This window comes from Lygodium microphyllum, chromosome 15 (genome assembly GCF_053477565.2).
Source record: "Lygodium microphyllum isolate KBCC chromosome 15, Lygodium_microphyllum_v1.1.10, whole genome shotgun sequence".
Taxonomy (NCBI): Eukaryota; Viridiplantae; Streptophyta; class Polypodiopsida; order Schizaeales; family Lygodiaceae; genus Lygodium; species Lygodium microphyllum.
The window spans coordinates 126,239,159-126,383,337 of NC_141149.1; the positions used below are offsets into that span (position 1 = coordinate 126,239,159).

Below are 144,179 nucleotides of genomic sequence, written 5' to 3' on the forward strand. Positions count from 1 at the left end.
TGATATTCATTTATGTTCATACAATTCTCCATAACATTATTCTCAATTGAAGCTTGATTGATGATTCCTGAAATGATTCCTATCAGAGATGAATAGCTATCAGAAATTGTTATCAGAGATGAATAGCAATCTCATATGTATCAAAAATTGGGAGAAGCCAAAGACAGTGGGACAGCAGCACACATGGAGGTAGAAACGCAGGCATGCTGAAAGGTTGTAGGCTTGAAACATAGGCTTGAAATGTTGCATGCACAATAGGCAAGACACGATATGACCATATAGCCCAATTAATGTTTTTGACTGATTAACACTTGCTTATGATGCGCAGATCGGATGCTGTACGCTCACGTAGTGAATGTCGGAAGGTTCCCAAGAACAATAGAACTCTACTTTTTGCACAAATTACAAGGTAAAAAACATGAACGACATGAACAAGAAACCAATTGGGTGCAATCTCCCCCCATGCCTTGTGTGAGCGCTCCACAAAGCATGTATTTTATGTATTATTCATCTTCAAGCTCAAATAATAGCCCAAATTACAAAATAGCAAGCTTTTAGCTTTTGAGTTTGCTTTAACACAAAATAGGAATAAAGCTAATGGGCAGTGCCCAAAGAGTCTGGCATGTCCAATACAATGTCCAAGTAGAAATAACATAATCGTGCGCCCATGTGCATACAAAATAATAATAAATATCCAACGCCTCAATAAAGAGGCGTGACAAAATATAGGCTTCATGCTTAAGGTATGCGCCGATCAAAATATAATCAATAAATCGAATACTCGCTATCCTCCAATGCTTTCCTCCGCCACTGCTGCTATCTCTACACATCAACTGAAGCATTCACAATCGTTAGTAAAATAATACAATTAAACCGACAAAAGTGAATACCTAGCAGTCTTCAGTTATATAAATAAATCAACTGGTTAGAAATAAATCCTAACCTTAATTTATTACGAGTGCGCACTCTAAACTCATAAACGTTTATTAATTTAATATGCATTTTGCGGAATCACCCGCTATGGAATCACCCATGTACACACTAAATTAATGAAACACCCGAAAAGGACAGGCGTCCCCATCAACTTCTCGCACAAAGAATCCACTTTGTGTATGAGCCCTGGTCGTCAAAGTTTACGGAATCCACCGTAAAACCTCACGGAATCCATCGTGAAATATGCCTCCTGGCATCATACCCCCGGGGTGGGATAGCAATTGACCTCAATTGCTATTAGCTCAATATGGAGCTAACAGAGTGGGGAAAGCATTTAAGTCTCTAGTGTGCATCCATTGTGCTTCCTCTACAGGATGGTTCTTAAATTTAACTAGATATCTAGAATATATTCGGCTAGTTCTAGTGGTCATAAAGTCAGTATCTATGATAGCTTCAGGTTCAAGTATTTCAGTCTCTTCCTCTAACAAAGGTGGGTTTTCATAAATAGGGTGTACAGGTAATTGGCCTCTAAATGGTCTTAATAAACTAATGTGAAATGTGTTGTGAATTTTCCAGTGAGGTGGTAGTTCTAACTTAAATGCATTATCATTAATTTTGTGAATGATCCTAAATGGTCCATAGAATCTAGGGGCTAATTTCACAACTGGGTGTCTATCTACACTTTGTAGTCTACGTTTTTCTATTCTCAACCAAACATAGTCATCAACTTTGAAATTCATTGCTTGTCTTTTCTTATTGGCTTGTTTGGTATATGATTGCTGGGCTTTGGCAATCATGTCTTTAACCTCATAAAAAATGGTATTATGCATACTAGCAATATCATCAGCACTCTGAATTCTATTTGACAAAGATGCAACAGGTGTAGACAATCTGTAACCATAAATCACTTCAAACGGTGCTTTCTTTGTAGATGTGTGTGGTGTATTGTTATATGCAAACTGCAATAAATGCAAATGTGTATCCCATGTCTGAGGTTTAGAAATAGTATAAGCATGTAAAAGATCTAGTATAGTACAATTAGTAGCTTCTGTTTGTCCATTAGTTTCAGGATGAAATGCAGATGAGAAATCAATTTTTGTGCCAAGGTTAGCAAACAAAGTAATCCAAAAGTTGTTACAAAATCTAGAATCACGATCAGAAATAATAACTTTTGGTAATCCATGGTTAGTGAAAATAGTTTTCAAAAACAATTGTGCTGCTTGTGCTACTGTTAAAGTTTTCTTACATGGAATGAAATATGCTTGTTTACTAAACCTATCTACTACTGTCCAAATCATATCATGGTTAGATTTAGTATTAGGTAAACCAATAATAAAATCCATAGAAATTTGTTCCCATGGTCTAGATGGAATAGACAAAGGCATAAGTAATCCATACTGTTTACCATGATGTCTCTTAACTCTTTGACAAATCAAACATTCAGAAACAAAGTTAGATACATCAGTGTCCATATGCGGCCAATAAAAATCTTCAGTTAATGTACGTAAAGTAGATATGATACCTCTATGACCTTGATATGGAGGACAATGAATCTCATTCAAAACAAAATATCTGAATGGAACTGTAACACATAATCTCTTTTCATAAAACATAAATCCATCATTATATGACAATGAATCAATAGAAATCAAGTTATTTTGAACTAATTTATTCCAATCAGCATGAAAAGTAATATCCTGATGATAAGTATCTTTCATAGTAATCAAAGAATCAAAAGATATAACATAAATATTATGAATGGCAGGTCTTCTACTTAATGCATTAGCCACTACATTTTCTTTATCGGGTTGATATTGAATGATAGGATGAAAACTCTGGATAAAGGATGCCCATTTGATATGTCGGTCAGATATTTGGGGTTGGCTAAGTAAATGTCTAATGCTTTGCTGATCGGTCTTAATCATAAATTCTGAACCCATTAAGTAGTGTTTCCACTGTCTTAATGCTTGTACAACAGCTAATAGTTCTTTGTCATATGTGGAGTATTTCAGTTCAGAGGGTTTCAGCTTACAACTAGAATAGGCTATGGGATGATTATCCTGCATAAGTACAGCTCCTATTCCTGATCCACTAGCATCAGTCACTACTAGAAAGAATGGTCTATTAAAATCAGGCAACTGTAAGATAGGGGCATGGGCTAATGCATGTTTCAATAAGTCAAAGGATTTCTGTTGATTATCGGACCAATGATAGACAATACCTTTCTTCAGAAGTTTAGTCAGTGGTAAAGCAAGTAATGAAAAATTACGTACAAACTTCCTATAGAAACTAGCAAGACCAAGGAAAGATCGTAACTCATGCACATTTTTAGGTACATGCCAATTCAATATTGTATCGATTTTCTTAGGGTCAACTTTAATTCCATCAGATGATACAATATGACCTAAATACTCAATTTCTATTTTAAAGAATTCACTTTTTTCAGGATTTGCATACAGTTGATTATCTTTTAATAACTGGAAAACCAATGACAAATGCTCATAATGTTCTTTCTCATTTTGACCAAACACCAAAATATCATCAAAGAAGACAATTACACAATACTGATATTTCAAAAATATACGGTTCATCATTCTACTAAATGTAGCAGGTCATTAGTCAATCCAAATGGCATCACTAAAAATTCATAATGACCAAACTGTGTCCTAAATGCAGTCTTGAATATGTCAGACTTATCTAGTCTCACCTGATGATAACCAGACTTAAGGTCTATTTTACTAAATATAGTAGATCCTTGCAATTTATCCATAAGGTCATCAACTCTAGGAATTGGATACCTATTCTTTACAGTGATCTTATTTAAAGCATGATAGTCAATGCACATACGATAGGTATTATTCTTTTTCTTGACTAACAGAACAGGTGCACCAAATGGAGAACTACTAGGTCTAATCAATCCTCTATTTAGTAATTCCTCAACTTGACTTTGAATATCTTTTTGCTCTATCTGGTTATGCCTATATGGTGCTTTACAAGGTGGTTGTGTACTAGGAATCAAATCTATTTTATGGTCTTCTAGACGTAAAGGAGGTAAACCAGGTGGTAGATCTTCGGCAAAACAGTCTTTAAAATGTGCAAGGAATTCTTTATGCCTAGGATGCATATGATTTTCTTTTACTTGCACTTCATTCACCCAAATGAGATAAGATTTACTACTCTTGCATAATTTACGTTTAGCTTGAGTATGCGAAAGCAGTGGAAAAGCATTAGATGCATGCATACCATATAATGTAATAGGTTTTCCTTGAAATTTAATATTAATTGAATGCGTGGAATAATCTATATCTGGGTTATGCTGATGACGCCAAGGCATACCTAAAATAATGTCACTTGACTGTAATGGAACAACTAGAAAATTTTTTCTTTCAGTATATTGACCAATTTGAATCTCTAAGTTATGTACTTCCTGTGTACCGTTATACCTAGTGCCTAAGAATGCTGCTTTGATGCGATAATGCGTAGGTACAGTCTGTAACTTTAATTCTTTTACTAGCTTTGCTAAAATAAAATCATGAGTACTACCGTCATCATGCAAAATAATATTTTCCTTTCCATGCACTAAATATTTCATAGCCAATAAAGAATGTGGAGTTAGCATACCTGGTAAAGTATCCGAAGAAGTAGTAGTGATGTCGTCCTCATCTTCCGTGAAATCAGGCATATCTTCATGTTCGTCTTCTTCCATTGCTCCAAGGTAATTGATATGGGCAGGTGGCTTCTTCGAATGGCAATTTGCTGCTAGATGTCTAGGCTGGTGGCATTTATAGCATACTATAGGTTTGGCTTTGGTTACATTGTTTGCAATGGCAGGAAGTCTAGGGACATTAAGATTTGGCTGTGGAATAGGCTTAGGGTTTTGATTGACATTGGATGGTAAAGCAGGTGGTTTTGCCCAATTTTTACGGAAAGATGGTGAAGAGAAACGACCTTGATTAAATCTTCTAAAATTTGAGTTGAATTGCTTAGGTCCATAGTTACCATTGGCTTGGAATTGCTGTGGACGTCTGTCTCTACCTCGCAGCTTGTCTTCAGTGTCGTGAGCTAATGAAATTGCATCTTCAAGAGTAGCAGGCTTGAACATGTTAACTTCAGCATAGTAATGCCCAAGGAGTCTAGACATATACTTGCGCTTGTGTGTCGCTTCAGGTACGTCTTCAAGCATGCGTAACTAGAGTAGTGCATTCCAAAAACGCTCTGTGTACTGAGGAATAGACTCACGATCCCGTTTTTGAAGAAGATCCCATTGCTTTATGGCTTTCTCATGAAATTGTGGAGGAAGGAAATTCTGCATAAACTTCTTCTTGAAATTCTCCCAGGTAGTGGGACAATCTATACTCTTGCATACTAAAGTCCACCAAAGAGATGCTCTATCCACTAAATGATTAGTGACATACTTGATTTTATCTTTTTTTGCATAGGTTTCCTCACGAAAGTAGTTGTCAAACTGACTAATGAATGCAATAACAGTTTTTCCCTCTCGAGTGCCATTGAAAGTATGGAATTTGAAATTTCTTTTACTTATCTTTGATTCCTTGCAGATGGTTTGAGCTTCGAGAGTCGCGTCGATGGTACGTCGGATAAGATCTTCAGATTGAGGTTCTTCTTTGTCGGTAGACGATCTTTGTAAATTTGCCAATTGAACTTGCAATGCTTGCCTAGCTCGTCGTTCTTCATCCAATTGCATCATAATTAAGTCCAGCTTTTGCTCCATCGTAGGTTCAGGTAGGTCGCCTTCAGCCATTAAATCATCCATATGTGGTTCCGTCATCCTGCAAAACTAAAAAAAAACCTTTCTCACTCAAAATCAAGTTAGCGAGATGAGCATAGCTCAAGTTCCGGAATATAAGGCTTATGTATTTTGGGTGTGGCTTTCACAATCTTCGAAAAATATGCATTTTATCCTTCTTCGTATGCTGAAAATGCTTCAGCAAACCTGCGTATGCGTAGAGTACCTTCCAATGAACAACTTTGCAGTTCGGAGTTTCTGCACAGGAACAACCCTTCTATGAGTTTTGAACAGAAGTCAGTTTTGACTCCAGTTGACTTGTCTGACTTGCAGAGTACCAGACTAATGTGACTTGCAGAGTTTGTAGACTTGCAGAACTTAGTTGCTTTATCAAACTTGCAGAACTTGACTTGAAAGAACTTTGAAGACTTGAATGGTTGAATGGCTTTAGGTGACTTATGGGATTAAGAGGCTTAATGCTTTTGACCAATCGTCCTTTTTAAGGACATGAATATGCCCTCGACGCAATTTTCAGCGCTTAGAACATCCTGATGTCCTTCATCACGAATCGTTTTTGAAGCTTTAGTTAAGCTTCTAATTGACTAAGCTTTATAACTTAAAGTTTAAAGCTTTTAAGCTTGGCAAAGAATATGGCTTATCTCTGTTCTTGACGACTTGATGTAGGAGAGATGGAAGTGGTCCTCCGCCTCTGCAGACTGGTCCCTCACAGTTTGATGATGGAAACAAGGGTTCTTGATCACCAGGAATCTGCCTGTATCGACCGTTCGCGACGAGATTGACCGTAGAGTCCGATCGTTCTAGGAGCTCCACCTTCGCACAAGATGGGTAGCGATTGGAAGCTCTTGATCTCGGCTTCACTCTCATACCACTGGTGCGAAGATCGGATGCTGTACGCTTGCGTAGTGAATGCCGGAAGGTCCCCAAGAACAATAGAACTCTACTTTTTGCACAAATTACAAGGTAAAAAGCATGAACGACATGAACAAGAAACCAATTGGGTGCAATCGCCCCCCATGCCTTGTGTGAGCGCTCCACAAAGCATGTATTTTATGTATTATTCATATTCAAGCTCAAATAATAGCCCAAATTACAAAATAGCAAGCTTTTAGCTTTTGAGTTTGCTTTAACACAAAATAGGAATAAAGCTAATGGGCAGTGCCCAAAGAGTCTGGCATGTCCAATACAATGTCCAAGTAGAAATAACATAATCGTGCGCCCATGCGCATACAAAATAATAATAAATATCCAACGCCTCAATAAATAGGCGTGACAAAATATATGCGTCATGCTTAAGGTATGCACCCATGAAAATATAATCAATAAATCGAATACTCGCTATCCTCCAATGCTTTCCTCCGCCACTGCTGCTATCTCTACACATCAACTGAAGCATTCACAATCGTTAGTAAAATAATATAATTAAACTGACAAAAGTGAATACCTAGCAGTCTTCAGCTACATAAATAAATCAACTGGTTAGAAATAAATCCTAACCTTAATTTATTACGAGTGCGCACTCTAAACTCATAAACGTTTATTAATTTAATATGCATTTTGCGGAATCACCCATGTAAACACTAAATTAATGAAATGCCCGAAAAGGACAGGCGTCCCCATCAACTTCTCGCACAAAGAATCCACTTTGTGTATGAGCCCTGGTCATCAAAGTTTACGGAATCCATCGTAAAACCTCACGGAATCCACCGTGGTATGGAATCCACCGTGAAATATGCCTCCTGGCATCAGCTTATAAGGAAAATCATGGGTTAGCTACAAATTGGTCAGTCAAGGTCAATAGAATCACTTGTGAAAACATTACCAGGGCAATCAAAGAGAGAGAGAGAGAGAGAGAGAGAGAGAGAGAGAGAGAGAGAGAGAGAGAGAGAGAGAGAGAGAGAGAGAGAGAGAGAGAGAGAGAGAGAGAGAGAGAGAGAGAGAGAGAAAGAGAGAGAGCATACCTGTGAAGGCTGCGAAGTTCTGATCTAATAAAGACCTCTGCCTCCGAGCCAGAGATATGATAAAACCCTCGGTTGAAGCTTGCGAATCACCTGTGAAGCCTACAAAATACATGCAAGAAATTGGCCATGACTAAACCCTGAATTGGTTAAATTACATGCAAGCAATTGGCCATGATTAAACCCTGAATTGGTTTCTGCAAGAGAGAGAGACCTGGCTGGATGCATCATCATGAAATATGCCTTCCCACCTTCATGATGTGTACATTTTCATGCGAAGAGAGGGATGATGAATCCAAAAAAAACACAGAGAGATGAACCTTCACGATGTGTACATTTATGCATGTGGTGAAACGGGCAACACAGGGAAGCTCCTGTGTATCAACGGCTCCCTGTTTGTCAACAGCCACAGGGTGCACCTACCTGGAGCCCACTCATGTGGGCAAAAAACAGAGCTTTGATGAGCATGGCGGCCAGAGAGATCATCACAGAAGGTGGAGCCAAACGGGCTGCAGCAACAGAAATGTGCAACGGGAACGGGCTGCTGCAGCAACGGGAACGGGCTGCTGCAGCAACGGGAACCAGGGCAACGGGAAGCCCTCTCTCTGTCCTGGAGCCCACCACAGGCCAATAGAGGAGTGGCCAATCACAATCGGCAAGAGAGGCGAGGACGGAACAGGACGGGGGAGCTCCCCCGCCCTACGGAACGCAGAAAGGGGGCGAGGGGAGCATTGAAGACAGAGAGAGGGCGACGTGCCGGGCGCCCGCCCCCAGTGTGTAAGAGGGGGCCGCCCGCCCCCAGTGTGTAAGAGGGGGGTGCCCACTTTTCGAAATCTGGCCGTCTTATTGGCCGGATTAGGTATGCTTGGGCGGCCGCAGACCGATGTGTAACGGCCCTTAAGCAAGTGCTCGCTTCCTAGAAGGAGCGGATGATGGATGGATCATGGATGTAAAAAAAAGGAAACAAAGCGGAGAGATTGAAAAGAGGAACAATGAAAATGTTATTATCATATTTGGGAACGAACGGATGAGAGGCGAGAAATCCCATTGGGCGAGCGAAGGCGCATGTCAAAGTTTGAAGCAGAGATGTAGGGGCCTATCGCAGGGATGCCAAAGTTTTGCATGGGAGGGCTGCTCTAAGTGATGGTGGATAGAAATTCTATTGCTTGCCTTTGCCGTAAAATATAACATAATTGAGAATTAAATCAAGAGAGAACAATTTGCATGAGAGAAGAGAACACCAAGAACTTGCATGACACAAGATTGGGTACAATTTTCCCCCATGCATGTATTTATAATATTAAAGTAGGCTTTTGTACCAAAAAAACTTTCTTTCTATGTTCCTTGATTTTCCTCACTTTGGATGACTTGCTTTTGGTGCAAATAAATCAAAACAGACCCCTTCTAAAATTTTTTACAAAAAATAGTATTTTTCCTTCTCTAATGAATGCATAAAAAGTAAATCTATTGTGTATGTGTGCACATAAAGTTTTTATGCTAATAGAGACTCAGACAAAATATAATGCTTCCAGTAATATTTTTTCACGTTGAAGAGCGAACAAAATTAAGCACTCTAGAAATAATAATTACACTTACTCCACCTAATGATGTGCTCACCATAACATAACACACATTAGTATCCTTCCATCTATCTGCTAGGCATAATGCGACCAGTACCGTTTGCATACGTTTGCACAATAAGTCACAAATTATGCAGCAAATAAGCAAAATGCACAATAAGTTTCGATAAAATTCCGTGATAAACACAAATCCATAATTCTGGTAAAATACCATGATAAACATAATTCCATAACAATTTCTTTGCACAATAGTGCTGAACTGGAGACCAAGACTTCGATTAATAACAATGTTGTCCAAGACTACAGAGTTGAAGTAGCAAGTCTTTTGATTGCGATGACACGCCCTCTCCATATCGTAACCATTGTTTTGTAAAATATTTTTGCGATAGCGATTGGTGCATGGGCGGGCGGCTCTTGGTACTTGCTTGCTTGCAAGTCTTAGGGTGGTTACACACCTAAGTGCGGTCGCCCAAGCATACAAGATCCGGCCAATAAGAAGGCCGGATCTTCAAAAGTGGGCGCCCCCCTCTTACATACTGGGGGCGCAATCATCTCCCCCTTTAGGGAGTCTTCAATGCTCCCCCCACCCTCTTTCTACGTTTTGCAGGGCAGGGGAGCTCCCCTGTCCTGTTCCGTCCTACGACTGAGTCCTGCCTCTGATTGGCTTGTTGGCCTATGGGCTCCAGATAGAGGGCTTCCCGTTGCTACAGCCCTTTGCTGACGGCGTTTGGCTACAGCCCGTTCCTGTTACTGCAGCCCGTTTGGCTCCACCTCCTGTGATGAAGTATCTCTCTAGCTGCCATGCTCTCTCTCTATTTTCTGCTCACATGAGTGGGCTCCAGGTAGGTGTAAGCACCCTGTAGCCATTGACACACAGGGAGCCGTTGATACACAAGATGCTTCCCTGTGTTGCCCGTTTCTCCACATGCATAAATGTACACATCATGAAGGTTCATCTCTCTGTGTTTTTCTGAATTCATCATCCCTCTCTTCGCATGAAAATGTACACATCATGAAGGTGGGAAGGCATCTTTGATGATCATGCATCCAGCCAGGTCTCTCTTTGTTGCAGAAACCAGTTCAGGGTTTAATCATGGCCAATTGCTTGCATGTAATTTGCAGGCTTCACAGGTGATTCACAAGCTTCAAAGGAGGGTTTTATCAGAGCTCTGGCTCAGAGGCAAAGGTCTTTATCAGAGCAGAACTTCGCAGCCTTCACAGGCATGCTCTCTCTCTCTCTCTCTCTCTCTCTTTTTGATTGACCTGGTAATGTTTTCACAGGTGTTTCTATTGACCTTGACTGACCAGTTTGCAGCAAGTGTTAATCAGTCAGAAACATTAATTGGGCTGTGTTTTCATATCGTGTCTTGCCTGTTGTGCATGCATACTGCTACATTTCTGGGTTTGGTTAGTTCATGCAGGTCATTTTTCCATCATTTGCATGCCTAGCTGCCTGTGTTTCAAGCCTACAACATTTCAAAATGCCTGTGTTTCTACCTCCATGTGCTGCTGCCCCACTGTCTTTGGCTTCTCCCAATTCCTGATACATATGAGTAAGCTATTCATCTCTCATAGCAATCATTGCAGGAATCATCAATCAAGCTTCAATTGAAAATAATGGTATGGAGAATTGTATGAACATAAATGAATATCATTGAGAAACTTTCTGAAGTAGAACACTTGCTGACTGCCTGTTTTATTATTAGTTGAAATTTTGAATTCCTTGCTGACTGCCTGTTTTATTTATGTTCATACTTTCTGCACCAACGTCTTTGGAACACCACAATATCTTGAAACTTTTTGAGTGGACCCTCATTACAACTGCTGTTCTACCAATTAATTAATTTAATTGTATTTGTAGGAATGTATTATTGTAAATTTTGAGTATCCTAAACTCTTACTAGGTGGTCTAGTTTCAATTTGACTTAGGTTTTATTGGAGGGTTTTTGTTTGCTCAATAGTATTTCATCGTTGCAATGAATCCTTTCTTAGTTCCGCTATATATGTTTGGCATCTATTATAGGTTGATAATGGCTAAAACTTCTTGTCTATACATACATCCCATCATTTTGTTTGAATCAATGTATCTGTATAACATTTCCTTTTCTTTATTGTTCTTTAACCATATTTTTTTCTAATTGTAAGATAAATTGCAATGTAATTGGAGATATCCTATAGTTGTCACCTTACAATCAATTATTGATATGTAAATAATAAAAATGGAGTGCACTATGTAAAGAACAATAAACCTGTTTGTCCATTCACATATTGTAAATGATGGATCAATTTTCATGCGTAAGGTGGAGCTCGATGGATTCTCAAGAGAGCACTCCCATGGAGGAGTTCCACCAGTTCGTGTCTCAAATGAGCCAAGATGTAATATGCAATAATGACTTCATGTACTTTTTGAGCCAAAGTGTGGGTGTTCCAAACCACATACCAAGCCACACTGCTGTTGGCAATATCCCTGTAAATGTGTTTCCAAACCGCCCTCCTTTGATCAATCCCTGTCCTCCTCAATTCCTACCGTTCCAATGACCAAGACAATTAGGTATAGAGAGACCCACAACAGTACACAATAATGTAATTCTTCATCCAGTTGCACATAGTCCTCAACATGGTCCCTCGGCACCACGACAACAAGAACCACAAGCAATAAGTTCTTGTGATGCCAACCAGGACACATGTGAAGAGGTTGACTTGGTTTAGGCTCAAGAACCAATGGTGCCATCTTCTGAGAATGCCACCAAACAACGTCCACGACGAACATCATCGGAGTCTGATGCTCCTAAACCTCCTAAACCAAAGAGGGCGCGGAAAGGAAAGAATTAGAATGACGGTCCTGAGACACAAGATCATTCAATAGCCACAAAAAAACCATTTGCGCAATGGAAGGATGCATGGACAGTACAACTCATTCACATCCGAGGATCCATGAGTGTGGAGTTCTCAAAGCCACCGAAGTAAGGAGTGGATATATGGTCCAAGGTTGCCACCCAGCTAGCATCGCTATTTCCAGAGTTTGACAAAGATGGTGAGGCATGCAGAAAACGTTGGGGACGCGTTTATGAGTCATATAGAAAGGATAAGGTCCACAATGCCATATCAGGCAATGATCGTAGAATCATTTGTCAGTGGTATGATATTGTGGATAAATATATGTGGAATCGTGCCAATGTTGTTAGCAATGCACATGCCTCGTCTGTTGGTGGGTTGTCTTCGTCATAAGACAACAATACATCAGTCTCCAATGATCAAGGTGACCACACCCAAGAAGGCATTGGCTCCAATGAGCCTTCGAAGATCATGCATGATCAAACAACCAACCAAGGAGCACGCAATAAAAAGGGTAGAAAGATAGAGGAGTCTCTCAGTGACATGGCTAGCACCGCCAGCCAACAAAAAAATCAAACCTAGAGGAAAAAAAAACATTTGAAGAGCGCAAGCTCATTATCATGGATACACTTGCCTCCTCGGTATCTGGTCTATTAGATGTAATCAAAAGTCTTAAAAAGGAATGATGAATTCAACTGTAGATGAATTTGGAACTTTAAAAAAAAAAGTTTTTTGTTCTACCTTTACATATCTCTTCAAGTGTCTCATAAAGTTTCGTAAAATCTTTTGACAGGTGAATGGAGGACGAAAGTCTTTTGATAATGTGTGTCATCGGTGTTGTAGTCACTGTCATAGCAATGTTTCAACTATTGTTGAGTGATTTGGATGACGGGAATGATGACAACATGCTATTGCATACTTTGATGGAGTGCATGGCTCGAGGTTACGTTGCACGTCGAGCCAGGATAGGTCAGCGAAGGCACGATCGACGGTCATGTTGGGCCTATCCAAGACCACAAACTTTTATGGAGCAGGGGCTTCTGGGGAGTTATACAAACCGAATGTTTAAAAGCAGGTTACAAGTTAGCAGGAGTACATTTGAATATCTCATCGCAAAATTAGCACCACAAATGCGATGCAAGAATACGAACTATAGAAGGGCAGTACCTGTGGAGAAGCGGGTATGTGTGGCTCTGTATCGCTTGGCGAGCGGCTTAAGTTTGGGACTAATAGCCGATTTGTACGGAGTCTCAACTTCGTTTACACAGCTGGCTGTTTTGGACTTTTGCGATGCACTGGGTGCTTCTGGATTGCATAGTATGTATGTAAAGTGGCCTTCCCCACAACAAATGCAAAAATATGCTGGTGCATTTCAAGCCCTTCGAGGCATACCGTATGTTATTGGTGCAGTAGATGGTAGTCATATACCCATCATTGGCCCAAGGGAGAACCACGAATATTATTTTAATAGGAAGGGCTTTCACTCTATTATTCTACAGATAAGCGTGGCAGCCAATTGTGTTGTTTGGGACTATGATGTTGGTTGGGCAGGTTCTATGCACGATTGGAATGTTTTTCAACTTTCAGACCTAGGAAAACGATGCACAAACAAAGCTCTGGGACAATATTGTCTACTAGGCGATTGTGGTTATCTTGCACACTTTTGGATGATTCCTCCTTTCAAGGGTAGTAAGGATGGGCTATCTCCGGAACGTTATTATTGGAATTACATACAATCAAGTACTCGTATGCCAGTTGAAAGGGCATTTGGAATCCTTAAAGCACGATTTCGTATATTGTTAAAGAGATGTGACATGCTTTTACAAAATGACCCAAAGATGGTGGCAGCATGCATTGTTCTACATAATATATGCATTGTGCATGGAGATGGTTTTGATGATGCATGGATACATGAAGCGACAGCAGAACTTGATAGAGAAAGTAATGCGGCTCATCAAGACATGGACCAGCAAAATAGTTTGAGGAATGGATTAGCAGAGGTTGCTATGCTAACTAACACAGGTACCACACAAGCAATACAAAGAACTCAAGCAGCGGAGCCAACACAAGAGGCAATCCATCTTGGGGGGGCATCTTGAAGAACTCAACCCATACTGTTAAGCACAATCACATCCAAGTAAGTAATTTTCAGCCATCTTTGCATGGTTTTTTAATGTTTTCAGTCATCCTTGCATCTGCAGCACAGGTGGAAAGGTGGAAAGAGGGGTGGTGTGCTAAAAATTTTTCCCTCTTTCCACCTTTCCGCAAAGAGCTCGGTAGAGCCATGCCTCAACAACATGGCGAAGGGGTTCAACTCCCCTGCTCTCTTGGAAGTGAATGAGCTTCCAAAAGCATGAATAGTAGTTACCATAGAAACAAATATATTGGCGCAGAAAGCAACGATGCAATAAGGTCATAATCTTGGAGTTCTTTGGTAGGAAAAACTTCAGATTCATGCTTTTAGTTTTATTGGTGACTTGTTTTAAATGTTTATTAGTCGGTTTAAAGTGTTTAATCAAGTATTCTAAAAATAATTATTATGAGAATGATGATCAACATCCGTAGCGTCCCTTCATTCGCATGCGATTCAAAAAGTGTCCGGTGGTAGGTGATGACCGGTGTGTAAATGATTGTGGACGGAAGATGGACGGACACATTGAAAACGAAAAGTGTCCACTGCCCAGTGTGTAAGCAGATGACGGACAAGTGACCGCCCAAGTCAACTTTTCCTGTGCCCACAAATTGGGCAGGCAATGGCGGTGTGTAACCACCCTTAAGCAAGTGCTCGCTTCCTAGGAGGAGCGGATGATGGATGGATCATGGATGAAAAAAAAAAAGAAAACAAAGCGGAGAGATTGAAAAGAGGAACAATGAAAATGTTATTATCATATTTGGGAACGAACGGATGAGAGGCGAGAAATCCCATTGGGCAAGCGAAGGCGCATGTCGATCGACAGCCACCAAGAGGCCCGGCACACGGCCGCGAGACGGGGCCACGTGAGACATCAAACATTCCAGCGGCTATCCAAGCTGGGCGCAGGCGATTGGCCGTGGGGATCTTGGTTTGCCACATAGACTCACCGCGCGCACGAGTATTTAAAGGATGGGCGGGCGGATTGCACCAAATATACTATTCCGATCCCTCCCACCCCTCGAATTAATCGTCAGATAATAGCTCAGCGCGTAGGCGCCCAGCTCTAGCCGCTTATCACAGCAAGCATGGCGGCCGCTACTGCTGCTGCTGCTCTCTCCTCTTCCTCCGCCATTCTCAGCGGCTACAATGCGCTGGCGGGCAAGGTGCAGGGAGGCCTGGGAGAGGCGCGCGTGCAAATGAAGAAGGGCAGCAGCGGCAGCATCTGGTATGCCATTCATTCTTAAGTACTGCTATATTCATGAGCAGTTATTAGCTTGCTGACTGTTAACGACATAGCGGCGGTAATTATTTCGTACTAGCTCGTCTTCAGATATCGGCGTAGTCCTGACCGTCCATATTCACGGATCTGATCGAGATATTAATCTTGCTCGCATGAAAATGCAGGTACGGCCCCGATCGCCCTCTGTACCTGGGGCCACTCTCCGGCAGCCCGCCGTCCTACTTGACGGGAGAGTTCCCGGGAGACTACGGGTGGGACACTGCGGGGCTATCGGCGGACCCGGAGACGTTCGCCAAGAACAGGGAGCTGGAGGTGATCCACGCGCGGTGGGCGATGCTGGGCGCGCTGGGCTGCGTCACTCCGGAGCTGCTGGCCAAGAACGGCGTCAAGTTCGGGGAGGCCGTGTGGTTTAAGGCCGGGGCCCAGATCTTCTCGGAGGGCGGCCTGGACTACCTGGGCAACCCCAGCCTCGTCCACGCCCAATCCATCCTGGCCATCTGGGCCTGCCAGGTCATCCTGATGGGCGCCGTGGAGGGCTACCGGGTGGCGGGAGGGCCCCTGGGCGAGGTGAGCGACCCGATCTACCCGGGCGGCCAGTTCGACCCGCTGGGCCTGGCCGATGATCCCGAGGCCTTCGCAGAGCTGAAGGTGAAGGAGCTGAAGAACGGGCGGCTGGCCATGTTCTCCATGTTCGGCTTCTTCGTGCAGGCCATCGTGACCGGGAAGGGCCCCATCGAGAACCTCTCCGACCACCTCGCCGACCCCACCGTCAACAACGCCTGGGCCTACGCCACCAACTTCGTGCCCGGGAAGTAGGCTGTATCTCTGTTTGCATGCGTAGGCGCGCTACTCCGCCGCTTATTGTACCATAAGTAAATATTAATTGAACCAACCTGCCGGCAATCAAACTTTCTCCAACCATGTGTCGTTTTTTTCTTCTTTCGAACGGCTCGCACCTGGGCTCTCTAATGGGCTGCCAGTGGCCACGCTGCCATTTCCAGCTGGTGGCATGTTCTTGTACAATCTCGGCGCCCCTTGCTTCCGATCTCCAACGTTCATAAAGTAACAGATAGGGTATCAGAGCTGCTCCCTGTGCCCATCTGTTCTACAAACGATTTCTTGCCCTGTCCTTGCAGTTGCGACATCTCTTTCTTGCCTCTGTTTACGTCTGATTCTTAAAACCCCCTTGCGTTTCTCTCCATACAACGAATGTGCGTGTGTAATGTAAGCACGCAAAGCCGATCTAGGTTTGTTTTATTGCGCTAATCCTCATGTGAAATGATTTCTAAGGTCGGTGGTAGGCTGTTTGCCTGAGTGTGCAAGTGGTGGCGCTTCGGAAAGGTGGACCGTGTGAGCGAAACTTCTTTGATAGGAATGAGGCATTCCCTATCAGCTTTGCTGCCGGGGTGTAAATAGTGATGGTGGACAGTGAGCCAAACTCCTTTCGTAGCAATGAGGCCTTCGCTCTCAGCTATGCTCTTAAGGTGCGAGTAGTCAATAATGGTACTGTTTGATCTTCAAACAGTCTTTCCATCCGCCTCAAGCGTGCATGTACCGAATGTGTCCTTTGATCTCCATCAAACATGAACTTCGCAAATGTTTAACCTCCCTCAGAATGTCAATAGCTTTCAACGCCTCGTGGTAAGTTTCTCACATCCTGCGATTGCAGCTTGGCTATGACTTTTCAATCTCAAAGCCAGAATGTATCTAAGGTTTTATCAACCGGAGATGCCGATGACAACTACAATCCAGCCCAGGTCTTAGGCAACATGGGTTCATAGATATCGCCAAGGAGAGAATGAGTACGCTTCACAAGACTTATCGACCGTACATGTACTCTACTATCCATTTGCCCCCCCCCCCCCCCACAATATAAGGGCAGTTGTGTTCTCTATCTTGTTTATGTTTCACAAGACTTTCTCGACTACTCATGTACTCCACTATCCACCTCGGATGTTCTTAGATCTTCAAATAGTCTCTCCATCAAAGTTAAATGCCCCATCCTTAAATATTCCAGCCAATCTTGTGGAAAGGGTTTATCATTAGCATGACTAGAGACCCTCTTGATCCATGCCACCATAGGAGGAAAACTTCCTTTACTAGGTCATCTTTATGTGTGGATACCAATATTTCTTTTGTGTGGAAGAAGGAGAAAGAAGAGGAGGATTTTGGCTCCATCTTTATGTGTGCTCAAGTATGCACCATTGTTCTGTGCATGTACTCTTGGTTTTTTCACTTCTCTTCCCTCTTGTCTATTTTCATGGTATTAGAGCCATCCCAGGATTGCATATTGCTCGATTGAAAATTGAGGTGAAGGCAATCGAGCATGAAAGTTAATAACAAGTAGTGAGTAAAAGGCTTATGACACCTTGCTCGATTTGTCTCAAGTTATAGTCGCAGGAGGCCTATAAGTCTAACCATTACAAACTTGTCTAGTCCTTTAGACTGCTTGCTCCTCCTCATCTCATGCTAGGAGTTTTGAGGAGTTAATAAATTTTCAATTTTCATCAAATGAGTGATTACCATTGTGCCAATTGACTTATCTTTTACAACCTATTCTACCAATTCTTTGCAACCATATATCACCATGACTATATTTTAGATGAGTTCAATTAGACAAGCACCTAGATGGGTACAATTTACCATAAATATGGTGCTTGAAGGAATTTCTTCGACTAGTGCTTTTGAGTCCATTATATGCATTCTTGATATAATTATCTTGTCTCTTACATTCCATGAACTAGGGGTTACTCCTTTTGTTGCCAAATCCTTAAGGAGAGATAATGCCTAATTATTGGTAGAGATAATGATAATATGATGGGTGTAGAAGATTCTCACTACAACAAAATAGATGTAGATATTAGAATGCCAAATGCGAATTTATGGGAGTATCCAAATACTTGTACGAGATGGTGCTTCAATACGGGCATCCAAAAATGAATGCTAACACTAATTTAATGCAAGTTTAGATCAATAAAAAAGTTTGTAATTTTATGCATTCTTAAATGCACATTTGAACATTGTTAAGTTCAAGATTATAGGTGCTCATAATTTAGCTTTCTTTCATAAGGAAAGAAAAATGGAGTTACTACATGTGCACGCACGCACATATGCTGTCGGAGGGGTTTTTATCGAAAGGTCAAATCCATCAGGGATTAAAGTAGAAGGAAGTAGAGATAGGAGATGAAAGAGAAGATAGAGAATACCCAAGTGGTAAACACTACAAAAACAAATCACAATGAATTGAATCAATATGTATTGAAAGAACCTGGAATCTTCGCACTACTCAGAAGCAATCTCCAGGCATTAGTTCTCTTGGAGCTCCTTCGTAGACCAAAAACGTGGATTAAAAAAAAGAGCTATTTCTCTACTGCCTGGAACCCAAATCTGATGGCTCCATTGGCTTCGAAAGGGGGGTAAAACACCATGCCATCCTAATCTAGAAGATTTTTCTAACTTTTTTGGATTTTTACAATAAATAATATAAAAAATAGTCTAAAATTATCCAAAAATCTAGTATTTTCGGATAATCCATACAACTCACACTAGTACTAATGGCTTAGATCACATTGACTCTCTAGATCAATAAAGAACTCGGATGATGATGCATTCCATACTTTTTCACGCCGTGTCCTCATAACATCACGACAACGCACACACGCATGCACATATGCGCGCGCGCACACACACACACACACACACACACACACACACACACACACACACACACACACACACACACACACACACACACACACACACACACACACACACACACACATTAGGATTGAAGATATCAGAGCAAAAAGACCTATTGGAGGATCCTTTATAACAACAATAGAAGCCTCCCCTTGAAATATTTTAAGTATGCTTCACTTCATGTATTCTCATGTATTTTTTCTTATAGGAAGTCAATACTTTTGTTTAAAGGTAAATTTTAGACTTAGGATTTCTATTCCTATTTGTTGTTTTATGGGAGTTTTGTATTTTCTTTTTCACTTATATTACATGAGGTAACTTAAATATTTGAATTTTCACTAATTAACTTCAAATCTTGTTTTAACACTAGTCTTGTGAGGGAGCCATAGAACTTGCTAAAACAGGATTTGGCAAGATTTTACATAACTTTCACATGCATTATTTAAAAGTTATATGATCGATCAATTCTAGATTAATAACCATGATAGAAGAGTTGAACCATCTTGTTTTATGTTTTTGATCGATTTTAAAATGGGCTTTATAAAGAAAGCCACAAAATGGTATTATTTTTTCTCTACACCCTTCAAAAGGTTGATCTTTTTCTTTCAATTGATATAATACACACAGGATGAGTTCCATACATATCAAAGTATTTTTGGTAAAAATCTTGAGATGTCTAAAAATGTATTGAGAAAGTTATTGAGAGGAAAATTTCAAATTAAATCATATTTTCTATAAAACACCCTCAATGATGCCTCTAAAAAAATACACTTTATTAACCAAAAATCATGTTTGTATTTTTTTCTCAACATGTCTTGTGTTGACTAAAAATCCCTAAAAGGAATCTCATCGATAAGATACAGTGAAAGAGAAATGAATAATCTAAGAGGGTATACTGATAGCCAAAACTGTGGTTTTTTTGCTAAAAGATGTGTTAAGAGAAATGCATGTATAGTTTATAAAGTTTAAGTGTTTATGGAACTCTCTTTTCTACATTGTCCATTCCATTAAAAAAACTGGTGTATTGGAACTTCAATAGTCACAATGTGCGACCTATCTTCCCTTATTCTATTTTTCATTGAAAGAATAAAGAATAAAGTAACAATGATGGGCACCCAACACCTATAATGTATATGTGTGCATGTCTGTATAACTAAATGTAGGTGACTAGGCATAGGTGGGCTTTATATCCCAATAACCTCCCCCTTAATGACAAATGTGCCTTGATGAGGAGTAAAATAAAAATGATAAAAATACAACATAGTACAAGAGGATGTGGAAAAACATAATCTCATCCTATGCCCAAATCAACCTCCAAAAGAATGCATATTGTTCCACTAAGAAACTTTTAGTGAGAAAATTTGCACGATTTATATCTAAAGAAATCTTGACAAGCTCACTTGTCCTCTACCACAACTTTTGAGGAATGATAGCATATCACAATGTGCTTTGTCTTTGCATGGAAGACTAGTTTATAGATCAATTGAATTGTATTCAAAGAATTGAATGCAAGGGGGGGAGTCATAGTCATATCAATATCTACAACAAGATGGCCTACCATAGGGCCTCCTTACAAGCCTTAGTAGTTGCAATGTACTCAGCCTCGGTAGTAGATAAGGCCATGCATTTTTTCACCTTGGACATCTAAGAGATAGCATCTCTAGCATACGTAAATACATATCTAGAGATGGACTTTCTACTATCTTCATATCCTACATAATTTGAATCATTGTTACCCACAACTCCTATATCATGGCTACCATAGCACATCTATATATCTACAATGCATTTAAGGTATCTCATGATACACCTCATGGCATCCCAATGTTGCATACTAGGTGTAGCCATATAGTGTGCCACAACTCCCATTGCAAATGCTATGCCATGATGAGTGGCTAACATGATATACATCAAACCACACACTATGAATGCATAGGGAACCTTGGCCATCTTGGCCCTCTCATCATTTGACTACAAACGATTGGCGTGATTAACCTTCACATGAGAAGATAAAGGATAATCGATAGGCTTACCATCTTGCATATGGAATTGTTCAACTACTCTATGTATATACTCCCTCTAAGATAAGTAGAGAAGTCCCTTAGAGCAATTGCATGTAATGTGTATACTAAGTATGTGTGAGGCCTACCCCATGTCCTTCATGTCAAAGCTCTTCTTGAGTTGAGTCTTTAAGATATCTAGCTCAGTATGAGCACTCCTAGCTATAAGCATATCATCAATATAAAGCACCAAGATAATAAGGCTATCATCCACGGTCCTTCATGTATAAACATAGATCCATATCAATGTGAAAGAATACGCCTATGCATGTATGAAAGTATCAAACTTATGGTACCACTCCCTCCCTAGTACCTATTTAAGCCCATAAATACTCTTTAATTTGCACACTAGGTGTTTCCTACCTCTTTCTACAAAGCCCTTATTAGGATACTACATATAAATGTCATCATGTTGGTTTTCATGTAGAAAAGTTATCTTAATATCTAGTTGTTGATAAAGATCCAAATCCAATTAAGCAACCAAGGTGAAGGCTAAGTATAGGATAGTCATCTTGATAATAGGAGAGAAGATACTATCAAAATCAACTCCATTTTCTTTCTCAAAGCCCTTAGTAACCAATGTGGTATTATATGTTAGCTTAAGGTGACTAGGGGTACTCTTCAACTTGTACATCCACTTGTATGGCAATGTATGCTTTCTATCAGGCAAGGAAACTAAGTCCCATGTATGGTTCTTGTATAGAAAATAAAACTCAAGCTATATAGTTCTCTCCTCAAGAATGAGAATCATCTCTGCGCATAGCCTCCTCATAAATAAGGGAGTCAATAGAGTCTGTTATCACGATATAATCCATAGAGGGCTCATACTAATCACAAGGATATAAAGTTTTAGTAGAGTGTCCCAAAACTAGTGATCGGATCTCTAGGTCCTGCCCTCTATGTCCAATATCATGATCATGCACAATAGGAAGATTATGAGCCACTACATCATCAACAACTGTAGAAACCTATCTCATTGGAGCTGGTTGAACTATCATAAGAGGCTCCTCTTTAAGGATCACCTTGTGTACGTCAATTACTTTCTTTGGTCTCATATGCATGTTATTCTCATGGGAGATAACATCATGGCTATGGATAACCTTCCAAGCTTGTGGATATCCCAAAGAAGATAGCCCATCTCACATGCATCACCATATCCAAGAAAGATGCATTTGATAGACTTCAAATCCAACTTATTGTACTTGTCTTTACAAATATACAAAAAGTTTCACATCCAAAGACTCGCAAGTGTACATATGAGGGAGGCTTACTAGACCATACCTTCTCTATAACTCTACCAACAAGAGCAGGGCATGGGGATCTATTAATGAGGTGGATAATAGTAGTAACAACCTCACCCCAAAGTGTTGAGGTAAGTCTACTAAGCATACTATGGACTCTATTTTGAACAATCATGTTCATGCGCTTTGCATATCATTCTAGGGTGGAATGTATGGGTCATTCAATTTATTCTTAAGACCCCTCACATGCCTTAGATACATATTCAGTCCCATTATCAAACCATAGGTATTTTAGCCTATACTCTGACTCCTAAACTATGGTGAGAAAGCATTGAAACGTATGAAAAACATTCTATTTCTACTTACTGGGATTGGCCCAAACCTCATGTGAAAAATCATCTATGAACATAACAAAATACTTCATTCTATCCAAGGATTGAGGGGACATGGGTGTTGAGATATCGAGCTCCACTCGTGATATGCCAGGGTGACCGTTGTGCATTTATGTCACCGACTTGTTAGTTGCAGATGCGGTTGGTACACCGCCCATGAATAATAGCTAGACAGCTATCCTTATCTACTCTAGTTCGTGGCTCAGTTAGTATTGCACCTTAATTAGTTGGTTTGGTTTGAGACCCATATGTAGGGCTCTTCTATTTCTTTGTATGAGAGTTATTTTTGGCTTACACAACTAAGAAGAGGAAAACTGTTTTCACCCTCCACCTTTGTGTGTATTCTCCCATTGTGCAAGCAAGAAAACTACAAGTGAGACTCCTTCCTTCTCTCCCACAATCTTGACAATGGGGACACAAACATCTGAATATACAAGAGTCAAAGGCTCACCCTGTTTTTTTGATTTGAGGCCATTTTGGGGCCTGTTTTGGAGGCGGAAGTTTTCTACACACACTCAGGAAAAGGCCTTGTTTTATGTTGTGCGACCACTGTTCTACAGGTCGGTGAAAGGTTACTGTAGAAATTGCATCGTATGCCTGTGCCCAGAGACATTGGGAGTTACAGAATCATCCTTGTTGCCTATTGATGCAAAATCGTCACTTGGAAGTGACTGTGTGGTCAAATACCACTTTTGTCAGTTTTGCAGATTTGCCCTTGTGAGGCTGAAGCTGTGTTCTTTGTAGTGACAGAATTTTTTGCAGTGTTCTGTAATGACGTTTGACTCTCTTTCACAGATTGTCATTGAAAAGCTTGACAAGAATAACTTCCAAGCATGGAAGTTCAGAATGACGAATCTCCTTATGGGAAAAGGATATTGGGAATTTGTTGCAGGAATGAAGAAGAACCAGTTCTTCCTAATGTTCCCAATCAACAACAAATGCAAGCATTTAAAGCATGGCATGAGAGAGCCAGGAAAGTTATGTACTGGCTGTCTATCAGCATTTCAGACTCTATGATTGTGCATATTCAAGATGCAAGTACGCCAAAGGAGGCATGGGATACTTTGTTAAAAATGTATAGCACAAATACGCAAGCCAGGAAAATGCAGCTCAAGCAAGAGTTACACAATGTGCAAAGAGAAAGTATGAGCATCAATGACTACCACATGAAGGTGAAGAAGATTGCAGATGCACTTGCTTCCATCGGGTCTCTAGTGAAAGATGATGATTTAGTTTTCATGACCTTGAATGGTCTAGGAAAGGATTATGCATAGTTCCGAACATCTATTTCCATCCGTGAAAGATTTCTTGATTTTGAGGAGTTGATTGCTCTTCTAATTTCTGAGGAGCAGAGAAAACCAGTCCTATGGAGGAGGATATGGTAACTCTAGAGGCAGGGGGAGCCAAAGAGGTCGTGGTGGATGGCAAAGAGGCCAAAATGCAAACATCAATGTTGAATGCTACTACTGTGGTAAAATGGGTCATATGGCTAAAGGCTGGTATAAAAAGCAGAATGACATCATGAATGAAAAATTGCAACAAGGGAATTATGCATCTTCTAGTAGACAGGGTGATGATAGAAATGAGCATTTGTTTATGGTGCATCACATGAACAATTCTGTGACAAGTGTAGAAGAAAGCAACGGTGTGGTATGTTGACTCAGGTGCATCAAACCACACGACATGTCATGCAGAATGGATGGAGGATGCAAGAAAATGGAAAAACTAGGATTTGTGGAGACTGGTGACAATATTGCACATCCTATTGTGCAGATTGGAAAAATTCATTTGTCTATGCAGGATGGGAAAAAGAAATACCTGTTAGATGTATTTATGTCCCGAATATCACCAAGAATCTGGTTTTTGTTGGTCAAATGGTTGAGCAGGGCTTGCAGGTCAGATTTAATCCTCATGGATGCTTTGTTGAGGATATGAAAAATAAAGGTCGCTTGATAGCAAAAGGAAAGAAGAAGGGCATAATGTTTACGTTGGATGCAGACATGCCTGAATTAAGTGCAGTAATGTTTGCACATGGGACCAGTGTAGTGGCAGATATTGATATCTGGCATAAACGCATTGGTCATGTTAATGTACAACGACTTAAATCAATGCAGGCCCAAAATATTGTTATAGGATTGCCTAAATTCAAGGTTGCAGAAATGCATAAGGTATGTGAAGCCTATCAATTTGAAAAACAGGCAAGGAAACCATTTCCTAGACATATTCAAGAGAGTAAGAAGCCATTGGAATTAATCCACTCTGATGTGTGGACTACTAAAGCTGCATCTCTTGGAGGCTGTCATTATTTTGTCACTTTTATTGATGACTATAGCAGAAAAGTTTGGGTGTATTTTATGAAAAAGAAAAGTGAAGTTTTTGGGCTTTTCAAAACTCTTAAAGCTATGGTTGAAAAAGAAACAGGTCTGCAAATAAAATGCCTAAGGTCAGATGGAGGGGGACCTCTCAAATGAGTTTGCAAGGTTTTTGTAGGAGCATGGCATAAAGCAGCAATATTCATGCAGTCATACCCCACAACAAAATGGAATTGCAGAAAGGAAAAACAGGCATATTGGAGAGGTATCTGGTGCCATGCTCAATGAAAAAGAATTGCCAGATTTTTACTGGTGGACTGAAGCAGTTGCTACAGCAGTCTACATAATGAACATGACTCCCACTGCAGCAATACATGGGATGACTCCAGAGGAGAGGTATACTGGTAGGAAACCAGATATTTCTCATTTGAAGATTTTTGGTTGCATTGCTTATGTTCATGTGCCAGATGAGTTGAGATCCAAGTTGGATCCAAAAGCTGAGAAGTGCATCTTTATTGGTTACTCTCTGCAGCAAAAAGGGTATAGATGCTATAACCCTTCTACTCGTAAGTTTACAGTGAGCAGAGATGTTGTTTTTGATGAGATGAGTAGCTGGTATAAACCAGTAAATGTGATTGATAATGTAGATGAACAAAATGGTAATTCTGCACAGAATTCACAGCAGCAGTCACAAGATATTAGTGGACCTGGAGCGTCCTCTAGGAGTGGTTCATATTCTTTGCCATGGACAGGTAGATTGAGATCAAGAGAATCTTCTCAAAGCAATGCAGATAGTGGTATGCAGGTATCACGAAAAGGAAAAGAAAAGGTAGATCATCCCATGTTTGATGTGAATGCAGGTCACTCTTATGTGGATGGTGAATCCAGTGGCTCAGAATAGAGCATTGATGATGAGTTGGATATTCCTTCTATTGTTACATCTCGAGTAAGGAAGACCAGGGATGTTTAAAGAGCACCTGGGAGTGAACCTACTTTGCGCAGGTCTACCAGAGCTAGGTATCCTGTGGATAGGTTGAAATATGATGGATTTACAGCAATTCACTATGCCTATATGGTCAAAGTGATATAGGAACCAGGACCCACTTCTTTTGAGCAAGCCATGGGAAAAGAAAAATGGGAGAAAGCCATGGATGAAGAAATGGATACCTTGGAAGCAAATGCTACATGGGAATTGGTACCTTTTCCTAAAGATAAGAATGCAATTGGTTGTAAGTGGGTTTATAAGGTGAAACACAATGCAGATGGTTCTGTGAATAGATACAAGGCAAGATTAGTAGTCAAGGGGTATGCACAAACATATGGCATTGATTATGAAGAAACATTTAGTCCGGTTGCAAGGATGGCAACCGTAAGAGCAGTCATTGCTATGGCTACATCAAAGGGATGGTGTTTACATCAGATGGATGTAAAGAATGCCTTCTTGCAAAAAGAGGTATATATGGAGCAGCCACCAGGTTATGTGCATGCTGTTCATCCTGAGTTTGTTTGCAGGTTGAAGAAAGCCTTGTATGGCTTGAAGCAAGCACCTAGAGCATGGTCTGACAAGATAGGACAATATCTTGTCACTATTGGCTTTCAGATTTCCAAGGCAGATTTCTCACTTTATGTGAGAAAAACAGAGAAAGGTATTATGCTGCTTGTCATTTATGTTGATGATTTGATTATCACAGGTGACAGTGATGAAGATATCCTTCATGTGAAAATGCTATTGAAGCAGAAGTTTGAGATGAAGGATTTGGGAGAGTTGCGTTATTTCTTGGGCATTGAGGTGATTAGATCACCAAGTGGGATACGGCTCTTGCAGAGGAAGTATGGATTGGACATGCTGTCCAAATATGGGATGACAGGCTGTAAGCCTATTTCAGTTCCTTTGGAGTAGAATGTGAAGTTGAGTGCAGATGCAGGTGAGCTTCTCGAAGACCCTACTATGTACATACACATAGTAGGAAGTTTGATTTATATGACTATTACCAGGCTAGATTTGAGCTATGCTATTGGATTGGTAAGTCAGTTTATGCAGGCTCCAAGGAAACCACATTTGGATGCGGCTAGATGCATACTCAGGTATGTGAAGTCCACATTGCAGTATGGACTATTTTATGAGACTGGGATTCAGATACAGTTGCATGGATACACTGATGCTGATTGGGCTGGTAGTATTTCTGATAGACGATCTACCAGTGGATATGTGTTCTCTTTTGAAAGTGCTGCAGTCACTTGGAGCAGTAAGAAACACCCTACAGTTGCCTTGTGGAGCACAGAGGCTGAGTACAGGGGTGTAGAAATGGCTGCATGTGAGGTAGCTTGGTTGCATAAGCTACTTTATGATATGCATTAGCCTACAGATGGACCAGTTGTCATTTATTGTGAGAACATGAGTAGTATACACTTGGAAAATAACCGAGTCTATCATGCTAGAACAAAGCACATTGAGGTGCATTATCACTATGTGCGAGAGAGGGTTTTACTAGGTCTTATTAATCTAGTTTATGTCAACACAGAGGATCAGGTAGCTGACATATTCACAAAGGCATTGGGCACGCAGAGAATCTGCGCAAGTTCAGAGACCTGCTTGGTGTGCAGGAATTGGGATTGAGCTTGAGGGGGAGTGTTGAGATATCGAGCTCCACTCATGATATGCCAGGGTGACTGTTGTGCATTTATGTCAAGGACTTGTTAGTTGTAGATGTGGTTGGTACACCGCCCATGAATAATAGCTAGATGACAGCTATCCTTATCTACTCTAGTTCGTGGCTCAGTTAGTATGCCACCTTAGTTAGTTGGTTTGGTTTGAGACCCATATATAGGGTTCTTCTATTTCTTTGTATGAGAGTTCTTTTTGGCTTACAAAACTAACAAGAGGAAAACTGTTTTCAGCCTCCACCTTTGTGTGTATTCCCCCATTGTGCAAGCAAGAAAGCTACAAGTGAGACTCCTTCCTTCTCTCCCACAATCTTGACAATGGGGACACAAACATCTGAATATACAAGAGTCAAAGGCTCACCCACATACATAGAAATAGACTTCTTATGCGAATTACAAGTCGGCCTAGCATAAAGACAATAATCACATGAATCAAAACAAGAGTAATCTAAAGGTGGGAGATACTACAAGTGGGTCAATACTTTCATTCCTTTTAAGTAGATGTTCTAAGGTGAGGATGACATAAATATATATACAGAAGGTAAGTAATAGCATGGTCAACAAACCCAGAAACAAGCAAAGGGTAGAGGTTGTTAACCTTGACACCTCTAGTAAAAACAAGACTACCACAGGTGATCTTCCATGAAGAATCTAAAGAATAACCAAAAGATACATGGTACCTATCATCGTCCAATTGTCTAGTTGACAAGGCATTTTCTCAAAGTTGGAACATGGTATATGTCATGAAGCATAAATAGAGAACCAGTATGAAACTAAAAGCTAACATCACATATGCTAATGATATCCAATGTAGTGTCATCTTCTAGTCTAACTAAAATTATAATAATATGTAGCTATGAAACTAATGGGGTGATGTAGGGTAATATGAAAGGAAGCCCTTGGATTAAGAAGCCAACACTGAGAGTAAGCAGATGCTACATTGGTCAATTGAGTAGCATTAGCAGATGGAGTTGCAAGAATGTTATAATCACAACTGTACTCCAATGTATTTATCTCCTCTATCTTCACACTTGACTTAGGTACAATATCAATGGACTTTGCATTATCCTGTACTTTTTCATTGCCTTTCTCATTGTGTTCATCATTGCACATTTTATGGCATTAGGGCCTAGTGTGACCCTATTGCCCATAGTAATGATATGTCAAAGGGGACTTATGACTATGGGACTTATTGCCAGATTGCCCATGAGATTGAGACTTTTCCCTATTGGGATATGAGTCTCTACCATGATTATTATTACCATTTCCACCATTTCTATCCCTAATAGTCAATGCATGAGAAGTGTGGGCTGTATCAATATTCTTCTTGTTTAGTTCTTCTATTAGTAGAGCACTCTCTACGTCATTGCACTTAAAACCACGCTCAAGGAGATTATCACCCATAGAAAATTAAAAAGTATCCCATGACTCACTACAATGAGTTGAGCTTATAGCGACGGCGAATAGCGGCGTCGCTATTTGCGTCGCAAATAGCGACGGTCCACAGGGAAAAAAAACGGCCCGAAACCGAGCGCGGCTTTATTTCACGTTTTCGCGTTTTGTGTTTTGAGAGTGAGAGCGAGGGAGAGAGCGACTGTCGTGAGAGAAGGAGAGGAAGAAGACTTGCTGCCGCCGCCGCCGCCGTCGCCGTTGTTCGCGAAGGAGAGAAGGAGCCTTCATTGCAAAGAGGAGCTGCCCAACACTAGCCATATCTCATCGGTGAGTCTCCCTCTCTCATTCTTTTTCTTGTTTAAGGTTTAAATCACTTTCTCTTTTGCTTGTTTAGGAGAGGAAATGAGAGAGAAAGAGAGGGAGAGGGAGAGGGAGAGAGAGGGAGAGAAAGAGAAAGAGAGGGAGAGGGAGAGGGAGAGGGAGGGAGAGTGCATTCTCTCTCTCCCTCTCCCTTTTGCTTTTGGAGAGTGTTAGGATATATTGTGAGAGGGAGAGGAAATGAGAGAGAAAGAGAGGGAAAGGGAGAGGGAGGGAGAGAAAGAGAGAGAGAGAGGGAGAAAGAGAAAGAGAAAGAGAAAGAGAAAGAGAAAGAGAAAGAGAGGGAGAGGGAGAGGGAGGGGGAGGAAATGAGAGAGGGAGAGAAAGAGAAAGAGAGGGAGAGGGAGGGAGAGTGCATTTTCTCTCTCCCTCTCCCTTTTGCTTTTGGAGAGTGTTAGGATATATTGTAAGAGGGAGAGGAAATCAGAGAGAAAGAGAGGGAGAGGGAGAGAGAGGGAGAGAAAGAGAAAGAGATGTATACTCAAATGGATAGCTTTATGGAGATGTATGTCTACTCAAATGGATAGCTTTTTTCTACTCAAGATGTAGTCCACCTGTGTGTGTATATATTGGAACGATAACATATCCATGATTATGGTAATGGTATGCACTTTACTTTTTTTATGGGTACCATTACATTGACTCCTTAAGAGGGCTAAAAATTGGTCATACACTTTATAAAGTCTAATTAGGAGATTTAAGATACACGATAATAGACTTATCGATAATGGTATGCAATGTGCTTTGCCATGGGCCACGTACATTGGTGACTCTTTAAGATGGCTTAAAATTGGTCATATCCTTCATAATGTCCAAGTACGGGATCTAATTGTGATATGCATAATTACTTGTTTTTGTATTAACTTTATAGGCAATGAACCCAAAAGTATTGCTATAGAAGAAGAATCCCTTAAATTGAGCATAGGATATTTTCTTCAAATGTTATGACTATGAGTAGAATTGATTGGAACAAATTTTATAACTATAGTTGATAAATTTCATAGATGGCATTAATTTTTATACATGGACCTAGGACAAAAAAACCACATTACTAAGATGCTTTTTGTTGAGACTGATTTATTATTAGACTAAGAGATCCTCAATGATGCTCATAAATTTTGTTGACTAAGATTACTTATACTCAAAGCCCTCTAGTGCAGTTGTATAAGTAATCCTAGGAGAGCCCCTCTAAGATACTCAAAGTACGTAACCTAGAGACCGTAGCTAGGTATATAAGGTATAATGTCCATACAAGAAGTCACCTCAATAATTGACTGATCACCACTAAATCCCAAAGAAGAATCATGTTCCATCCCTTCAACTCTATATTCACCTCGTGAAGAACTTCATTAATCATAGCATCCTTGTCACCAATCTTTTTGTTGCAATGATGAAGTAACATATTCATCACTTTTCCTTTTAGCATCTAAGGCATTATCCAATCTTTTAGTCAAGTCCAAACATTTAGTCTTAAACTCATGAACCTTATGAACCAATGCTTTTTTTTAAAAACAATAATGAATAATTATCTATCGGGACAAACAAATCCTTGAGCATGGTATATGGCCGAGATATAACATCAATAAATCTCTCAACTACTATGTCCCATGCATTCTTTACATCAATCAGTAAAGCATTTCTTATATCTTGAAGTTTAGATTTCAACACCATGGATGCATCAATATCAACCTCAATGTTTTACAAAATTTGATTCTCAATCTCTTGCAGAGGCTAAAACCTCTCAAGCAAGAGCTTATGGTCAACTTGCAACTTGACATACATCTCCATAAAGCTATCCGTTTGAGCCTCGTTTTTCCAAATTGTATTACAAGTCATTAAATTGTTTGTTGTAATGTAGATAAGATGGAAAACGAAGAAGGTCTTGTTGTTCAAGATCGCAAGGCGTATCTTAATCAGCGTGTCCCATGTCCTTGCTCTCAATGCAAGTTGGAAATTAGACGAAAACACCGATTGTCTATAGAACACGTACGACGATTTGGCAAGTTTCAATCTGAGATCATTGATCAGGCGATTGCGGATTTTCAGAAAACGGTAATTTGAAGTTAATATCAATTATGCATTGTACTCGCAAGCTAATTGAAAACCATATACAATAAGATTGGGTCTTGCTGGTAAATTTTCTATCCAAGGAGGTGATGTCTCGTTCCAAGGGGGAGTGCACCCTTTACGGCCAATTAGAAGAGTTCATGGGCGTGCGATGGATGGAGTGCAGGAGCCAATCCACCACTCTATACTGTCAATGCCAGAGGAGACAGACAACCTTCCAGACCTACCTACAATCTTGGAGCCTGAGATGGAGGCAATGATTGATGCATTGATTCCCATGGATGTCGAGACTTCTGGTCTACTTAGAGAGGAAGCATCCATACCATTATATGATGGGTGCCGAGTATCTCAGTTGAAGACACTGCTTGCACTCTTAAGTGTGCAAGCAAAATACGGGTGGAGTGATACGAGTGTGACCGAGTTATTCAAGTACCTTGCACATAGGCTTCATTGATTTTTTTTTGACACTATTATTACAAACATTTGTGCTTTTTCAAGGTGTTTTATGATTTTTTTAAAGGTTATTGAAATATCATATATTACCACCTACAAATACCATGCCTGAGTCTCGTGATGATGCACGACATGTTTTACGGAAGCTTGGCATGGACTACAATAACATCCATGCATGTATCAACGATTGCATACTGTTTCGAGGAGAATACGAGACTATGGAGACATGTCCAACGTGTGGTGCTCACAGGTATTGACAGGACTTGCAAGGGAAAACCATCCCTCAAAAAGTTCTCAGTCACTTTTCGCTCATCCCCCGCATAAACCACATGTTTCATACATCCAGCATGGCGAGCTTGACAACGTGGCATGTACAGAATAGGTCCACGGATAGAGCTCAATGAATATCAGCGGATTCGTGCTTATGGAGCCACATTGACTCTACCTTCCCAGGCTTTGCGCGAGAGCTAAGGAATCTTTGGCTCGGTCTCACAATGGATGGCATGAACCCATTCGGTCTGCGCTCAACTTCTTACAGTGTGTGGCCTATAGTCCTTGTCAACTACAACATCCCTCCATGGCTTTCTACGAAGAAAGGACATCTCATCCTTAGCTTGTTCATCCCAGGTCGCTACAAAGTAAAAATTATGGACGTGTATCTTCGTCCATTAGTCGATGAGCTTAAGATTTTGTGGGAGGAGGGGGTCATTGTGCAAGATATGAGCAGGTGCGATGGTCGGCGGCGGTCAGCCAATATTCGAGCCATTCTCATGTGGACGATGCATGCCTTTTCGGGATTGGGAGAGTGCTCAGGTGAGCAGGCTTCCGTTCTCCCTGGTAATATCTATATTTTATCTCATTCAATCAAGTATTCACTAGGTCGTGGTGTTGGAACAGGTCTGGTTACCTCAGGTTATCATGCATGTCCATTGTGGGGGCCACAGTTAGACTCCCGAAGGTCACGAACCATGAAGAAGATGGTATATCAAGGACACACCAATTTCTTACCGGAGGATCATGAACTCAGGGAAGGTTTTCTTGGACGACCTCCAACACGTATGAATGCCGCAAGCTAGTACGAGCTGAAAATGGTCCATGCGGAATCACATCCAAATGGAATGCGACGGTTCTCAGATTTCTACGAGTTGCCATATTGGACCCACTTATAGGTCAACCGCTTGTTTGATCCCATGCATATTTTCAAGAATGTGGGCAGCTTGCTATGGGACCACATCACATGAAAGAGAGACACTATAGGGGCATGAATGGATTTGAAGGAGGTAGGTAAGATGGAGGCGCTTTGGTCGCAGTTGAGTGCTGATGGTCGCGTGCAGCTTCCTCACGCTCCTTGGGTTTTGTCCACTAAAGAAGAGTGCATTGTGAAGCAAGTAATCAAGTTGATCCGCACTCCGACGGGTATGATGCATTCTCTCAAGTCCACATTTTCTAAAGACGACCAATTGTCGGGGCTAAAATCCCATGATTGGCATAAGATATGTCAGGTTTGTGCTACAAATGGATTGTAATTAGCATGGGCATTTTGCAATTTGGAAAGTGGCCAGTATTCATAATGCTTCCTCATTTGTGGCAGTTTGTCCTACCGATCGCGATCGCAGGATGCCTTACTCCAGAAATTCGCAGGGCCATTTACAAGTTGTTGACTTTGGTGCAATGGATCTCACAGAAAAAGATTAAGACGTCCTCTATTGAATCCGTGAGGCAGGGAGCAGTGGAGACGGTTTGTCTCTTTGAGAAATACCTGCCACTAGCATGCTCACGATACAAATCCACCTTCTTGTGTATCTTGTGGACGAAGTGGAGATTGCTGGACCTGCCCATATGCGATGGATGTTCTTCTTGGAGTGCTTCATGAAAACCCTGAAAGGCTTTGTGCGACAATGAGCTCGGCCAGAAGGTAGCATGGCCGAAGGTTGGTTGGTGTTAGAGGCATTAGTGCATATTTCACAATGGCTACCAATGGTGGAACCAGACAATGAAATGCTATGGACGTTGAAGGACGATGATAGACTCATTGGAGATGTGGTGGTTGGAAATGGGGTAGAAAAAAGAATGGATGCCTCAATGGAAGAGAAGTGAACCGCTTTTGTATGTTGCACCATGCCTCTATGGAGACGTGGCTTGCCAAGTACTAGATTGCAAGGCAAGATCGAGAGGAAGCGCGAGCTGAATTCTGACATAGTACGTGTCATCGACCGATTTGATATCCCGAAGGCATAGAGGAGATGCTGCGGTTTATGTCAATGCGATGGTTGCATGGAGCCTTGACCGCAGCATCTCGCGAAGGGACAGAGGTCTCAATGGAGGAGTGGGAATTCTCGAGGGGATGTAGTCCAAAGGTGATGAGGGGTTTAGAATCTGTCGTATCTAAATTTTATATGTGACATCTAATTTGAGTGTTTCAATGTACAATACAGAATATATAGTGCAGCGTGGTCGTGCGACGGTATTTTTGCGTGGAGCGTATTGACAAAATGCGCTCCACAATGGACTGTGGTGTCATGGCAAGGTTCGAGCAAGAGAGCCGATGACAAGCAACGGATCCAAACACGGTTGTGGATGAGATGGAGTATTTTGGAAACTTGCAATGTATTATTACGATGGATTACCGTAGCTTCTCCATGATACTATTCGATGTGCAGTGGTTGAAAGTGGTACTTGGAGGAGTTGGAGCAACAGTTCGACGAGGTCCATCTGGATTTCTCGAAATAGATTTCGAAAAAAAATGGACGGATTTGCGCGACACCTTTGTGTTGCCGGCCCATTGTGAACAGGTGCATGGAGTCATTTGCTTGCTAATTGTATTACAACATGGTTTATGTCACAATGGTTTGAACTCTCTTGTACGTGTTTTTTGAGAACGAGGCGGACTCATTCTTTTGTGGTGACATGTCTATCAACCTTCCAGTGTATGCGGAGTTGTGTCACGAGATTAATATGGGACCATAGGATACTTCATACTTGGAGTATCCACTTACTCAATTCGTTGACCAATCTCTTATAAGGGTATATAAGATATGCATTTTAAGAGAGATTTTTTTAAAATGATTTATATTACTGTGCTTTGTATGATTTAAATTGAATATTCTAACATCATTTTTTAACTGTGCAGGTGACATTTTTAGGATGAGTCGAGGGATGAGCGATAAGGAGTTGCAGGATATCTTCACACGCATGTCTCCAGACCAACTCGCGAGATTCAGAGAGATGGCAGACCAGGAGCTATCTCGTTCTTCGTCAGGGCATTTTGCTAGATCTACTTCAGCGCGATCGGATGCTTCGGCTTCGAGCAGACGATCTCGACGCTCACGACTTGGGCGAGAGGGAGGGAGTGCATCGGGATTAGGGGGATGCTGCTGTGGAGACACAGATGTGGTGTCTCTGTCTCGTCGTTCGGCTGGAGCTGCATCACCTCCAGGATTTGTCACACCTGTGGGGACGTCTACTCCAGTTCCTCTGGCTTTTGCACAGCCGTTAGCCAGGTGGCACCCCTTTGGGTGCCACTCCGAGAGAGATTACCCCCGTCGGTACACCGGATGTAGAGGGGTCTCCTGGATATGCCCAGGAGCGTGGACGCAGATGGGAGAGGACCCATCTTACGCAGACTCCTAGGGGTTATGGATATCTAGTCGATAGTAGGTCAGGAGCCATCATCATGAATGATGAGGGGAGGAGGGTGATGGCTCGCATGAGAGAGTTGTGCCAATAAGTTTTTCGGCACAACGTCCTGGATCATTGGAAGAACATACCGGAGGGGAGCAATGACTACATAGTAGCATCCTTACACGAGGAGTTTCCGGTGCCAGCCGCAGTAGATAGATTCTCTACGGACTGGATGATGGATTGCATGCGTGCATACATGTCACACAGATGATCCGACGCACGCAAGGCAATCAAGAGTGGGGCTGTAAAGCCCAAGTGGTTAGATGCAGACGATTGGCGTCATCTAAGGGAGGAGGCTATAGATTCTCCAAGACATTGGAGTCAGCAGCGCGAGGCGGCGAGGGCACGACTCGAGGCCGGAGTGGTCCATCATCTTGGGATTGGTGGCCACATGACATATTTGGAGGACTTTGTAAGTTTTTCTTTTGTTTCGCTTGTTTGTTTTTTTGAAATATTCTTTGTACTGACAATCATGTTTCTAACAGTTAGCATTTTGTTTTCTTTGCAGCACTCCATTACAAATCGCGATCTGATAGGCCTTGAGACTCGATATGCAGAGAGGCACAGTCTCAATGCATTGATCGACCGATTGTATAAACGCGACGGCCCTGTAAGCCACTAATCTTTCTTGTCCGTAGTTACCATGAGATATTTGAATGCATTATTGTATGGTGGATTGATGTGTTGTTTCTTTTTCTGCAGAGTCCGTTCGATGCTCCTTTGCGGCGGGACGAGCTTTCGGGGGACGAGGATTTGTAGCTCGCCCTTGGATCCTTGGAGCTCACACACCTTTATTTTTTAGTCGCCTGATCTATGTAGACATTTTCTATGTATTAGTGATATCCTGTCATGATTGTACCAATCGCTTTTTATGTGATCATGTATTTATTTCATTTATCAGTTTTATGATTTCAGTATACATTCTTTTTGTTTGCAAGCGCTTTGTATACAGTAGTGCAAAAACTATTTTGTATGGCTCTCATACAGCACACAATGCTAGCTGCCCTACCACAAAATTTTTTTTATCCCTGTTATCGTCGCTATTAGCGTCACAAATTTTAATGCTCGCATCGCTATTGTCGTCGCTATGCGCGTTGCAAAATGTCGCTATCAGCGTCGTTATTGGCGTCGCTATCAGTGTCGCATTTGCGATGCTGATAGCGACGCTGATAGCGACGTTTCTATGGCATTGTTAATAATGACGCTTTTTGTGACGACGGGGGCAAATTTTGTTGTTTGTATTTTCGTCCCTTTAAACGTCGGTATAAGGCCTATATCTTGTAGTGACTCGGACAATGTGACAAGCAAGAACAAAGATTTTATGTTATCCTTAAACTTCATGTCATGTAAAACAAGTTGATTAAACATAGAGTGGAACTCATTCAGATGAGTAGACATAAGGGTGGCCTTCTTCATGCGAAGGCCCACAATCTTCTTCAACCAATACAGTTGAGATGAAGGACTGTGCTTGTCATTAAGATCAAGGATCTTCTTCCATAAATCATATGCATCACCCTCAATAGAGATAATATTGAAATATGACTACTTAGCTAAAGACTATATGATAGTGGACTTGCATAACTCATTAGGCACATCCCAATCATCTCTATCCCAAACTTTTGATTTGATGCCCTTTATCTTCAATGGCCTACCTACTTCTATACCAAGACCTAATAGCACTAGGCTAATACATAAGAAGTACATGCCATAATGACTATAAATGACAAGAGAATGGGTTGTTGCAATTACAACAAAATAGGCCTAGAACTGATCCAAAAGGGAGAAAACAAAGGAGGGTATCCAAAAATTGCAATCAATATAATGCCAAAGCAAGTATCTTCTCTCCAAAAGAACACTCAAAATAGTAAGTACAACACTCTAATAAATGCAAAGGTGTATGTAAATCCAGGTGTGGGCAAATAGACAAGAAAACAACCTCCCACTACCAGGGATATTTGGATAATAACTTGGATGAAAAGAATGCAACTAGTAATGAAGATGCATAGACGACTAATACCAAAGATTGTCACAAACTCAAAGTGTCAATAAACCATACATCCCAGAAGCATATACATCATGCATGTAAAAGATCTCAAGAGAAATTTGTAGAGATCTATCAAATGCACAACTCACTAAGTAAAGACCAATGAGGCTCAGTACATAACCAATAAAGGTTTATTGCATCATTCAAATAAATACAATTTAGAATTATAAAAACATAAGCCTATAAAAAATTTCTAAATGTAAACTTGCTAGGATTCCTTACTGCCCAGACCTTGCATCCACTTGAAGCCAGGGAATTCCATATACATATACACATCACTGATAAGCTATCATAACATAGATACGTGCTAGTGTCCAAAGCATAGAAATAAAATCAACCACAACAGGAAGTAGCTACATCAAGTAGCATACATGAGAGCATAGACATAAGTCAAGAGAGTCCCATCGTCTCAAAGAACCAAGCTCTATCAAGTAGGTATAAGTGTCTCCCATTGAAAGAAAATCTAGAATGAGGAATGAGCTAACCAATCTCAATGGATATACATCAACTCATCTAGGAAGCCCAAGCATATCAAAGATACATCCCAGAGTAGTACATTCAATAAGCCTTTAACCCATAAGTAGATAATCACTAAAGCAACCATCCAAAGCTCAAGTACGTCAAATGTAGCGCAAATCTAAGCCCCCAATCATGCCATAAGCATATGTGGGTGCATACATCAATATTAGGCATCATCATAGACATATACTATACCTGAAATACCATATAGAGACAATAGGTATAAACCTTGTTAGTGAAAAATCTTGCTATCCACATTTTTATAACACTAAGAGGCCTATCAAATTGAGCTAATGTGAGTGCAAATGTATCCCCGAAGCATCTTAATACCTCTATAAATGATCCAACATCAAGACATGAGCATGTGAACATCAATGAAGCTCAAACAATGAAGCAAGCCCTATCCTAGATCTATATACAATAGGTTTGTTGTATATTATAGCCAATAAATCAAATTGTAGCAACACTTCAAATGAGCACAAAATGGAAGTGAATGGTGCCAAGGCAGGAGCTTAACAAGCTATAAGAGAGGTGTAGACTACCAAGACAAGGTGAAACTTGGCTAGGTGCTCTTTCCAACTAGTATGAACACACAAATCATCAAGAAAAGATTCTAGCCACTTACACAATATGTATTTAAAGATGGTGCCCGTCAATCATTTAAAGGTGTAGGTGCATTGGTTAGCCCAACTGGCATGACAATGTAAGCAAAGGTGCCCCATTCCATGGCAAAGGCGGGGTTATTTGGATAAATCTAAACTTGAAATCCATCCAAGAAGTTGTATGTCTCCTTTCAAGCCACTCTCTCAATCATATAATCCATGTATGGCAGTAGATAATGGTCTCATTTTTTCATAGCATTGGCTTTCTTATAGTTGACAAATACACTGATTTTAGCTTCTTTTTTTTTTGGTACTATGACAATAGGTGATACCCAGTTAGTATGTTTAATCTTATAAATGAGTCATGCCTTCTACATTTTTTCTACTTTCTCCTTCACATATTAAGCACATTGAGGATTCATGGGATAAGGCTTTGCTTGATAGGTTTAGTATCGAGCTGCAAGGGAATTATGTAAGTAAGTACTTGAGGTGGCACTCCTTTGAGATCTATGTAATTCCAAGAAAATATATCACAAAACTCCTTGAGTAATTGGATGAGCACCTCCTTGTCTTGTTGCTCAGTTCCTCAACAATGATGAACACGGGTTTAGGTGTTCTCCCTCTTTAGCAAGGTCAACTTTCTTTGTCCTAGCTAGGCCCTTAATAGACTTACTAGTTGCTCCTTGGCTTTTGGCACCAAACAAGCATAACTACAATCCAATCTCCCCTTCTTGAAATTGGGTGAAGCATTTAGTGAGGTCTTGAGGCTTGCATTGAGAGCCTAAGTGTCAAGGTTCTTTTGAACTTTCTTAAGATAATTCCTTATTAAGTGAATGGGAAAGTTCATATTGGAGCATAGGACTGAGGTAGGCTAAGGTATTTCCAGACCAAGTCAGTGCTAGCATCTGACTCCAAATTAGTCTCCTTGAACTTTAGTGGGGCATCAAAGGGTAGCTCATCTTAGGGTTATTTAGTGAAAAAATTAGGGTTGGAGGTTGGGTCAAAGGTGTATGACTCTAGTTGATTGTAATCCATGGCTTTCAGATATTCCTACCATTCTACATCTAACTTAATGCATATTGAGATATTAAACTCTACATGAGCTAGCATCCACCATGCGCCTTGGTGATATAGCAATATATTATTCATTATTATACTAGGTGACTGACATGAGAATATGCTAATGATTCTATACCCAGGTAGTCCATCCTTGATTATAGCATATTCATAATGCCACCTCTTTATGCCTTACCAAGTTTACACTTAGTGATCGCATGTACATATATTGTGGTACTTTCGTATTAGTCTTTTATCACGTTGTAGACTTAATTCTTTTGTGAGGAAAAGAAGAAGATGTTGACTTATCTCTCTATGTTCTTAAGTCTCCATTGCTTTTGTGTGTGCGCTCTTAGATTCTTCATCTCTCTCCGCTCTTGTCTCTTTTCATGGTATCAAAGCCATCCCACGGCTGCACAGAGGTTTGATTGAAGGTTGAGGTGAAGGCATTGGCGAATGAAAGTAAGCAATAGGTAAGAAGCTCTTCCACCTTGTTGGATTAGCCTTAGGTTATAGCCGCAAAGACGATCCTAAGGCTGGCAAGGCTACAATCCCCCATTGCAATAAAACTTACTACATGTATTGTATTATTAGTATTAGAGGTCATTTCAATCTCCATTTTGGACCTACACATAGTCTCGACAATTTTTTTTGGGTATATTGTAGTTTCGATTGTGTTAGCTATTTATAGGTACACAAGTTACATACTTTGAATATGTAAGGTTCCAAGTATTTGCTAGGTTGTTGCAGGCACAAAAAGCATTTTCATACAGATTGCAAATTACATTTATTATTTTGTAGTCAATAAAAAAAGTTGTGTACTAAATATTGTGCACTTGGTATCAACTTACGTATAGATTGCAATTTCTTGCAAGGTTTTTTGTTTTGTCAAAATGTCTCACAACTTCAACTAGATTGTTAGTGAAAAGCTTAATAACAACAATGATCTTACATGGATGTTTAGGATGAAAATTTTCTTAAAGAGCAAAGGTGTTTGGAATTACATTGAAGGAGACATGTCAATAGCACCCTACATTCCTACAAAAAATGCTACTGTAGAATAGTTAAGAAAGATTGGGAGAAAACACAAAGTAAAGTCACGTATTGACTGTCTATCTATATCACAGATAGCATGATGGGCTATTTATAGGAATTTGAAATTCCCACTATTGCATGGAAGAATTTAGCAAGGCTTTTCAAAGTAAACACAAAGGCTAAAAGGCTGTAACTCAAGTCGGCTAAACCAAGTGAAAAGAGGGAACATGTCCATTAATGATTATACTTTAAAGATCGCGTATTATGGAAGCCTTATGATATATCAGTGTGGTAGTTGATAATGATGATGTTGTGAGTGCATGGTTAGATAAACTTAAAGATAATTACAAGAGCTTCAAGTCATCTATGAATATGAGGGATGATACCCCTAATTTTTATAGACTTGATTTCTATGCTAATACTTGAGGACAGGAACCTCGTCTTGGATTTCTCTTCTTCTCAAAGTAAGAATAAGTCTGAACATGTGTTTTTTTCTATTGGCAGAGGTAGAAGCCATGGCACAGACCAAGATGGTGGTTGTGGTCAAGGCAATGATACATAGCAAAATAAAGGAGGATAGTCTCGAGAAAGGGGGAGTCAAAAAAGACAAGTTGCAGATTCTCATAGGCAATAGAATTCTAGTGATAGTAAAGAGTGCTTGCATTATGATTAGAAATGCCACATTTTTAGAAATTGCTTCAGAAAGAAGGTTGAAATTAGAAAGGGAAAAAAGCAGCAAGGCAATTATGCATCTAGCAAGTGAAAACAATGATGATAGAAGTGAAATTGTTCATAAAAAATGATGTATGGTATGTAGAGTTAAGTGCTTCTAACCACATGACTTTTCATGGAGAGTGGTTTAATGAGATGCACAATCCAAAGTCTCCAAGCTATTTAGAGATAGGGTATGATATAGCTCACCCTATTACTCATGTTGAAAATGTTTCTTTGAGTATGTAGGATGGAAAAATTAAGTGCTTGGATGATGTGCTACATGTATCAAACATTACAAAAAATTTGGTTTTTGTTGATAAGATGGTAGAACAATGATTGCAAGTTTGGTTTATATCTCATGATTGTTATGTAGAAAATCTAAAAAATGATTCTAGGTTGATTGCAAAAGAAGAATGTGCTAGCAGATTCTTTACTCTTGATGTAAGTCTATTTAAAATTGTTGCTACCATGTTTGCACAAGCTTAAGGTGTGTTGTAGTTGATATTGAAATTTGTGGAGCTCCAAGAGAGACACCAAGGAAAAGGGGTTTCTACTACAAGAAAATCTTCTTTTATCATCAACAAGATTTTGTTTCATTCTTTAGAGAACCACAACAAGGAAAAGAACACCATGAGCAAGAAATCTTCATGCAGTATCATATAAACCATCTCCCACGGCTTTATCTTTGACAAAATTGATCATGCTATTTATATTCTTCATAGAATTCATCAACTAAAAAAGAGAACACAAGAGAAACACCACTGTGAATGGAAATAAAATCACATAGTATTCATCTTCATTGTCTTCATAGTTTTCTCTCACAATCTCTCATAGAAAGATATATTATTTTACATAGAATTGGCTATCTTTGACTCTCTCTCTCTCTCTCTCTCTCTCCCAATCCATAGTACATCATCTCCTCACTAAAATACTCAATAATCACTCATAATAATACTTCTTTGGTTGCGGATGCCCCTTCCAAAAGGTGTGTTTGATATGAAAGATTACCAGAGCCACTACATTGACTCTTCATAGCTCATCACTATCACTTCACTCTACTATTCTCTTGAGTCTTCAGTAGCTGCTTTTTCCACCTCCTTGAGCTCTTTTGAACTTAGATTCACCTCTTTCCAAGGCTAGAAAACTTTCCCAAAGTCACACATAAATTCCACAGAACACTTATACAAAGGCATACATAACACAACATAATAGGAATAGAGGTTCTACAAAAGCTCAACAGAGGGTTATAGAAGGTCAATAAAAAACATTAAACCACATAACTCATATTAAAACCATTCCAAACTATCAAAAACCATTCAATGAGGTTTTAAACATTCTCAACTTCCATCAATCATTACTCCATCCTTCATATAGAAGAAAATCAGAATAAAACAGAAGCTATCAGAAAGCATCAGAACCTATTAGAACATCACAAAGCCTCATATCTCTATTGCAAATCATCATGAGCTTCCAAAAAATAATCAACCTCATAAAAAAAACTCTCAAACACTTCCAAAATAATCAATTGTCATGTAAAATCCTTCAAAAATCAACCATTCAGCCTTCAAAAACAACAAAAAGTGAAACAAAAACCTAGTCATTTCAGCATTCAACGTATCCCCACACTTAATAAAGGAGTGTCCTTATGACTTAGAAAAAAGGGAATACAAGTTCATTAAAGAGCTCAACATTATCTTCTTTAGGATCTTCAATAAACCACCCAACCATGACCTCAACTTATCACCTGTATCTAATAAAGAATAAAATGAAAGGAAAACACCTTTGTCCATTAATATCTCTTATAAATAACAATAAATCATAACAAATTCATAAAGGATATAAGTGGTTTTTCAGCTTTGCTTCTTAGCTTTCTATCCACCATCACCATCATTGCAAATAGTTGAAAAGAGAACTCTTGAACAAATTCAATATTCAACCACCACAAACTCATCACATAGAGATTAACACAACACAAACACAAAACAACTAACTGAATGGCACCTCCAAAAGAAAGATATATAATTAAGAATCATAAAAGATACATCCAAAGGTATCATTGAAGATGATCCCTCTTGGAGGCTTGATGATTATGAAAACGATCCATGGATAAGGATTCATCTACAAAAGTTTTGGAGGATTCTGGAAGAATTGAAGGTAGCACATCTGCTCTAATAAAACAAGGTATTTGCTAGGTAGACAAAGGGCATGAAAATACAGTACATCCAATTGTTGGGAATCAATATTCACGTTGACATTCATACATAACTTTGGAATGGCCTTTTGATCATTGTGTGAATGCTTATGCATATATGCTAGGTACCAAGCAAAGTGGGCTGTCAATCTCACTGAAGGATATGGAGATTGTGAATATTGCTGGGCAAAATGGAGATAATTTTGATATGCTTCACTAGCAATCATCCACTGTCCAGGAATTAATGGCCAATTAATTTGTGGTCCAGTAAGAGAGTTGGTTGAGCTCCATCCTCTTCTTCTTGGAATCTTCTCGATCAAACCTTGCATATCCACTAACCAACTGAGGGGGCTGAGAAATAGAAGTGGTAGGAGATGGAAGAGGAATTGGTACAAGAGAATGAAGAGATGGGTAGGCAAAATCATAAAATGAGGAATAAGCTAAAAAAGGAATAAGCCAAAATTCAGTGTCTTCTATGGCCCATAATATGGGATTCTGGTTTCTCTCCTCCAACCATCTTTGTCCGAGTCTGCTTTCGATGTTAATCACCTCCTCCATCACCTTGATAGGTAACACTCTACGCAGGGTGGTGGAAAATTGAAAGTTAAGGTTGAAGGGGCTCTTTGCCATTTCTTGCCTCTCTCATATTATGAGGTCGGTGCGGAAGCTTGTTAGGGTGTCGTTCGCACATGGCGGCATAGGTGCCTGGGGTATTCTCGCTCCCTTGGCATTCCATTTTCTCCTTGTCTCCTCCACCATTTGCTTCCTTCTTTCTCTTAGTGCTGCATTTCTTTCTATGGAGTGTCTGCGTGTTGTTGCCCCGGGTAGCTCACTATATGTATACCCTCTATATCACATGCATTCAAGGCCTATTTATAATATCCTTATCTTTGAATTTTTTCTTAATAAAACATAACCCTTTTCTATTCAATCTATAAGTAAACCCTTTACATGGGACCTTTTTGTATGTAAAAAATGTGTAAAAATGGTATTTTAAAAATCCCTTATTTTGAACTCACAAGATACATATATATATTTATGATTGATCTCCCCGGGGTTGTTGCTCTTCAGGCCTCGGGGAAGGAGGTAGTGGGACAAGCTCGTCTTCATGTGGTTCCATTTCAAAGTTCACGTCAACCTCCCTTTCCCAGCTTGACTCTTGCTGCTCCTCTTCGAGGAACCCGAGTGCGTCTACTTCCTGTGAGGTTAGGCTTGCCAATAGGAGATAATGGCATTGTTCTTCCAAGCTTGGACCAACTTCACTAGGTTGTTGCAGCATCTGCAGTTCGGTCTTCAGTGCCCTACAAGCCATTCCTAGTTTCTTTTTCATTACCTCCACATACTCTCCCTCCTCTGCCTTGGTGATGTCCAATAGGGTTTCTAGGAAGGCGTGTTGTTGGGTGTGGAAGCTCACTTGGGCGGCTCCGCTCTACTTTCGGCAAGCATATTTTCTTTTTCGACTTGAGCAAGGCAACATGCCAAGGCTTTGACCCTTTTTTAGTTCTGATTGGCCCATTCTTCCATGCTCTTGTTCATGTCTTCAAGGCTTTTCCTTGCCTCTGGGCTAGCACTATTAGCCTTCGTTCTTGGTCTTTCATTTTTTCCCTTAGCTTTTGCTACTCTTCATGTGCCGAGGTAGCCTCTTGGGTTAGTCTCTCCACCTCTATTTCATGCCTGCGAGCTCTTTCCTCCCTCAGCTCCTCTAGTTCTTCTGTGGCTTTAGTGAGTTTCTCCATTCGAGCTTGCAGAACTTCATAGAGTGCTACAATCTCTTCATTGTGCTGTCAAGATTCGTGTGTGGTGGGAGACTTTGCTTGAGCTGCTATGCCAAATACACACTGTATACACAAGAGGAAGCTCACTCAAGGACACAAGAGAGATGGAGGCCAAAACGTTTTCTTGCTGATATTTTCTTCTTCTTTCACACACTATACAATATACACAAAGTATAGATAAGATACAACATAAAGGAAAGCGACTTTCTAAGTCAAATAGTGCATAACGGACTACACTAATCTACTAGCGTTATATCTTTGCCAACTGTAGGTAGGTGTAACAAACTAAATATAATAAGTGATAAGTTAGTGGCCATGTGAGTATCATAATGACCACCAACGTGCTAAGTGTAGACGTGCGGACTCATCTAGGCAGGCGGTCCATCATCAATGTCCACACGTGTTGAGCTTGCCATCTCAACATGTGCTACCGTAGGCATTGTGTGACCTTGGTTTCTCCATTTAAGCGCACCTGCCATTCAAATTCTATCTCTTCCTTAGTTGCAGCTCATTGCCTTCCCTTTGGGCCATGGCCATTTGGCGTGTTCTCTCTAGCTAGAATGCTGCCATGGCCATTTGGCGTGTTCTCTCCAACTGGAATGCCGTCATGGCCTTCTTTTTAGCTTCAAGCTCTACTACCATGGTTCTCTTCTCCTCCTTGGTTCTCTCTAGTTGAGAGAGGAGCTCTTTGATGTACTCATCGTATTCTCCAAGTGGCCTCTCTGTTGTGGGGACGGAGGTTGTAGAGCCTACCACCTTTTGCTTCTTAGGGTCTCGCCTCAACTCGACGTCTTTCATAGCTGGTGTTTTGGTCCCTACCAGCGGAGTTCCTTCTCCTGCTCCTTGACCCATTTCCTTATTCGCAAAGTACTGGATCCAATCCATTAGGTTGCTAGCGTCCACTTGGGTCGTAGAACTGGGAGTGGAGATGGCGGTGGTAGTAGCAGGCATTAGCAGGGTAGGGATGGGGATGATCAGAGCCTTGCACTTACCTTCTTGCACTGCAGGTGGCACGAACTCAGGCACATAGGCACTTGAGCTCGGCCCTTTGTTTTTGATGGGGCTTGCAGGTTCTTGCTCATTGTACTTGGATTGTTGCTCAATGGACCTGCACATGGCAAGGGCCATGTCTTTCTTCTCTTTTTTCCTTAGCTTCTCCTCCTCCTCTTCGTGCTTTTTCTTTCTCTCCTCCTCAGACCGTTTAGACTCCTTGCGGGCCCTTTGCAAGTCTGCCCTTTCTTGTTTCCTCCTCTCCTCCTTTTGCTGTTCTTGTGCAGTTTTCTTCTTTGTCTTCCTAGCCTTTCCCCGGCTGGTTTACTCTTCTTGTTCCTTTCCTTCTTCTTCTTCACTCAGAGTCCTTTCGCTAGACTGTGCTTCCCGTTCTTGGTGGGGTAGTGACTTGCTTGGTGTTTCATCAACCCCTTCTTCTCCTTCTTCCTGCTCCTATCCCAAGGCTTTGTCCCAGGGCTTCCTTGATGATCATGGTGAGGACCCCACTGAATCCGATAGTTACAGTCTTGAAGACAAAGCTTTCCTTTTAGCCTTGGTGGCAGGAGATTCTCCTCCAGCGGGCTGCCCTCTTGTTGCCAAGGCTTTTGCTAAGGTCTCAATGGTCTTCCTCAAACCCATTGAGGTTGACCTCATTCAACGACCTTGCTGTGATAATATCTAGTAGGGGGACGTTGATGCGGCTCATTATGGAGTTGTATCTTTGGCTAGAAAATAGCGTGTGCACAATCTTGGCTTGGAGTTGGATTTCGAGATCAAGAATATCTGCCAAGCTGAAGCCATCATTGGTGTGGAATGTTACCTTGTCCATCCCTAGTAAGGCATATATGTCTCTTTTTTGGCTTCCTTTCTACTTTGTTTGCCATGCCTAATGCCTTTTCCACCAGCTCCGGGGTCAATTCAATCTCCACTTGGCGAGTTTCCTCCCCCTCATGCACAGTTATTGTGCCGAGGTTTCTGTGGAAAGTCCTCAGGAACTTTGCACAGTGGAAGTAGTCCACACCCTAGCTCATTGCTTCCTTGTATTTCTGCAGATTGCATTGCTCGATGATCTGCCTCACCGCTCGTTCTTCAATGGCCATGTCATCTAGGTTGAAGATATGCTAGAATTTGAACTGGTTGAAGGCTCGCGTTTCCACCAAAAGTCCATATTTTGCTTGTTCTTCCTGTGAAAAAGGCAATTTGCTAGCCCTTTTTTGGCTTGCCATGATGGGTGTCTGTCATGAAGCCATATTTGCCATTAGTTGTTTTCAGAGTAATTGCAAGAAACATGAAACGACTACATGCTTGTTGAACTGAAATGCTTGCATGCAGAAGTAGACTTTTTCCTCCCAGTAGTCTATTGACCTTTTTCTTAATCACAAGTTGTTGCATTTTACCCTTGCAGTGTGTGATTTTTCTTTATTTTTTTGTTTATGTGTTTGGTTTGATTTACCTTACCCCTTCCCCCTTTGCAATGAAATGAATCCTTCCTAGGATGAGAGGGTTAGAGGATGAAGGGCCTTAGCACAGAAGCTTAATGTTTTACTTTCACATGAGCCATGCGTAGAAACTTGGATTATATTCTAACCAAGCATAGCTATCCATATCAAAAGGGCGGATGCCCACATGTGTAATGTAAGTGAGGACATTAAGTAAGAAGTCACAAGAGGCTACTCTACTAGCAATGTGCAACTCCTCCTCAGTGAGGATGTAATCTAAATGAGGGTGTTCTTTAATGTGGTCTTCCATGGGCCGATTACGGAGAGCAGTCAACACCCTATATGAAGTTGGAGCGACATAGATTGGGTCATGTTTAGATGCTTTGATTGTGCATCACTATTGAGCATTGGTTATTATTTGGCATCCCTCTAGCTCCCATTGCAATCGTAGAGCATACCATTTCTGCAAGAAGGGGGAATTATTGTCGGCAAGCCGTTGCAACTTCTCGATTTCGTGGTTTGTGGCCATGATCGTGCTCTTGCTACACGACGTGATGAGATGTTGTTGGATTGCTTGTTCCTTGGATACCTCGGTTGCAATTAACTCCCCAACTGCTTTGGAAGCTTTAACGAATATGAATTCTGACTCCTCCCAAGAGCAAGGGAGTGTTCACACTTCCATCGCTATAGGTTCTTCCAAGAGTCCTAGATCTAGTTGATCATAGCTTTTAGCCAATGTCATGAAAGTAGCGTCCAAGCATCAGAGGTAGGCAACCAATTTGTCCCCTTTATTTTCAACTAAATCCTCGGCCAAGGTTAGAATTAAGCGCCGCTCATAAGAGGGTCTAAGCTTGACACATAGTTGAGGTTTGACAGCGCTAGAGAGGTCAGTAGCTAATGGTTGTCACTTGGTTTGCTCGTGAGGTTGTAGTTTGGTCTTATGTTCAATGGGCACGGTTGTGGCTACGGTTGACGTACTACTTGGTGTGTTTGAGAGTTGAGGAGGGCATCACCGAGACTAGATGTGGTCGGTTTGTTAGTAACAGGTTGTGGTTTTGGCTGATATATTGGCTTATGCCCTGGTGAGCTAGGATTTAGAGGTTCCATGGATCTAGTGGCTTGAGTTGCTTGTGGTTTGAGTGGTTCTGATGGGATGTTTTGTGTGGTCAAGCTTGATGATCGTATTTGAGTAGTGCCTTTAGATGTTTGGGCTTTAGGTAGCCAAATCCAAGTGTTACTCACATAGTAGCTTGCGCTTGCAATAAGATCTTGGGGACCCATGGTGACTTGATCGTGCCTTGATGTTTATGGTTCGGCCTTAGCTTCCTAAATTTTGAGCGCAGATGGTTAGCCTTGCAAGGCCATGGGTTTCTATTCCTAGGTTGCGCTCCCTGTTTAGGTGCCCATTTGAACTGGGGTTCATGGGCTTCAGTGTTGTATCTAGTGGTCTGTTGACCTCGAGGCAAGGTAGTAAGCTGTGACAAGTCACGATCCCCCTCTTGAGACTTGGTGGTGGGTTTCTCTACTGATGGCTTTGTGGACGTGGAAGGAGTCATACCACCCTTGCTGAAAGCTATAACAATGCTGATGTTACCCCAGCTAGGTGGATGTGTTGCGGCTTGTAGTTGAATTTGCAACGAGATTGCTTCTTAAAAGTTCATCCTAGCAATGCTTTTGTGCCTACATCCTTAGTGTTGGGCAACACATAGAAAATTATCGGCATGCTCTCACACTCGATAGAAGCTGCAACCTTGCACTTTCCTAGAAGTTTGTAGGGTTGGCCTCCATAAGGGGTGAGACTAGCATTAGTGGGCTCTGCAAATTGCGGTTTGCCAATTTGGGTCTGATGGTCATGAGTCAAGATATTAAAATCAACTTTCTCGTCGATCGATGCATTGATGGTGCATGTGTGTTTAGCAGTGACCGTCATGCATAGGTAAGCTGGTGGTACTACTTCTTCATCCTCACTGTTCACCTCAATGATAGTGGCTACTTGCATGTGGATAGAGGTGCTAGCATTGGGGGCTCATGCAATGGGTGCGTGGGAGGGAAATACGTCTTTATGTAGTTGCCATTAAAGAAGCATATGCCCTCACCCTCTAGGGTTTCTAGTTCAATGTTGCTAGTTCGGCCGATGGTTCAAACCTTAAAAGGTCCTAGCCCTTGAAACTTCAGCTCTTGCTTATGTCCCTTGACTGACTATAGCAATACTAAGTCACCCTATTTAGAGCTACACTACTTGACATGCTTGTCAAAATAGCTTTTGCATCTTGCCTTCTCGCATATGAGCGCATGGGTGGCTAGAAGCCGGGTTTCCGTTAAGAGTCGAGTTCAATCAAGCGCTCCATCCATGCCCCCTTCCCATCCCATCTTTCTTGAAGGGTGATCCTGAGGCTTGGTATGATGAATTCCAAGGGAAGGATTGCCTCTGTACCATATATCAATCTAAAGGGGGTTTATCCTATAGTTGTCCTATAACTGTCTTGTAAGCCGTGCGGTAGGCCCACAAGGCCGCCATCAATTTGTTATCGCAATCACTGTGTGAAGCAGAGATGACCTTGGTCAAGACGTTTTACTTGCATTTTATTTGCCAATTTAGCTTGATCGTTTTCCTTTGGGTAATAAGGTGAGGATTTTTTATGGATTATTAGGAAGGAGGATAGGAGGTGAGCTATTACTTCATTGATGAAGTGTGTGCCCTGGTCACTGACGAGTTCAATGGGACAATCGAATCGTGAGATCACTTGCTCCCATAGGAATTTAGTGGTGATCCTAGCGTCATTCTTTCTTGTAACTCGTGCTTCTGCCCATTTGGTTAGATAGTTGGTGGCCACAATGATGTATTTAGATTGTGAATATTGTGCCTTGGGACTAATGGGTCCGATGAAGTCAATCCCCCATTTTTTGAAAGGTTGTTGTGTGATAATTGGGTTAGCTCCATTGGTCGAGGAGTAAGGCCCAATTGTACTTCATATTCAAATCCTGTACCTTGGACCATCGCCATTAGGGCTCATCCAAGAGATCTTGGAGTGGCTTAAGGTTTGTCACTGGATTGCCAACCAACTTGTTGGTTAAGTACCCTAGGATCTCCTAGAGCTAGTACTGGTAGGACTGCATGCATTTTCGTGCCTTCCCAAAAGGTGTTGATGTGCAAGGATTTAGGTATTGAGTGTAGCGTCAGGCTTGATATTTGAGTTTCTACATCATGCTTAGGAAAGTCTATGGCAATTGGCTCATTTGGTTCTTCAACCCACTACTTTAGCTCCAAACATAGTGTTGGGTGCTACCTAAGTAGGTTGCCTAAGCTCAGAGTTATCGGGGTGGTCACCGGTGTATTGAGGAGGTTGCTAGTCACTTGCCTATCTTCTAGGTTTGTGGTTCTTGGCCAATGGCCTTGATTATTTTTCTGGTCTGAAGCATTTTTGTCCAGGTGGCCCAACTTGTGGTTCCATCACCTCCCTTGATTTTGGTTGTGGGAGAGAGATTGGGATGCCTATGCTTGAGAGATCGTCGATCTCGTTCTCCAGTATGGGCCTCGGGGAAGTTACTATATGTATATCCTCTACATCACGTGCATTCAAGGCCTATTTATAAATATCCTTATCTATAGTTTTTTTCTAAATAAAACATAACCCTTTTCTATTCAATTTTTAAATAACCCCTATATATTATACCCTTCTGTATGTAAAAAATGTATAAAAATGGTATTTAAAAAAACTCTTATTTTGAACTCACGTGATGCACACATATATTCATGAGTAACTTACCCAAGGTATGGGCTCAGCATCCTTTAGGTGCTCCTAGACCTCCCTCACCTATTCTTTCACCTTCTTGATGGCTTCGAGTTGGAGCTTTGGGTTGGGATTACTCCTCAACCGTAGCAGTTCCCTTTTCAGCCATCTGAGGTGCCTATGTCCCTTCTTCTACATCAATGACTTTTCCTCCAACCGACAGTGTCGTGGCACTTTTGGTTTTGAGGGTGACCTTGGCATTTGGTCTCTTCCTCCTTCATCTTTGACTCTTCTTTCCAACTAAGGTTGCGTCAAGGTTGCTAGGCCCTTGGAATTAATATGCTGACCTGCTTCGTTTACACATGTGTCATGACATGCAACGGGATAGATGTGGCCTCCCCGTCAAGTGTCTCGACATTGAATAACCCCAATGGAACCGATGGCTCGTCATCGAACTAGAGGATGGCCTTCGTCTAGGGAAATCGACAAAGAGATGAGTGATTCCACACTCAGCGCATCTTAAATCAACCTTATCTCTATTTGCTTTCTCCCTCTTGGGGTAGCACGAATAAATATGACATGGGTGATCGCAAGTCCAGCACATTGGCTCTTGGGATTGCCCTCCTAGGCCTTTGCCTCTCCCTCTTCCCAACGCCATCACCGGTCTTGGTCGATAGTCCATGAGGATAGCATTGCCTTCCTCATCGTATGACACATATGGATTTACACACGACTCATCATTGCTAGGATCATCCACATAGTGGACTGGGGTATCACTTGGTGGATGGGTCACGTAGGGTCCAAGTGGTCTAGGGATACATGTAGGATTTATTTCCATCCTGAGGATGGTAGGTTTAGCGTCACTTGGTGCCAAAACAACCAACAGGGCTCCCCTTCCAAAGAAGTTCGATGGCATGTTCGCAAGGTGGGGTTGACCGTAAGGCTGCAGGTATGGGAGCCTCCGAGGTAATCGACAATGCATGGTGTCATGTCCGAACCTACCACAATTAGCACAAGGCTGTGACCTAGGGTCTTGACACTCAATTGGCAGGTGGTTTCCGCCACAATACACACATTGGACATGTGGGCGCGTTTGTTGTCGCCATATGAATTAGCATCAACATGAGAGAAACCTAATGATACATCTATCATAGTAGATGAGTCCCTAACTTTCTCTTTAGCTTTCCTTGAAATTTTTGATATACTAGGTGGAGTAATCTGTGACCTCCGTTCTACCACTCCATGGTCTATCAACAGAACCATGACTAGGAGACTCTTGTGGTCCACTTAATATATGTGATTGCTAACCTGTTTTCTATCACACTCTCATGCTTATCAATCCCAACTGCATTATATACATTATTGTATGAGCTACTCATTTCATAAAAAATGACATCCTTGCAAACTCTTAGCTCATGTGTAATAGGATTATAACATCTATATCCCTTTTTCTTAAAAGAATATCAAAAAAATAAACATTTTTCTAATTTTGGATCCAATTTATTGTGCACTTCATGAATAATATGCATATAAGCAATACATCCAATACTTTCAAATGGAAAAAATTTAGCTTTCTATTTGTAAACTTAAAGTGAGTGTGTGAGGGTGAGGGAGTGAGTGTGTGAGTGTGAGGGATGGAGGAGAAGAAGCTCCCCATCTCCTCTCTTCATCTTCTTCTCTTCTCTACTCTTCTCTTGTCTCAGGAGGCTATGGAGGATGGAGCTTGTTGGAGAGGAATTGAGATTGCTTGAGCTTGCCTCAAGGATCATGGAGCTACCGACGTGCACGGGAGAGGAGGGTACTCGATCGGGCATCAAGGTAAGCTCACTACACCCCAAAGATAGGGAGGGTGCATCGACTATGTGAGAGGTAGCCATGGCCGCTCGGCTTGAAATGCTTGACCAATAAGCAGTCAGTAGGTCTCGGGGGTTGAGCTTGAAAATCCCTTCATTTTGGTTCCATTGCCGGGACTGAAGGAATCGAGCCTTGAGCGCCGCGCGGTTTGAATCGAGCATAGAACTGGTTTTTAGCCTGAACCAGTGCTTGAGATAGATAGGAGATTTAGGTGGTTTGATCTTTCGAACAAGTAATAATTTTGGTTTGTTCTTGAGTAGGCAAGTAGGTAAATCAATCTCAGCCATTGTTTTTTATTTTTGTTGCGTTAGGATAGGATTAGGACCAAGAAAACAGGGAAACCATAAGGGTTTTCTGCTGCTGAAAACAAGCTGAAAATTGGGAGAAAGGGGCATAAAATCTTAATCTTGAGTATATGGATGCAAGAGGGGCAACCATAAGGTTGAAGGAGACTTGAGCAGGGCAATAAGAGGCTCAAAAGGTCAGGGGAAGCCTCATTTTGTAGTCGGACATTGAGAGAGGGAGCTTGAGAGAGAGACTGTGAGTGTAGGTGCAGAAGGGATTTGATCCAGTCATTTCGCTGTCGCCCAGCCATCCGAGGTATTCCTTCACCTTCTCTGAGTTGTGCTCGTTTGATCGGGAAAGTTGGAGCTTGTACTAGGACCCCCATGCATGGCATTCGCTATTCACACCCTCGTGACTACGCCGTGGAAAATGCAGCTGGACCAGGCTACAGGTGTCTGAGTCCTAGAATCGTGGGCACTCGAACTGTCCGACTTTCGGAGTCGGCCTGTTGGACCGTCCGACTTGGATACACCACCTTAGACCCGGACCATCCAGTCCGATTCGACCAACAATGCCATCTGACCGTCTGACTCTGCTAGCAGGACCCATTTTGAGACTCGAACCACCCGGTTTGATCGGACAGTCCGACTCTACCAATCAGACCAATTCCAGTCGGACCACCCAGACTTAGATGGTCCAACTCCCAGAATCTGACCACCATGGCAAATCATTTGAAATTGGTAAGTGTGCCTCCTCCTCAGGCCAAGGCCACTCCGAACATGTCCCAACCATCCCTGAGCACCTGACCCGACTCTTAGAAGCCAGAAATTGGAGAAGCCACACTTGGGCAGTCTAGAGTCAACCTCTAGTAGCACGCCATAGAACAGACAAGGCTTAGAGCTGAAATTGACCCTCAGATTCCAATCTGGCCTTGAAGAAGTGTAGAGTGTATAGCATAGACCCTAGACAACACGAGAGGACATCTAGGAAAATGTGTTAGAGCCATATTCGGCTACGAACAAAAGGGGGGAAAGTGAGAACCGCATTGTCCATTTTGCATTCGCACCCCACACTGATTTCATAATTGAAAGTGCACTAAAAGAGAGAAAGCCTTATTTGACACTGTGCATTGGAAAGCACTAAGCACAAGTGTGGATAAAATTGACAGCTGCTTTCAATAACAAGGAACTCACATAGAATCATAATAATACAAAAAATCCCGCCAGTAGGAGCAGACCCTGAGATGTAGCTGGGTGCCATAGAGCCCCATTAATAGGACCCCGGACCCCCGCAGAGGGGGCTTTTCCCCACTCCGCGTCTCCCCCTAGTAGGTTGGAGAGAAAACACGCGCCGTGACAGGTCCTCCAAAATTAGACCCTGGTGTAGTAATGGCACTACACAAGCATGGATTCTCACTTGCAAAGGAGCAACCAAAAGCCCATACCCGAACAAAGACAAATAGAGAACCTAGAGCCTCAATGGGCCAATCTAGTCAATAAGGGAAAAAAGGCAACACTGCAAAAACATGTATGTGTTGTGTCCGGACTGCATCTAGTCAAAGAGGAATGGAACAACATCAAGATACAACTGCGAGGATGACTAAACATGGCAGCCTTACTGATAGATGCACCTAGAATGACAATGCACAGATGACCCAAGAAATCAGTGGAGAATCCACATCCAATTGCACAGTTGGGGACTCAAAGGCATGTATCAGAAGGCTTGAATTTACAAGCCAAGACTTGAAAGACAAAGACATAGTACCATCTTCTTATCTTAGGGTCAAACTCATCGCAAAAAGGGAGCACTATGTCGACGCTCTCATCGACAAAGGAGTTGATTTTAATATCTTGACCTATGAAGCATGGACCCTACTAGGCCAACCAGAGCTCACACTGACTAATGCAACTCATAGTCCTTACGGAGGACACTCCCAAGCACTTATGGGGAATTGCAACATCCTTGTAACCATTGAAATTGAAAGCTTGCCTATCCTATTCCATGTCCCTCCAAATAGTTCTAATTGTGGAAAGGAAACCCTCCTAGGACGATCCTTCAAAAGGGCAACAAAGTGTGAGGCCGATTATGTAGCACAGAGGATACACTTGACACCACTAGGTGTGAGAATAATCACAACCTTTAGCAAGGGTGACCTCATTAAACCTCAAGGGAAAGACAAGGAATATTCTGACATACTAGGCAAGCCTAGTAACAAGAGTAAGGACTTGTTGAAAGAGTTGATACAAGCACATGTTGAACAGAGAGAACCAGTGAGCAAGGCCATGCCTGAAATAAGAAGGTCAGGAGAAATGCCAAGGATAGGCTTTGGACTTACAAATATCGCAGAAAACCACAAAAGAAGCCCAGGCCTTACAGACAGAGGCATCGATGGAGTTCCAACACAATGTAGTGATGGATATCCAAAGCGTTGCTATGTGTTCAAGGGTATTACACAGGCAACTGATGGATTTGGGTACAAAAGCCCTTGGCTAAACCACTTCTGTCAGCTGAAGGCTAGTTCGTATCACAAGCAGGGAAGTGCAGGAGAAAATCTAAATGAAGAACCAAGTTTTGAGTCAAAAAAATTGGAACGACCAAGTCCCTCACGATCGAAATCAAGAAACTAAGCGGGACTATTCGAATGGTGGATCCTCAGCCTAGCATGCTAGACAAGTAGATATCAGATGTAATCGTTGAGGGTACGCAAAAGCCACTAGTGTCCAAGGAGCCTTTGACTTTCCAAGTGGATAACAAGAATCATAGGCACAACATTGCTCATGGCAAGGCTAAATGCTCAACAATGCAAATGGAAGAATCATCTAATAGCCAGGAGCAAATCTCCCAGCCACTATCAAAGCCAGTGTCAAATCTCCCAGCTAGTGTCAAAGCCAGTGTCAAATCTCCCAGCTAGTGTGAAAGCCACTTAGGGGTCCCAAGTCTCCTACACCCTCTTTCCCTAAATGGACATAGGAAGCACAATAGCATTCATCAAGTGCAGCCACTCAATCCCAATCTCTATCTTCATCTAAGCTTCCAGATGTAAAATATTACACGGCGCAGCGAACAGAATTTGAGAAAGAGATAGAGAGTACACAACAGATAAGAGGAGAATTAGTAAATTCTTTAACTCCAAACAACTGATACAAAGATGGCTCTGTCCACCCGTGCGCTTCCACTGTGTGAAGCTTAGATGGAGATCTAGACAGAAGATAGGTGAAGAGTTTAAGGCTAGCTGGAACAACAACTCTGACTCGGTGAAAGATGAGTAGTGAGGGCTGCGAAGGGGTTTAGCTTTTATAGCCCGCGAAGGTCGTTAGGTCGGCTTGCTGACCGAGCTACCATATGAGCCTCCACTAGTCGGACAGGGAATATTCCCTTTACCATCGGGCCGGGGGCGCTACCCCCGGACCCCCGCCAGGGGGGCCACTGGCCCCCCTGGGACCCCCCCAGCCAGGGGCCGCTTCCGCGGCCCCTGGACCCCACAATAGGGGCCCCTTTTAACTCCCTTACCACGCAACTCAATGCAATGTGCCTCGAGTTGCTACCAGCTTAACCACTCCGTCTAACCCAAAGATTAGACCCACAACAGTCACCTTTTTGCCATCCGGTCACATAGACCTCATCTGATATACAAGTCAGGACTCAACCAATGTCCGAGCTCACATTTGGCTTCTCCTCATAATGGGGGCCTTACAACTTTGAGCACCATGGATCATTGGTAGCATCTAATGAGGGTGGGACATTGATCATATCTAACGCCAGATGTCCATCATTGAACCCTTGCTTCCTCCACACGTTGCTATAAGGAACCAGACCCGCGGTCTCCTAACTATGTAATATCTAAGTATGCATGTGCACTCACATAATATCTACACCACCACAATATATGTACAATTTGGGTCCTCAAGTGCAAGACAATACTCTCAGCTTGCTGAGAGTATTGTCTTCAGGCGAACTCTCAAACTGTCTCCCAAACTAATCAACACTACGTCTTGTGCACAATAAGAAGACCAGCACTAACCCTAGGGAGAGACCACATATAAAGCTCTTCAATTGCAGGTGTTGCGGACTCCAACGGAAGTACCGTCAGCTCTTTATCAGCACTCCACTCTGAATTTGTATCCTTCATCATCCTGCAAGCCCACCAACAAATCCTCACCTGCCCTAACATCCCCCAAAAACACATGTGCCAACCCATGAACACAACTCCCAACAAAAACCGGTCCAATCCCTAGCCTCAACACCCCTATCACCAACCACACCAGCCAACAAAGTGCCACCAACCACCTTCATATGCACCACCACTAAAACTTCTCCAATGCCCACCATAGCAGTCCCTTCCACCCACATCTTCGGTGCATGCCAAAGCATGCTACCTACGACAGTGAGTGCCATGGGACATGCACTCGTCTAGGCGGGGAGTAATGTTAATCGTCAAAAAAACAAGGTGAAAAAGTTGAAAAATCTTAAGCAAAAGACAAGGCCAATGAAAAAGTGAAACAAAAGATGAAGGTGCACCAAGAAGAGTCTGGAAACACAAGAAGTGCAGAAAAGTCCTAAATCAAGGAAAAAGATGCACGAGAAAGACACAAGTCTATACTTTTATAAAAAAGTACAAGGTGCACCATGATTTATTTTAAGAGTGCCAAGCTCTCACCCATGCAATTTGTAAAGGTGGTTGGGCGGTAGGAAGGAAGCTAGGAAGATAGAAGAATAATGGGACAAAGGGCCTAGGCAATGATCGGCCATGTAAAAAAGGGGATGACCGCCCAAAAGGGATTTCAGGTTTTATATATAAAGTTGAAAAGTGAATGAGAAGCTCATTCTTGTGTGTGGCAAAAAGCTTCTTCTTCTTCTTCTCTTCCTCTTGCCTTCTTGCTTGTGCTTGAGAGAGGGAGTGAGTGAGTGTGAGGGAGTGAGTGTGTGAGGGTGAGAGATGGAGGAGAAGAAGCTCGCCATCTCCTCTCTTCATCTTCTTCTCTTCTCTACTCTTCTCTCGTCTCACGCAGCTATGGAGGATGGAGCTTGTTGGAGAGGGATTGAGGATGCTTGAGCTTGCCTCAAGGATCATGGAGCTACCGGCGTGCACAGGAGAGGAGGGTACTCGATCGGGCATCAAGGTAAGCTCACTACACCCCAAAGGTAGGGAGGGCGCATCGGCTATGTGAGAGGTAGCCATGGCCGCTCGGCTTGAAACGCTTGACCAATAAGCAGTCTATAGGTCTCGGGGGTTGAGCTTGAAGCTCCCTTTACATCAACTCTAAACTTAGGCAAGCCATCCACAATCCATTTTGAGTGCATGTTTTTCAACCACTATACATTGACATGAACAATTATCTTATGCCAAATTTTAATATGAGCTATAATACCTGCACCTTATGCAAACATGGTAGCATCCATTTTAGACAGACTTACATCAAGAGTAAACAATCTACTAGCACATTTTTCTTTTGCAATCGAAATGCAATCATTTTTTAGATCTTTTACATAACATCCATCAGATCTGAACCAAACCTGCAATCCTTGTTCTACCATTTGCTCAAGAGAAACTAAATTTTTTGTAATATTTGGTACATGTAGCACATTAGTCAAGTACTTAGTTTTGCTATCCTACATACTCAAAGAACCATTTTTAACATAAGTAATGGGATGAGCTATATCATCCCCTATCTCCACATAGCTTGGAGACTCTGGACTACACATCTCACTAAACTACTCTCCATGAAAAGTCATATGGTTAGAAGCACCTGATTCTGCACACCATACATCATTCTTTGATGAACCGTTAGTAGTCATAGTATTCATAAGGTGCCGCAAACAAACAAATGTTCACTTCTATCATCATTGTTTCCACTTTTTACTGATACATAATTGTCTTGCTAAATTTTTCCATTTCTGATTTCAACCTTCTTTTTGAAGCAATTTTTAGAAATGTGACCTTTCTAATCATAATTCCAGTACTCTCTACTAGCACTATAATTATGTTGCCTACTATTAGAATCTGCAACTTTCTCTCTTTAACTCCCCCTTTCTCATCGAGACTGTCCTTCTCTATTTCGCTGTGTATCATAACCTTCACCACTACCACCACCTTGGCCTCTACCATGACTTCTACCTTTAGTAGTAGAATAAAATACGTATTGAGACTTATTCTTACTTTGAGAAGAAGAGGAATCCAAGTTGAGGTTCTTCTCCTCAAGTATTAGGATAGAAATCAAGCCTACAAAATTAGGGAGATCATCCCTTGTATTCATAGATGACCTAAAGCTCTTGTATTCATCTCCAAGTTCATCTAGCCATGCATGTACAACATCATCATTAGCAACTACCACACTAATAGATCCAAGGGCTTCCACAATACTCTTCATCTTTAGATCATAAGGTTCCCTCTTTTCACTTGGTTTAGCTATGACTTGAGTTGCAGCTTCTTAGTCTTTAACACTATATTAGGGACTTTGGGAATTTCCATGCATGTTGGGAACCCCCAATACCTTCATTATTCGATCACATGATCCAATCTTGTTGTCTTACTTAAAGGTGGAGTCTACCCTAAATACTATTTATGATACAAATAGCTAATACATCACTTTACTCAATGTTTGCTCCTAATCTTTCTTAAAGTTTACCTATTTTGCAATAGCATTTTGTGCAAGAACTTAGGGTGCTACTGACATGTCTCCTTCAATGTATTCCAAAAACCTTTGTTCTTTAAGAAATTTGTCATTGCAAACTTCCATGCAGGATAATTATTCTTATTAAGCTTCTCGCTAATAATCTGGTTGACGTTGTTAGACATTATGACAAAATGAAAAACCTTGCAAAAAATTGTAATATGCAAGCAAGTTGATACCAGGTGCACCACAACTAAACGCATAGTCTTTTCTATTGACTACACAATAATAAGTGCAATTTGCACTTTGTATGCAAATGCCTTTTGTGTCTACAACATAGCAAACACTTGAAACCTTATAGATTTGAAATCTATAACCTGCGTACTTGTAAACGACTAACACAGTTGAAACTACAATATACACAAAAATTGTGGTCAAGACCACTTTTAGGTCCAAAATGGTGATTGAAATGGCCTTTGATGCCAAAAATCACAGTGGAAAAGTCCTAAAGGGTTAATCTACATTATATATACTATTGGTCTTGCTCATTAAGTTTCATTGCAATCGGAGACTGTGGTCTTGCTAGCCTTAGGAGAGATGTGGCTATTGCCTAAGGCAAATCAAGCAAGAAGATGAAAGAGTTTCTCACCTGCTGCTTGCTTGGTTGCTTTCATGCCCCAACACCTTCATCTCAACCTTCCATCAAGCTTTACACAACTATGGGATGGCTCTAATACCATTTATAGATATATTAAGATGCTTTGGGCATACATTTGAGCTTGCAATAGCTCAAATTTGATAAGTATATTATATATTTATGATGCTGCCTAGTATTGATGTATGCACTCGCATATGCTTATGGCATGCTTGGGGGACTTATATATGAGCTACATGTATATGCATTGTGCTTGGTTTTCCCATTTATTATTCTAGATTTCCTTTCACTAGGAGACACTTATACCTACTTGGTAGAGCTTGGTTCTTCAAGATAGTGGGACTCTCTTAACTTATATATGCTTTCATGTATGCTACTTGATGTAACTACTTTGTGTTGTGGATTGATTTGATTTCTATGCTTTGGACACCAACACTTACCTCTATCAATAGTTTACCAATGATGTGTATATGTATATGGAATACCCCAGTTTCAAGTGGGTGCAAGGTCTGGGCAATAAGGAATCCTAGTGGGAATACATTCTGAATAATTTCATAGGCTTATGTTTTTATAATTCTGATTTGTATTTATTTGAATGATGCAATAAAGCTTTATTGGTTATGTACTAAGCCTCACTGTTCTTTGCTCAGTTAGCTGTGTATTTGGTAAATCTCTACAATTTCTCTTGAGATCTTTTACATGCATGATGTATATGTTTTTGGGATGTATGGTTTAGTGAAACTTTGAGTTTGTGTTGACAACCTTTGGTATCAATCATCTATGCCTCTTCATTACTAGTTGCATTCTTTCTATCCAGTTTGTTTTCCAATTATCCTTGGTAGTGGAAGGTTGTTTTCTTGTCTATTTGCCCATGCTTGGATCTACATACACTTTTGCATTTATTACAGTAGTGTTGTAATTTCTATTTTGAGAGCTTTTGGAGAGCATACACTTTGTTTTGGCATTCTGTTGATTGTAGTTTTTAGGTACTCTCCTTTATTTTCTCTCTTTTGGATCAGTTTTGGGACTATTTTGTTATAATTGCAACAACTCATTCTTTTTATCATTCATAGTCATTATGGTAGGTACTTCTTATGCATTAGCCTAGTGTTATTTTCAACATTGAGAAGCTTGATGGTTACAACTTCCAATATTGGAGATATAAACAAGGTAGGTCTTGGTGCAAAAGAAGTAGATAGGCCATTGAAGACAAAGGGAACAAAGCTATAAGATTAGGATAGAGATGACTAGGATGAGCATAATGAGTTATGCAAGTTCACTATCATATAGGCTTTAGCTAAGTAGGTATATTTCAATGCTATCTCTATTGAGGGTGGTGCATATGATTTATGGAAGAAGGTCCTTGATCTTTGACAGGAAAAGCCCTTCATCTTAGTTGTATTGGTTGAAGAAGATTTTGGACCTTCGCATGAAAAAGGGCACCCCTACATCTACTCATCTAAATGAGTTCTACTCTATTTTCATCTAGCTTGTTTATAGGATATGAAGTATAATGATCACATAAAGTCTTTTTTCTTGCTTGTCACATTGTCTGAGTCATGGGGTACTTTTCATTCTTCTATGAGTGGTAATCTCCCTAAGGGTGGTTTTAAATGTAGTGATGTAGAGAGTGCTCTATTAATAGAAGAACTAAACAAGAAGAATATTGATACAACCCACATTTCTCATGCATTGATTGTTAGAGGCAGAAATGGTGGAAATGGTAATAATAATCGTGGTAGAGACTCATAGCCCAATAGGGGAAAGTCTCAATTTCATGGGCAATCTAGCAGTAAGTCCCATAGTCATAAGTCCTCTTTGACATATCATTATTGTGGGCAGTAGGGTCACACTAGGCACCAATGCCATAAAATGCGCAATGATAAATGCAATGAGAAAGGGAATGGAGATTTATAGTATAATGCAAAGTCCACTAAGATTGTACCTAAGTCAAGTGTGAAGATAGAGGAGATAAATGAATTGGAGTACAATTCTGATTATTACATTTTTGCAACTTCATCTCTTGATGCTACTCAATTGACTGATATACCATCCACTTACTCTCAGTTTTGGCTTTTTGATTGAGGGGCCTCCTTTCATATTACCTTGCATCTCCCCATTAGTTTCATAGCTACATATTGTTACAAGTTTAGCTAGACTAGAAGATGACACCACATTGGATATCATTAGCATAGGTGATGTTAGCTTTTAGTTTGGTACCGGTTCTCCACTTATGGATATATGCCACATCCCAACTTTGACAAAAAACCTTATTTCAATTAGATAGTTGGATGATGATACGCACTGTGTATCTTTTTATGTGGTAGTCTTGTTGTTGCTAGAGGTGCCAAGGTTAGCAGCCTCTATTGTTTACTTGTTTCTAGGTCTGCTAACCATGTATTGGCTATGATTAACCTTCCGCATATATCTTTATGGAATCATCACCTTGGGACATGTATTTAAAAGGAATGAAAGTATTGACTCACTTGTAGTATCCCTCACCTTTGGATTACTCTTGTTTTGATTCATGTGATTATTGTCTTTATGCCATGCAGACTCATAATTTTCATAAAATTCTATTTCTATGTATGTGGATGCGGCTTTGACTCTTGTGCATTCAAATATTTGTGTCCCCAAGTCCTATAAATCCTTGGATGGCATGATGGATTTTGTCATATCCATAGATAAATTTTCACATAAGGTTTGGTCCAATCCCATTAAGTAGAAATTGAATGTTTTTCCTACATTTTAGTGCTTTCTCGCCACGATCAAGAACTAGTTAGGGTATACGCTAAAATACGTATGGTTTGATAATGGGGCTGAATATGTATCTAAGGCTTTTGAGTAACTATGTGAATGAGGGGTGTTAACATCAATTGACTACCCCATACATCCCATTCTAGAATGGTATGGCAAAGCACATGATTTTTTTTTTCAAAATAGAGTCCATAGTATGCTTAGTTTGGTAGGCTTACCCTAACACTTTTGGGCTGAGGCTATTATTATTGCCATCCACCTCATTAATAGATCCCCATGCACTACACTTGTTGGTAGAGTTGTAGAGGAGGTACGGTTTGGTAAACCTCCCTCATATGTATAGTTGTGAATCTTTGGATATGAGACTTTCTGCCTGTTCACAAAGACAAGTACAATAAGTTGGATTCAAAGTCTATCAAATGCATCTTTCTTGGATATGAGGATACATGTGAGATGGACTATCTTCTTTGGGATCCACAAGCTTGAAAGGTTATCCATAGCCATGATGTTATCTTCCATGAGGATAAGATGCATATGAGATGAGAGCAAGTAGTTGAGGTACACAAGGTGATCTTTTAAGAGGAGCCTCTTGTTATAGTTCAACCATCTCCAATGAGATAGTTTTCTGCAGTTGTTGATGATGTAGTGGCTCATAATCTTCCTATTATGCATGCTCATGATATTGGATAGACAAGACAAGCCCTAAAGCCCCATCACCAGCTTTGAGACACTCTACCTGATGCCAAAGTATACATTGCCATGCAATTGTATGTACAAGTTGAAGAGTAACCCTGGTCACCCTAAGGTAGCATATAAGGCCAAATTGGTTACTAAGGTCTTTAAGCAAAAAAAGAGAGTTGATTTTGATGAGATGTTCTCTCCTATTATCAAGATGACTACCCTACACTTGGCCTTGACCTTGGTTGCTTAGTTGGATTTGGATCTTTATCAGCTTGATGTTAAGACAAATTTTCTACATGGGAACCTACATGAGAATATTTATATGCAGTAGCTTGAGGGATCTATAGGAAGAGGTAGGGAACACCTAGTGTACAAATTGAAGAGTCTTTATGGGCTTAAACTGGCACCTAGGGAATGGTTCCATAAGTTTGATACTTTTACATATTCACAAGGTTTAAAAAGTGTATTTTTTGAGGGGCAACATTGAGGGTGTTTGATAAAAAATACGGTTCAATTTGAAAATTTCCTCTCAATAACCCTCTCAAGACATTTTTATCATTTCAAGCTTTCTACCAAAAGTACTTTGATATGTGTGGAACTCATCCATGTACATTTAAAGTTACCTCGTGTAATACAAGTGAAAAAGAAAATACAAAACTCTTATAGAAGAACAAATAGGAATATAAATCCTAAGTCTAAAAGTTACCTCTAAACAAAAGTACCAACTTGCTATGAGAAGAAATTTGCATCAGGATGGTAGTACCAAATCACACACTTTAAGGTAGGCTTTACGATTTCTTTAGAGATAAGGATGGAGAGGATATTTCTAGATAATTTGGGGTCAAGGTGCACAAATGATAATTACCATGAGTAAGGAATGAGCGGTATGGTATTGACTTAGGGTTTAGAAAAGAAGTAGCTATCCAAAACACACTATAGTGAAAACCATGAGGAGTTATCGAGACACACATTGCAATGTCTTAAGAAGAAACCTCCAACAAAGAGAGGTTAGTTACTCCAACTTCAAGGATTAGAATTTGGTGATAATGACTATAGGTCTGATAACAATATTTTAATATATGTGATTATTATCTAAGAAATTCATAAATACTCACAATGGCACACATATCCAATTAGTTTCTTGTGTGATAATCTTCATTGATGGTCTTAAGTTATATCTAGTAGAAGAATTTCATACTCCTTTCAAAAATGACAATTAAAATACAAGACTCTAAATTCCTTCCAATTAACTTGCTAATTATTGTCTATGGTAAGTAAATATCATAATTTATCTTACATTTTTGCAAAAATTCCATAGTGAGGGAGTCAATCAAGAGGTGTTCAAGGAGGGACTTGCATTTAAATTAACATTTGCAAAGATTATTAACCTTTTTAGTTATCTCTAACTTACAAATTGGGGGGGAGGGGTGAAATGCACCTATAAGAAGTCATCTATATAATGTGGCTCAAAGAGTATCAAGAAATACCCTTCCTTTACATGCTATGAGACAAGAAAATGACCCGTTTTACTTTACTAAACTTCCCAATTTTTTCTCACATTGGAAGTAAAAACCCCTTTTGTAAATATAATCTTGTAAATTTTACTAAATAAAATACCCTTTCTTTTGAACTCATGTGGCATCTTACATATTCTATAAGGTGCACCCCTTAGGCTTAAAACCAAAATCAGAGAGATGATCCCACAAGAAAATAATGATACACATGTATTGCCATGAATATCTAGGCTCATTTCGATGAAAATCTTATCTATCAAAGAATTGCTATTGGGATTATTTTAATCATTATCACCAATTTATGATCCTTGAGTGCAAATTGATCAAGCTCTCCTATTCGGAAGTTCCTTAACAAGATATTAGAGTACCTATATCAATAACCTCTACCAGTTCTAACAAAATGGTGTGCATCCCTAGGCTAATTTTTTCAGATCCTTCCCTTAATAGTGTTTACTGAGTTACCTTGTCAAATGTCAATATGGAACAATATTCAAGTTGAAAGGTTAACAGAGTGCAAAGTCATGCTATTGCTTTGGACATCGGAAATGATTTTTCACCTATCTTGGAAGTACAAGTTTTTACATCCAAGTGTTTATTATCCACTACACTGTAACAAAAGAGCCTTGGGATGTCTTTAAATAAAGTTGAACTACCAATTTTTTCAATAGTTAAGTAGAAGAGCTACCTTACAAGAGTATCCCACAAGAAAAGGCCATGGATAGATAAGAAGCTTCCATTTTTGTTAGATATGGAAAATCCTCTTCTAAAAATAGCCAAGCTCTATAAGTTGGTGGACCAACAAGTCACTAAAGACTAAAATAAGAAGGTTGGGGTCTATCCTTGGGCATCATATAGTGTTGAGGTCAAGTTTCAAAAAGACTAGGACTATTTTAACTCATACATGAGGTTTATATGTCTAGTTTATCATTTAAAAGACTAAAAGATAGGACAAAAGCTATTTTAGCAAATTAAGATATCAATATCTAGCTATATATATGCTGCTATAAAGTCTTCACAACAAATGGAGAGTTTCTAGAATGAAATTTTCTCATCTATGACAACAAGCAAGATAACAATTTATTGTCTCCACCAAATTTGTGTTCAAACGTGTGCTTATAATTAATGTAATCATGTTTAAATTGGCACTTATCTACATGTTTACATAGATGTATCAACAAACAAAAACCAAATAACAAAAATAGAAGAACAAACTAGAAAAATCATCGATGCATTGTAATTTAAGCACATTATTGTGCTTAAATAGGCATTAAATCCCATGTTTTCTCTATTGAGCATGATATTTCTTTCATAGCTGAAATCCCTAAACACAAATCCTCAAGAGCAATAAAGAGGAAGAAAATATCCAAGTTTCAAAGAAGGTGACAAGCTTGAAAGAAAAAATTGTTAGCAATCAATTATGAGAATACATGAAGTAAATCATACCTAAAATCTTTCAAGAAGAGGCTTTTGTTGCTATTATGAAAGCTACTCCAACTGGTCTTTTTGCTCCGATAACTTCAATGTGTGTGTGTGTGTGTGTGTGTGTGTGTGTGTGTGTGTGTGTGTGTGTGTGTGTGTGTGTGTGTGTGTGTGTGTGTGTGTGTGTGTGTGTGTGTGTGTGTGTGTGTGTGTGTGTGTGTGTGTGTGTGTGTGTGTGTGTGTGTGTGTGTGTGTGTGTGTGTGTGTGTGTGTGTGTGTGTGTGTGTGTGTGTGTGTGTGCACGCGCGCGTATGTCGTGCGTGCGTGCGTGCATGCCTGCGTGCATGCACACGTGTGCAGCAATTTCAATTTTCTTTTCTTAGGAAAGAAAGAAAAAATATGAGCACCTATAATTTTGAACTTGACCATGTTTAGATATGCATTTAGGAATGCATAAAATTGCAAACTTTTTTATTTATCTAAGCTTGCATTTAAATTGGTTTTAGAATTCCTTTGAATGCCCATGTTGAAGCACCATCTCATATGAGTATTTAGGTACTCCCATAAATTCACATTTGGCATCCGCATATCTACTTCTATTTTGTTGTAGTAAGCATCTTTTACACCCACCATATTATCATTATCTCTATCAATAATTAGGCATTATCTCTCCTTAAGGATTTGGCAACAAAAGGAGAAATCCCTAGTTCACGTAATGCAAGAGACAATATAATTATATCAAGAATATAATGGGCTCAAAAGTGCCAGATAGAAAAACTCCTTCAAGCACCACATTTATGGTAAATTGTATCATCTAGATGCTTGTGTAATTGAACTCGTCTAAAATAGTCATGGTGATATTTGGTTGCAAATGATTGGTGGAATAGATTGTAAAATCTAAGTCAATCGACACAATGGTAATCACTCATTTATGTAAATTGAAAATTGATTAACTCCTAGCATAAGAAGATGAGGAGGAAGTAGTCTAAAGGACTAGGCATGTTGATAATGGTTAGACTTACAGGTGAGACTTAGAGATCCTTACTTTCCTAGGAAACAATTAGTCTATGAAAACATGCAAGAGGGGAGAGAGGTGAAGAAATCAAGAGCACACATAGAGATAGAGCAGAAATCATCATCATCATCTTCTTTCTTCTTCTTCCACACAAAAGAACTAAGTCTACAATATGATAAAAGACTAATATGAAAGTACTACAATGTATGTACATGTGGTCACTAAGTGTGAACCCACTAAGGAAAGAAGAGGTGGCATAATGAATGTGCCATAACTAAGGATGGACTACATGGGGGTAGTCTAGCTATAGAATCACTAGTGTATCCTCATGTGAGTCACCTAATACTCGAGTAAATAATATCGTGCCACATCACCAAGGCACATAGTGGATCCCAGCTCATCTAGAGCTCAATATCTTAACACTCCCCCTTGAGCTTAGTAAGAGCTCATAAACTCCAAGCATAGTCTTGAAGCATTGAAGCTTCTCAATTGCCATGACCTTCGTGAAAATGTGAGTAGCTTGATTCACTGTGTTGACATAGACCAAGTCAATATCACTTGCAAGAATCCGCTCATGAATGAAATAGTAATGGGCCTCTATGTATTTGGTCCATACATGAGACACTAGGTTCCTAGCCAATTCAATGCTACTAAGGTTATCTGTAACGTGTCCACCTGTCCTCTTCGGGACACGTCTTAGCAGTCCATTGGAAAGGAGATCTAGAAAGCTCCGCCTGGCACTTCCATGGAATGTTACAGGGTTTGTGATCCAGGACTTTCTGCGTCTGCCACGTAGTGGAAGTATTCTAGCCATTCCCACTTAGGACCAACCTGAATCAGGGTTTCCCCTACTCGTCATTTCCTAAACGGCAACTAGCGTCAAACCCCAAGCCAAATACTTTATGTAGAAACACTAGGGCCGAAGCGGATTCACGCTGCACTTGGTTCAAGGAGAATGGGAAACGAGAGGGATGCAAGGCTCGACCTCTCTGCCATAAGGCATAGTCCCATTCCGTTCCCCTAAAACAACATAAACTGGGATTATTATAACTTAAACTCTAGGTCAGCGCCCTTGCTATTCATTTCCTTTGAAATGATCTTCTTGCTATCCATTATGATTGAGAAAAGTTCCTGGCCAACTGGGACCACCGATTCGTAGGACGGACCCATGGCCACATCCACCGTACTTTCCTCAGGTTGTTTTAGTTGTCTAATTACCTACCACATTTAGTTCGACATGCATCAAGCAGCTTCCTTAATTAGCCCATTAGGCACCAGTTCCTTCACGTAATCTTAGCACTTGACATAGAAAAACAGTGTCAAACAAGTTCCTTTTCAACAAGTTATCATATTTATTTTTGAAATACATTCATAAAGTCCAGCCCATAGGCTTATCCATAATCCTCACGAAGGCTATCCAGCAATCCACAGGGATCACTAATCCAAGATTCCACCCGTAGACTAGTATGCGGGCCTTGAGATCCAATCCCGAGTCACGTTGGCCTCTTGTGCAGGGCTTGAAGGGTGAGGGATTTATGGCTAGAGCCCCCCCTGGCACCCAAGCATCCTCCTGCTCCAAGTAACGCTCAATGGAGAGACCTCTCGTGGCGGGTTCCGTCCACCTTCCCAACGCGGCCTAACAACCCCCTTGGTTAGGGTTAGGCAGACAGTCGGGGGTAACTGAGGCTGCCTCTACCTTCAGGCCTTCAACCTGAAGCATCAGTTATCTTTTCATCCTTTAATTCCTTGAGCAAACAAAGCAAATAATGCTCTCTAAAACTGTTACTAGCACAATCATTTCCAATGGTCATTAATTTGGCCAACTGCTAAGGAGTGAATCCTTCTCTTCGAATGCCTCCAGCATTCGATCCGGGATCAGTTGCGACTTGGCAAGATCCCCAAGGAATTGTTTGTTAACCCTTATGTCCTTGGGTTAGGGCCGTACCCTATTAACCCAAGTTGACCAATATTTTAAGTTCTAATAGCAGTAAATATATTATTCCAAATTATTGATTGGTCTTTTACTTCCGAGCAAATATCTAATCCCCTTATCTTGGTCACTTTTCCCAAGAAAGGTGCTATAACAGGATGACTACTCATCCTCTTGCAAGTTAAACTTGCGCAAGAATCTGCCAATCCCATTCCGGGGAATTGGCCATCCTCTTGTGATCAAACCACAAGATCATGCAACTCTGCAACTTGTTGCACAAGTGCTGCATCTAATCCATGGGACTATTTTACCCATCGAACGACGTCTTCTAATCACGGAATCATGATTAGATAAGAAACAGGGTTGGGGTGTCTTCATATCCAATCCACTTCTGATTGCACTAGGCTGACACCGTCGGTCCTAGGGTTCCGTCTCAATCCGAGTTTCATCTTTTTAGTGAGCGATCCTTAGGGTAGAAACCCTAGATCGTTTCTTGCAAGTATGTCCTATTGTCCCTACATTCCGTGAATGTGGGCAGGTCTTTAGGGTTATGAGAGTTTCGACTTGGAAATAAGTGCGACTAGGTCACGTCCTCAACGTGCTAAACCCTAGTTAGCACTTGGGATATGTTGCAGCGATTTAACCATTCCTAAGCAAGTTCCTTGTGGTTTAGGTATTTAGGGTAAAACAATGTACTTTTCTATTCCTAAAGATATTGTCTTGATCAAAGAAGGAAAAACTAGTTGCGTTATGTAATAATTTATGTAAGCATGCAATTCATTTCCTCTAGATTTGCAATCCCTAACTTTTCTTGTTAAGACCAAGCACATGTTCAAATTCACCTAACTTCTATTGATCCTACTAAGACATGCCTTTACAATTTATGCCACTAAACTTCTAGGGTTTTTTGGTTACTACGAACAATGCAGCCTTTCCTAAACTACATAGCAATTAAATGATATTTAGGCCAATTTAAAACTAGAGTTATCCTACTTCATGCAACTCTAGAATCATTCCAAACTTTGGCAGCTTCCTATGGTTGATAATGATTTTTTTAAATGAATCATTACAAAGAAAGATTCGTCTAATAATGCGATATGCGATTTAATCTTTCCATGCATAATCAAAGTGTACTACAATAATTTCAACTTTGTAATTATGGTCATTAGTTGATCTAGATTCGTTACTTTGCAATGCATAAAAACAATTTGCTAAGAATGCATAGACGTCTTATGTTCTTCTTTCGTTCGTTTCTTTGAGAAATACAAATGACTGATTCTTCACTTGTGAGTTATTTCCTTTAAGATAGCCAATGCATTTCAATTGCAAAAGTGCATCTTACTTCCGTGAATTAACCATGCATAATTGCAATATTTCAACGTAATTCAAAAATAGGAAGAAAACCTGGACTTGTGGGTTCGGTGAATTGTCCACATGAATGTTATGAGATGATCCTCCTGCGGTTGCACCTTGTGCCTTTTTAGGGGCCATTGTGAATTCGACCTTAAGACCGCTTGAGAAGGGGGCAATGGAAAAGGGGGCTTAGAGGGCTCCCCCCCTTACAAGCTTCCCAAGAAGCTTCTGGGGGCGTGATGAAGACCACGTGGGTGAGTAGAAGGGCAATTTTGTGGAAGGCGGTGCTAGCAACGATCGGCAGCAGTTTGATTGGCAGTTGGGTGGTGGCTTTCAGCTCGACTGGCGGCTTCCACTCCTCCTCACGGTGCAGCAACTCGGCGGCTCCACAGTGAGGCGTCCTTCCTCCTCTTTCACCTCTTCATGATCAGCCTCACGACTCCTTCCTTCCCTTACTTCCCCCCCCACAGGGGTTTTTATAGGTGAAGGGAGGGGGACCTCCCCCCCCCCCCCCCCCCCCCCCCACGTGGCCTGATGCATGGCCCGATCCCCCCTACGTCATCCAGCTATAGCGCTTACTCATCAGCGCCTTATTCCCTCTCCTCCAACAAGGCCTTCGGCTGGGGGGAAAGAAGGGTTAATTAAAATTTTTTTGCCATAAATCTATCAATTCCCTCTTTACCTCCTCCCAAGAGGAGGTTCACATGTAGATATGCGGGTTCTTTTACTTTGGTCTCATTTATGCCAATGGAGATCATGATACGTAGTGTACAATTTAAAGATCACACCGTTTGTATCTTCAATGCCGGCATTGTCATTGCATGAGACTCACGCGGCCTCGTAATATTTTTCAACAAAAATATTACATTCTCTCCCCCTTGGAGGAATCGAGATGCCCTCATCTCGAGATAAACTGGGGATATTGATGGTTGAGAGTGCTTTCATCTATCCAAGTGGCATCCTCCTCAGGATAATCTTTCCACTAGACGAGGCATTCTCTCAAGGTTCTGGAACTCAGTTGTCTCTCCCTAACATCTAAGATCCTGTCAGGTCGTAGCTCAAGGACTCCTTGGCTAGGCATAAGAACTTATTGGTCATCAAGTACATGGCTAGGATTAGGTACATACTTCTTCAATAGGCTGATATGGAATAGATTATGAGCCTTTAGGTTCTCAAGGAGTTGCAGTCTATAAGCATTAGGTCCTAGGCACTTGAGGATCTTGTATGGTCCACAATACCTTGGAGTTACCTTCTTGCAATCTCCTAAGGATAGGGAACTCTTCTTTGGGCGTACGCCAATGAAGACCATGTCTCCTTCCTCGAAGATTCTATCTTGACACTTCAAATCCACATATGCCTTCTGTCTATCCTTGGCGGCTTAGATGTCCTGTCTTATTAACTTTACTTGGTAATCCATCTCTTCCAACATCTGCATGGGAGCTTCAACCCTCAAGGTTGGATCTGAAAAGTTTAGGGGACTTTGACAGTCATAACCATACAATGCTTGAAAAGGGGTCATCTGAATGCTTTGTTGGTAAGAAGCATTGTAGGCAAACTCAACCAAAGGCAAGTATTGAATCCACCTTTTTGGTTCACGACAGCAGTGTGCCCTTAGCATATCCTCGATGACTTGATTGACTCGCTCTGTTTGGCCATTAGTTTGGGGATGGTAAGCTGTACTAAAATAGAGTTGAGTCCCAATGGCTTCAAAGATAGCTCTCCAGAAGTGTGATGTGAAGAGAGAATCACAATCACTAATGATTCTTCTAGGTAACCCATGTAGCTTGAATATTTCCTTGATAAACAACCTTGTAATATCCAAGGCTTTATAGTTTGTCTTTACTGGAATAAGGTGTGCAACCTTAGTAAGCATGTCAACCACAACCATGATGGAGTTGTATCCTCCCTAAACTTGGGGTAGGCCAATAACAAAGTCCATACTGATGAATTTCCATTTCATTTGGGGAATGTCGAGTGGTTGCAACTTCCCTGGCATTTTGACATGTTCGGCTTTGATACATTGACAAGACAAACACTCAATGACATATTTGAGAACGTCACCTTTAAGCCTCTCCCAATAGTAGCTCTTCCTAATTGCATTGAGAGTCTTAGCATAGCCAGGATGTCCTGAGAAAGGGGAATCATGAGCTTCCCACAGTATCTTCTACTTAAGTGACTGGCTTGCCAGTATGCACAATCTCATTCTGTAGTAGGAAAGTCCACTATTGATAGAGAATTCATGATATTTAGCCTGTAGCTTTTGGTCCTGGTCCTTGATAGGGATCTCCCTTAGCATCTTTTGATAGGCTGGGTCATGGCATACTTCCTCTCTAGCTAGCTCAAGTATTGGGTTGTTTGGCATGGACACCTTTATGGCTAGAGATCTAGTTGTTGATGGATTTTACAAGATTAGAGAATTAAGGAATGCCTTGATTGAGTGCATCGACAACTACATTCTCCTTTCCTGGTTGGTATTTGATTTCAAAATCATACTCCTCCAGCACTTCAATCCACCGACGTTGCCTCATGTTGAGCTCGTTCTAGGTAAAGATCCACTTGAGACTTTTATGATTAGTCACTAGAGTAAACTTGTTACCCAACAGGTAGTGTCTCCAAAGCTTTAAAGCATGGATGACGGCTAACAGTTCTAGATCATGGGTAGCATAATTCTTCTCATGGCTCTTTAGTTTCCTTGAAGAGTATGCTACAGGATGACCTTCTTGCATGGGCACACATCCTAAGGCAAGTGTGCTAGCATCAGTTACTACCTCAGACTCCTTACTGAGGTCTGGAAGTTTTAGGATAGGTGCTGATACCAAACTTTGCTTCAATCTATCAAAGTTGGTTTGTTCGACAGTTGACCATGCAATGGATGTTTGCTTCTTTAGTAAGTCCGTCAGAGGTGCTGCAATCAAAGCATAGTTTTTTATGAAGACCCTATCCCATCCTGTCAATCCAAGAAAATGGCGTATTTCTTTGATAGTTGTTGGTATTGGCCATTCTAGAACATCTCTGACTTTGGCTGGATCCACTAAGATTCCTTCCACTGATACGATGAATCCCAGATATTCAATCTGACGTTTGAAGAATGCACACTTCTTCATCTTAGCATAGAGATTATGTGCTCTCTTTGTCTCAAGGACAATTCGAAGTTGGGGTTCATGATCTTGTTCCTGTTTGGAATAGACTAAAGTGTCGTCAAAGAAGACGAGTACGAAGTTATCAAGATATGGCCTAAAGATATCCTGCATTAACCAGTTGAAGGTGGCAGGCGCATTCGTAAGCCCGAATGACATAACTGGAAACTCAAAGTGTCCATATCTTGTGTTAAAGGCCGTCTTTGGGATATCTTCTTCCTTGATCCTTATCTGATAGTAACCAAACGTGAGATCAATCTTGGAGAAGATCTTCACACCCTTAAGACGATCAAGAAGCTCATCTATTCTAGGAATAGGGTACTTGTTCTTGACAATTGATTGATTCAACCCTCTGTAATCAATACACAGTCGAAGCGTTCCATCTTTCTTTTTCTAGAACAGTATTGCAGCTCCCCATGGTGAACTGCTAGGATGGATGTAGCCCTGATCTAGAAGTTGCTTGAGTTGTTCCTTCAGCTCAATTGCTTCCGGGATGGACATTCTATAAGGTCTCTTTGCAATTGGTGCAGCTCCTGGCACTAGCTTGATCTCATGATCCACTTCTCTTTGAGGCGGGAGTTCTGTCAACTCTTCAGGAAATACATCCGTGTATTCTTTAGCCATGAAGGTCCTTCACTAGACTCCTGCTTTTGATCTAACTTATTGAGCTTAATCAAGTAGACAGGTAGTCCCTTTCTAACTCCCTTTATAATCCGAGATGCTTTGGCCAATTGAATTTTTGGCTTTCCAGCCTCTCCTTGAGTTGTAACCAATTCCCCTTCAGAGTTTCGAAAGGAAATTTGGCATTTTCCACAATGAATGTGGGTGTCATTAGGTTTAAGCCAATCTATTCCGAGTAGACACTCATGGATACCTAGGTTCATGACTCTGAATTTGACCGAAGTTGTATTTTCTCCTAGAAAGAATTCCACCTTAGCAGTTTGCATGGTACAAGTGACCTCACAGCCATTTGCTAATTCCACAAGCAAGGTAGGTGCTTCTACTGTGGCTATCCCTAATCTTTTTGCACAAGCTGGTGAGATAAAGGAATGTGTACTACCACAGTCAATCAAGGTTTTGAACCCTTTACCTTGATAGTCCGATGGCGTCTGAAGCACCGAAAATTGGCGATTCAGCCCTTTCTTGTGAAGAGCGGCATGGACTGTCACCCTTTCAAACTCTGCTTCCATGGTCGGATCTTCTTCTTCGCACATTTCCCTGTTGGCAACACAGGCGGTTCTTCCTCTGCCTGGGGTAGCGGCTCCCTGGCCACGGCTAATTCCTTGGAAAGGTGCTTGGCGATGTCCTCCTCCAAGCTTGGGACATTGCCTCTTGAAATGACCGGGCTCGTTGCAGTGGAAACAACGGAGGTTTCGTCCATTGCTTTGGGTAGGGACAAAGCTATTGGCATTATTAATTCTTGCTTTCTTTCTTTGTCCCCGATTCTGACCTTGAACTCTCTTCATTTGAGGCCTATATGCTGCTCTGTTCAGGTCATTATAGGACCAAGTTTTGTTACTTCTTGGCCTAGCCTACACCTCTTGAATTATAGGCGCAGCTCGAATGAGTGCATCCTGAAGATCTGATGGGCATATAGATTGGAGACGGGTATTCACTAGTGGATTTAAACCAGCACAAAATTTTGACACTTGCTGTGCCATGTCCATCTGTGGCGCATACTTAAGAAGTGAGATGAATTTAGAGTAGTATGCTTCAAGAGTGAGTCCCAGCTGTTTCAGCTCGTAGAACTCATTCATTTTCTACATGTGATACACAGGTGGTAAGTATCTTCCTTGCACAGCTTTCTTCAATTTTTCCCAGGTAATAGATTCTTCCGCGATCCCTTGATCTCTACACCATTGCTTCCATCAAAGCCTGGCTTCGTCAGTGAGCTTCAGCTTGGCGAGCATAGCCTAGTTGGCAGGTGCATTACCGACTGCTTCAAAGTAATCCTCCATAGATTCTATCCAAATCTCAGCATCCGCTTGGACAGTCCTACCTTTCCCATCATATTCAAGCGGCTTAATCTACTTGAGGAGAAACTTCTTCTCCTGGATCACGGCCGTACTTGATGTAGGAGGCGAACTGGGAATCTGTACCTGGGGTTGTGCCTGAATAGAGAATTCTTAATGTTATAACTCGCTAATTGTTATGATTTATATTTCATACCCAATTCAGCTATCAACCAAGAATCCTATCCACTTAACTTTTTATCAATTCTCATGGACAAGACAGACATTGAAAAAAAGAAGTCTTATTGCATTTATATGGGCATAGTCCTTTCAGAGTATAACATTTCCTGAGATGATAGAGCAACTATTACATTTAGTTTGGGAAGGATAATGTTGTATTACATTTACCTACGGGAACTGGATAGTAGTATGGTTTCGGGTCATGGAACTTTAGGAATTGGTAAGTCATCGGAAGATTAGGGTATCCTTTCCTTTGGAACTCATTCTTCTCATAGCGCCCCAACACCTTGATCCTGTCTCGGCGGGGATTACATGGGTCACTTCCTCATATACATATGAGTTCAGCTCAACCCTCCGACCTCCAATATGTAAAGTTGAGTTTACATGAGCCTCCACAAAAATGAAGGGCTTCACGATCTTCAGGCTCCAACCACTTGATCCTCTTTAGGTTGGTTTGAAGGTATGCAAACCGGTGGGCAGCTATGTAATAGGTTCCTGAGTCACCCGTCCATCTTCGTTCCACGTACAAAGGCGATGGATTATAAATATGATCTAGGATGTTCATCATTTCAACCCTTTGTTGATAATCCAGGGAATGCATCGTGGTCATAAACATGATTCGGAACACTAAGAACCTATTCCATGCTTCATAATTCTGCAAGACAGCATCGAAAGTAAGGAAATGTTCTGAACAGCAACATTTGCTTTACTTCTTCTTATTAAGATTTCTTAAAAACAAATCCTTCGTTGGTTTGCTTTGATACCAACTGTAACGTGTCCACCTGTCCTCTTCGGGACACGTCTTAAGAGTCCATTGGAAAGGAGATCTAGAAAGCTCCGCTCGGCACTTCCATGGAATGTTATGGGGTTTGCGATCCAGGACTTTCCGCATCTCCCATGTAGCGGAAGTATTCTGGCCATTCCCACTTAGGACCAACGTGAATCAGGGTTTTCCCTACTGGTCATTTCCTAAACAGCAACTAGCGTCGAACCCCAAGCAAACTACTTTACGCAAAAACGCCAGGGCCAAAGCGGATTCACACTGCACTTGGTTCAAGGAGAATGGGAAACGAGAGGGATGCAAGGCTCGACCTCTCTGCCATAAGGCATAGTCCCATTCCGTTCCCCTAAAACAGCGTAAATCGGGATTATTATAACTTAGACTCTAGGTCAACATCCTTGCTATTCATTTCCTTTGAAATGATCTTCTTGCTGTCCATTATGATTGAGAAAATTTCCCGGTGAACCGGAACCACCCATTCATAGGATGGACCCATGGCCACATCCACCGCACTTTCCTCAGGTTGTTTTAGTTGTCTAATTACCTACCACATTTAGTTGGACATGCATCAATTAGCTTCCTTAATTAGCCCGTTAGACACCGATTCCTTCACGTAATCTTAGCACTTGACATAGAAAAACAGTGTCAAACAAGTTCCTTTTCAACAAGTTATCATATTTATTTTTGAAATACATTCATAAAGTCCAGCCCGTAGGCTTATCCATAATCCGCCTGAAGGCTATCTAGCAATCCACAGAGATTACTAATCCAAGATTCCACCCTTAGACTAGTATGCGGGCCTCGAGATCCAATCTCGAGTCACGTTGGCCTCTTGTGCAAGGCCCGGAAGGCAAGGGATTTACGACCAGAGCCCCCCCTGGCACCCAAGCGTCCTCCTGCTCCAAGTAGTGTTCAACAGAGAGACCTCTCGCGGCGGGTTCCGTCCACCTTGCCGGCGCGGCTAACAACCCCCTTGGTTAGGGTCAGGCAGACAGTCAGGGGTAACTAAGGCTGCCTCTACCTTCAGGCCTTCAACTTGAAGCATCAAATATCTTTTCATCCTTTAATTTCTTGAGCAAACAAAGCAAACAGTGCTCTCTAAAACTGTTACTAGCACAATCATTTCCAATGGTCGTTAATTTGGCCAACTACTAAGGAGTGAATCCTTCTCTCTGAATGCCTCCAGCATTCGATCCGGGATTAGTTGCGACTTGGCAAGATCCCCAAGGAATTGTTTGCTAACCCTTATGTCCTTGGGTTAGGGCCGTACCCTATTAACCCAACTTAACCAATACTTTAAGTTCTAATAGCAGTAAATATGTTATTCCAAATTATTAATTGGTCTTTTACTTCTGAGCAAATATCTAATCCCCTTATCTTGGTCACTTTTCCCAAGAAAGGTGCTATAACAGGATGACTACTCATCCTCTTGCAAGTTAAACTTGCGCAAGAATCTGCCAATCCCATTCCGCAGGGAATTGGCCATCCTCTTGTGATCAAACCACAAGATCATGCAACTCTGCAACTTGTTGCACAAGTGCCACATCTAATCCATGGGATTATTTTACCCCATTGAACGACGTCTTCTAATCACGGAATCATGATTAGATAAGAAATAGGGTTGGGGTGTCTTCATATCCAATCTACTTCCGATTGCACTAGGCCGACATCGTCGGTCCTAGGGTTCCGTCTCAATCCGAGTTTCATCTTTTTAGCGAGCAATCCTTAGGGTAGAAACCCTAGATCGTTTCTTGCAAGTATGTCCTATTGTCCCTACATTCCGTGAATGTGGGCAGGTCTTTAGGGTTATGAGAGTTTTGACTTGGCAATAAGTGGGACTAGGTCACCTCCTCAACGTGCTAAACCCTAGTTAGCACTTGGGATATGTTGCATCGATTTAACCATTCCTAAGAGAGTTCTTTGTGGTTTAGGTGTTTAGGGTAAAACAATGTACTTGTCTATTCCTAAAGATATTGTCTTGATCAAAGAAGGGAAAACTAGTTGCATTACGTCATAATTCAAGGCATTATTCTCCTCAAAGGAGTAGCCTGTTACACATAAGCGGCACTGGTTTTAATAACCTAAGTGTCACAAGCAACCCTTTGAGTGAAGTAGAAGTCCTAGTACTTCCCCTCTTTTAGTCAATCAACCCACTTCAAGTGGGGGTGTAGTTTTACCTACACAAACTCCTGTTGTCAATCTAGTTGTAGCCATGGCACAACCCATCGCAATTCCAACAGGGACACTGGATTTACCGGAAATAGTAGAACCTTTGCCCATCTTCCATGGGTTAGCAAAAGAAGATGGAGAACTCCATATTAAGGAGTTTCAAACACATGTTCAACTATCGAATCCAAGACGAAGGACACTTAATGATGTTCTTCAACATGACATTAAAAGGAAGGGCATTAGTATGGTATCATAGTCTAGAGGCCAGAACCATAACTAGGATTGACCAATTCTTCATGGCCTTCCATAGAGAGTTTGCCCCTGAGAGGGGTGGATAGTATTGGTTGTGTGTCTTGAATGTAACATGCCAAGATCCAAATGAGAATGTCCAAGCTTATGTGCCAAGAAACTAAAGCAAGTTCTTCACAAACTTAATACTTACATTCCCATTCCACTGGCTACACAGTTGCAATTTTTCCTACATGGATTAGATTTCAACATCCAGATGGAGCTGATTAGTGTCACTTTGGCTGACATTGACACTACTATTACCCAAGTAGAAGGAGTAGAGTCACGTTTGCAAGCGGCTTATGTAGCCATGATAAATTGGAATGGTAATAATTTGGCACTGACCAATGGGAGTCAATGGGATCCCATGTCAAATGTGAGTGGAAGAGGGAGTATCATGCCAAATTTGCCTATGTTACCAGCTCCTACTAGTCTGACTATGCTTATGGCTAGTTAGATGGGCCCAGTAAATGGTGGAGGCCAAACAATAAACCCAAATGTTGTCCTAGGAGGTCAGCGGCCAATTCCTAATCAAGTGGTTATGCCGATGGGACGATAGACAGACGAACGATCACGTCTATGAGTCAAGTGCCTCAAATGTCCTTGGTGAAGTCATGGATATGATGAAGCATCACACTAACATGATTAGTGGATAGTATAGACAAATAGCTATGGATGTCAATTTCCTTAAGAAGCAGTAGAATTTGATAGGGATTCCACGCCCTGAAGAGGGTGCCCCCTCAAGATTCAGCTATAAGTGGTGTGGTGGCCAATATTTCCCTAGGAATTGTTCGAATGTCAAATGCGATATTTGCGGAAAGTCTGGCCACTTAGTTGCTACTTGTTGGAGTAAGATCAGTTATCTCCATTAAGGAAGTAAACAACCAGGTCAGTTAATCATTGCACACAAGGGAATAATCTTCAGCAAGAATAGGGACCACGACAAATACTACAACAAGGAAAGGCTATTGTAGAGGAGTTGCCTCATGGAAATGGAGTCAGTATTATTGAGGCTGTACTTGTCAATGATGCTGAAACTTCTAATCTATAAGCCATAACAAGAGGTCAAAAGACTAGAGAGGGTGATAAAGGAACTGTAAAACCTGTCGAGGGAAACCCTAAGCAAGATGCTATGGGAAAGCAAGTCCTGAACCCTAATATGGAAGGTGGACCTCTAAGGCCCGTTGATAGTAAAGTTGATCCTAAGAAGGATAAAGGATTGCCAAGAAAGAAGGAAAAAGTTAAAAAAGAGCCACTAAAGCCGAATACAAAAGGAGAGAATGGTTTAGCAAGAGAAGAGAACTTTGGCTAACTACCATGACTTTGATTTAGCAAGTTCTCTTTATGAAGTTAAACCAGACGTGAATCTCCTACAATTGATTAAACTTTCTCCAAGAGTATGCAAGGAATTCAAGAAAATCTTGTGTATTGGGTAATTGTAGAGCCTTTGGGCATAGCACGAGTAGAAGAAGATTGGTTTGATTATGTTGAAAAGCATTGTCCCAGGGTTCCAACATACTTGGATGGAATATTAGTGGAGCATGCTATCGTGGACACTAGATCCTCCATCAATATCATGAGTTTAGACTTGATGGAGAGGCTAGGTCTTGAAATCCAAAAAGATGGCTTCACACTTCTTAGGATGGTTGATGGCAGTCTAAGGCAACCAAAAGGTTGCATCACTAAAGTCCATGTTACCATTGCAAGAGTGGAATGCTATTTGGACTTTAGGGTGATAAGGTTTGTAGGATGTCCTAGCTATCGAGTTTTGCTAGGCAGGCCATGGATTTTACGAACAGACCATCAAGTCAATATACCCACTAGTCGAGTGATTCTAGGTAGAGGTGCCAATCGTGTAATTGTCAAGATTGTGGGAGAGAAGGAAGGAGTCTCACTTGTAGCTTTCTTGCTTGCACAATGGGGGAATACACACAAGGGTGGAGGTTGAAAAACAGTTTTCCTCTTCTTAGTTGTGTAAGCCAAAAAGAACTCTAGTACATAGAAATAGAAGAACCCTATATATGGGTCTCAAACCAAACTCAACTAACTAAGGTGGCATACTAACTGAGCCACGAACTAGAGTAGATAAGGATAGCTGTCATCTAGCTATTATTCATGGGCAGTGTACCAACCACATCTGACTGACAAGTCGGTGACATAAATGTACAACGGTCACCCTGGCATATCACGAGTGGAGCTCGATATCTCAACACTCCCCCTCGAGCTCAATCCCAATTCCTACACACCAAGCAGGTCTCTGAACTTGCGCAGCTTCTCTGCACCCAATGCCTTCGTGAATATGTCAACTACCTGATCATTTGTACTGACATAAACTAGATCAATAAGACCTAGTAAAACCCTCTCCCGCACATAGTGATAATGCACCTCAATGTGCTTTGTTCTAGCATGATAGATTGGGTTATTTTCCAAGTGTATACTACTCATGTTGTCACAATAAATGACAATTGTCCCATCTGTAGAGGCTGATGCATATCATAAAGTAGCTTATGCAACTAAGCTACCTCACATGCAGCCATTGCTGCGCCCCTGTACTCAGCCTCTGTGCTCCACAAGGCAACTGTAGGCTGTTTCTTGCTGCTCCAAGTGACTGCAGCACTCCCAAAAGAGAACACATATCCATTGGTAGATCGTCTATCAAAAATACTACCAGCCCAATCAGCATTAGTGTATCCATGCAATTGTATCTGAATCCCAGTCTCATAAAATAGTCCATACTGCAATGTGGACTTCACATACTTGAGTATGCGTCTAGCCGCATCCAAATGTGGTTTCTTGGAGCTTGCATAAATTGACTTACCAATCTAACATTATAGCTCAAATCTGGCCTAGTAATAGTCAAATAAATCAAACTTCCTACTATGCGTCTGTACATAGTAGGGTCTTCCAAAAGCTCACCTGCATCTGCGCTCAACTTCACATTCTGCTCCAAAGGAACTGAAATAGGCTTATAGCTTGTCATCCCATATTTGGACAGCATGTCCAATCCATACTGCCTCTGCAAGAGCCGTATCCCACTTGGTGATCTAATCACCTCAATGCCCAAGAAATAACGCAGCTCTCCCAAATCCTTCATCTCAAACTTCTGCTTCAATATCATTTTCACATGAAGGATATCTTCATCATTGTCACCTGTCATAATCAAATCATCAACATAAATGACAAGTAGCATAATACCTTTCTTTGTTTTTCTCACATAAAGTGAGAAATCTGCCTTGGAAATCTGAAAGCCAATAGTGACAAGATACTGTTCTATCTTGTCAGACCATGCTTTAGGTGCTTGCTTCAAGCCATACAATGCTTTCTTCAACCTGCAAACAAACTCAGGATGAACATCATGCACATAACTTGGTGGCTGCTCCATATATACCTCTTCTTGCAAATCACCATGCAAGAAGGCATTCTTTACATCCATCTGATGTAAAGACTATTCCTTTGATGCAGCCATAGCAATGATTACTCTTACGGTTGCCATCCTTGCGACCAGACTGAATGTTTCTTCATAATCAACGCCATATGTTTGTGCATACCCCTTGACTACTAATCTTGCCTCGTATCTGTTCACAGAACCATCTGCATTGTGCTTCACCTTATAAACCCACTTACAGCCAATTGCATTCTTACCTTTAGGCAAAGGTACCAATTCCCATGTAGCATTTGCTTCCAAGGCATCCATTTCTTCATCCATGGCTTTCTCCCATTTTTCTTTTCCCATGGCTTGCTCAAAAGAAGTGGGTTCTGGTTCCTATATCATTTTGACCATATATGCATAGTGAATGGCTGTAAATCCATCATATTTCAGCCTATCCATAGGATACCTAGCTCTGGTAGACCTGCACAAAGTAGGTTCACTCCCAAGTGCTCTCAAAACATCCCTAGTCTTCCTTACTCCAGGTGTAACAATAGAAGGAATACCCAACTCATCATCAATGCTCTGTTCTGAGCCACTGGATTCACCATCCACATAAGAGTGACCTGCATTCACATCAAACATGGGCTGATCTACCTTCTCTTTTCCTTTTTGTGATACTTGAATACCACTATCTGCATTCCTTTGAGAAGATTCTCCTGATCTCAATCTGCCTGTCCATGGCGAAGAATGTGAACCACTGCTAGAGGATGCTCCAGGTCCACTAATATCTTGTAATTGCTGCTGTGAATTCTGTGCAGCATTACCATTTTGTGCATCTACATTATCAATCACATTTACTGGTTTATACCAGCTACTCATCTCATCAAAAACAACATCTCTGCTCACTGTAAACTTATGAGTAGAAGGGTTATAGCTTCTATACCCTTTCTGCTACAAAGAGTAATCAATAAAGATGCACTTCTCAGCTTTTGGATCCAACTTGGATCTCAACTCATCTGGCACATGAACATAGGCAATGCAACCAAAAATTTTCAAATGAGAAATATCTGATTTCCTACCAGTATACCTCTCCTCTGGAGTCATCCCATGTATTGCTGCAATGGGAGTCCTGTTCATTATGTAGACTACTGTAGCAACTGCCTCAGCCCAATAAAAATCTGGCAGGTCTTTTTCATTGAGCATGGCACGAGATACCTCTCCAATATGCCTGTTTTTCCTTTTTGCAATTCCATTTTGTTGTGGGGTATGACTACATGAATATTGCTGCTTTATGCCATGCTCCTGCAGGAACCTTGCAAACTCATTTGAGAGGTACTCTCCCCCTCCATCTGACCTTAGGCATTTTATTTGCAGGCCTGTTTCTTTTTCAACCATAGCTTTAAGAGTTTTGAAAAGCCCAAAAACTTCACTTTTCTTTTTCATAAAATACACCCAAACTTTTCTGCTATAGTCATCAATAAAAGTGATAAAATAATGACAGCCTCCAAGAGATGTAGCTTTAGTAGTCCACACATCAGAGTGGATTAATTCCAATGGCTTCTTACTCTCTTAAACATGTCTAGGAAATGGTTTCCTTGCGTGTTTTCCAAAGTTGTTAAGAAGTAGAAATTGCGGTCATGCAATGCTACATTGGATGGGTGATAAGGTAAAGTAAACACCTCGCTTAAGAGGGGGTGTTGAGAATGTAAGCTTCGGTATTTGCGGGTGTGTATTATGTGAAAGCACTCTTATGTGCTTAAGATTGTATGGTGCATGAATATGGATGAGAGATGTGGAGTAAAGTGTGCCACATAGGGCACACATGTAAAGTGTGGGTTGTATGGTGTCACATGGGGACACACATGGAAAGTGTGAGGCTACATAAATGAGGCCTTATCTCTTCTATAAAAGTATAGCCATTGTATGCAATGAAATAAGAAGAGAACATTTGTTGAGTGTGCATATTGTTTGCCTTCTCTTTGTAGCCATGGAATTCCTTGTATATTACAATCCTCCGTGATAATGTATCAATGATTTTGTACACACCATGATCAACCCCACATTGGGATTCTTGACATGGTATCAGAGCCGTGGTTAGGGCTCTTGATCATGGTGCTTTTTTTAAATGTATGTAGCCTATATCATTGTATGCCCTTAGTATGTCTTAGCCATTCGTTTCTTAAAAATCTTGCACACTCATTATTACTATGATTGCAAATGAGGGAGTTGAAAATTTTTAGGATTACAAAGAGGCCATCAACATCAAATGAAGGAGCTTTGTATTATGGAGATTGAAAATGGAGTTTTTCACAACAAGTGAGTGGTGCCATCATTATCAAAGAAGATGCTGATAAAAGTCAAAGGTATTTAGTCATTTTACCTCTTTAGGTACTATTTTCAAGCATGGAAGAATGCTCAAACAAGAGAAAAGTTGCTATTTGTGGACATTGTTGTCCTATCGGCTCTTGCCCTTGAGCAAGGAGCATGTGAAGGTGTATATGCTTACTGTCATTGGAACAATAAGTATTGTTGGGCCTGGTTGCAGTCCAAGATGTAGCATGTCAATTGAGGCATGTCTCATGTGTATGCTCAAGTATGAGCATGTGGAGTGGAATCAAGAAAGGCTTTCACATACTTGGCACCTTATAGACTTCTCAAAACTAGAAGCATGTGATAAGCATCCTTGAAGGTGCATGCTAAAAAGACCATGTAGGTTTGGAGGTTCTACATGTAAGCTTATGAAAGTCATGAAAGGCTTGTGGATGCTCACATGAGCATGAGAAATGGAAGTTGGGTTGGCTTCAACAACAATAAGTGAATAATTCTAGCCTCAGTGAGATTCGGTATGTTGCTACAAGCTTTAAGAAGGCTGACAAAGGTGTACTTGTCGGGTTCCACACCATTTGCCAAAATCAATTGATGCATTCTCAATGCTTCTGAGCCTTGTCTGCACTTGGTATAAGAAAAAATCAAGGCTTTCCAAGAGAAAAACAGTACGACTCGGTAGTGAAAAAAAAAAACACATGGGAAGCTCCTTCAAGGGCATCGCATTTGGCCAATGTAACAGCCAAGTAGTCACCGAGGGCGCCATGGAAGAACTTCATGTGAGCAAGGAGATAGGCATGCAATTGCTTGACCAGCAAAAGGACCTTTTTCTTGGGACATATCTTCAGAAGTGTGAGATAAGTATGGTTTGACAGTCGCTGGTTACGGTGTAAAACCCAGTAATTGGAAGCCTTTACAACCTGCCCTTCGTTTGCAGAGATCTTATAGCTGAGCTTCTATGGCAGACATGCCGCCACCATCTTGAGGATGGCAAACCAAAGAGAAGAGCCTCCATGCTGGAGGAGGCTTTTCTGGATCGCTCCACCAGAGGAGGGAGCTAGCCTCTCTGAAGATGCGCTTGTGTGGACATTGATGAGAGGGAGCTTCCATGTCCATCTGGGAGCGTACATGGAAGATGCCCCATGCCTATCGCTTGTAGGGGCCTGCCATGTCCTCCACTCTCGAAGCACAGAGACATCTCTGCGAGCAATCATCACTCTTGGCAGGAAAAGGGAGCCTATTGCCAAGCGTCAACAAGAAAGAGCCAAAAGGGAAAGAGAATGATAAGCCACTGAGCCAAAAGGTAACTGAGGGAGAGAGTCCAAGAAAGCATGGCAGCAAAAGCAAGTTGATGGCATAGCACGAAGCTGAGACAAAGGAAGATTATGGAAAAAATTCTGCAGCAGGTACTGAGGCTTCCATGGTAGAAGAACGACGAAGAAGCATGCGATTGTCCTCTAGAAGAAGGCGTTCCAAGCCCGAATCAAGGAGAGGGAGCAGGCCCTCGACAAGCATAAGGTTGCAATTGAGAGCTATGAGGAAGCTCCTTTCGCACACGCTCATGAGTAGAGGGAATCTACCATCGCTACAATCTGTGATGAGCATAGGCGGAAGTGGATGGAAAAGAAGATAATGCCCATGTGGCTTCACACCGATCGATCATTTTTTTGAAAAAAAAAAAAAAATCACCACTATGTACTTGTATCTGAGCCTTAGTGCTCAATAAAAGTTGCACTCACCCATGGTATGAAGGTACTCTGCCTGAGCCCACCTAGAGGCTCAAAATGAATATATTTATATGCATGTGTGTCTCGAAAAAGTGTGTCTGAGACAAGGTTGCACAAGAATTGGCTTGTGTTGGGTTCTTTGCCTGCTGAGACTAAGTTCTCCAAAAGAATTTTGCGAGTGCGTGGTGTGTGCACATGACTGTTGCACCTTGAGGTTTGTCATACCTTTCCCGAACATCTAGGATTGTTCAAAAAGGATGGGGTAGGTTCACCCGAGCAAGTGGTGCTCAAACGAACATTGTACACGCACATAAAACATGCATATGGTGGACTAGAAGTGTCTAGTCGTATAAACACTCCAATATAGCATTGAGAGGGAGTGTTAAGAAGTAGAAATTGCGGTCATGCAATGCTACATTGGATGGGTGATAAGGTAAAGTAAACACCTCGCTTAAGAGGGGGTGTTGAGAATGTAAGCTTCGGTATTTGCGGGTGTGTATTATGTGAAAGCACTCTTATGTGCTTAAGATTGTATGGTGCATGAATATGGATGAGAGATGTGGAGTAAAGTGTGCCACATAGGGCACACATGTAAAGTGTGGGTTGTATGGTGTCACATGGGGACACACATGGAAAGTGTGAGGCTACATAAATGAGGCCTTATCTCTTCTATAAAAGTATAGCCATTGTATGCAATGAAATAAGAAGAGAACATTTGTTGAGTGTGCATATTGTTTGCCTTCTCTTTGTAGCCATGGAATTCCTTGTATATTACAATCCTCCGTGATAATGTATCAATGATTTTGTACACACCATGATCAACCCCACATTGGGATTCTTGACAAAAGTGACAGGCTTCACATACCTTATGCATTTCTGCAACCTTGAATTTAGGCAATCCTGCAACAATATTTTGGGTCTGCATTGATTTAAGTCGTTGTACATTAACATGACCAATGCGTTTATGCCAGATATCAATATCTGCAACTACACCGGTCCCATGTGCAAACATTGCTGCACTCAATTCAGGGATGTCTGCATCCAATGTAAACATTCTGCCCTTCTTCTTTCCTTTTGCTATCAAGCAACCTTTATTTTTCATATCCTCAACAAAGCATCCATGAGGATTAAATCTGACCTGCAAGCCCTGCTCAACCATTTGACCAACAGAAACTAGATTCTTGGTGATATTCGGGACATGAAATACATCTAACAGGTATTTCTTTTTCCCATTCTGCATAGACAAAGGAAATTTTCCAATCTGCACAATAGGATGTGCAGTATCATTACCAGTCTCCACAAATCCTGGTTTTTCCATTTTTCTTGCATCCTGCATCGATTCTGCATGACCTGCCATGTGGTTTGATGAACCTGAGTCAACATACCACACTTCGTTGCTTTCTTCTGCACTTGCCACAGAATTATTCATGTGCTGCACCATAAACAAATGCTCGTTTCTGTCATCACCTTGTCTACTAGAAGATGCATAATTTCCTTGTTGCAATTTCTCATTCATGATATCATTCTGCTTTTTATAGTAGTCTTTAGCCATATGACCCATTTTACCACAGTAGTAGCATTCAACATTGCTGTTTGCATTTTGGCCTCTTTGCCATCCACCACGACCTCTTTGGCTCCCCTTGCCTCTAGAGTTACCACGTCCTCCTCCATAGGACTGGTTTTCTTGAGTCTGCTGCATATTTTGGTTTCTACCACGGCCTCCAGATCGGCCTCCTCTACCTCTGCCTCTATCTCTTCCAGCATTTGAGTAGAAGACAGTTTCTTTTGAAGTTTCTCTTGAAGAAGATGCACCACCATTTCTCTGCTCCTCAGAAATTAGAAGAGCAATCAACTCCTCAAAATCATGAAATCTTTCATGAACTGAAATGGATGTCCGAAACTGTGCATAATCCTTTCCTAGACCATTCAAGGTCACAGAAACTAAATCATCATCTTCCACTGGCGACCCAATGGAAGCAAGTGCATCTGCAATCTTCTTCACCTTCATGTGGTAGTCATTGATGCTCATACTTTCTCTTTGCACATTATGCAACTCTTGCTTGAGCTGCATTTTCCTAGCTTGCGTATTTGTGCTATACATTTTTGACAAAGTATCCCATGCCTCCTTTGGCGTACTTGCATCCTGAATATGCACAATCATAGAGTCTGAAATACTGATAGACAGCCAATACATAACTTTTCTGGCTCTCTCATGCCATGCTTTAAATGCCTGCATTTGCTGTTGATTAGGAACATCAGGAAGAACTGGTTCTTCTTCATTTCCTGCAACAAATTCCCAATATCCTTTTCCCATAAGGAAATTCGTCATTCTAAACTTCCATGCTTGGAAGTTGTTCTTGTCAAGCTTTTCAGTTACAATCTGTGAAAGAGAATCAGACGCCATTACAGAACACTGCAAAAAATTCTGTCACTACAAAAAACACAGCTTCACCCTCAAAAGGGCAAATCTGCAAAACTAGCAAAAGTGGTATTTGACCACATAGTCACTTCTTAGTGATGATTTTGCATAAACAGGAAACAAGGATGATTCTGTAACTCCCAATGTCTCTGCACACAAGCATACAATGCAATTTCTGTGGTAACTTTTCACCGACCTGTAGAACAGTGGTTGCACAGCATAAAACAGGGCCTTTTTTTGAGTGCATGCGAAAAACTTCCCCCTCCAAAATAGGCCCCGAAATGGCCTCAAATAAAAAAAACATAGCAATCGAGGGCTCAAGCCCTCACCCGTAGCATATACTGCCCTCCTGCTACACCGCGAAGGGCGTCTCAATCTGAGACAATGCACTCTTGCACTTTTCGACTGTGCTACCTGCAGAGACTTGCTCCCAAAACAGAAAAATGAAAGCAACACTGGTCCTCTTACTAGAACACCGCGAACTTGGCTTGCTTTCTTGAGCTCCTTACCACGAACAAGGCTCTGATACCATGTCAAGATTGTGGGAGAGAAGGAAGGAGTCTCACTTGTAGCTTTCTTGCTTGCACAATGGGGGAATACACACAAGGGTGGAGGCTAAAAAACAGTTTTCCTCTTTTTAGTTGTGTAAGCCAAAAAGAACTCTAGTACATAGAAATAGAAGAATCCTATATATGGGTTTCAAACCAAACTCAACTAACTAAGGTGGCATACTAACTGAGCCACGAACTAGAGTAGATAAGGATAGCTGTCATCTAGCTATTATTCATGGGCGGTGTACCAACTGCATCTGCAACTGAGAAGTCGGTGATATAAATGCACAACGGTCACCCTGGCATATCACGAGTGGAGCTCGATATCTCAGCAGTAATAGTGGATACTTACCCTGAGTCTCCTCAGAGTGAGAGAGCTCCTTTATCCTCCACTGAACTAGAAAAATTAGATGATCCATCTGGTGATGAGATATCATCAAGTGACGGATCTAAATAAGGGTCCACTACAGAGGACATTTATCAGATAACTTTGAATGAGCCAATAGAGCCTCAAGATCGAATAAGAGATATAGATGTTATTGAGCTGGACCTTGGTACGCCAAACGATTCACGGTCAATCAAATTAGGTTCCATGCTTAGTTCGGAAGAGAGAGAGGACTATGTGTCCTTAATTCAAGAGTGCCACGACATCTTCGCTTGGAGCTATGATGAACTTAGAGGCATTCCTCCTAGCCTAGCTATGCATACCATTCCTCTAAAGGAAGGAAGTCGGCCCATACATCAGAAAGTAAGGCGCATGCCTTTTGAACTAAAAGACGGGCTATTTGAGAAGCTATAGAAGTTATGGAAAGCGGGTTTGATCTTCCTCGTTCAACATACTGAATGATGTTCACCAGTTGTGATCAGAAAGAAGAAGAATAGCCAAATCTGACTTTGCGTAGACTTTAGAGAGTTGAATAAGCAGACTGTTAAAGATTACTACCCATTCCCATTTATTAACCAAATTTTGGATCAACTAGCGTGTAGGGAAATATATTCGCTTATGGATTGCTTTGCAAGGTATAACCAAATGGCGATTACTGAGCAAGACAAGCTTAAAACGACGTTTATTACTGTCTTTGGTGCCTTTGTGTACCATGTGATGGCATTTGTTTTATGTAATGCACTTGATTCATGGCAAAGAACAGCCGACAAAACCTTTGGTGACATCTCCCTAGAGGAGTTGAAAGTATTCATTGATGATTTGGGGGTAGCCACCATAAGAGAAAGGTAGATGATTATTTTGCAGAAGTGTTTTGAGTGTTGCAGACAATTTTGCATAGCTCTTAACCCACGGAATTCCATCTTTGGAGTCCCTTATGAGCTATTTTTAGGACATGTGGTTAGTTTAGTAGGGATTGCGACTGACCTTGAAAGATCAAGGTCATAGTACCCATGAGTGCGCCACATACTCCAAAGGAAGTACATAGCTTTCTGTCATTGGTAGGATATTATCAAAGGTTTATCAATGCCCTGGTAGAAAGAACGTTGCCACTGATGAACCTATTGTCCTTTAACTGCCAGTTTGCATGGAGTGATGCTTGCAAAGTATCTTTTGATGATGTGAAGTAGGAGCTTGCCAAAGCACCTGTTTTAAAAGCACCTAAAAGGGCAAAATGTTTTATATATTTTCAACAGCCACCATGTATAGTATCAACTGCTGTTGTTTAGCCCAGATCTGGGAGAAAAATTTGCACCATCCGATTGCTTTAGCTAGTCTGAAGTTGGGCATATCAGAAATTAACTACACCTATATGGAGAAGTTTTGCCTTGCGATGGTATTTGCAACCAAAAAGTTCAGGCACTACATTCTTTATGAGAAGGTGGTTTTTTATATGAAGGTGGAAGGGCTTTGATTGTTGTTGAACAAGTTACAGTTTCCTGATCGTTTAGCAAAGTGGTTAATCACTTTTCAAGAATTTGATTATGAGATTAATAGCAAGCCACCAAAGCTTCAGGGCATTTATAATGTCTTGTGGATTTGAAAGAGTCAAAAGAGGTCTGGGCTGAAGGAAGTGACATGGAAACATTGTTTAAGATTGATACGGCGTCTATTCCCTCCTATTATGTTGCTATAACACACTCTATCTACAGGAGAGACTCGAGCTACTCTATCAAAATTCGAGAAGAGGAAAATTAAAAAACAAGCTTTAAAATTTGTGTTAATCGCAGGAATACTATATCTGTAGGGTGTTGATGATATCTATCACCGATGTATGATGCCTGATGAGGTTCCATTTATCTTGGAGGAGTGCCATGACTCTGCTTGTGGGGGACACTTTGTTAGGCGATTGAAGGCATAGAAGGCCTTAAGAATTGGATATTGGTGGCCATCCATCTTTCAAGATTCATTTGAATATGTTAAGAGATGCAATAGATGTCAAAGACATAACAATAGAGAAAATAGGAAGCATCCACTTACGCCTATCATGGCTATCCTTCTAGTTGAAAAGTGGGGCATCGATTTTGTGGGTCCCATTACCCCGTCATCTACTACTCAAAAGAGATACATTACAGTAGGCAGTGATTATTTCACAAAGTGGTCAGAAGCACGAGCGGCGAGGCAGGACAATGCAAAAGAGATTACCAGCTTCCTACTTGAGCATATCATTTGCCGTTTTGGTCCCCCAAAGAAAATAGTATCGGACCGTGAAACTCACTTCCTAAACAAGGTGATTAAAAATCTGACTGAAGCATGGAAAATTAAGCATAACAAGATGACCCCATATAATCCACAGGAAAATGGACAAGTTGAAAGTATCAATAAGTATCTTATGGGTATCCTGTCAAAAATAGTGTTTGAAAAGAAACGTGATTGGGATACAAAATTGTATGTGGTGGTGTAGGCATACAATATGACATTTAAATGAGTCACTGGCCTCCATTCAAATTAGTTTATGGGGAGGAGTGTGTCTTGCCCTTAGAAATTGAGTTATTGACCATAAGATTTGCAATTAATCATTCTTTGGGTGATGAAGATGCCCTATTCGAGTGTTTTACGACCATAGCCCACTTGGATGAGCTCAAATTCCAGAGTTTGTTGCAGCAGCAGGTAGCTGAACATCGGATGAAGTAGTTGCATGATCTAAAAGTGAAGAAATATACCTTTAATAAGGGGCAATTAGTTATGTATTACAATCTGCATAGGGAGCTATTTCCAGGGAAGTTGGAACCTAGATGGGATGGCCCTTACAAGATAGTTAGGATAGGTAAAAATAAGTCCATAGCTTTACTAACTGATCTACAAGAAGTGGAATTTAAAAATAAGGTTAATCTTAGTAAGATTAGACCTTATTATTTCTGAGTATGTTAACATGATAATGCATTGTAGGTCCATGCTGGGGCTGATTTGAGACTAATAGGAGAGCTTAAATTGGTTGATGGAGCAGTTAATCCCTTATTTGGAGCATACATATCTAGAGAAAAGATATCATCAGGGGAAGCTTATCTAGTGGACCAAAGGATACAAAATGATTGAGCAAGAAGATGGTACCTTTGTGTGGGAGATCAAAGTTTTCTGTCATCACTATTTACAAATTCTGACAAGCATCCTTGTTGAGTTTAATGAAGAAGGTGGGATGGAGCCGTCAGCTCATCCTCTAAGCATGTTGAATTTTGACTATCATAATTACGAGTAGGGGAGCTCTTGATGGCTACCTGTATAAAGCATCCAGGGGCCCTAATAAAAAAGGAAGCGTTGGAGTAGTTATCCAAGATCCCCAATGTAGAGTTATAATGAAATTAGTTGTCTATCTCGAGGTAGGATTCACTAACAACATGGTGGAGTATAAGGCCTTGATTATGGGACTGAACATTGCCAAGAAATGTGGTATTTGGAAATTGTTAGTAAAAGGGGATTCCCAGTTGATCTTAAATCAACTAACTGGGACATACACAGTCCAAAATCCTATCCTCTGCATGTATCATCGAACTGCTATGACCCTACTTAATGAATTCGAGGGAGTCTCTCTTTAGCTGATCCCACGTTCTAGGAATCAGTTTGTGGATTCATTAGCCAATTTTGCGTATGAAGAGGACCTCTTTTTCATTTGTGGTCCTAGTCCGGATGTTGCTATTGATAATGAGACAGGACCTAGTCTCTTGTGGAAAATTTTATCAGACCACGCGTTATATGGCAGGTGATGGTTGGTATGGGTAATGCAAAGAGTGGGTGAGACCCATCTACCACTATTATCTTGGACCCATAGGTTGATTAGATGACATGTTATGCATACCCCTCTTGCTATATATGCAGGAGGGATAGGTCACAACTTGATGCATTCAGTTTAGGGCTGCAAGCCCTATATTTCCCCTTGGAATGGAGCACATTTTTGTATATCTGCCTTATTCCAAGGAGGAAGGCATAGAGGCTGATCTGTTTAATCTCTTTAGGCCAAGAGGGCCAGTTGCTTTAAGGTTTTAATGTTTGATTTCATTTGGCCAATAGGGCTAGTCAGTTTTGTAATGCCATGATCTATTTCTTTAGGCCTAGACGGCCAGTTAGTTTGCAGCAAACTGTCCTATTTCTTTAGGCCAAGAGGGCCATATGTCTGTTTGGTGTAGGTACGTTTAATGGTTTTCTATTTTAGTGATTGTATCATGAAAAATGGCGAAGACACTGGAGGGAGCCTTTGCTGTGGAGGAGCTTCTTGTAGCCATTCCAGGTGGTTTCGTCCCCTTCCCGAGTCTTTTTCCTTAAGCAATTAATGATATATGTGTAGGTGAGGGTTACTTTCTTTCTGTTTGTTGGGGACCGACAATCAAGGCATGAAGTCCCAGGTTTAGGTTAGGCATGTCTGGGGGAGGTCTGAGTAGTCATTGCCACCTATAAAGGCATTGTCAAGCACTAAAAGACTTGTTTTAGACAAGAGTTCTAGTGACCATGTTCTGTTGACCTGCTAGGCAACCATTCTAGGAGTTCCTGTTGTGTGAGGCAGTTAGAGAATCCTATTAAAAATAACCAAAAGAAGAAAAACTCTGAATATCTGAAAGAAAGAAAAAATGAATATACAAAGGTGTGTAAAAAAGGGTTCTAACCCCTATAAAAATAGAAAAGGAAAGAAAGAAAAACTCCTTGAGCAGTTGTTCATCACCTTGTGAAGGCCTAGTAGGTTCTTGGGGACGCGTCAGACCCGAGGTCGATGCCTTGTCTTCTTAGGGGTGGCATCTAGCTAAAAAAATAAGAATAAGAGAAGGTTGGAGTGAAAATAAAAGTGAGCATCAGAAAAGGATTAAGTGCCACCTTGCGAGGGCTTGGTAGGTTCTTGGGTACCGAGATAGGACCTAAGGCCGATGACCTGTTCTCCTTGGGTCACTACGCTCAAGTCAATCCTTTTTACATGCCCGAGTATGGAAAATAAAGGCCTAAAAGGAAAAATGTGCTAAAAGCCAATATTTCTTAATCAATCTATATGAGTCCTCGCCTAGGAGGAGCTCCTAGTTGAGTTGTCCTTAGTTAGGTAGATAGTTCAGACACCACTTAGGATGACCTCTTTGATAGTTCTTTTTGGCTTGGGAGTGTTGGAGCAATCGGTTTGTGACTAGCTTTCGGTCTTTTTTTCAGATTATGCTAGGCCTACTCCTCGTGGATCTCATGCCTTGGTTTTGACAGGGGGTAGGGTGAGAGCTGTGATGTGTTCTATTGTATATCTCTTTTATATTAGCTTGATGCTCTTTGTGGTTGTGTTTATGTGCAGATCTGTTTGTGGGATTCGACAGGATGAGTCGCCCTATCTCGTGGTTGCCAATGAGCGGTGATTTTTGACTCTGAGAAGTGCTTAAAATTTGCCAAAAATTCTGCATTTCAAGGGAAAAATAAACTTTGTCGAAGGCGGCATAAGCAATCGAGTCGATTTTAAGCAGTAAGGAGTCGACGGGCTCCAAAAGTGCTTTAAAGACCCACTGAGTGGTGATGGTTGGGGAATTTTCATAATTTCCTAGGATGACGAATGAGGTTTCAGGAGATGTCCAACAATGTGGGACCTCAAGATGATCGCGTAGAAATTTACAGATCCAAAATCCAACACCGGATGCAGAGAATGGGGGTGCCGAAGTGGAGGACCAAAAGAGGGGAAGTGTAAATGGTCTTGGCTAGGAAGGGGGGTGACCCTTGGGGTCTCCCAATCCCCCAAAATTTGACGAATTGGGTGGGGGGGGTTTCATGGTGTGGAGGAAAATGGCAACGTCCTGCTACAAAAGGCATCGATTTTTTGAGAGGGAGGGGGCTATACCACCTCAAAATACCCATACCAATTGATCATACCAACTTGATGCATCCTTCCTTCGCTCTCCACCATCACCACTCTCCGCTCCTCCAATGGCTGCCCAGTGCTGAGTTTCTATTCTAGTATTTCTCTCTTCTCCCTCTCTCTCCCCTCTATGGGTTGTTCATGTGCGCTACGTTGAAGGAGGAATCGAGAAGGAGATTGAAGAAAATGATGATGAAGATTAATGAAGATATTGAAGATTGATGTGTAGCATGGAATTAAGAGTGATGGAGTCTTCATCCATTGGTCACACAATCATTCAATGCGTCTCGGGTTTCATAGAAACACAGTATGACTATTTTTTATGAAGGAAATGAAGGTTTTTCGACATTTTATTATAGAAATGGTATTCTTATGCGATGAAAAATTGTTTGAGCGTTGGCTACATCATGTTTAATTATTTTTTATCAAAAAATTCTCATTTCGTAATGATTTACATGTGCTATTTAGATCCCACAAAACCCAAAATATGATTTTAAGGGTAAAATGATAGTTTTGTCGTTTCGGGTGGGTGAAATGTGTTCCTATGGGGAAAAAAGGAAAATAAAATTGAATTTCAATATGCTGAAATGATTGCTATTGAAAAAATTAAAAAATAATAGTGCTTATTGATAAATAAAGGCTAACAAATAAGAAAACATAAGGGAAAAAAAATAAAAATACACTTTCTAAAAATAAGAAAAAATATAATGAGTGTTTGTGAACGTATGGTGGTGGCGAAGCATGAGGTTTAGCCTCATTTTTCCCTATCTGTTTGTTAGAGTTTGTGATTTATCACTTTTCATACATTAAAATATGACAAAATGAACCCCTACACCTATGCAACAAAAGCATTACCTAAAAGTAGGGAGTGGGGTGTTTGAATGATGCGATTTGGGTGCTATTTGTTACTGATTTTTCTCATGCATATCATGATATAGGGTTCATTGTATTTTAATTAAGAGGATAGTAGCATGAGCATTGTCTCAATGCTATCCTTACATCGTAGCAACGAGTTAGCAAATGAGCATTGGAAAGGCTAATTGTGTACGATACGTTTCTGATTAAAAATTATGTTTGAGCACTTTAGAATCATCCACTTTTGCGTGTGCATATCAACCATGGTAACAGAATACAAAGAATTGGATGCATAGTAACTGTTTTCTATTATGATGACCTACACTTGAGTATCTGAGACGACCTAAGCTGTAGGCTAGTCGATTGTTTTCTTAGGGAATTGTTTAGTAAGGACACATGGTATCTCTTGGAATATGTTGAAAATGAAAGAATGGAGCTTGTATCATGTGTACTTTATGTTGGAGCGACATATCTTGGGGCCAATCCCCGAGGTGTAGGAGAGTCACAGTGGCATCATAGCAGTCAACCGAGAGGTGCTTCCCTATGTTTGTGTTACGAGGTATTATGCCTATATGTTATGGGATGCTGCCTTTGTTAGAGTTTGGGGAAGGGGCTGTTGGATTATATTTTATTTATAAATGCACAATTAATTCTATCTAGTGTATATTAGTGTATTATAGATGCTCTTGGCCGGGAGGCTGGTGGTGGGGGTGTCTGTTGTGTGCATGAGGTCCGGCTAGTGCCATAGCCAGTGCCGGCCCATTTTAGGTCCCATCATAAAGGTTGCAAGAGTCTTACTATGAGAGAGAGAGAGAGAGAGAGAGAGAGAGAGAGAGAGAGAGAGAGAGAGAGAGAGAGAGAGAGAGAGAGAGAGAGAGAGAGAGAGAGAGAGAGAGAGGCAAAACAAAAAAAGATAATGTGGCCATCTTATACTAATAATAGTAGTGAGTTGATAGTTTTATGAAAATTTGGTAGAAAGAGATATAAAACATGTTTATGGCATAAGGATGCTCAAAGTTATGACATAGTGTTTCTAGGTCTAATGATCATAGTAATTATTTTATTAAGATAAGAGTATATTAAAGCCCATAATCATGCAAACCAAGGATGTCTCTTTCTCCACTTACCTCCTTGGGGGATTTCTCATTGTAATAATTGACTTAAATATATTATTTTCTACTCTAGCTACATGAGGGAAAACAAACACCATATAATCTTCTTAATGATTATTGGAAGAAGTAATTCTTTACAAAAACATGAGATTCTACTTGGTAAATCTTGTTTATTGCAACAGTTGTGTTAGGTCCATTTGTTCATCATGATGGATCATTACTAGTTCACTTCCAAAACATCAATAAGTATCTAAGCTTTCTTTTTATAATAGTTTATATTTCTTGAGCTAAACTCAAGAAAATAAATAACTATAGACCATCTTGTGCTAGTTTTTAGTATCTAAAATTTTTAAAAAGCCCATCTAAGAGATTATAAACTTGTTTTCCTCTAAAATATGCTTTAAGACATATTCTTTTCATGGCAAGGAGTACGGGTCTTCTATTTTTAAAAAAATTTAATTTCTATATCTCTAATGTATACACATTGAACTTGCTTTTGTTTTTAGTTGAATCATGTTTGTTGTGGAAAAGATATTACCATGAATAGACACAATATAGCATGGATCTTCTACCATCCTACAAGATCCATCATAAGGTGTCATGATGCATGATCAAAGTTATGAAGATGATGGATCTTGAAGTAACTTGTTGATTTGAAAAAAAATCTAGGGGATAGAAAAGATAATGTCATCAATATATAAAGAGATCTTAGCTCTTGCACTATGCTACAAGATGCACAATAGGGTTAAGGAGAAGGAAGATTGACCGTTCTATGATATTTGAGAGAGAGAGAGAGAGAGAGAGAGAGAGAGAGAGAGAGAGAGAGAGAGAGAGAGAGAGAGAGAGAGAGAGAGAGAGAGAGAGAGAGAGAGAGAGAGAGAGCATGTATGTGTGTGTATTTTTGTGTCTAAATAATAATTAGATTTAAAAATATGAGGTAACAAGATAAAGAGAGAAAATTAAAATCATTTAAGATTATCATTATTCTTGAATATTAATTTTTGAGCATTTAATCAATAAAATTTCCAAAACTAACAAGAAAATCCATTTCTACAAAGTTAGAAAGACCACTAAGTTAAAAAATATAGTTATGGTGGAGATATGTCCATTGCTCTATGGAGAGAGAGAGAGAGAGAGAGAGAGAGAGAGAGAGAGAGAGAGAGAGAGAGAGAGAGAGAGAGAGAGAGAGAGAGAGAGAGAGAGAGAGAGAGAGAGAGAGAGAGAGAGAGAGAGAGAGAGAGAGAGAGAGAGAGAGAGAGTGTGTGTGTGTGTGTGTATGTGTGTGTGTGTGTGTGTGCGAATGTGTGCATGTGTACATGCACTTATGCATAAATAAGACAATGTAGAGAGTAGTATCATATGGAAAAACTTGAAGACTTTTATCATTGGTCTCATTAAAATATTTAAATATTCAACAAATGAGATTTTTGAAAACCAACATAAAAATTCTATTACAAAGTTAGAGTGACCACTAATTCTAATTTCTCTGGCCATGTAATGTGCCTGCTCCTCAAATTGCGGGACACGTCTTAGCAGTCCATCGAGAGATATATCTAGAAGACGCCACCTGGCACTCCTAAGGAATGACATGGGGTTTTCCAACTAGGGTCTCTCGAGTCTGCCTCTCAATGGAACTTATCCGACTGTTCCCACTAGGATCGACCTGAAGGTCGGGTTCCTAGAAGTTGGGTCTTCCTAACAGCCTTCTAGCATCGGTCGACAGTCGCTCCACTTTGTGTAGATACAACTGGACCAAGGCAAACTCATATTGCACTTGGTTCAAAGAGAATGGGAAACGAGAGGGATGAATCGCTCAACGTCTTTGCCCATAAGGCATAGTCCCATTCCGGTCCCCTAAAATGGCATGAATCAGGTTTTTAACTTACAAGTTCTAAGGTCCTTGTCTATCTAACGTTCGCATCGAATAAATTCCATTGAGGAAAGCTCTCGGCTAGCCGAGACCACCCTGCCGTATGATGGTCCCAACGGTCACATCCATCACGCTTCCCTTGAGGGTTGTTTTAGTTATCTAATTACCTACCACATTATGTTTGACACATAAAAGCAGCTTTCTTAATCAACCCATTAATCACAGGTTCCTTTACGTAATTTAGGGCACATACACTAAGACAAGATAAAACAAGATCAAACACTTTCTTTACTTATCTTCAAATTAATGTTTGTCTCCTGCCCATACAGGAGGATTAAGTGTCCCTTTCTGCCTCCGCAGAAAAATCCTTTCGTCTCCTGGCAATAAAAACCCGAAGGTTTATCCTACCAAGATTCTGCCCTGTAACTACTATCTAGAGCCTCAGGATCGTATCCTAAGTCATGTAGAACACTTGTGTAGGGTCCGAAGGCATTGGGATTTACGGTCAGAGCCCCCTGGCACCCAAGCGTCCTCCTACGCCAAGTAATTTCCACGGAGAGACCTCTCGCGGCGGGTTTGGTCCACATTCTTGGCGCAGATTCATAACCCCCTTGGTTAGGGTTTGGCGGTTTGCGGGGGGTAGCTAGCACCATCCTTCCTTAATTATCCCTTTAGGAAATCATCCACAGCTGAAGCAACCACCCCAATAACATTTTCTAGGGAAAACATTCCTTTTGTTCCCATGGCAATTTATCCTTACAGTTCCCGCCATGAAAATATAATCACTTGGACCACAACCAATCCTTAAGTATCCTTTCGGAAACAATCAAGCTGAAATAACCAGCATAACATCCTTTAACTAGGAAACATCCTTTCCTAATCCACTCTGCCTAGCAATCACTTTTTCCATCTTTAACAAGATCAACCTTTGTTAAAACCATTTCAACAGTTCCAAGCAACATGCTTAGCATAAATCAACTACCCTAAAGTTTGCTCTCCCCCTTGAGTTAGGGCTTCACAAGGTCAATTTAACAAATTCTTTCTAGATCCTTTAAATGTTCTAAGTGATTTCACCTTGACCTTTATTAATCATGGCTACCTATTTAGGGTAGAAGATCAACCCATCCTAAGCCCTTTAATGGCGAATACATATTTCAAAAAGAAGAAGAAGAAGAAGAAGAAGAAGAAGAAGAAGAAGAAGAAGAAGAAGAAGAAGAAGAAGAAGAAGAAGAAGAAGAAGAAGAAGAAGAAGAAGAAGTTTTATTTTATTTTATTTTATTTTATTTTATTTTATTTTATTTTATTTTATTTTATTTTATTTTATTTTATTTTATTTTATTTTATTTTATTTTATTTTATTTTATTTTATTTTATTTTTTTTTTTTTTTTTTTTTTTTTTTTTTTTTTTTTTTGGTTCACAAGGAATCTAAGGCCAAGCAATGTGACTTCAACATGCATAACTCTTCTTCTTCTTCTTTTACCCTCTCCCCAATTTGTTTTCCATCTATCTCACCCTCTCCATCTCATACTCTTCTCTCCCTCTCTCTTTCTCTCTCGCTCTCCCTATATCCTCCCCTAATTATCTTCCACTTCTCTCTATCCGTCTTCTTCTCCTTCTTTCTCTCCCTTCCTATTCTTCTCCTTCTCTCTCTCCCTCTTCTTCTTCTTCTTCTTCTTCTTCTTCTTCTCCTCTCTCTCCCTCTTCTTCTCCTTCTTTCTCTCCCTTCCTCTTCTTCTCCTTCTTCTTCTTCTTCTTTTTCTCTCTCTCCCTCTTCTTCTTCTTCTTCTTCTTCTTCTCATTCTCTCTCTCCACCTTCTTCTTCTCCTTCTCTCTCTCTCTCTCTCTCTCTCTCTCTTCTTCTTCTTCTCCTCCTCTCTCTCTCTTCTTCTCCTTCTCTTCTTCTCCTTCTTCTTCTCCTCTCTCTCCCTCTTCTTCTCCTTCTTTCTCTCCCTTCCTCTTCTCCTTCCTCCTTCTTCCGCCTCTTCTTCTTCTTCTCTTCTTCTTCTCCTTCTCTCTTCTCTCCTTCACACTGATCACGGTGGGGGGGGGGGGGGGGGGGCAGCTGCCTGGCAAACGAGGAGGGGGGGAGGTTCTTGACGAAGCCTAGGGGGGGCTGCTGCGGTCCGCAATGGATGGGGGGAAAGGTGACGAGGGGGGGTCTCTGTTCCACGCAGGGAGGGGGTGCTGTTATAAGGTGGGGGGAAGGTGGCTTATGGGGGGGAGGATGCCGCCTCCCACCAAGTGGGGGGCTACATACCCCCATCACACACTTCACTCCCTGTCTCTCTCTCCCCGACATGCTGTTGGTGGGGAGAGAGAGAGGGATAAAAAATTTCAAATAAATTTAAAAATTTGAAGGGGGTGGTTTTCATGGGGAAGGCGCGGGGGCACAGGGCGGATGTTACATCCTCTCCCCCTTAGAGGAATCGAGATGTCCTCATCTCGAGAGAAACTGGGGAAGACAAGCACTAATGGGGCTTATGACCTGTGGATTAAGACCCACCATGCATCTGATATGCTACTCTTAATGTTTTAAGTAGTGCACTCATATTATTTGAATTGACCATAGGTACAAGAATAGGATTTATTCTCAATTGTGTTACATGTCGATTAAGCTTCTAGGAATTTTAATCCTCCCAATAAGGTTTAGTGGGCTCTAGATCTTTGTCTTCATCTGATTTGTCTATATATTTATAGACTGCGCTTGTGTAGCTTTGTTTTCTTGGAGGCTCAATGTCTTCTGGAGTTAGATCAAGGCAGTTTGCTTGGATGTTTCCTAGCTCATTACAATGGAAGCATTGATGGTAGGGACATATCCTATGGATGTGCCCTATCTCTCTGCACGTATGGCATCTCTTATCCTGATCTCCATAGTCATCTTTGCTACAATTGCCCGATTTAAGTTCTTGGATGATTGGATTCGCTCGGAGTAATGCGTCTTGCAAGTCCGTTGGGCACATTGATTCCAATCGAGTGTTTATGGGTGGATTCAACCCAACACAGAATTTTGACACCTGTTGTGTCACATCCATTGGGGGTACATACTTTAGGAGTGAAACAAACTTTGAATAATATGCTTCAAGGGATAATCCTAGCTGCTTCAAGTCATAGAATTCATTCATATTTTGTGTGAGGTAGGCAGGTGGCAGATACCTCCATCGCACAGCTTCCTTAAGCTTATCCCAAGTGACTGTCCCCTCCTAGATCACTTGGTCTCTGCACCATTGTTTCCACCAAAGTCTTGCTTCGCCTGTAAGCTTAAGTTTGGCAAGCATGGCTTGGTTAGCAGGTATAGTTCCTACTGCCTCAAAATAGTCCTCCATGGACTCAATCCAGATCTCGGCATTAGCTTGAACAGTCCTTCCCTTGCCATCAAACTCGAGTGGCTTCATTTTTTTGAGAAGGAACTTCTTCTCTTGCATGTTAACATTCTTGGGTGCAGAAGGTGTCTGACAATCAAGCCATACCACTTAGGTTATTTCTGTTTAGGATATATCTATGAACCGAACATCAATCAATCATGTATCATTATGAAGTTTTGCTCTAATACCAACTGTAACGTGCTCGCTCCTCAAATTGCGGGACACGTCTTAGCAGTCCATCGAGAGATATATCTAGAAGATGCCACCCAACACTCCTAAGGAATGACACGGGGTTTGCCAACTAGGGTCTCTTGAGTCTGCCACCTTGCAACGGAACTTATCCAGCCGTTCCCACTAGGATCGACATGAAGTCCGGGTTCCTAGAAGTCAGGTCTTCCTAACAGCCTTCTAGCATCGATCGACATCCTCTCCACTTTGCGTAGATACAACTGGACCAAGGCAAACTCATACCGCACTTGTTTCAAAGAGAATGGGAAATGAGAGGGATGCATTGCGCTCAACGTCTTTGCCCGTAAGGCATAGTCCCATTCCGGTCCCCTAAAACGGCATGAATCAGGTTTTTAACTTACAAGTTCTAAGGTCCTTGTCTATCTAACGTTCACATCAAATAAATTCCATTGAGAAAAGCTCTTGGCTAGCCGAGACCACCCTGCCGTAGGATGGTCCCGACGGTCACATCCACCATGCTTCCCTCGAGGGTTGTTTTAGTTATCTAATTACCTACCACATTATGTTTGACACATAAAAGAAGCTTCCTTAATTAACTCATTAATCACATGTTTCTTTATGTAATTTAGGACACAGACACTAAGACAAGATAAAACAAGATCAAACACTTTCTTTACTTATCTTCAGATTAATGTTTGTCTCCCGCCCATACAGGAGGATTTTGTGTCCCTTTATGCCTCCGTAGAAAAATCCTTCTGTCTCCCGGAAATAAAGACCGAAAGGTTTATCCTACCAAGATTCTACCCTGTAACTAGTATCCAGAGCCTCAGGATCCTATCTTGAGTCACGTAAAACACTTGTGTAGGGTCCGGAGGCATTGGGATTTATGGCCAGAGCCCCCCTGGCACCCAAGCGTCCTCCTACACCAAGTAATTTCCACGGAGATACCTCTCGTGGCGGGTTCAGTCCACATTCTCGGTGCGGATTCATAACCCCCTTGGTTAAGGTTTGGCGCTTCGCGAGAGGTAGCTAGCACCATCCTTCCTTAATTATCCCTTTAGGAAATCATCCACAGCTGAAGCAACCAACCCAATAACATTTTCTAGGGAAAACATCCTTTTTGTTCCCATGGCAATTTATCCTTACAGTTCCTGCCATGAAAATATAATCACTTGGACCACAACCAATCCTTTAGTATCCTTTCAGAAACAATCAAGCTGAAACAACCAGCCTAACATCCTTTAACTAGGAAAACATCCTTTCCTAATCCAGCAAGTAACCACTCTGCCTAGCAATCACTTTTTCCATCTTTAACAAGATCAACCTTCATTAAAACCATTTCAACAGTTCCAAGCAACATGCTTAGCATAAATCAACTACCCTAAAGCTCGCTCTCCCCCTAGACTTAGGGCTTCGCAAGGTCAATTTAACAAATTCCTTCTAGATCCTTTAAATGTTCTAAGTGATTTCACCTTAACCTTTATTAATCATGGCTACCTATTTAGGATAGAAGATCAACCCATCCTAAGCCCTTTAATGGCGAATACATGCAATTCTACCTCTATTTAAGAATTCAAGATGTGTGAGAAGAATCTAAATCTTGGTACAACTTGGATATCAGCTATAGTTGCTCGAGGGTTGGTGGTATTCATTTCTCCACTTGCATTGGATATGTTCCTAGCTCTGTTTGCAACTTCAGCACTTGTGCTCCTTGTAACTCATCTCTTGGGTGCCATCCTTGTGCATCCCTGGGCTTGCAACCCTTGAGGTAAATCGATCGCTCTTGCCCTGGCAGAAGGAAGTGGTACGCGGGTTCACAAGGAATCTAAGGCCAAGCAATGTGACTTCAACATGCTGCATAACTCTTCTTCTTCTTTTACCCTCTCCCCAATTTGTTTTCCATCACCCTCTCCATCTCATATTCTTCTCTCCCTCTCTCTTTCTCTCTCGCTCTCCCTATATCCTCCCCTAATTATCTTCCACTTCTCTCTATCCCTCTTCTTCTTCTTCTTCTTTTCCTCTCTCTTCCTCTTCTTATCCTCCTTTCTCCTTCTCTCTCTCCCTCTTCTTCTCCTTCTTTCTCTCCCTTCCTCTTCTTCTCCTTCTTTCTCTCCCTTCCTCTTCCTCTTCTTCTTCTCCTTCTCTCTCTCCCTTCCTCTTCTTCTCCTTCTCTCTCTCCCTGTTCTTCTTCTTCTTCTACTCCTTCTCTCTCTCCCTCTTCTTCTCCTTCTTTCTCTCCCTTCCTCTTCTTCTCCTTCTTTCTCTCCCTTCCTCTTCTTCTTCTTCTTCTTCTTCTTCTTCTCTCTCTCCCTTCCTCTTCTTCTCCTTCTCTCTCTCCCTTTTCTTCTTCTTCTTCTTCTTCTCCTTCTCTCTCTCCCTCTTCTTCTTCTCCTTCTTTCTCTCCCTCTTCTTCTTCTTCTTCTTCTCCTCTCTCTCTCTTCTTCTCCTTCTCTTCTTCTCCTTCTTCTTCTCCTCTCTCTCCCTCTTCTTCTCCTTCTTTCTCTCCCTTCCTCTTCTCCTTCCTCCTTCTTCCTCTTCTTCTTCTTCTTCTACTCTTCTTCTTCTCCTTCTCTCTTCTCTCCTTCACATTGATCACCGGGGGGGGGGGGGGGGGGGGCAGTTGCCTGGCGAACGAGGAGGGGGGGAGGTTCCTAACGAAGCCCGGGGGGGCTGCTACAGTCTGCAACGGAGGGAGGGGGCACTGTTATAAGGTGGGGGGGAGGTGGCTTATGGAGGAGAGGACGGCGCCTCCCACTTCCTGGAACCACGTGCCTCACTGTACTGGAGGCATCTATTCGGTGTGGAAACTGCTCATGAGAAAGAAGAGCTATGGGGCATGCGGATGGGGGCTGCATGCCCCCCATCACACACTTCACTTCCTCTCTGTCTCTCCCTGACGTGTTGTCGGCGGGGAGACAGAGAGGGATTAAAAAAGTTCAAATAAATTTAACAATTTCAAGGGGGGTGGTTTGCATGGGGAAGGCGCAGGGGCACACAGGGGATGTTACAGGCCAAGTTTGCAAGGAATATGATTTTCCTCCAACCATGGCTCTAAAGAGACATTATCAAGAAGATAAATATTTCAATATGATCCAATCAAATGCATCTCTTTGGCACGTTATGTAAAACCCTTCTATGGCTTATCCCCTAGGAGGGAGACACCAATGAGACAAAGGATTTTTAACAAAATCCTATAACCCCTACATGCACTAGCCATGATATTTTTTGTATATTATCAATATATTATATATATTTTTTATGATTGCTATGTGCAACACACTTAGGGTAATGGATTTTGAGTGAAACCTGATAATTGTTGCACACATCGAGTGTAACATTATACTAAAGGGTAATAAATACTCAAGTGGGATGATCATAGGCACGTGCTTTACAATCTTGGCTTCTCTCTCTCTCTCTCTCTCTCTCTCTGTGCCCCCTCCTTTTGTCTTTTGCCAACCACTTAATTCTAGAGTCCATTGGCCACCTCTCTCATGCATATCATTTGACCTTCTCTGATCCCTTCCTTAGAGCCGTGTTGCACCTAGTTATAGTGGGGGGAGGGAGATCTCCTCCCCTCACTAACATTTTGTCACACTGCACAAGGGGCGAGGGTGAGAAAGGGTAGGACAATCCATTGTAACCCCTACTAACATAGATTGAAATCCAAGTTCTAACTCAATTTTAGTGGTGCAAACAAAGAAACACATGTCAATATGACTAGCAATCACAAGTCTCTAACATTGGATCTTTTGGGCGTTATCCACAAACATTTCCCCTTAATTCAAATAGATTTGTGCTCACATAGCTTCCCTCACCTTGTATTAACTTTGTAAGTGCATAGTGCAACCTACCTCTTAGTTTTTTTATTTTCCCCAAATTTATATTTGCACTTCAAATTTCTAGTGTGCCCCAACTACTCTTGTGGTGATGGTAGAGCCTAGGATTTTAACCCTTGTCTCAATGTAGAATATGTGCAATAGAAGGAACCACACAACTACTACTGTAGCAACACAAGAAGATGTACAAATGTGATTTGATGGTGGCAAAGTAAGATGAAGAAGCTTCTGCTTGAGTCAGGCCATGCACTTGATGAGGCTACAATATGGGACCAAATCGAGCAACTTTCTAATAGCAAATGATTCTAGCAGTTCAATGTAGGACACATCCACATAGGGGGAGCCAACATGAGTAGTAGGAGGAGATATAATAAAACCCAACAATTTGGTGTATGACATAGGGGGAGCCAATGTAGGACACATCCACATAGGGGGAGCCAATGTAGGACACATCCATATAGGGGGAGCCAACATGAGTAGTAGGAGGAGATATAATAGAACCCAACAATTTGGTGTATGACATGGGCAGCAAAAGGAGCCGCAACAAGACTCAATAGTTTTGTGCATGACAAGAAACAAGAGGAGCTATAGCAAGGGGAACTAGCATTGCTACAAGAAGGAGCCATTACAAAGGGGGCCAAAAAGAGGATATATAGAGAGGGATTAAGTGACAAGGAAGAAAACAATCAATGTTGGGAGATCCTACAATATTTGGAGGCTATAGAGACATGGAGTGAAAGAGGTTAAGAGAGAGAGTTGTAGCCTCATAATTGACTCATGAGGTGTCTATGGGTGCCATCACTCTAGGTAAACCCCGATGGTGCTGTACATTTTATGTGCCAATGGCAACTAGACATTGCACATGATAGAGCTCATAGCATCTGAAAGGGAGCGATGGATCGAAGATTGGACTCGAGAGCTATGGTAGGAGAGCAAGAGCAAGAAAGGGAGAGACTAGAAATGGGAACTCCAATAGTCACAATGTGTGTCCGGGCCTTCCTTTATTCAAACTGTCACTAAAAGAATAAAGAATAAAGTGACGGTGATGGGTGCCCGGCCACCTGCAGTGTGCAGTGGCGGTGACTGTCAGTGTAGTAATACACGGGCGGCTAGGCAGAGGCACCCTTACCCCCAACAACCTCCCACTTAAAGGTGAATCTGCCCCAGTGAGGAGTGAAAAGAAAAAGAAAAAAGACAGTACAACATGTACACATGTACAACAGGATGAGGAAAGACGTCATCTCATCCCACGCCCATCAACCTCCTAAGGAAGGCAAAGTGCTCTGTAGAGAGGCTTTTTGTGAGCAGATCTGCAGGATTCTGGTCAGTCGAGATCTTGACAAGATCAACAGACTTGACCTCAACGACCCCATGTATGAAGTGATACCTCACCTCAATGTGTTTCGTCTTCGCATGGAAGATCGGATTCTTGGCTAACTAAATAGCATTCATAGAATCCGAATGCAGTGTAGGGATAGCATCAATACCAAGGTCAGAAACTAAACGACATAACCAAATGGCCTCCTTGCAAGCCTCAGTGGCTGCAACATACTCGGTCTCTATAGTAGAAAGGGCTGTGCATTTTTGCACCCTGGACATCCAAGAAACAACACCTCCAACATAGGTGAATACATAACCAGAAGTGGACTTTCTACTATTTTCATATCCTACATAATCAGAGTCAGTGTACCCCACAACTCCTGTATCCTGGCTGCCATAGCATATGCACATATCTGCAGTGCCCTTCAGGTACCTCATGATACCCTTCATGGTATCCCAATGCTTCTTGCCAAGTGTAGCCATATAGCATGCCACAACACCAACTGCAAAGGAAATATCTGGACGAGTGGCTATGATGGCATACATAAGACTGCCCACTATGGATGCATAGGGAATCTTGCCCATCTCGGCCCTCTGCTCATTTGTCTGTGGACAATCAGCCTGTGATACCTTCACATAAGAAGGCAATGGACACCCAATAGACTTTACGTCCTGCATGTGGAAGCGCTCAAGGACTTTATGAATGTACTCCCTCTATGACAAGTAGAGGAGTCCTTGATGCCTGTCGTGTCTAATGCTTATACCAAGTATGTGAGCAGCCTGTCCCAGATCTTTCATCTCAAAGCTCTTCTTGAGCTGAGCCTTAAGAGCATCTAGCTTATCATGAGCTTTCCCTGGTATCAGTATATCATCCACATAGAGTACCAAAATCAATAAAGAACCATCACGGGCTTTCTTCATGTAAAGACACGGATCCATAGGACTCTGGCTATAGCCCTGTGACTGCATAAAGGCATCAAAGTTATGATACCACTCCCTAGGTGCCTGTTTCAAGTCATAAAGACTTTTCTTCAATTTGCACACTAGGTGCTGCCTGCGAGGTTTTGCAAAGCCCTTAGGCTGCTCCATATAAATCTCATCATGCAAGTCCCCATGTAAGAAAGCTGTCTTGACATCCATCTGGTATAAATCCAAGTCAAGCTGAGCAACCAAAGCCAAGACTAAGCACAGGGTGGTCATCTTAACCATAGGAGAAAAGACCTCATCAAAGTCCACACCACGCTCCTGCTTAAAACCCTTTGCTACCAATCTAGCCTTGTATGCTAGCTTGGGGTGGCTAGGGGTACTTTTTAGCTTGTACACCCACTTGCATGGCAAAGCCTTCTTGCCCGTAGGTAAGGAAACCAAATCCCAAGTGTCATTCTTATGTAGGGAGTCTATCTCAAACTGCATAGCCCTCTCCCAGGAGTGACTCTCACCCCTGTGCATAGCCTCATCATAGGTGAAAGGCCCTCTTGCATCTGTAACCAAGACATAATGCTTCGAGGGCTAAAATCTATCAGGTGGATGTCTGTCTCTAGTAGACCGTCAGGCTCTACTGCCTGCCCAACTGCCTATCCAACACCCTGACCATGAGTATCTGCTACAGCTATAGGTTGTCCAACTGGCTCTGCGGGAGCTCTTGGCTCTTCCCAAAATATGACCCTGCAGATCTCAACAACTCTCTCAAGCTACCTATGCATTTTGTCTTCATGGAAGACTACATCATGACTGCGGATGACTTTTCATGCGCAGATCCCAGAGACGATAACCCATCTCACCTGCATCCCCATAACCAAGGAAAATTCATTTGACACTCTTGGGATCCAGCTTACTTCTCGTCCCTGGGCACATGGCAAAATGCTTCACATCCAAAGACACAGAGATGCGCATAAGAGGGAGATTTTCCATTCCATACCTCCTCTGCAATTTGGAAATCCAAACCACTAGAGGGTGATCTGTTTATGACATGCACAACTGTACTAACTGCCTCAGCCCAAAAGCTCTATGGTAGGCCTGCATGGCTAAGCATACTATGTACACGCTCCTGGATGGCTCTATTCATCCGCTTAGCCAAGCCATTCTGGGGGGGGTGTAGGGGGTAGTCAACTGATGCTTAATACCCCTCTCATCACATAACTGCTCAAAAGAACGTGAGACATATGAAAAATCATCTATGAACGTAACAAAATACTTTGCACCACCCATAGACTGAAAAGGCATGGGCCCATAGACATCCGAATGTACCAATGCCAAGGGCTCACTCATGCGTGGCCTACTAGACTTCTTATGCATAGACCTAGTCTGCCTGCCATAAAGACAATGCTCACATGAATCAAAATATGCATAATCAAGGGGCGGTAAGTACTACAAACCAGAAAGCATTTTCATTCCCTTCAAAGACATATGGCCCAAACGGGCATGCCAAAGAGATACATGTGGGATAGAACCCACAAACAAAACATGATTAAGGGAAGAAGCTGATATAATCAAGGGGCAGAGACTGCTAGCCTTGGCACCTCTCACAATCACAAGTCTGCCACGAGTGATCTTCCATGTAGAGTCTCCAAAAGATACATGATAACCTGCATCATCAAGCTGTCCAGCTGACATGAGACTGTGTGTCAAAGCATGTATATGACATAGATCATGCATAACAAAATTGCTGCTAGAAGGAAACTGCAGCCTAATATCACCAATGCTCGCAATATCAAGAGAGCTGTCATCACCCAAGCGCACAGTACACGAAACAATACGGTATGAATGAAACCACTTTGGGCAAGGTGTCACATGAAAGGATGCACCTGAGTCCAAGAGCCAACAATGTGCATACATAGAGTGTATCTCTATCATCTGTGAAGCACTAGAAGAAGCTGCAAGGATATAATCATCATCATCAATATCCTCACGCTGCATAACATTGATCTCTTCAATTTTAACACTAGACTTTGCAGGTACTATGCTGCGATCAGAAGACTTATCCTGCACTTTGTCTTTCCCCTTATCTTTGCTCCTTTCATTGTGCAATTCATGGCATTGTGGCCTAATATGGCCCTTTTTCCCACAATTGTGTCAAGTAACATCTGCATTCCTGCAGGGGATTTGCTATGTGACTTCCCATGAGACTTGGACCGAGATTTTTGAGAATCCCATCCATGGCCACTGTCACTGCCATGCTTTCCATATCCATCTTTCTTGTCTCTAACTGTCATAGCATGCAACACATGAGAGGCATCCAAATTCTTATGGTTAGCCTCTTCTTGCAGAAGAGCACTCTCAACATCAGATAATTTCAAGGTAGCAGTAGAGGCACATAATGCAGTGCGGAATACATCCCATGACTCATTAAGAGTACCAAGCAAGAAAGAGGAGTGATATCCTCTGCAAAAGTGATGTCCTGTGAAGTCAAGTTCTTGAGTATAGCATGGAACTAGCTCAAGTGAGTAGACACAATCACATTATCCTTCATGTGTAGATCCATAAGCTGTTTCAGCCAATACATTTGACTCGCTAGACTTTTCTTGCCATAGAGATTCTTGATTTTATCCCACAACTGCCATGCACTCTGTTCTTCCTCAAATACATTGTAGTGAACCTATTCTGTGAGAGACAATACAATGGTGGACTTGCATAACTCATCAAGCTCAAGCCATTCCTCAACTGGCATAGTTGCAGGCGGATGCCCGCTTAACCTCAAAGGTTTGATCTGCGATTTTTGCACCAACACTTGCCAAATTTAGCTCGTCCAATAAGATTAATTTGTACCATCAAGCTTAGTGATGTTGAAAATAGCATGATCAGTGGACGAACTTGCCATAATGCAGGCTGGAAGACTGTAGACAATTCAAAACTGCTTGTTGTTTACTGTAGAAAATGACAAAAAAAAATCACCAAAATTGAGAAAAAATGGCAAAGAAAGTGGAGCCAAAGGTGCTGCCCACCAAGTACTAGTAAAAGTACATCATTTCAAAGTGTTTTAGCATGAAAAATCCATGTCAGTCCATACATACATGCTTACTGTAATAAATTTCAGATTTCAGTAAAAGAGAGCTAACAATGCCAAAATTGGATCCCAAGGCAATCAGATACTGCCAAGACCAAAGCCGGCATCATGCGGGCATAGCATAAGCATATGATGGTCGATAAGCATGAATCCAACACCCAAGTATGTCATAAAAACATCTACTAGGGAGTAGGCACACCCCCAGACAACGGGGCAAAGTGTTCCTGCCACTACCAAAACTTGACACAAGTAGGTGTCAGTTCACAAAGATACGGATCCAAAACTGAGACTTAGGTCATAAGCATATAGTGAACCAAGACATATGATGTATCATCCCAAAAGGTAAGAAGTCCCAAAGTCTCAAGTGTCTATAACTGCTCAATAGCATGTAACGGCTCAATGCATAAAAGTACCGCCTGCTCAATGTCTGATAAGCATTTAAGAATGCTCCCACTGGCACAAAAGTCGTATGTACGAGCTCAAGAGCTTAAGCCAAGGCAAGACACAGTGCCAATGACATAAGTCCAAGACAATACATCAATAGTACATCTCGAACGTGTAGGCGGTAAACCATCCATATGTAGCATCCATAAGCATGTAAGACATCAAATACATCCCAATCCAAACTCTAACAAGCCAAGTAACATCGAAGACTACTCCAGATAATACAAAATGCATCCAAGGTGGAGCTTCAATGAGCACTCAAGCTCAACGTATGCATAGGGTAATCAACCGTGACATGAGCATCAAGCCGTAGGCAATGGGTATGCATAAACCCAAGAATCATCACTGTCAAAGCATATACCAATGTCAATAAGTGCTGGCTGAAATAAGCTCAAGCTTCCAAAAGCATCCGTATTCAATGACAAGCTCAAAGTTGTCCCTCAATGATCAATACATCATAGCATAACCCAAGACATACATCCGGAACCAATAGGCATATGTCAAAGCATGAAAGATAGCTTCAGTCCAAGAGTATTCAGCATGCATTTATTGTTATAAACTGTGTATTTCCAGCTCCAAAATTAGGCCAAAATCATAGCATTACATGTAGCTTCAATCCCCCAATCAATCAGGATGCAATAGGCATCAAATCGGTTATGTAGTCATGCCCAAACAAGCATAGGCATACAAATACATGTTGTCTTAGACTTGAAATCTATTGTAGAAGATTCTGTCATCATCAAAATTTGGCAAATCTGACATCACCATCGCGTTTGGAGCGTGCCAAAACCCCAACTTAGACTCTTACCTTGCCTGAATCGGGTTCCGAATGTCGGAGATATGACAAAAAGAGTGATTTTTGGGCCAGATTTTGAAACAGGCGCAAAAAAAACCGTGAGCTGGCTAGGGGGTCTGCTGTCCCATGTGTCAATAATGGGGCCCAAAGGGGGCACAAATGAGGCCCAAAGAAGGCCTACACCAAGCCTCAGCAAGCCTTGATAGGTTGGAAGCAAGATCCAGGTGAAGGAAGCTCCAAGAGGTGTGAGCTATGGCTGCCCACAACTTGTTTACAGCCTGTGAGACCTAAGAACTGAAGTAAATCCTGAAGAAAATGATCAAATACCTTTGATGTAATGCCCTGAAGGTGCCCAAAAATTTCGGGAATGTGCTTGAAAAGCTGGGGAGTGACGAGAGCTCGAAGGAGTTGGATGTGGCTGCCAGGAAGGAGACCCAATGCAAGTAGGGAGTCGATGGGAAGCTGAGAATGCTAGGAACCAAGCTCAAGAGTCAAAAAGCAAAGCTCTGATACTAGTTGAAAGGGAGCGACAGATCAAAGGTTGGACTCGAGAGCTATGGCGGGAGAGCAAGAGCAAGAAAGGGAGACACTAGAAATGGGAACTCCAACAGTCACAATGTGTGATCGGGCCTTCCTTTATTCAAACTGTCACTAAAAGAATAAAGAATAAAGTGACGGTGACGGGTGCCCGCCACCTGCAGTGTACAGTGGCGGTGACTGTCAGTGTAGTAATACACGGGGGGCTAGGCAGAGGCCCCTTTACCCCCAACAACATCCATGAAGATGATGATGAGAGGAGGCTCAAGGGGGTTACAAAGAGAGGAATAGGAATGTAGTATGATGGAAATAGATAAAGAACTACTGAAGGGAGGTGAGCCCTAAAGTAGAAGCACGAGTGGAAGTAAGAGCTATGGTGGAAGGAGCAAGAGCAAGAGAGAGAGAGGGACAAAATGTGGAAACTCCAATAGTCACAGTGTGTGAACAGCCTTCCTTTTATTCAAATGTCACTAAAAGAATAAATAATGAAGTGATAGTGATGGGCTCCTATTGCTTGTAGTGTGTAGGCACGGGTACCATTAGTGTAGTAATACATGGGTAGCTAGGTAGTAGAGGTACCTTTACCCCTAATAACCTCCCACTTAAAGGTGAATTTTCCTCAGTGACGAGGGAAAAAAAGAAAAAAGTACAAGTATACATAGGTACAATATGAAGAGGAAAGGCATCATCTCATCCTATGTCCAACATCTTCCTAAGAAAGGCAAAACACTCCACTCAGAGACTTTTCATGAACAAGTCTATAGGATTCTGGTTAGTCAATATCTTGACAAGATCAATAGTCATGTCCTCAATGATCTCACAAATGAAGTGATACCTCACCTGAATGTGTTTCCTCTTTGCATGGAAGATCGGATCTAATTGGATAGCACTCAGAGCATCTATCTCATCATGAGCTTTCCCTACCAAAAGTATGTCATCCACATAGAGTACCAAAATCAATTATGAACTATCATGGGCTTTCTTCATGTACAAGAACACCACTTTGACTGTAGCCCTGTGACTACATAAAAGCATCGAACGTGCGGTACCATTCCCTAGGCACCTGCTTTAGACCATATAGACTCTTCCTCAATCTGCACACTAGGTGTTCCTAATGAATCTCTACAAAACCCTTAGGTTGCTCCATGTATATCTCATCATGCAAGTCCCCATGTAAGAAAGTCGTCTTGGCATCCAAGTGATAAATATATAAGTTAAGATAGGCAACCAAATCTAGGACTAAGTGCAGGGTAGTCATCTTGACCACTGGAGAAAAGACTTCATCAAAGTCAACACCATGTTCCTGCTTAAAACCCTTAGCAAAAAATCTAGCCTTGTATGCCATCTAAGGGTGGCTAGGGGTACTTTTCAACTTGTACACCCATTGGCAAGGCAAACTCTTCTTGCACTAGGCAAGGAAACTAGGTCCCATGTATGATTCTTATGCAATGAGTCAACCTTAGACTATATAGCCCTCTCCTAGGAGTGACAGTTACCCCTACACATAGCCTCATCATAGGTGAGAGGCTCTCCTATATCTATAATAAAGACATAATCCATGGAGGGCATATAATAGTCAAGAGGTCGTCTATCTCTAGTAGAATGTGTCAAGGTAGGTTGTGTTGTGCCTGTCCAACATCCTATCTAACATCCTAACCATGAGCATTGACTTTTGATGTAGGCTACCTAGCTAACTATGCAAGAGTAGGGGGTCCTCATGAAAGATAACCTTGCTTATCTCAACCACTTTCTCAAGGTGCCTATGCATCTCGTCTTCATGGAAGACTACATCATGGCTATGGATGACTTTTTGCACATGGGGATCCCAAAGATGGTAACCCTTCTCACCTACATTTCCATGGCCAAGGAAAATTTATTTCACACTTTTTAGATCCATCTTATTGCATTAGTCCTTGCGTACATGACAGAAGACCTCACATCCAAAGACACACAAATGAGCATATGAGAAAGGCTTTCCTATCCATACCTCCTCTACAGCCTAGAAGTCAATACCACAGCAAGGTGACTTGTTAATGAGATGCATGGCATTAGAGACTAGCTTAGCCCAAAAATTCTATGGTAAGCCTACCCAGCTAAGCATACTATGGAGCCTCTCCTGGATAGTCCCATTCATGCACTCAACCATACCATTTTGGGGAGGGGTGTAAAGGGTGGTCAACTGATGCTTAATACCCTGCTCATCACAAAACTACTCAAAGGCATATGAGACGTACTCACCCCCATTGTTTGTCCTTAGGTATTTCAACCTATGCCCAGATTGATTCTCTATGAGAGCAAGCCAACACTGAAAGATGGCCAAGACATCAAATTTCTACTTTATGGGATAAGCCCAAATCTTACGTGAATAATCATCAATAAATGTGACAAAGTACTTCACACCCCCTAATGACTGACATGGCATGGGTCCACATACATTTTAATGCACAAGAACCAAAGGCTCACCCATGCATAGAATACCAGCATTTTTATGCAAATTGCTAGTCAGCCAGCCATATAAAGAGTGATCACATGACTCAAAATGTGAGTAGTCAAAAGGTGAAAGATACTGCAAAGCACTAGGCATTTTCATTCCCTTAAGAGATATATGCCCAAGACAAGCATACCAGAGAGATACATATGAGATAGAACCCACTTACAAAATGTGGTCAATAGTACTAGATACAACCAAGGGGTAGAGGAGGCCAAACTTGGCACCTCTTGCAAGAACAAGCCTCCCATGAGTTATCATCCCTGTAGAATCACCAAAGTATATATGATAACTTCCATCATCAAGCTACCCTAGTAGACATAAGGATTTTAGTCAATATAGGTATATGATGTATATTATGAATAAACAAATTGCTACAAGTGGGAAACTATAGAGTGACATCACCAATGCCAACAAAAGATGCACCTAAATCCAAGAGCCAACAATGTGCATGCATAGACTATCAGAGCTATTGAGAGGCACCACATGAAGATGTTACTAATATGTAGTCACCATCGTACTCCTCAAGTTGTATGAAATTTATCTCCTCAATCTTTACATTCAACTTTGCATGTATAATATTGCGATCATCGGATTTCTCCTGCACTTTCTCTTTCAATTTTCTTTGTGCTTCTCATTGCGCATCTTATGGCATTGTGGCCGTATGTGTCCTCCTTTTCCACAATATTGGCATGTAAGATTATACTTATGTCCATGGGGCTTGGTGTGTCCACGTGAATTAGACCAAGACTTCTGAGAGTCCTTCCCATGATGATCATTATCTTTCTTGCTACTTCTGCCACCTCTAATGGATAAAGCATGTGAACTGTAGGAAGCATCATTGTTTTTCTTCTTAATTTCTTCAATCAAAAGAGCACTCTCTACATCTTTCAATTTCAGCCCATCAAGTTTTTTGGTATAGATCACAATGCGAAATACATCCCAAGACTTAGGTAAAGTGCCAAGAAGAAACAAAGGATGCAAATTATCCTGAAACTCAATACCCTGTTGAAGTAGATTCTTCATGATAGAATGAAATTGGGTAAAGTGACTAGACAATGGGGTCCCCTCCATGCGGAGATCCATCAACTTTCTAAGTCAATACATCTACGAAGCACGGCTCTGGTTTGCATAAAGTTCCTAAATCTTTTCCCATAGATTCCATGCACTTGGATCTTCATCTTCAACAACATTATTGTGGACCTCTTTAGAGAGTGATAAAATGATAGTGGACTTGCGTAGTATATCTAAATCAGCCTACTCATCATCATCCATGTTCTCGAGTTTAATATCCTTGTTTCTTTTAGTGGCTTAATCTGCAATTTCTGTACCAAAACCTATCATATTTGAGACTTCCAGTAGCCATAGTTGGTGCCATCCAACTTGGCAATGTTAAACAAAGCTGTATCTTTGAGATGACCAGTCATAATGAGTCAAACAAAGGTAGACAATGCAAAAAATAAGCTTTTATAATTAGTAGGAAACATGCCAAAACCACTCCCAAAACAAGCTAAAAATAAGAGAAACTGCTAAAATGACTAGCTGCCCACCAAATATGACCAAAAGATTGTCAAATAGTAATGATTGTCCTCACAAGAAATACTCACAATCTGTAATTTATAGCTTGCTGTAATAAATCACAGCAGTAGATAAAAGAAGCCAAAAGTGGAGCTATCACTGATACATAACCAACTGCAATTTCTAGGAAGCAAATACATCTAACAGTGAGTGAAAAAGAGCAATGGGCACCAAGAATTGTCAACCAAGCAAGGTCTCATACAAGATACATCTCATAGACATAAAAGTCATGCATGTAACAAGTATTGGGGTAATAAAAGAGACCAAGCACAGGCACAACTGATAGAGGAGTGTAAGTAAAGCTCAATATAGAGCCATTCAAGATGCATACATAACTGACAACACCATGATAGAGATAGGTGCCTAGCCAAGAGTAGTGTCGGATCAGCCCACTAAGCATGAACTACATACATGAAGCATAGAGAGAGCAGATACATGTCCATGTCCCCACAATCTCAAGCTCAACTACAAAGTCAAAGCTCTATATACATCCAAATATGCTAGAATCTACCATTGGAAGGAAATTCAGATGATGTAGATAGAGCAAGCACTACTCAAATACATCAAGTACATGTCAACAAACATCCGACATCCAAATAGAATACATCCAGAGCATAAATCCCAAAGTAGCTCAAGCAGGTAAAGCATATAGCACTGAACCTCCCAAAGTCGAGTAGTTGGCAACCAAATAGAGTGTCCAAGATCTCCAAAATGCTCAAATGCAATCACAGATGAAGCCCCAAATTTTGGTCAGACATAAACATTTCACGTAGCATCCATTTCACATAAGCATCAAAGCATGAAGCCAAGATGTCAAGCATAGACAATAGGCATAAACTATCATAAACAATGCCAATCATAGTCTAATTCCAGTTAGTGTAGACCAAAGAAAAGCTTAATCATTGCTCAAAAGCATTCCGAAACCAAAACAAAGCATTTTCCAACCTCCATATACATCCATATGGTCAAATGAATCACCCAAGAAGCACCCATAAGCAATAGGTAGAGCATATAAATAGGCTTCACCCCTGGTTATTAAAATAGTAAATTCACTGTCAAAATTGAGTAAACCAATCCTCAAATCAAGCTCAAAGCCACCTCAAATCATGGGTATATGATATACTAGTGTAGTAGTATTAATGGTGCACATTAGTAGTGCATATAGAACACCCGAATCATACCTAGGATCAATAGGCATATAAAATCACTGTTAAAAGAGATTCAATGCTATTGTATACAACAATGAATACACTATCAAACCAAGATATTTTAGTACCAAAATCGACTCCAAATACAACCCATAACACAAGAATAGCATTCTCGTACATGTAGACATCACCCCAGCATAACCGGGTATCATAAGACCAACAAAGCTGACCATAGAAGCATCAAATAGGGTGTTTCCCTGTATTTCCAACCAGCAAATATCTGCCAAAATAGAGTAAATGAAATGGTTAAATAATTCCAAAATTAACTCCAAGAAATGACATAGCATCCTTGAATATATAAGCATCAACTGGGCATAGCCAGGCATCATCCAACCAATGGCAATGAGTGTAGACATCAAAGATAAGTGATGCCCTATTGATAGTCTATGGACTATTATAATAGTCCAAAAGTGAAGCTTAATGCTCAAATTGAATGCCAAGGGTGGAAGAATCAATGCTAAGCATCAAAACCAAGTGTATAAGTCCTTGTATAGATTTGCAATGAAGAAGATATGTTGTAGGAGATGAAAAACGTGAGTTGCTACTAAAAAAGGGGCATGTTCCATGCAATGTGATGCTGCACTAGCAAGGTGAGGGCTCTGGGGGCCTAGTCCAACTTGGTCGAGAAGGCTCAAAGAGTGCCCAAGAAGAATACAACCAATAGGAAGCTTGAATGGAGTGGCTATGGTTGCCAACAAAGAGATGACTGCTATAGGTATTCGAATGGAAGTTGAGAGTGTGCCTGACCAAGCTCAAGCTCATGAAGAAGAAGGATCCGATACCAGTTGAAGGGAGGTGAGCCCTGAAGTGGACTTACGAGCAAGAGCAAGAGCTATGGTGGAAGGAGCAAGAGCAAGAGAGAGAGAATCCAAATGTGGGAACTCCAACAGTCACAATGCATGATCGGCCTTCCCTTTATTCAAATCTCACTAAAAGAATAAAGAATGAAGTGAAGTGATGGGAGTTGGCCACCTGTAGTGTGCAAGCGTAGATGCTGTCAGTGTAGTAGTACATGATGGGCTACTAGGCAGAGGTGCCTTTACCCCCAAAAATTACTTCTAGAGGCATATCTACCATAGGAAATAGGATCAATGCAATAACAAGTGGGAGAAATCATTGAGAGGCTATGAGAAAGTGAGGGATTATGAGATGATGGTGGTTCAACATCGATAGCAACAATAACAATAGGGAGTCGTAGAGGGAAGCGGTACTATAATTAGGGTGGAGTGTAGGCTCTACAATATTATTAGGTGTTAGAGAAACACAAGCATAAGGAGAGGGGCTTCCCATACAATGTATAACAATAACAGATTGTAGTAATTGTCAAGCACTGTAAAGCACGGGGATTAGATGGTGTTCATGGACTGCAATGGTGCATTCTAGCCTTGTCCCAATTTTCTTCAGAGTGAAATGAATACCTCACTACCAAATGGTGTTACATCACAAATTGGAATCTTGGGTGGGACCTCCTTGATGTTAGCATTATATAAAAACCCCATTTACTTGCCTTTTTCCATGAACACATGGAATGCTTGTTAGTTCAATAGGTGATTACAATCATGAAGTGCTTATTGGTTCTTTAGGTGATATGGCTCTTGGTAATGTGCTTTGAATTACTTGACTTGATTCTATCTTGATAAATTGATATTGCAGGCCTTGTTTAAGTTTGAGGTTATAAGCCTCATGATGCGTCAATTGTTGAGAGGCATGTTAATGTTAGGGAAGTCAATACATTCTACTATTCATGTTAAACCACCATGTTGATGCTTATTATATGTATCTAAAGCATTGAATATCTATCTAGACCTCTTCAAGATTCTAGCTAGATACCCTTACCTTGGTCTACCATTTGTAAGTGTTGCTCAAAGCATTATGGGGATATACAGGCTTACCAATCTGCATAAGAGGATATGCATGTGCTACAACTAAAGATGCTTCTTGTACAATTTTTGTTTTGTGAATCTTTAAAACTCATCTTGCTTGCATGCAAAAATGCATAGTATATTGACAAAGAAATATTTAACTTTATTGGTCTTAGCCATTATTGATTGAGACACTCCACACAATGTGAGCCTAGAAATAGATAGATAAGAAAAATCGGTTGAATAGATTGCACATTTATGGAGATATATTACCAACCTTATTGATTGTAGAGGGATGAAGGGGGATTTTATGTTCATAATGCAAGCCTTTTGTGTCTTAGCTTCAAAGAAGATTCATAGTCTAATAGTGAAGGGTCCAACATATCTTATCAAAGCTCCTTGGAGGTATTGATCTCCTCCTTTAGCCATGGTTTCAATAATCTTGGAGCTCTAATAGATCTAGCCAAAATACTATTTTGATCATGGCTACAACAATTCCATCAAATGGGAGATAATTGGCACACAGATAGCCATAGAATATTGTATACATTGTATGGTATAACAAAGATGGAAGAAAATACTATGCCATACAATGATTGTTGAATTTGGAAAATAATTGTCATATGTAGGGTAGTTTTAACATGGGTGTGAATGTGGACAGTTTAATATGGATGCAATTTGTAGGCATGTTTGTAGATGATGCTAAATATGATCTTTACTTTGAAAGCTTGTAGCACTATGGGAGCCATAAAGACATGCTATGAAATACACCATAAGTTTGGGAAAATTCTAGACAATGATCTTTTTGTGTGGATAGTATGTTGAGAAATGTGTATGGAAAATGTGGCTTGATAGGGAAGCTTATTCCAAGTGGCCCTTTTATCACCCATTGCTCCCCACAACCCTTTCAGAGGATATCAACTATTTTTGTAGTCTTGTTCAAGTGCTAGCCTACTATCCACAACCCCCACACTGCTGGGATACTTGATTACTAGCCATCCTACTACTGCGTTCTCAGTATACAACTATTTCCCTACTGGTTTGGGATATTCCTCAAGTGCTCCATACTCTCTCTCTCTCTTTGAGACTCTCTCTCTCTCTCTCTCTCTCTCTCTCTCTCCAATTATCTTTGCCTTCTATGAAAAAGAGAATCCCTTCAAAGCATGGAGAAAGTATGCTCAAAGTTGACATGTGTCACTAATGCCTAAGCCCATTAAGCATTGACCACACCATTATACTCTAGAGGAAGCTTGTAGAGGACAATACCCAAAAGATATACTTTCAAAAGGATGGATTGTATGTGTCAAAGTTGGTCTTGTATCTATGTGACTTGAAGGAGAAAAGATTGAATTGTATCAATCAACTCAAACTTGATAGTCTATAGGTGACCTTTGAGGGTTAAAGCTTGCATGATTAATAGAGCCTCATGCGAAATTTGTAACTTTTTCAAAACTTTTGAAGTTGTCTTAAGGAGGTAACCCATTACAAGACCCTTTTTTAAAGATGCATTTGAGAGGAGAAAAGTAGGCATGAGCATCATTTGTCTCCCAAGTATGAATTTCCTCCTCGTAGTTATTTCAATCCCAATTTGTTGGAATAGCCTCTAGCATCTTAGGATGCATGACATCTCCTAAAACAATATATCATAGGCACTTTTGGAATTTGCACAAACCAAGCTTTCATCATGGTACTTGAAGTGAGATAATTACAACCTTAAGCTTATCATCAGTGTAGAATGACATGGAGGTGCCATTTTGGAGGAGAAGAATAGAAGATAAAGTAAAAATAGGTGTTAAGAGACACTCTATTGCTAAGACTTGGCCCAAGAGGTACTATTTAGGACTTCACATAATGTAGGTGATAGTTGCACAAATAATAAAGGGAAGATACAAGAAACATCAAATGAGGGGCATTTAGTAGATTATCAAATGCGAACTTTGCATCCCATATAGTAGCTATACAACCTAAAAACTCTATTTCCTAGCCCTAAAGAGTGCAAAAACTTGAAGAATTAGACCACTATAGAATAAATGCAAAAATAGTGGGTTGAAATTTAGGTCATCTAGGAGTCTAAATGGTCACCCAGCTTGGTAGTAGATGCAAAAAGAGTAAATATATATTCAACTATGCAAACGGGTTGGGGAAAGAATGAGGCTAGGCCAACAAATTGAGGTTACCTAAGCTTAAACATAGTGTACAATACTTCATAATAGGTCAAATCAACATGAGTGGAGTAAAGACAAACCTATAGTAGTAGAAAACAACACCATAAGACCTAACATGGATGTCATGTTACCATGTCAGAAGAGGGAAGTAGCAATGGAAGTGTGAGAACATGTTCTAAGGGACTACACAAACACAAGAAGAGATTGCAAAGATCAAATAACTCAAGAAGAGAATGCTTGAGAAATGGAATTCATTTACAAAGGCAGGAGATTGTACAAGTATTCAAACATGAGTCACCACAACAATGGGCACTAGTATAATGATGATTGAAGTGAATGAGGATAGAGCTTGCCTACCTATAAATAAGCTCTAGGCACAAACAAATTAGGCAATCCACCAATACAAGTTGGCTAGCACTACCCAATAAAGATAGTAGACTTAGACTTTCTTTGCTTGTGCCCTGAAGGTCTTTATTGTGGAAGATGATACAAATACAAATTTTCTTTGAAAGGCTCAAAGAAAAGTCTTTTTCACACTTTGATATCTATTCTTACACAAACAAGCATTAAAAAAGCCTATTTTGCATGCATCTTTGCTCGCTCTAACTATGTACTGATGTATAGCCATTCCACTTACGCCCTTATGCTAAAAATATAGCATTTTTGTCACACCGAATCCTCCTCTTCAAATCTATCTATACTTGATTAGCTCTGAACGTACTCTAATACCATATCATAATGTAGTGATGCAGAAGCATATGCATGTACCGGATGCTAAATACATAGAGAAGGGAGAGAAAAAGAGAGAGAAGAATGTTCAGAATGCTAAATATATATGCTAAATAAACAAGATAGAATGAGTACAGGGGGTTGTACATGCATGACACTGAAAGAACCTCACACATTGTGTACATGACATGCTTTGGACATGTGGATCTTAGAAATTTTTGTGTACAGCAAGTGTACAACTTTATGACATAGTGCTATTATAAGATGTTTATAGTATTAACATCATGTCTAGATATCCATCTTGGATCATGGTGAAAATTCCATGGCTAAATTATTGTATATCATGTTTTAGTTTGAATTGTACTGAAGGGCCATGAAAATACACATTCTCTTTGAATTTTATATTTACAAATGGGATATAAGTATTGCCTCCAAAATTCACAAAAGGGATTTATAAAATGGTCCAAAATTTTTAAAAACAAGTTTTTAAAGTATGCTCTAAGCGACATTATATAGAGGGATTCTACAATGTGATCGTAAGCAACAAGGAAGAAATAACTTCTAGGTTGAGTGGGGTAGTCTTCTAGCTAATCCTTTCAATGCACAGAACCTCACTAAAATTACCCAAAAATACTAGACCATTTCCCCAATCTTCAACAAATTAGGCATTATGCATCAAGGATTGATTGATCAATAGGTTTTAGTCAACTCCTTGCATGACCACAATGTGATAGAGAACTGCACACCAACGACCTTCACTAGCCCAGCACACGTAGGGGGTGCACCTTAGAGCCATTGACTATGGTAAGATTAAAATGGATAGGCTCAATTGGGGGATGCACTATCTCATTCATGGTACTAACACCTATGCTAATATCTATAATACCTTGTCTCATGGAGTCACCAAGGGCATCCATAGGTAAGATTGCATATTGCTCAGTACCCTCCCAAAATGTGGCAACTCCAAGAGCACCAAGGACTAGGGTAGGTGGGGAACTAGGCACTTGGTAGGATGTAGTCTCCTCAACTAGTTGAGTCTTATCACATCCCTCAACCCAAGTCTTGAAAGTTTTCCAATGGCGGGATTGTTCCTGAAGAGCATAACCCAATGGTATTGAGACACTTGCAGAGGCTAAGGTAGTTAAAAGCCATGGTTCTACTTCTTGATACTGCAATGGCAGATCTTCAAAAGCATTAGGACCAATCATTGAGGCTAGATGTATTGTGCTATTAGCTTGAGGCAGTTGCAAATTATCCTTGGTTTCTTTAGCTTTAATTTCACCTTGAGCACCTTCCACCCAATTTTACACCTTGCAAATCAAATTAAGTTGATTATCAAGGTCCGAGTATTCACCTACTACACTCAGTTTTCTTCCTTCCATTCTTCTTTCCAATGAGAAAGCTGATTGCGAGAGATGGACTAGGGATATTGACATCACCTTGCTTAGTCTATGCTCTAGTATACCAAAATGGGAATCACGTCCTCATCTTTCAGCATTTTTATTGCAAAGAGCAACAAGTAGTGGGTATGACAGCTTTGTTGGAGCTAGCTTTTCTCTTTGGGAAAATCAGATACATGTGAATAATTCCACATTCAAGACACCTTTGGCCAATTTCATTCTCCTTGGATGGTTCCTATTTCTGAGGGCATCGGGTAGAGATGTGGTTGGATTGCCAACAATGCAAGAGTCTCACATGGGGGTAGCAAGCCATGCCATCTACGTCTTTCTAATATCATAATTGGAAATGGCCTATAGTTCATGATCACCACATTTTTATCCTTGTCATAAGAGACATATAGGTTGGTACAATCATCCTCCTCAGTGATGTCGTGTTGCTACTACGTGGACACAGTGTGAAAAACCTTGGAATGCTTCATCATCTGGCTTTCTTATTAATCTAGAGAGTCAATTTCATATTAGTCATTTGGTTAGTTTCTATAGTATGGTGAGAGCAGTTTTTAAAGCCCTGTGAAGTGCCAGGATCAGAGAGTGGATTAATGCAAATTTCAGGCAATAATTTAAAATTGATGGAAGCGGAGCCTGAAGATTTGACAATTTTAGAGACCAAGGAAGATGAAAATGTAAAACTTCAGCCGTTGTGGTGGTTGTGGATTTTTGGTAAATTTTTCGACCACTGGATGGAAAAGAGAGAGCTCCTTGGCTATTTGGGATGTCGAGCTGGTCAAGCATAAATTTTCGAAACTAAATTCGGGTGTTAGACGGTTGAGACCGGAAGTCAAACAGTGCCAAAGGACAAAATGGCCAAGGTTTTAAATAATTTGGGCATGGCCCTTTGGGGGGCCAATGGGTCCCCTTTTAAAAAATCGTGGTATGGGGGGGGAGGGGGCATTTTGAAATGGCACAGCTACAACCACCACTCCCCTTTGTGCCGACTTTGGAGAGAGATGGCCATGGCAGCCCTATACACAATCCCTGCAACAGACATTGGCAAGCAATCTCTCTAATTTTTTGCTCTTCGATGCCGGTCTTCAATTGGACAATGAGTGCCTAATGGTGAAGCTACAATTCTAGTCTTTCACTCTCCTCCCTTCTCTCTCCTCTTGAGGGCTGTTCGCACGCATGATCCTATGGAAGAAGGGGAAGGAGTTGGATGCGAGATGGTGATGAAATAATGGTGTTGAAGTAGATTAGATCATATATCAAAGTTGGAGAGAGTGTTAGCAGAAGAAAATAAGCATCAGAGGCCTCCCTACCATTAAATACACATCTCCAAAATCGGGTTTATCTGCGTAAGCACTCATTTTATTCGTTTTATATGAAAGATGGTTGATGAAACTGTTTGTAAATGGATTCCTTTGATTTTGATAATGCTGAAATTTATCAGATATATTGAAGAAACCAAAAAAATTAGTAGTTTAATAATTTACATCAAAACACGCAAAACTCGCAATTATGTGATTTTCATGAAAATGATACATTTTGTGGGTTTTGCTGTGATTTTGGGGTTCATATGGAGTAGAAATGAATATAAAATCAATGTTCAATAATTTTGATCTGTCTCAACTCGTAAATTAGAAATATCAAAATTTTTATCTAAATAAATGAAAAAAATAGTAAAAAATAGAGATAATTAGTTTTTTACGCTAGAAAATTAAGAAAAAATATGTTATGTGTCTGTGAATGTATGACATAGCTGTAGCATGAGGGATAAGCCTCAGTTCAGCTATGTCTTCATATTAAAGTCCATTTTTACCACTTTTTACAAGAGAAACATAGGGAAAAACCGCTTTTTACAACTATCAACGATGCATAACCTAAAGAGTAGGGGGGAAGAGGGGTTAGATGTTGATTAGTTGTTGCTGAGAACATTGGAAATTTTGATCTATTTTTTTGTGCATACCATATAGGAAATTTGAAAATTAAGTTAAAGGGGTTAAGCAGCACGAGGATGCTCGGGACTGTGACCCTTAACAACGTAGTATGATGTATAGGCTGAAATCATGGAAATAAATGTTTGCTACACTTCACAATGCTGATTTATAAAGCATAAATTGTTTGAGCAGGATGGCATTCACAGTTGCATTGTGCATATCACATGGTAACTCTTGGATGCATTGCAATTGGTTTCCTATAACATGATCTACGCTGAGTTGTGAGATACCTAAGCTGTAGGTTTAGGCGTTTGGGTCCTTTGGGGAATTGTCAAATGAGGAAATATATTATCTCTCGAATCATTTTAAAATAAGAGTGGAGCTTGTTACGCTTATGTTATTTATGTTAGCGGTGCATCGAGGGGCCAATCCCCCAGTGTAGGAGAGTTGCAGTGGGGCCACAGCATTTAGCCGAAGGGGTGCCTTCTTTTGTTTGTGATTATGAGGTATTTTATATCGATCTATGTGTAGGGACTTCCTCTGAGGAGCATGGGGAAGGTTTAATCATTGGACTACAATTTACAACAAATGCAAGTTTCACGATAGCAATTAGCACAATGTGTCCCTTATACACTTCTGGCCACAAGGCCAAGGGGTTGTGTTCTTTGAGTATAAAGAGGCCCAGCTAGTGCCTATAGCTAATGTCGGGCCCATTTTAGGTCCTGACAAGTGGTGCATTTTTGGAGAGTTGCTAATAAGTGGCGGTTTTCGAATTTTGGTCAATAGCGATCAATTCATTAGTGTATGCCAAAAATCAGTGAGCTAGACTCACAAGACCATCAAGCTAAGCTTCAAAAGCAAGAAAAAGCTAAACAAGCTAGACAGAAAGCCGAAATAAATAGAAGATATTCTCCGTAAAGGAGTGGTCCAATATCCCTATAAGGGCCAAGTCTTAGTAACCCTAGCTCATCGAGGCATAGTCTGTTAGGGGGAGGAAGCTCTAGTAATTTCCCCCTTTCAATTAGTTTATCCACTTCGAGTGGAGTGATAGTTCTGATTGTTCAAACTCCTATATAAAATTTGGTTTTTACCATGGCAGCACAACCCATTGCAATTCCTATTGGAACGATGGATTTTCCAGCCTTAGGGTTTCCTGTACCCATTTTTAATGGGTTAATAGAGCACAATGTGAAACTTCACATCAATGAATTCCAGAAGTTAATGTTTAACTATCGAATTCAAGATGAAGGATACTTGATGATGTTCTTCAACATGACTTTGAAGGGAGGAGCTGCAATATGGTATCACAGCTTAGAAATTGGAGCCATAACCATGATTGACTTATTCTTTGCAGCCTTTCAAAGAGAGTTTGCCCCTGAAAGGGGAGGTCAGTATTAGATACATGTCCTCAATGTTACATGTCAAGAACCTCACAAGAATGTCAATGGGGTATGCCAAGAAACTAAAGGAGGTATTCCGTAAGTTGCAAACCTATATTCCTACTCTAGCTGCTGCTCAATTGCAATACTTTTTGAATGGATTATACTTTAACATTCAAGTGTAGTTGAGTAATGTTGCTCTTACCGACATTGATATGCCTATTACACGAGTAGAAGACATATAATCACAATTACAAGTGACTTATGCCTCTAGGTCAAACTAGAATTCGAGTTTAGGGTTTGGAAATACTTCATTATTGATGAATGGAGGTCAAGGGATGCCCATGAGTGCTCTAATGGGAGAGGAAGCAAAATTCCAAATGTGCCCATGTTGCTAGCTCCTCCTAGTGTGACCATACCTATGACTAATCAGATGGCTCCACCAACTATTGGAAGCCCAACAATAAATCCTACCACTATTCTAGGGAATCAACAACCAATCCCTAATCAAGTGGTTAGCTAGGTAGATGATTGTGGCTATGAGTCAGGTTCCTCAAATGTCCTTGGCAAAGTTAAGGATATGATGAAGCACTATATTGATATGATTACCGAATAATATAGAAAAATAACCGTTGATGTTAATTTTCGTAAGAAGCTGAAAAATGTGATAGGGAGTCCACACCCTGTAGAGGGTGGCCCCTCAAGAGTCAGTTGTAAGTGGTGTGGTGGCCAACATTTCCCTAGGAATTGTCCAAAGGTTAAATTTGACATATGTGGGAAGTCTGGCCATTTAGCTAGTACCTATTGGAGTAAGATTAGCTCTCTCCAGAAAGGAAGCAAATGGTCCAGTTAATCATCCAGTGCAAGGGAATAATCTTCTGCGAGATGAAGGACCGAAACAAATATTACAAAGAGGAAAAGCTATGGCAAAGGAGCTACCTAGTGGCAGTGGACTTAGCCTTATAGAAGGTGTTTGCATTAATGGCACTGCAGCTTCTAATCTACGGGTTATTTAAAAGAGGTAAAAAGGGTAAAGAGGTCAACAAAGCTAAGACAAAACCTATCTAGGGAAACCCCAAGCAAGATGATAAGGGGATGCAAGTTCTTAACCCCAATATGAAAGGTGGACCTCTCAAGGTCGTAGATGGTAAAGCTGACCCCAAGAAGGATAAGTGAAAGTGATGCAAGAGATACGAGAGAGAAGAGCACACATGATGTAGGTGCTGTCAACAACGTTATGATAGCCTTATTGCACTTTCATATATATATGAATAAAGAATATGGGCAGTCACTATACACGGGCAGGCCCAAGGGTCTTTTACCCCAACAACCTCCCACTAAAAGGCCAATGGGCAAGGGAGTGAAAAAACAAAACAAAAAAAAAGAGACAGGGTGAGGAATCATGACATCTCACACAATGCCCAATCGGAAAGCGAGCTGTGCAATAAGTGGGGGGAACCTCCTCACAAGAAGAGTCAAGCATCCCTGAGTCCATGACATCTAGGAGATAAGTGATCCCATAGCTCTAGACAATAGAGAAATCCATGACTGCTTCCCATGAAGCAAGCAACACAACTCATAAGTGCACGGTTGTAAAGCATCAAAGTGGCACATACCATCAACGCAGTGCATAAAAGACAACGGAGAGCATACATACTCTCCAAGGTCAATCATCAAAAGAGGGCCAGCATCCCTGACACAAGTCAAATGGGGTCTTAAGACAGTATGCAGCCTCAGTAAAGTGAAAGACTGACATACAGCTATAGAATTAGCCATAAAGCACACTGAACGCGCATCAAGAGGTCTGAGAGGTGTCTACGTCTCATAAAAGACAGCATGAGAGCTGCGTAGAACCTGCTAGGCATCCAAATCTCAAAACCTATAAGCCATAAAGTCACCATCTCCATAACCAAGGAGAAGACATCTGTGTGTCATAGGCTCATGTGGCATACTGCCTGGCAGCCAAATATCCTCAAGTGATCATAGGAGGGTCTTATACCACTCCATGCCTCATGCGGTGTAATACCATCCAATGTTAAGCACGATGTCCCGTTAACCAAGTAGACTGTCATCATAAGAACCTCAGCCCTAAAGCCATAAGACAATCCACCTGTGGTAAGCATAGTAGCAACCTTCGCCTGTAAGGTCAGGCACATGCCATGAGCAATCCCATAATACCGGGGGCATAAGAAATCAATGCCATATTGCTGACAAGATATCCTTAAGCTGGGAGAGATAGCATGACTCTCATAATCCATCTGCAAGCATCTAGGCTTGCTACTAGAGCAGAATCCATAAACCTATCAAGCATAGTAATGGCATCCTCAATCCGTACCAAGGGTAAGCCCAAACATGGTGGGTAGCATGATCCATGAAGGTCACAAAATACGACGCTCCACCAAGTGATTGGGAATGCATAGGTCCATATACTGTAGCATGGACTAAATCTAGAGGAGCATGCCTCACAAAATCCCCATAAGCCAAAGGGGCTCTGCAAGGATCAAGAGTACAATCAGGGCAAGCATCAAGATCTGTAAGTGACATAGGAGGGAGCAATGAGTCGGAGCGAGACAAGATGTCCATCTCTTTGTGGTACATATGGCCTAGGCAATAATGCCATAACAATGCATGTGGTATCCGAATAACTGCAACCATTGTTGAGATATCGAGCTCCACTCGTGATACGCCAGGGTGACCGTTGTGCATTTATGTCACCGATGTGTCAGTTGCAGATGCGGTTGGTACACCGCCCATGAATAATAGCTACATGATAGCTATCTTTATCTATTCTAGTTCGTGGCTCAGTTAGTATGCCACCTTAGTTAGTTGAGTTTGGTTTGAGACCCATATATAGGGTTCTTCTATTTCTTTGTACTTGAGTTCTTTTGGCTTACACAACTAAGAAGAGAAAGACTGTTTTCAGCCTCCACCCTTGTGTGTATTCCCCCATTGTGCAAGCAAGAAAGCTACAAGTGAGACTCCTTCCTTCTCTCCCACAATCTTGACATGGTATCAAAGCCTTGTTCGTGGTAAGGAGCTCAAGAAAGCAAGCCAAGCTCGCGGTGGTCTGGTAAGAGGAGCAGTGTTGCTTTCATTTTCTGTTTTGGGAGCAGATCTCTGCAGGTAGCACAGTCGAAAATTGCAGGAGTGCATTGTCTCAGGTTGAGACGCCCTTCGCGATGAAGCAAGAGGGCAGTATATGCTGCGAGAGAAGGCTTTAGCTCCTAGCGACCCTGTTTTTTTGATTTGAGGCCATTTCGGGGCCTGTTTTGGAGGCGTAAGTTTTCTGCACGCACTCAGGAAAAGGCTCAGTTTTATGCTGTTCAGCCACTGTTCTACAGGTCGGTGAAAAGTTACTGTAGAAATTGCATCGTATGCTTGTGCGCAGAGACATTGGGAGTTTCAAAATCATCCTTGGTTCCTGTTTATGCAAAATCGTCACTAGGAAGTGACTGTGTGGTCAAATACCACTTTCGCCAATTTTGCAGATTTGCCCTTGTGAGGGTGAAGCTGAGTTTTTGTAGTGACAGAATTTTTTGCAGTGTTCTGTAATGGCGTCTGATTCTCTTTCACAGATTGTAACTGAAAAGCTTGACAAGAACAACTTCCAGGCATGGAAGTTTAGAATGACGAATTTCCATATGGGAAAAGGATATTGGGAATTTGTTGCAGGAAATGAAGAAGAACCAGTTCTTCCTGATGTTCCCAATCAACAGCAAATGCAGGCATTCAAAGCATGGCATGAGAGAGCCAAGAAAGTTATGTACTGGCTGTCTATCAGCATTTCAGACTCTATGATTGTACATATTCAGGATGCAAGTACGCCAAAGGAGGCATGGGATACTCTGTCAAAGATGTATAGCACAAATACGCAAGCCAGGAAAATGCAGCTCAAGCAAGAGTTGCACAATGTGCAAAGAGAAAATATGAGCATCAACGACTACCACATGAAGGTAAAGAAGATTGCAGATGCACTTGCTTCCATTGGGTCACCAGTGGAAGATGATGATTTAGTTTCTGTGACCTTGAATGGTCTAGGAAAGGACTATGCACAGTTTCGGACATCCATTTCAGTTCGTGAAAGATTTCCTGATTTTGAGGAGTTGATTGCTCTTCTAATTTCTGAGGAACAGAGAAATGGTGGTGCATCTTCTTCAGGAGGAACTTCAAAAGAAGCTGTCTTCTACTCAAATGCTGGAAGAGGTAGAGGCAGAGGTAGAGGAGGCTGATTTGGAGGTCGTGGTAGAAATCAGAATATGCAGCAAACTCAAGAAAACCAGTCCTATGGAGGAGGATGTGGTAACTCTAGAGGCAGGGGGAGCCAAAGAGGTCGTGGTGGATGGCAAAGAGGTCAAAATGCAAACAGTAATGTTGAATGCTACTACTGTGGTAAAATGGGTCATATGGCTAAAGACTGCTATAAAAAGCAGAATGACATCATGAATGGAAAACTGAAACAAGGGAATTATGCATCTTCTAGCAGACAGGGTGATGACAGAAATGAGCATTTGTTCATGGTGCAGCACATGAACAATTCTGTGACAAGTGCAGAAGAAAGCAATGATGTATGGTATGTTGACTCAGGTGCATCAAACCACATGACAGGTCATGCAGAATGGATGGAGGATGCAAGGAAAATGGAAAAACCAGGATTTGTGGAGACTGGTGATGATACTGCACATCCTATTGTGCAGATTGGAAAAATTCCTTTGTCTATGCAGGATGGGAAAAATAAATACCTGTCCGATGTATTTCATGTCCCGAATATCACCAAGAATCTAGTTTCTGTTGGTCAAATGGTTGAACAGGGCTTGTAGGTCAGATTTAATCCTCATGGATGCTTTGTTGAGGATATGAAAAATAAAGGTCGCTTGATAGCAAAAGGAAAGAAGAAGGGCAGAATGTTTACATTGGATGTAGACATGTCTGAATTGAGTGCATCAATGTTTGCACATGGGACCGGTGTAGTTGCAGATATTGATATCTGGCATAAACGCATTGGTCATGTTAATGTACAGCGACTTAAATCAATGCAGGCCCAAAATATTGTTGCAGGATTGCCTAAATTCAAGGTTGCAGAAATGCATAAGGTATGTGAAGCCTGTTAGTTTGGAAAACAGGCAAGGAAACCATTTCCTAGACATGTTCAAGAGAGTAAGAAGCCATTGGAATTAATCCACTCTGATGTGTGGACTACTAAAGATGCGTCTCTTGGTGGTTGTCATTATTTTGTCACTTTTATTGATGACTATAGCAGAAAAGTTTGGGTGTATTTTATGAAAAAGAAAAGTGAAGTTTTTGGGCATTTCAAAACTCTTAAAGCTATGGCTGAAAAAGAAATAGGTCTGCAGATAAAATGCCTAAGGTCAGATGGAGGGGGAGAGTACCTCTCAAATGAGTTTGCAAGGTTCTTGCAGGAGCATGGCATAAAGCAGCAATATTCATGCAGTCATACCCCACAACAAAATGGAATTGCAGAAAGAAAAAACAGACATATTGGAGAGGTGTCTCATGCCATGCTCAATGAAAAAGACCTACCAGATTTTTATTGGGCTGAAGCAGTTGCTACAGCAGTCTACATAATGAACAGGACTCCCACTGCAGCAATACATGGAATGACTCCAGAGGAGAGGTATACTGGTAGGAAACCAGATATTTCTCATTTGAAAATTTTTGGTTGCATTGCCTATGTACATGTGCCAGATGAGTTGAGATCCAAGTTGGATCCAAAAGCTGAGAAGTGCATCTTTATTGGTTACTCTCTGCAGCAAAAAGGGTATAGATGCTATAACCCTTCTACTCATAAGTTTACAGTGAGCAGAGATGTTGTTTTTGATGAGATGAGTAGCTGGTATAAACCAGTAAATGTGATTGATGATGTAGATGCACAAAATGGTAATGCTGCACAGAATTCACAGCGGCAGTCACAAAATATTAGTGGACCTGGAGCGTCCTCTAGCAGTGGTTCACATTCTTCGCCATGGACAGGCAGATTGAGATCAGGAGAATCTTCTCAAAGCAATGCAGATAGTGGTATGCAGGTATCACGAAAAGGAAAAGAGAAGGTTGATCATCCCATGTTTGATGTGAATGCAGGTCACTCTTATGTGGATGGTGAATCCAGTGGCTCAGAACATAGCATTGATGATGAGTTGGGTATTCCTTCTATTGTTACACCTGGAGTAAGGAAGACCAGGGATGTTTTGAGAGCACCTGGGAGTGAACCGACTTTGCGCAGGTCTACGAGATCTAGGTATCCTGTGGATAGGCTGAAATATGATGGATTTACAGCCATTCACTATGCATATATGGTCAAGGTGATACAGGAACCAGAACCCACTTCTTTTGAGCAAGCCATGGGAAAAGAAAAATGGGAGAAAGCCATGGATGAAGAAATGGATGCCTTGGAAGCAAATGCTACATGGGAATTGGTACCTTTGCCTAAAGGTAAGAATGCAATTGGCTGTAAGTGGGTTTATAAGGTGAAGCACAATGCTGATGGTTCTGTGAACAGATACAAGGCAAGATTAGTAGTCAAGGGGTATGCACAAACATATGGCATTGACTATGAAGAAACATTCAGTCCGGTTGCAAGGATGGCAACTATAAGAGCAGTCATTGCTATGGCTGCGTCAAAGGGATGGTCTTTACATCAGATGGATGTAAAGAATGCCTTCTTGCATGGTGATTTGCAAGAAGAGGTCTATATGGAGCAACCACCAGGTTATATGCATGATGTTCATCCTGAGTTTGTTTGCAGGTTGAAGAAAGCTTTGTATGGCTTGAAGCAAGCACCTAGAGCATGGTCTGACAAGATAGGACAGTATCTTGTCACTATTGGCTTTCAGATTTTCAAGGCAGATTTCTCACTTTATGTGAGAAAAACAGAGAAAGGTATTATGCTACTTGTCATTTATGTTGATGATTTGATTATGACAGGTGACAGTGATGAAGATATTCTTCATGTGAAAATGCTACTGAAGCAGAAGTTTGAGATGAAGGATTTGGGAGAGCTGTGTTATTTCTTGGGCATTGAGGTGATTAGATCACCAAGTGGGATACAGCTCTTGCAGAGGCAGTATGGATTGGATATGCTGTCCAAATATGGAATGACAGGCTGTAAGCCTATTTCAGTTCCTTTGGAGCAGAATGTGAAGCTGAGCGCAGATGCAGGTGAGCTTCTGGAAGACCCTACTATGTACAGATGCATAGTAGGAAGCTTGATTTATATGACTATTACCAGGCCAGATTTGAGCTATGCTGTTGGATTGGTAAGTCAGTTTATGCAGGCTCCAAGGAAATCACATTTGGATGCGGCTAGACGCATACTCAGGTATGTGAAGTCCACATTGCAGTATGGACTATTTTATGAGACTGGGGTTCAGATACAGTTGCATGGATACACTGATGCTGATTGGGCTGGTAGCATTTCTGATAGATGATCTACCAGTGGATATGTGTTCTCTTTTGGGAGTGCTACAGTCACTTGGAGCAGCAAGAAGCAGCCTACAGTTGCCTTGTCGAGCACAGAGGCCGAGTACAGGGGTGCAGCAATGGCTGCATGTGAGGTAGCTTGGTTGCATAAGCTACTTTATGATATGCATGAGCCTACAGATGGGCCAGTTGTCATTTATTGTGACAACATGAGTAGTATAAACTTGGCAAATAACCCAGTCTATCATGCTAGAACAAAGCACATTGAGGTGCATTATCACTATGTGCGAGAGAGGGTTTTACTAGGTCTTATTGATCTAGTTTATGTCAGCACAGAGGATCAGGTAGCTGACATATTCACGAAGGCATTGGGCGCAGAGAAGCTACGCAAGTTCAGAGACCTGCTTGGTGTGCAGGAATTGGGATTGAGCTCGAGGGGGAGTGTTGAGATATCGAGCTCCACTCGTGATACGCCAGGGTGACCGTTGTGCATTTATGTCACCGACGTGTCAGTTGCAGATGTGGTTGGTACACCGCCCATGAATAATAGCTACATGATATCTATCCTTATCTATTCTAGTTCGTGGCTCAGTTAGTATGCCACCTTAGTTAGTTGAGTTTGGTTTGAGACCCATATATAGGGTTCTTCTATTTCTTTGTACTTGAGTTCTTTTGGCTTACACAACTAAGAAGAGAAAGACTGTTTTCAGCCTCCACCCTTGTGTGTATTCCCCCATTGTGCAAGCAAGAAAGCTACAAGTGAGACTCCTTCCTTCTCTCCCACAATCTTGACAACCATAGAATCTCCCACATGAGAGACATGCATTGGGTAATGAGAACCAACTCTAGAACCTCTGGCCAAAACCAAGCAACCATGACAGATCTTCCATGACCTATCCTGAAGAGAAATAGTATATCCTACATTGTGCAATTAACTGATAGAAATCAAGCTCTTACTGAGTATGGGAACATGTAAAACATCCCTAAGCATAAGAGAGGTCCCATTAGGCAAAGCTAGGTGTATGTCCCCTATACCAAGAATAGCATAAGTTTTCTCAAGGCCCAAAGAAATGCATCCATCAAACTCCTTGTAAGTAGAGAACCATGCTCTATGCGGAGTAACATGACAAGATTCCATAGAATCCAATAGCCAATTGGAGGCATAGGCCGTATCACTGAGCAACAAAGCTATAGGGAAACTAGATGACATGAGTACATGCTCAACTACATCCTCATGGGTAACAACATGTGCCTCACCACTAGTAAGAGTGGTAACACCTACTACATCTGTTGTATCTCTGACTCTCTACTCATATCAAGTCCGTCTTTGTCTCTACTGCTCTCTAATCCATTTAAAGCATTTTCTTTGAACATGCCCAAGCTTCCCACAATGGAAGCAAACAACATTTGAAGTAGAAGAACATGTAGAAGATGACAAGGAATCCAAGTCATCATGGATAGGGCTATCCATAGCATCCACGGAGCTCAAGCAGTCGAGGGCTGTCCCAACATAGGGAACCTGCTCATAAAGACAATCATTTGCTAGTACATCAGTGGTAGAAACATGTTGCAAATGATCATGAAACCTCAATGGATGGGAGGACATAAAGGCATCAATCAAGGATGCAAAAGCTCCCACATGAAGAAGAGTTGTAGCCAATTGCATGACATAACCAACCACAGTACAGTAAAGCATAAGACATCTGTAATAAGAGCATATGATATTCAGCCATGAAATCAGCCCATAACCATATGCATATGCATAGCTCTGCAGTACATCATGCCACCAAGGAATATCCAAGTCAAGCAAGTAAAGACTGACAAGTGGCAAAGCATCCTGCAAGAGTCAAGCTCCAAGTGAAGCCCAAACATCTCTACAACAACATCCAAATAAGTGGCTCTGTAAGGTATACAATAGTAGACCATGTGCATAGACGGGTAAGCATAGATAATGTCTACTCTCTGACGTGGACATGCAATGGTAGCCCAACTAGCATAAAAGTTAGACAACAGAGGAGCAAGAAAGTCATAACTGTTCGCTAATCCCAAGCACTGTAAAGTCCACTGATCAAGCAAGTATCCTACAACAAATCCAAGAATCACTAAGCAATCAAAGCTCAATCAACAACTACTAAAGAGTAGAGCAATCACTACTCATACATGTAGAATGATCCACCAAACGTAAACCCATATCACCCCGAATAGTCAAGAGCGCCCCATAGACCATAGTCATAGCCGGGCAAAGCATTAAATACCTTCAGCCCTTGTAATTTCTAGCATGTAAAAGACTGTTCAATCTGAGAAAATTAGTGCTCAATGCAAGCTCAATTTCATGTCCAAATAAAAGACATACATTCCCAAGTCATATAGCATCAATAGGCACCCAGTAGGCATCAGATAGCCATGAGTCATAAGCATTACACACTCAAGAACTATGTGCTTTCCTATTTCCAGCATGTAAAAAACTTGTTAAACTGAGCAAAATGGTCTTCAATCCAAGATCAAATTGATGTCTAACCAAGAAGCATATATCCCCATATGTATAGGTAGCCACTAAGCACAAATGAGCATCATCTGACCACCTCTACTGATTCCAGACAAGAGGAGAAGGGGGCTGCCCTGTATGACAGCATGTGTATTGTAGGTACTATCAGTAATTCGAAGTGGGGAGTGCTTATGTTGGTGGTAAGTCCAAGAGCCAATGCTTAGGACATAATAGAGACATTGAGGTCCATTGCTCATGGAATAAGAGGGCTACCCAATGAGTAAAGGGGGGGCTGGAAAAACTCATGATTACTGCTGTAAAAATAGGCGCAGATTCAGCGCAAACCTGCATGGGGGTATTCAGAACATGGTTGATCATCAAGGAGCCCAAGGGGGGCACCAACAATAGGGGCCAAAAATGGCCTACACAAGCTTCAACCAAGCCATGGTAGGAAACATGTGAGATAAGAGGGGGAGGAGCTGCTAATGGAGTCTGAGATCAAGCTAAAATAGACCTGCATACCATCATGTGATGAGGCCTAATGTAGATCCTTGTCCTAGGGCTGCTACAGGTGTTTGCCAAGGTTGGGGGGTGTTGCCAAGAAGCCAAAGTAGGCTCCAGATCAAGCTAGGTAAGCAACCAAGCTCTCCAATGGCTGCCACAAGCTCAAACCCTGCTATGAACTTGTGAGATGAAAACAGAGTGAGAGAAGAACTCCCATACCTCGTGTTGATGTCGGGAAGAGGCCGGGAAGCACTCGCCAAAGAACTCCCATACCTCGTGTTGATGTCAGGAAGAGGCCGGGAAGCGCTCGCCAAAGAACCCGCTCTGATACCAGTTGAAAGGGATGCAGGAGATGCGAGAGAGAAGAGCACACACGATGTAGGTGCTATCAACAACATTATGACAACTTTATTGCACTTTCATATATATATATATATATATATAAATAAAGAATATGGGTGGTCACTGTACGCGGGCAGGCCCAAGGGCCTTTTACCCCAACAATAAGGAGTCATCAAAGAAGAAAGAAAAAGCTAAGAAAGAAGCACCAAAGATGGTTCAAAGACCAAAAGAGAGAATGGTCTGGTGAGAAAAGCGAGCTCTTGCTAGCTATCATGAATTCAATTTAGCGAGTTCTCTTTGTTGCAAAGTTAAGCCAAATGTGAATCTTCTATAGTTGATTAAGTTGCCTCTAGGAGTGCCCAAGGAATTTAAGAAGATTCTACACACTAGGTATATTATTGAGCCCTTGGGAATAGCAGAAGTAGGAGATGATTGGTTTGAGCATGTTGAAAAGCATTGTCTGAGGGTGGCAACATATGTTGATGGGATATTAGTGGACCACGCTATTGTGGACATAGGATCTTCTGTCATCAACATTATGAGTTTGGAATTGATGGAGAGACTGGGATTAGAGATTAAAAAAGATGCCTCCACAATTCTTTGAATGACTAATGAAAATTTAAGACAACCCGAAGGTTGCATCACTAAAGTCCATGTGACTGTTGCTCATGTAGAATGCATTCTGGAATTTAGGGTCATTAGGTTTGCAGGGTGACCTAGCTATCAAGTGTTGCTAGGCAGGCCATGGATCTTACAAGCAGATTGTCAAGTTGATATACCTCTACTGGTTGAGTGATCTTTGGTCAAGGTGCTAGACGTCTAGTAGTAGATGCTTATCCTGAATCTCCTTAGACTGAGAGAGTTCCTTTATCTTTGTCAGAGTTTGATACTCTAGATGCTCCATCTACTAGTGAGACGTCATCAAGTGACGAATCTAATGAGGGGTCCGGATATCTACCAAGTGACTTTGAATGAGCCAGTAGAGGCTAAAGAGAGGATAAGGGATGCGGATGTAATCGAGCTTGACCTTAGAATGATAAATGATTCACAGCCAATTAAAATAGGGCCCATGCTTAGTCCGGAAGAAAGGAAGGACTATATGTCCTTGATTCAAGAATTTTGCAATATTTTTGCTTGGAGCTAAGATGAGCTCAAAGGATTCCTCCTAGCCTCTAGCTATTCATATGATTCCTTTGAAGCAAGGAAGCCACCCTGTGTGACAGAAAGTAAGGTGTATGCCTTTCAAATTAAGGGATGGACTATTTGAAGAATTGACAAAACCACGAAAGGCTGGCCTGATATTTCCGGTTCAACACACAAAATGGTGTCACCAATTGTTATCAGGAAGAAGAAGAACAAATAGCTTTGGGTAGATTTAAAAGAGCTTAATAAGCAAACGGTTAAGGATTATCACCCGTTGCCATTCATTGATCAGATTTTGGATCAGTTAGCACGTAGGAAAATCTATTCATTTATGGATTTCTTTATTGGATATAACCAGATGGCTATTGCGGAGGAAGACAAATTGAAAACGACATTTATTATTGTCTTCGGTACCTTTGCGTATCATGTGATGGCCTTTGGTTTATGCAATGCACCTGGGTCTTGGCAACAAACAACCAATAAGACCTTTGGTGATATCTCCCCAATTTAAGGAATTAAAAGTATTTATTGATGATCTAGGGGCAGCCACCACAAGGGAGTGACAACAACTAATTATTCTTAGGAAAATTTTTGAGCACTGTAGATAGTTCTACATTACTCTTAACCCTAGAAAGTGTGTATTTGGAGTAAGCTATGGGTTGTTACTTGGCCATGTGGTTAGTACAACTGGTATTGTGACTCTGACCCTGAAAAGATAAAGGTTATAGTCTCTATGAGCCCGCCGCATACTCCAAAAGAGGTGCACAACTTTGTGTCTCATCAATTGGGTATTATCGGAGATTTATCAATGCACTGGCGAAAAGAGCATTGCCATTGACAAATCTCCTATCTTTCAACTGTCTGTTTGAGTGGAATGAATCTTGTCAAGTATCCTTTGAGGATGTGAAGTACGAATTAGCCAATCCTAAAAGCACCCAGAAGAGATTAAGTTTTCTATATATTTTCAGTAGCCACAATGCATAGTATTAGTTGCTGTTTAACTCAAATTTGGGAGGAGAAATGGTATCATCTAATTGCCTTTTCTAGTAGGAAATTGGGGATATCTGAAGTTAATTATACGTACATGGAGAAATTGTGTCTTGGAATGGTCTTTGCGATGAAGAAATTTAGGCATTATATTCTCTATGAGAAGGTAGTATTCTTTACAAAGGCAGAAGGACTCAGATTTTTACTGAATAAGTTGCAGCTGCCTGATCATTTAGCAGAGTGGTTAATCACTTTATAGGAGTTTGATTATGAGATTAGGAGCAGGCCATCGAAGCTACAAGGTATTGTAGAATGTCTTGTGGATTTCGGGGAGCCAAAAGAACTTCTAACTGAGGGAAGTGATATTGAGGTATATTTAAAATTTATACAACTTCCATTCCTTCCTGGTATGTGGCTATAACACATTATTTATCTACAAGAGGATTTGGGGCTGCTTTATCAAAGTTTGTGATGACCGACAAATATGTGCAAAAAATAGGCACCAAAATGTGCTCACATGGAAACATCTTTTGTAAATTGATACTTTGCAAATGAACCCCTTTGTCAAAATCAAATATGAAGCAATGTAAAATGTGTAGTCCAAAAGAGACACACTATAAAATATTCCTAGGAAAAGGAAAGGTCAAAACCTTTTGTCTCATGCCAAAAATTGAAAGGTCCCTAGACCTTAGCCAATGTATGCAAATTTGAATTTTATAATTCAAGAAAGGAAAAGGAGGTGGTTGCAGTCGTGGGATTTGGGGAGGTGGGAGGTTGAGGTGGTTACACCCTCTCTCTTCCTTTATCTTCTCCTCTCACGGTTCATTTCTTCCTCTCTCATTTTGGCACAACTCTTGCCTTCTTGTTCTTGCTTCCCTCTCTTGTGCTTCATGCTCATTTCTAATGGAGAGTGAGGAAGAGGAAGAGGGTGAGGATGGAAGAATTGTTCAATTTCTTGTGTGCCTTCCTCTTGTGTGTTTGGAGAGCATGGTTCTTGGTGAGAAGGAGAGTTTTCTTGCAGGTTTTGTGGCCAGCAAATGTATTTGCAACCTCTC

General features: G+C 41.2%; 1 protein-coding gene across 1 annotated transcript; it reads left to right on the top strand.

Moving 5' to 3' along the window:
• The first annotated feature begins 15,188 nt into the window (after positions 1-15,188).
• LOC148025032 (chlorophyll a-b binding protein type 1 member F3, chloroplastic-like) lies at positions 15,189-16,363 on the top strand. Its single transcript, XM_087694729.1, has 2 exons — positions 15,189-15,430; positions 15,610-16,363. Exons 1-2 carry the CDS (start codon positions 15,291-15,293, stop codon positions 16,259-16,261), a joined length of 792 nt encoding a protein of 263 aa, XP_087550855.1. The 5' UTR covers positions 15,189-15,290; the 3' UTR covers positions 16,262-16,363.
• The last annotated feature ends 127,816 nt before the right edge of the window (positions 16,364-144,179 follow it).

Coding starts and splice junctions, on each gene's coding strand:
- LOC148025032 (XM_087694729.1), top strand. CDS start 15,291: ATGGCGGCCGCTACTGCTGCTGCTGCTCTCTCCTCTTCCTCCGCCATT. Junction 15,431..15,609: donor GGCAGCAGCGGCAGCATCTG/GTATGCCATTCA, acceptor ATGAAAATGCAG/GTACGGCCCCGATCGCCCTC.